We start from the raw sequence: 144,179 nt of genomic DNA on the forward strand, positions 1-144,179 counted from the left end.
TCTTTGGATGCTGAAAGGTTAACTGATAATTTTTAAATGTTTGAGACATCATGAGACCAAACCAGAAATATGTGTGCATGAGCTGAGGGTTTGCAACCTCTGATCTAGGTTAATCTGTTTTTGCACAAGTAAATATCCTCCAGCCCTAAAAAGAAGCCTAGTGTAGTTCAAAGACTATGTCCTTGGAGTCAGTGAAGACCAGAGCTCAAATCTCTCATCTGCAGGTAATTTGCTGTATGACCTTGAATAAGCTTCTTATGTTTTGAACTCCAGTTTCCTCAACTGTGAAAGGGAGTAATTATATATCCTCCTTAAAGTTTTTGGAGGAAAAATGTAAGATCATAGACAATACATGAAAATTACCTGGCACATTAACAGGCACTCGATAAGTGTCTCCTTTTCCCTCAAGGCCAGCAAGTTAGCGGCATAACTATGCAAGAACTCACAACCCTACTATCTCCTGAATCCAGTTCAGTCTTTTCCCCACTGTTCCCAGTGTTTCCTTGCCTCTCTAGCTCTCATTCTCAGAGATATGAGGTCTGATTTACCCTGAAACCTGAGCACAGGACTAGGACTTTAGACATCTGCTCTCAGATTTACCTCTTTTGCCAAGAACAAGCCCCACCACACTCTCCAAGTCTCAATTTTATTCTACAGAACAAAAGTGACATCCAGTGAAAAATGAAACAATACATCTGTGTTATATTATCCTAAATCACGTAGGCCCATTAGGAAAACCCAGAATGCCCACGAGTCTGGGATCAGCCTCTGATTCGTCATTTCAACACCTAAGGAATTTGCTTTAAAATTTAGGTTTTATTAGTATTCAGATATGGTGAGGCCAACAGATCAAGAGACAATTGCCATTGAAAACACAGCTTGCTTCTCATAGTTCCCAAGATGGGGGAACATGCCATTCCATGCAGGGCCACATAGGAAGCACCAGGGTCAGTCAGGAGGCAGAGGGAGTGAGGGGGAAAAGTAGGCAAGAGAGTCTATTGTGGTTTCTGCAGGAAGGAAGGAGCGAGGCGAGGTAAGCAGGCTTAGGCTGGCTAGTTTGAATCATTTCATGGGGCTCTGGGGCATAGAGACTATCTCTAGTTGTCTGATACCTGGCTCCAGGATGACAAGGGCAGGGAAACAGTAGTCCCTGTGAGAGCTGATTGTTTAGTTTGCATTCAAAAGGTGTGCTTGTAGGCAAGTCCTTCACTATCTCTAGGAATTGGCTAGCCCTGGGCAGGGCGGTCCCACCTGGATCAGCAAGGCCCCAGATGTCAAAGCATTAGAAATACAGAAAATATAAAGGCATGGTTAATACAGGATGTTCTCAAATCAGTATTTGCCCCCTCTACACATCACTGGAATGGTATCAGTATGTCGAGGAGAAGGCTTCCATAACAGGCTCCCAATAGAAGAAAGAAAGAGGGAAGATGTGTTACTAGAAGACTCCACAGGGAAAGGCCCCTGGCATGGGAACAGAAGAAGAGAAGGTCAAGGTGCTCAGAGGGGAAAGGCAGTGGGAGATTAGTGCACCCCCGAGCCCAAAGCACGGTTAGGCATGCTGCTAAGAAAGAAAAGGGTTTTTTTCCAGGTAAGCATGGTTCATGGCCTCAGTCTCTAACATCCTGGGTACTCTCTCTGAAGCTAAATGAAGCCCCACTCCCTCTGAGAGGAGAAAATTAAATTTGAATGCAGAGATTGCAATGGAATGAAGATGATTCTGGTTGAGCGCATTGACCTTTATCAACTATTTCATCCGAATTTCTGGAGCATGAATCTGCGTGAGGCGTCCTCTGCAATGGTTCATAGGAAGAAGGATCCTTCTCTTCTGGCTCAAGTCCAAGCCATCATTCTCCAGCATCCCGATATGGGGAAAGCAAAATCAAATCCACAGAGTTCTGAAATCCAGTTAGGGAACAGTTGTAGGAGACAACGAAAATAGCAGTCAGGCAGCATCAATCTCTAGAGAGCACTGCTTTGCTTCCAGTGACTGACTGAAAAACAATTACACTCCTCAACATTCCTCCAACTGAGACCTGGATTCAGTACGAGATAACATACAAACTGCCAGTTTGAGACGCTTCTTTCAGTTCGACCAGATAATCAGGAAACGCAGACATACGCAAATTAGGCAGACATATGCAAAGCCACACTTATAAAAAAGGCAAAATGCTTTTAAAACCAGATGACCAGGATTTTTAGGACTGGACAGCATTTTACTATTTAAGAAAAAATATTTTTATTTGCAAGAAATGGAAATACAAAAGCATAACAATTCCAATTCATTTTCCAAACTAAATACAAGTACTCTACGAAGCTTTTTTTTTTTTTTTGTATTTATTTAGCTATGATAAAGAATAAAAAGCCATAAAGAACAGCACAATATGACAGATAATAGACTCAGAATGTATTTAGACTTAAACACTGCTGGTCTATATAACCTGTTACAAAAGAGAAGAAAACTCAGCCTGTCAGCGTATTATTAAAGCTCACGGTTGATTATAGCCCAGGGCCTGCTCAGCATTGTTTAAAAAGGGTCACTCACAATTTGTCAAAGACTGCTGGTGTTTTCCATTGACTCACAAAGCGTTCTATCTGAAAGGGAGATTTTTCTAAACTGTGTAGGCCATGGGTCCATGGTGCAAAAAGTTCATGTTTTTGTACTATGGACCCAGCTGGTGAGCAAAGGATAAGAGCAGAGAAAGAGAGCTAAAACTGCTGGTTTTTCTTTTCCAGGATGCAAAGCCTGCTAGCTGGAACTCACAGAAGACTGGATGAACAACACAGGAGATAAGCATCTGGTGGCCATCTCCAGCATGAGGCAAAGAACCAAGCATTGCACAGCGGGGCCAGCACAGGGAGCAGACACTGCATTTCCCGCCCAGAGAACCTTAAAGTTTGTAGGGTGTTCACAGATAGGAATCCATTCACCCTAATCCACAAATTGCTGCACTTCCCATGACACTTAGCTGTTTACTCATCTCATAGTAACTAGTTGCCCTTGTTTTCTCTTTCTATAAAATTGAAAGACTTAAACTTATTTAGCACAACACCCAGCACTTAGTAAATGCTCACGAAATATTATTCCCCTTCCTTCTAGAAACCAAGACAAAATAAAGCATTCCTGAATTTTATGTTGCTCAAAATCACAAAACAAAATAACGCCTAGTTTTTTCCTGTGGCAAGTGATGATCCCTTGGCCACAGAGGCATCGACCATTCATCTTCAAATGAGCCAGGTTCCTTTGCACTGAGAAAAATGTTCCGCTATGAGAATTTATAATATCTTTAATCCCGGCTGGCCATTTTTGATGTGATTGCACTTCTACTAAACGGGATTTTCCTCATGGGCAGAACCCCATGTCTTTTCTCCTGATGTGCAAATCTGATCATGGTTCACTTTTAGGAAACCATTTTTGAGCCTTTTGAAACAAGTTCCTTCTCCCACACCCACTTCAATCGAATTCTGCAAGGCTATCTATAAAATCTCCCAGGGACAAAGGAGTCCTTGGTCATCCTGGATTCATATATAAGGCACATGTAAGGCACAAAGGAGTGTCCAAGACAAGGAGGAATGTGTGTGTGTGTGTGTGTGTGAGAGAGAGAGACCTAGCTCTTGTGTCTTTTGAGTATCTATTGATCAATGAAGTTTCCTCAGCCCCCTTATTCCTCAATAGTCCCTAGGGCCTCATGCAGCACTCTTCCTCAGGAGTGAGTGACCGACTCATTGAATGAATGAATGAATGAATGAATGAATGAAAAACCTGAGATCTGTCTCTGGCTCCTCCATAGCCCCGACTCTCTGCTGTAACTGCCCTCCCAGAGGGGTTTATCCTACCCCATGTCTCCTAATTGTCTTTGCTGCAAAGCATTCACATAATTGGATTCTCACCAGGGCACTGCCTGTTCACGATTCCACAGGTCCAGCCAGCACTGCAGGCATGAGTGCTGGTGTCTTTAATGAAACTTCTCAAAGACTGCATTCAACGGAACCAAACTCCTGACTCCTGCAGACGAGGGGAGGCTGAAAACCTTCTGCTCCACCTCCGATCTACCCATGTTAGCAAGACTGGCATGGATGGTGCATTTCCTCAACAGGGGGCGGGATGTCTCCATTTGCGCCTCCTGTTCAAGTACACATCCCATAGGACATGTGTGTTCAGGCGAGCTGGCCCTGGGAGGGCCTGTCTTTCTGGTTTCGGTTGGTCTGAGGACATGGGAGGAAGAAGCCATGAAATGCTGAAAAATTTTAATGAAACGCTTGTGACAAAAATCCTGGACACCAGCTCACTGCCAGAATGAAGACAAATCAATCCAACACTCCCACTCTACAGGCACATGAGATTCACAGCCCTCTTCTGGCATTCAGGCTAAACCGAGAGATTTAGGAAGCAAAAAACATGGTATTTACAGCTGGTTTGTAAACAAGTTGAGCTAAAAGCCACTTTCACAACCTACAAATTAAGTCTCCAAATCAAAATCATTTACATTAACCAAAAGGTTATCGAATTTTGCCTACACTGGTGTCAAACCTCACTCCCACCTCCTGCCCAAAAGGAGCAACTTGGTCCAGCTGTCCGATTTTTATATAACACTCTCTTTCTGCGAGCTAGGCTCCAGAGTCCCAAAGCTTCACAGAAACTCCTTCTTCAAACTGGCCCCGAGGCCTTTCGTTTGCAGTATCCATTTCTAAGTGCAAAGCCGAGAACTGTGAAAAGAACCACGCTGGGGGGTCTGGGTTACTCAGGTCTCCTCCAGCAAAAAAGCATTTGTTCTCTGAATTTTTGCAAGACATCTCCTTCACTAGGGTAATCAATGAAAGGCAAGAAGAAAGCTTGTTTACATGATGAAAAATATAACTAATCTATATTTTAACTAACATATTTATTCTTTATGGCTTATGGTCGTGCTGACGGTCTCGTATTTTTTGAAACTGAAGTTTGGAAGCCGACGTCTGCTACTATTTGGAATCATCGAGACTAAGGGGTGTGACTGACTAGTCTATGGGACTGCTCTTGGGGGAAAACAAATTTGCTGATATTCAGGGCTGAACCCTAGAACAGAAGACGTGCACCCATCCATTAGTTATTTGACACAATTTGGTATTATTCAACTCTTCTGTGCCCTCTTGACCTCATTACGTCCTCCTGAAGAGATAACTGTTTAGTTTCCTCTTCTCACCCACGCAAGGAGAAGAGGGCAGAATGTCGGTTCTTAGAACCCCCTTAAAATGGCCACTTGAGCTCTCAGGCTGGTGTCCCAGGTCCCTAGAAAACAGATTCAGTTCTGGAAGAATAGTTTCCCAGAGAGAAAACCCTGCTCTTGGAGGTCTGGAGAGAGTGAGATCAAGCATAGGTAGGAGGGGAGAAAAACGAAATCCTCGAGCTAGAAGGAGCTAGAAGCTCACCGCCCTTCCCCTCCTCCTTCATTCTGAAGAGCAGGTTTTCCACTCTGGCTAATCCAGGAGCCTTAAAAACCCCATTTGGTTCAGTTGTGGCAGGTGGGCAGGCTGATCCATTCTCACAATTCTGCCCCTAAATATGAAACCTTTCCCTTCTCATTGTCCAAATACTACTTGAGTTAATTCTATCGTTTTGCCTCCTTAGGCCCCCACAGGCTGCCTGTGCCTGATACTTAAGCCCAGGAGGACCTAGAGCAGAACAGCGGGAGAGAAGGAAGTAGACAGAAGCAGGTGTGGGGACGGGGCGGGGGGCGGGCTAGCATCCCCTCCTCGCACACAGCTCAGGCGGTCTCAGCCCTCCCTGACCCACGCAGTGGACAGTGAGGACCGTGCAGACAGCAGGGCTGCCAGGACCAGTGCAGTCCCGATCTGCTTTCACACACTGCCGAGAAGATGAACTTGGCCATCTCCCAGTCTGGAACTCTCTCCATCACCGCAGGCAGAGAGAGGAACCACTCGCAGTGAGCCCCAAGTGTACCTAGGCAGACAAAGCAGGGATCTGCTTACGAGGTATCATGGCCAATGTTAACGACACCAAATCCTGGATCTGATATGGAAGGGAAGGCCCAGGCATGGGCTTAATCCCTCCTAAGTAAAGCTTCCAATGACAATGCAGTTGGTGGGTCGAGTTAAAGGCCCTTCAGCTAGTACTAAAAATAAAATACAAAATGTAAGCAAGTTCCCTATACAAAATCTTTTACAAGCTAAGGAAAAACATTTAAGAGGAGTATCTACATTATACAATAAAAAGGCAATTTCCATTTCTTATTCGTATGAAAAAGGAAAGATTTTTTTAAACTACAAAAGTTACTTTAATCATTAAAAACTATAAAAGTAGGTTGGGGGTTAGGTTGTATCTCTTTGGGTGAGCTGTGAAGTAGCCAAACCTGACTACGGAAGGTAAGACTGGAGACACGAACGCCACCTACTCCGACCCCAGGCCTCAGGCCCACCCCTGTGTTGAGGCAGAAGAGGAGGAGAAAGCAGAAGAGCCTGGGGAGGTGGGCAGGAGGGACCAGGAGCAGGCGTGGAGAGACAAGCCAGCAAGGTTGCCGAAACGCCTGTTGTCAGGGCCAGGGCTTCCCTTCTCTGTTAGGGGCACAGGACAGAAAAAGCCTCTGGCCACAGAGCCACAGGCCTGAGCACGGCACTGCTACATCTCTCCCTCCGCGTTCATTCCATCGGAGGACACAGGCGTAAGGGGACTTCCCAACTGTAATCCCAGGCCTCCAGTAAAAAAAAAAAAAAAAAAAAGGAAAAAGAAAAGGAAATGAAACATGGCCTAGAAAGATTGGGGGTCCCAGAGCCCAGGGTGTCCTCCTAGCTCCAAAGGCCAACAGCAGACTTCGCTGGCTTGGAGGGAGGCATCAGATCTCTTCAGTGTGGTGGTGCAGGAAGCCTCAGCAAGCTAATAAATACTATTTACAAATGGGGAGGAGAAGCCGGGGAGGCAGAACTATGGGATGTGGGGACACAGGTTATGGAGAAGTCCTACAAGCAATAAGATGGGGCAGGTTTGCCTGGAGTAGAAGAGCCTGATTCCTTCAGGCATTGCACGTGCGGCCTGAGAATATGAAGGGGGAGCCCGCGCTCCAGTGCCGGGAGGACATCGGTGAGGGCTGGAAAGGGCATGGCGGCAGGGGGTGCTCACTGGAGGCCCTGGCCTTCCAGGGTTGATGGGGGTGGACACACCAGAGACCCAGGCTGAGGAAGGCAGGACATCTGTCGGGGCTTTGCCAGATCCCAACAGGCATCCTGGTGTCTTTGTGGCGAGAGTCTGGGGTCTTAAATGAACAACAGTCATCTTTTCTTCAAAGAGGTGGTCAAAACCTCCCAGGTGAGAACCAGGCGGCATCTTTTTGGCACTATCGGTAGAAACAAGCCGGCTTGTCCCACCCCTGACCCTAAAATAACTTCCTATGGCAGTAAGCGGAAGGGAGGGAGCGATGCCAGACCCCCTTCTGCAGAGGGGGACATGGGGCTGCTGCTGAGGAAGGTGCCGTCACTGCAGGTGGAAATCGTAGGCTGTCCTTCCATCCAAAGCCACGACTGCTCGTACATGTCTTCATCCAAATTGGGTGACAAAAAGAAAAAGCTTATGACCAAGGTGGTTTGGGGACATAAAAGTAGAGTGAAGAGAAAGGAGGAGGTGGGGACTGCCTCTTTAGAAGGTGGCGTTCACTCTTCTGTCGAGTTCTACAACTTTTAGTGTTTCGTTACCCTCCAATTTGGCACTGACCCTGTGAAGGCAAGGAAAGGAAAAAGAAGTATTAGCCACCACTGTCAACTATGATCTTCATGCTTGGTCGACTAACGCAATCAGTCCGTGACTGCAACTTTGCCGGCTGCCCCAAGCAAGTTCCTGTCCTTCCCCTTCCTGGCAGCAATCCTCTGTCCCTGAAGTCTCTCACTACCAGCCTATCCACTAGTCCACATTCCTGCCTTCCTCCTCACCCAAGAGGAGACATCCCCAGCCAGAGGATAAACATGGCGGTTTGATACTGAGCTGTCATAAAAGACTTTAAATTATTGTATTTACCGAGGATGGTTAGTCCCATGCTAGACTCTGGGAAGAGAAAATAAAAGGATAAAAGCTGGTCCCTGGTCTAGAATAGCTATAATCTAGATAAAGATTAAAAAAAAAAAAACTCGAAATAAGAATAAATATGTAACAAAATAAATGTTATTAAATGTAATATAAACATGTTATTAAATATAATGTAAATTAAATGAATGTAAATATGTTATTAAACAGCCTAGAAAGTCTCTCGGCATTCAGAGGAGGGCTATGAGGGCTTTGTTATCCAGGAGACATCCCAAAACAGGTGGGATTCCAATAGGACCTTGAATAGCTGAGCTGAGAGGGAAGAAGACTTCTTTCAGGAGCCAAGAAACCAAGCAGCTGAGTCTTTTCACTAGCTCCCAGTGGCAGCACTACAATTTCTTTATAATGGGAATAATAATAATAATGCTTAACCTCTTAAAGTATTTAAAAGGATTTATATATCATATTTGCATAGTGTTTAAAATAGTAAGCACTAGTAAATGTTAAATATGCATGTACAAGGCAAACATAGAAAAGTATAGATAATTATGAACCTTCTTCCTTTGTAGCATTAGGAGAAGAAAGCTGAAGAATTTGAAACAATCTCTCCCACTTGCGTTGGAATAGCATCATTTCTGGGTAGCAGAGAGTTCAGCTAGATCACCAACCACACCACTCACAACCAGGAGCTGTGCATGCAGACCCTCCTTCCTGATCTGTCTGACATTCCCAGGTACCTCCCCTGGCACAATAACAATACTGGCAGTCACACAAGCCTTTATGTTTACAAAAAGACTTTTCCCCATAACGATCTCAGGGAAACAACTCATGGAGAATTGGAGCCAAGTATATGTTATTTTCAACATGGAAACACATATGCATAGTGTCTCTCAAATGAGGTTCCTCAATACAAATATCTAATTATAAATATGTGATTATATTGGGGCTGGCCCAGTGGGGCATTGGTTAAGTTTGTGCACTCTGCTTTGGTGGCCTGGGATTCACAGGTTCAGATCACAGGCATGGACCTAGCACCGCTCATCAAGCCACATTGTGGAGGCATCCCACATACAAAATAAAGGAGGATTCGCACAGATGTTAGCTCAGTGAGAATCTTCCTCATGTACAAAATATATATATATATGTACTTATAATTATTAATATATGTTTATTTACATACAAATCATAAAACTATATATTGATTTATAGCATAATATCCATGTATCTATAATTAGAAGTCAAGAAGGTATCTTGAGGCTGCATTTGCATAGCAAGCACACTGCCGTTACTGGGCTGTATGTTTACTTGAGTGGCTTTGAGGGGAGGTTGAAGATAGCAAGGAAGGGATTCAAGCCCTCTGCCCACTTCTTGGAGCCATCACTGCCAGCTCCCTAATGACGCAGCAGACATGAGGGGAGCTCATATTAGGTCTTTTCCCCATCTCTGCTAAGGGCAGCTGTTGGTAAGCAGTGGATTCTCCAGGGTCCTTGGTCCTGAGAACAGGTCCTGAAAGAGCTGAGGGACTGGACTAGGCCAGTGGGAGAATCTCCACCCCACATTCCAGGTTGCTGACTCATAAGCCATCATCTGTGCATCAGAGGAGTGGAATCTGTATCCGTTTGACTCACAAGTGCTGCTGCAGCTCCAACAGCACTGACTTCTCCAGGCTGGTCTCATTCGAGAGAATGAAATGAGGAAGATCCACGTCTGGCCTGGACTCCAGCCCTGAAGCCCTGAGCAGGGAGGAGCCTCGGTCCCAGTGCCCAAGCTCCCCAGCCGAGCCTGGGGTGGACGACTCCTCCAGGGGAGAGTGTTCCTCATAGATCAGCAGGTTCCTGGATCTCACTGAGGACAGAGCAAAGTAACAGATATTAGCAAGAGACCACAGGGGCACACCACGTCCTGCCACTCAGTGCCCAGGGCCGGGGGCAGATGATGACAATTCGTAGGTTCTTCTTGCCCAGGACTGAGGGTACCAACTGGAGCTGGCTTCCTATAAAGCCTTCAGGGTTTTAGAGTTTTCTGCATTGAAAAATTATACCAATTATACACTGCTGGGAAAACAAGAGAAAAACAAATAAACACGAAGCAAACTGCTACCCCCCTGCTTTCAAAATAAAACTCGCCTCCGTGTCCACCCATAACTATCTGGGGGAGACAATTCACGGGGAATGAGAGTCGAACACTTGGAGATGTCTAGACTCAGCTAAAATAAGAAGCATGGAGAGAAGGTACAAGGGCAGAAAACTGCATTTTCATTTAGAAACTGGAGAGAAGACGCAAAGCCAAGGCCATAAATCAAACGATGGAGACAGTCCCTTTTGTTTTATAGGATAGTTGCATAACTAGACGGCTCTGTAGCAATTTTCCACAACATAGAGACTATGTTTCCATTGGCTTCCATTTAAATTTAGAGACATATTCCATTAGGAAAAAAAAGAATGTCCCAAGGGACCACTGAAATTATTTGGTTGAAATGCTAGCATTTCAGTCATATGCCTGGCAGGGATACACCTGCCTGGTGAAGACCACAGGCCTTTCAGAACTGCAAAACTGTGCCTACCCTAAATCTGATACCCCCTAATTCCACACTTGATCCTATTAGTGTATATGTGTACTAGCGCATACATTATGATCCCTACACACATTTATTTCCTACATTATTCAGAGACCATTAATCTAGGGAAGACTATCACGTACTTCTTGTCTAACATCTGAGTCTCCAAATTCTCCAAATCTTGGGCATAATGTTTTGTAAGACAGATTGATTCTTTAATGTCACTTTGCAAATTCTTACCATAATAATACACAATTCCACTGAGTGGGAGCAGAAATATAGGAATTCCCTTAAAGTGTCATGGAAAGCTTAACACTTCCCCACACTTTTCCCTTCCAAAAGCCACACCTCTTCCCCTTAACAGAACTGAAAGAGGAGACATCAGAATTTGCCAGGGAACATGGTCTAGAGCAGAAGTTGGCAAACTGAGCTTTATTGATCTCCAGAGAATTCCCAGAGGTGCCTCAGCCCAGTGGTTGAAGGCACATGGGGAGACCCAGCAGCCTGGGCACCAGACCCCCACGTGCCTCGTGCTTCCCTTCAATGGAGAAATTACACTTTTATTACTTTTTAAAAATTAGACTTTCATATAAGACTCCCTTCAGAAAGTTGAGCTTTCAGAAAGCTCCAGAGAAATGAAACAAGACACTTCCCAAGTTGTTGAGTGCTGTCTTACCAACGGAGGCTGTGTACGGCTCCGACATGGAATTCTGGCTGGGCAGAGCCATCTTGGTGGCAGAAGGATAGGGCCCGTAGCCCTGAAAGAAGCTGCCAAATGCAACGGCAAAGCATAACACAACGACCTGCAGGGTGAGGGAGAACACGGAGAGCTGTCAATTGCAAGATCCACACAGCAAACCTTTAGACCTGCACCACCTGGGAGGTCCAGGGAGACAGACCTCCCGCCATCAGGCCAGCAGGCTGCACCCACAGGCCAATCGCTGTAACATCGCAGCAGAGAAACAGCCTGGGAGTGAGCGGCATGGTTCCTCCAACCCCACAGCACTCGGACTTGTCAAGTTGCGGAGAGACAAGCTTGGGGAGCGGGCCAGGACAGTTACGGTGCTGTTCCTTTCGGAAACTCACCATGAGGCAGGTGCCAGTCTGCGTGCCGGCCAACTTGCAGGTGCGCGAAACCTTGCCCATGACCAAAGTCTGAAGCTTCTGTAGTTGCTGCAGGAGAGTTCTGCAATTCAAGAAATCAAAACCATGAAGGAAATCTGAGAGAGAAGAGAATGCTTTTGGGTGATCTCTGCCCCTGTGCTCCAGGGATGTTGCTGGGACTTCGTGCCTGAATTGGAACAGAATACCAGGGAGTGTTTCCTTTGGAAGAAGATGCAGACGGCAGCGCCTTCCAGCATCAGTGTTGCAGAGCTTCCCGGGGCTCAGAATCAGCCCACTTTAACAGCTTGTCCAGTCCCTGTGCTGTCCTCAGTAAGAGGTGAATGTCCCAAATTAGCCCTGACGTGCCGGGACTTGTCTGTAGGCCATTGAGAAAAAAAGAAAAAAGAACATGAGAACAACTGAAGAGGTGGCCAGAGATGGTGGCCGTGACTGGAAATGGCAACAGTATCACTGAGCAACGGGCACTCAGGTGGCAGATTGGAAGAGAGAGAGAAAGAGGGAAAACAAGAACGGCAGGGAGGCAAACAGCAAAGGGCGCCTCAAGCCCCTGGTCCTTGAAGGCTCATAGTACCTCCACAGCCAGAGACAAAGGCAAAACAACAAAGGGAGAACAGGCCTGCTCAACTGGACACATGCTCAGAGCCAGGCATCCTGAAAACCATCTTGTGATACAGACTCTGATCTTTCTCCAGGAAGAGACAGAGAGCAGGAGAAAAAAGAGTTGTTCTGGCCCTACAATCGGGTGTGTGCATACCCTTAAAAGGGAAGGGTTTGGGACAAGAATAGTATATTCTGCTCTGTGTGACATCAAGCCGCAGAAAGAGCAGATGGGGAAATTCTTTGCAAATTCTGAACACTGCAAACCACAGAAAAGGATCTCACAAGACACCCGCCTGAATCACCCTCGCGATGAATTCTGCCTGAGCAAAGACTTGAGGCCCCTCCTCGGCCTCACCCCTCTTCTCTAAGCCAAATGCACATGGCAAAGTGGGAAGATTTTACAAGCAGATGCTTTTTCTCATGTCTCGAAGATTTTCAGAAAATTCATGCTGTGATGTAACATTGGAAAGCCAGACAAGTTCACTGGAAAACATCAGCAAATCACTCACTTGCAGAAGAATCCTGGGCTGCCATAGATAACTTGCCTCTCACCGGAATCCATCTCCTGAAGAGCCTTCAGATGCCAGAAGAAGCAGGGTTTCCTAGTGTATCCAACTTCCGTCCGGCAAGTGCCAATGAAACGAGTTCTCCTGGGCTTCAGGCAGTTAAGGACAGGTTGGGACCGAATGATACTGCTTCCAGCAGTGAGATGGATAAGAGTGGGGCAGCACTGGAGTAGCCCCCAGCACATGCAGTGGAGGGCTTCTCACTCAGAAACCCTGTGTGGCCACATCCACGTCATATTTTTAGCTTGTGCAGTGATTTTAATTTAAGCAAAACAAAATCGTCATCCTATTAATTAATATCGTTAATTTAAATTCTATTAATATGGAGGTCTTTTTAGTACTTAGTTGTACCTTTTTTGTTTTACGGTTATCTAGAAGTATAATCACATGTAGTTTTGACCTGGTTTGTTTATGCATATTTAAGCCACACAGTCTTTAAAAGCGTTCTGTACATTACTCAAGGCTGAGAAATACTGATGGCATGATTACTTTAAACTCTACTTAAAGAAATTCTGTCATTTGTGACAAGATGGATGACCCTGGAGAGCGTTATGCTAAGTGAAATAAGTCAGACAGAGAAAGACAAATAGTGCGTGGTATCACTTATACGTAGAATCCAAAAAAATGTCCAACTCATAGAAACAGAGTTTCTGGGCTGGGGTGGGGTAGGGATGCAGGGAGAGGTTGGAAAAAGGGTACAAACTTTCAGCTGTAAGATGAATAAAGTCTGAGGACTTAGTGTATAACATGGTGACTATACAATTGATAACACTGTACTGTATAATTGAAATTTGCTGAGAGAGTAAAACTCAAATGTCTTCACCAAAAAATTAAAAATCAAAAGGTAAATATGCAAGGCTATGGATGTGTTCATTAGCTTGATGTAGGATTCCTTTCACAGTGTACATGCATATCAAATCATCACTGTGTACACTTTGAATAGCTTACAGTTTTACTTGTCAATTATACCTCAACAAAGCTGGGGAAAAAGGAAAAAGTTTGCAACTAAATGATCATCTGATGCAGAAAGTTATTTTCCTCATGACACTTTTTCTCTCTTCTCCCAGGACCTCCCAAGAACACTCCATTCCTACCCAGTAGTGCAGCTGTCTTTTCAAAACTGAGAGCTAAGCGACCCACTGCATACCCACTTCCTGGTGAGCATTCATCTCACAGCGCTGAGATTTGGCTGGCAAGAGTATGCATTCTATCGACCACCATCTGTGACGCCAGCCCCAAAGCCCTCACTGGGTTCTCCCTGCTGTATTTCTGGAAGTCCTGGGGCAGATATACAGGTGAGCCCACAGATAAGACCTGCGTTTGACCATGTGACACAAATCCTCTTCCCTTGTATCTTTATATTCTGACCACCTCCCGTGGTACCAGTTTACAAGGTCTTTGTTGCCAGCTAAACTATGGAAAGGAGCCTCCCTGTTTCCTGGGTTGCCTGCTGAAGAGTCGCATCTGTAAGTGATGTGACTGCCACTTTTGCTGGGCACCTCAACTCCCACAGGACACTCCTACTGCTCATGCTGGCAGCCCAAGGTGCTGGAGTTTGACTGTGCTCTGTGCGTAAGTCGGCTCATTTCTCCATCCAGGCCTCCATTAGACAGCAGCTTTCCAGATGTTACCAAAGCCATTTACTTTTGCTCTAAAGTCTTAAGGTGTTTTTAAAGTGAAATCACCATTTCCATTTTTACCAACAGTCCCTTTTTACCCACAATCATCCCACACTTTGTCCCTGCCTATTCCCTGCTCCTTGGCCTGTCTCTAGAGCATGAACCTCCAAGAAAACCAATTCCACACAATACTCAGAATCACTCCTCCCTTCCAATTTCTGGTTGAGATCACTAGGCCTGGTACCCTGTTTCCTAGGATAAAGAGTCTCTCAGCTGGCTCCACGGTCCCTCCTGAAAACAGACCTCTAGCGGGCCAGATACACCTAAACCCCAACGGTAGAATGACTTAGGCTCAAGTTGGGACCCCCAGCTACAGGTGCAAAGTGCTACAAGTTTGGAAGAAGGACCATATAAGTCTGGCTGGGCAATCAGGGAAGGCTGCATGTTTACTAGTTGTGTGGCACTTTACTTGGCATTCATCAGCATATCCTCTCCAAACTCAAAGATAATTATATTCTGAATCCATTGCAAATGAAAATGGTTGTTTAATGGTCCCTGATTTCTAACAGTTTATAATTCAACTCTTTAAGATGAGAAAACATATAGTTTAAAATAGATTTTTTTCTAGCTTGAAATTTGGGCAGAAAGCAACAGTGATTTATAACGTGCTGTTTGCTGCTGCTGCTGCTTCTACTCAGATTAGCGCAGGTGAACCAAACCGATGGGGGAAATGATGAGCCATCAATCAACAACACTGAGTGATTTCACCTGAGGAGAGTGGGTTAGCTCATCCAACCCAAATCTAAATAGATTTCTATGATCTGATAAAGCTTGGGAAATCCATATACACACATACAACAGAAACACTAATTTTCGTCATAAGGAAAGAAAATTAATAGCAATTGAGTGCCCACTGATTGAGTTCTAGAACTTCATACACTAAGATACTAAGTAATTGTCTCAAGTAAGAAGAAGACCTAAGATGTAAACCAAAACCCATCTGACTCCACAGTTCATGTAATTTTCAAGGTGGTACAGATGGTACCTAATCTATAACCTAATAAAATTAATAAGAAAGACTTCTTACTAGTAGATTCTTTCTTAAATCCAGTGACATTAACAGCATATTGACAACAGCCCAACAAAGAGAGATGTCCACCATTAGATATGAAAAGGTGACTATCAACAGGGACCAAGCTGCATACAGAAGAGCCACAATGAGACCCAGTCCAATGGCAATGAGATACATACTAACAAAGGTTCAGTGAAATGATACAAATGAAAACTCTAAGGGCAAACATACATGTCCTGGTTCATCTCTGGATACACCAAAGATAAAAAGTAAGTGATGGATAAAAGAATCAAGGATGCTCCATGCCCTACTTCAAGTGTCAGGAAGTCAAACCTCGGCTTTGGTTAGAAAATGGAAACTAAAAGACCTGTTTTTCTGTCAGACACCAAAACAGCTGATGAGATGGCTTTAGGATTGCTAAACTGGTGCACATTCACTGGAACAGGGGGATAGGCTCTCAAGGCAGAGAAACCTGAGTTTAGATCTCAGTACCACTGCTATGTGCCTTTCATCCTTACTTAAGTCCTGAGTTTAGGCAGCTAGGCAAAGTTAATTCCCTTGACCTCATCAGCTAACAGAATAACGAGAGAATCCCCTCCTGGGCTACTGTGGGTTTGCTGAAGCAAATACACCTTTGAAGAGTGCTTGCTGTCTCTTTGCACTGATGACAGATGAAGCCAGCCCTCTTCATGGGAAAGCCTGGGACCTCATAACTGAGACGTAGGTCTGAGATGATGTGGCACTTTCCCTGATGCCACGGGGACAGATGCCACGGCCTGCTGCGTTGGGAGCTTGGATGACAGCTATTACCCAGCTTGCATGAAAGCCTGGGAGGAGAAAAGGCAGCCATCAGATGAAATGGAAGAATGAGTTTAAAACTAAAGCTTTAAAAAGTCAACCATAGGACAGACCCCAAGGTGCATTCACAGCTCAGCATAAAATTTCCTTTATTACTGTATTTTAAATCATAAAAGATCATGGCTATTTATGGCTTAATGAATCCTTGGTCTTCCAGGAGCAACGTCTTAATTTAGAGAAAGGAGTACTCTTAGCAAATATTTATCTGGGCCAGGAGATATTTCACAACTTGTTAAATCGGAGTATCTAACACTCAATTGAAAATGTGGATTTTCGTCCTGTGGTGAGATGTAAAAATAAACTTAGTGGCTGTCCTCATACAGTTCCTTGCAAACGAGCAGTGGAAGGCAGCTGCCAGCGTTGCCCAAAATAAAGCATCACCCTGTATCTTGGGAGGCATATTAAAGGAAGTTGGGCAAAACATTCAAAAGTAGCCGAGAATGTGAAACACCATCTTATAACAACTGAGAAATGCCTCAACAGACTCATGTTTTCTTTGTATTTGGTTTACTTTTGTTTTCTTCTGTTTCCTTTATTTACAAGAGAGAGTAGGGGAGAGAGAAGAGTTATACGGTTACTGCATGTTATACTTTGAACACTCAAGTAGCTAATTTCCCACTGGAGTCAGAAACCAGGACCCAGGAAAAAGAAGAAACCGATGGTTCCCAATTACTTGCTGTGCTGGGAGCTTCAAACCAGGCCACCTCTATAGACATACTTTCTACTGAATCTTCTAACACATCTCACTCAGAAATGGAACTAGCTGGGCTTGGGTGTGTATATGCACAAACGTGTGTATATAAACTCTCTGGGTAAATCATCCTCCTACAGAGAAGAAGGAACTTTTTTCATATCCTTATGGAACTATCTAGAGCAGTAATTTCCAAATTCCAAATCATAGATCATTAGTGGGTCATGAAAACAAGTGCATTGTGACTGGCTTTTAATGAAACAGAAGCAAATAGAACATACAATATCCAAGAGCATCATACCTAGTAAAGACGTCTTCATTTGCAAAACATTCATATTAGTTACGTATATGACATACCATACATGCAATATGTCTGGGTTCACTATACCAAACGTAAAATGATTATACTCAAAAGTGTCTATGTGCCACTTATCTAGTGCAAACATGCAAAAAAATTAAATATCAGTGATTATCAGGTGGCTTCATGATGGAAGAGCTCAGCATCCATGTCCTTCTGAAGAAAAATCCCATCTGAGTCCCTCCTCACTCCTAGTCTTCTAGAGTTGGTGTCTAAGATTTGAGGGTTAGGAGCGGGGTATCCAAAAGCTGAACCATCCACCTCAAAGTCCTGGGGTGGAGAGTGAGAGGGTGGTAGGATCCAATGTTAATAATTAGGAGTCCTATATATTATATAACAATATTTAAGGAGACTCATGAACTATCTTAAAGACTTTTAAATACTAAAGTGAGACATATACAAAAGACAATCAATCACATTCCACTAAAATCCTAAACTCTGAATATTCATTTATTTATGATCATTTACGGAAGTTTCGAGGATTGTTCCTGGGGCTCTGGTCTAAATGAAAAAAAAAGAAAGCATAATTTTCTCCTTTCTCTTTTGGTGCAATTGCTACATTACAAGAAGAACCAGAGGGCACTTCTGAAATATTCTATTACCTACTCACCCAGGAACACAAAAAACAGAGTTCTAGAATGTTTTCTGGGGCTGCGAAATTTCTAATTTCATCACTAAGTTACTCTAAAATGCCTTCCTAATCTCTCCAGGGAACTTACTCTGGTACCCAACAATCCTTGAAGTCTGAAATATTTTCACCTAAAAAGAAAGCTTCTACTCTTCACACAACCAGAAGTTAGAGAAAATGAGAAATGAAAAGTGAATTAAACCAAGATAAAGGTCTACAGAGGAGTAACTTGGGTCATTCATCAGCACTCCAATGGCCTCTCTGTGTACAGCAGGGGGCTGGGCCCATCTGGTTATGGTCAGTCCAAAGGGAAGAGGAGAACTCACACGTGGAAAATCCTAAGAGTGCATAGGGAGCAAATATACAAAACTGGTGCAAATGGATGCAGCAATGTGGCAAAACAAACAAATTAGGAGAGCAAAACATAGTCAAAGCTATGTAGACTCTGTGTTTTAGAGGATCCTGCTCTAGCTTTCCCGTAGGCTTAGCTGGAAAGCACTTTCCCAGGAATTGTATATAGATTGTAAAGAACAAGAAAAGTAGAGGTAGACAAAAAGAAGGACTATAGCCAAGAGGAAGCTCAAAGAGGAAAATTAAGGAATTCTTATTTCTGATAACAACAGAGATACATATCAGAACAAGCATGTCCCTTACTTCTGTGAAGTCTGGAGAAAGAGTGCAAATGAGGTCCACATATCACACATCTCCTCCTCATCCAATCTACCCCAAGACAGGCAAACTCTGTCCATAGGTGCCCCAAATACCTGCTCCTTCCAACTCTCTCCAAGACTGGGTTTGAATTCAGGATTCTTAGATTCCCCAGCGTTCCTCACCAAAAAGCAGTGGTATGGGCGGAACTTCTCCTGGCCACAGGCTGCTCCCTTTCTCTTCCTATCTCTGGCTCTGTACCACACAAGTTGGGAGAGACAGTTCTCCTTGGGTCTCATGCTCCTACATGTTTCACTGACAACGCCATGACAAAAGTCCTGATTGCTCTTCTCCACAGGCCATAATATAGGTTGTTTATGAAGCTGGTAACCTTGAGAGAAGAGGTAATGTCTCCCCCTGGGTGAAAACCAGGCTTAATTACTGCTTGCTATAAAAGCAGTGGATTCCCTAAGCTTAGGTTCCTTAGCTGTCACACAAACCCCCTGAGAACACAGCATCCACCCAGATCCATCACAGAACTTGAGGGCGAGGAGAACCGATGCAAATGTGCTGATGCGCATGCTGCTTGCTGTGCTGTGAGTAACCAAGTCCTTTGTCTCTGACCCAGGAATTTCATGTCTTCTGTTAATAAGATCAAATGGAATCCCAAATCAAACACACTGTGAAGGATTTCAGACACACATCTGCCAAGGTTCAAATTCCATACACAGCCCTCACAAAGAGCTATCTTTGGCCACCCTATCAGCTTAAGGGGTGGCCCACTGGTGGCCAGATCTACCATTTGGAGAAAGACTTGGCATAGAGATTCACACAGGCCTTGAAAATGGACTAAGGCCCTTGAGGCAGGGAATTCCAGGATCCCAGGTACCAAGGAATGATCTAGAAGGGGGAGAGTGAGAGCTCTGGATAGACACAACTCCTTGGTCCTGCTGACTACTCATCCCCTGGAGAGGGGTGTGGCTAGAGGAAAGCTAGCGCAGGATCCTCTAAAACACAGAGTCCAAAGCAAGCCCTCTTGCTAAGGTTTAGAGTTGGCCCTGTGCTGGGGAAAGGCAGTGGTCCTTGAAGGAGAGAGGGGCACAGCAGAGGAGAAATCAAGTTAAGGACAGATTTAAAAATTAAGAGGCTGAGTTCTAGTCCCTGTTCTACCTTTAAATGTTTGGGTGACCTTAACCTCATGAGGTCTCCGTTTCCTCTTCTATAAAATAAAGTGATTAGCAGTTAAATAAAATGACCTCTAAAGAGCATTTCAAGTCTCAACGCTCCTACAAGTCAGGGCTGGAGGAGGGGATCTGTAGCTCACTGCCCTATAGAGGCAGGAGAGCAAAATAAGAAATGAGTGGAGGGGCCGGCCCAGCAGCGCAGCGGTTAAGTGCGCACGTTCCGCTTCGGCGGCCTGGGGTTCGCCGGTTCGGATCCCGGGTGCAGACATGGCACCGCTTGGCAAGCCATGCTGTGGTAGGCGTCCCACATATAAAGTAGAGGAAGATGGGCACGGATGTTAGCTCAGGGCCAGTCTTCCTCAGCAAAAAGAGGAGGATTGGCAGCGGATGTTAGCTCAGGGCTAATCTTCCTCAAAACAAATAAATAAATAAAAGTTGTTTAAAAAAAAAAAAAGAAATGAGTGGAGCAAATTGAATCACAAATGCCCAACACTGCTGGGCTGGGCAGCGTCTGCACATCAGTTGTGCAGAAGACAAGGATATAAAGGGGGAAAGACAGGATTTCTCAGGAATGAGACAAGCGTAGGGCCATCCAGAGAGCTTGTAGCTTAGAGAGGTGAATGATAAGCATTAGAAAGCCAAGAGGATCCTCTAGCGGCCATGCATGGGCCTCACCTGGACTTTTAAGTGAAAATGTATGTCCTGATTGAGCATACATTTCCCAGGGGGCCCATACAGAGGGCCCACTGGGAAAGCATCTCTCATCTTACACGTTTCCCAATGGCATTCCATTAGTGGACCGCCTCAGCAAAGGAAGAGTGAAGGTGCCTTCACATGGCCTCAGCTCTGCTCCGAGAGCCTCCTGCGGTCAGGCTGCAGAAGGGTTAAGAGGACTTCTTCATCTCTCCTGTCCCCATCCTCTTGCAGCTTCCTGAGCTCAGGTGAAAGGGTCTTTTCACCTAGAAGCCAGCAAGATACCAGGCAGCTGCTGCTGAGGCCAGTACAAACCAAAAGATTCAGGACCGACTCATTTCCGAGCACACATTTTCATCCGGATGGAAAAGTCCCCTAAGAGGTGTAGCACAGAAATGCTAAAACGCAAAGACGTATACTTTTTCTTTAATTTGGTCAATGATGAAATACCCACTCACCTTTCCCACCATGTCATGCCATCGGAAACAATGGCACCCAAGGTGTCCCCCCTACTTCTGGTCTCCCAGCATCCTGTTCACATACAGCAGTCACTCCTACCTCTGTGCAGCTCCTCCAAAGGATAATAATACAAGAAGCATGAGCACGAACACAAACACAGGTGTGTGTTCATTAGGCCCAGCCCTGTACTTAGTTCAAACACTGGGTCACCTACACGACGTGACATGAGCAAAGGGTCCAAAAGTCTCCCCTTACCACACGCCCAAAGCACCGACTCCTCTTGACTGGTTTGGGCAGGAGATTGCCAAGGCTTACGTTACAGTCACTTTGGCTAGTGGGGTGCCCTCTGAGTGGAGGCCCTCGCAAGAAACAAGAGGAGAAAGGGGGAAGGGGCAGCTGCTGGGAAGGCAGGCCCACCTGCCCTTTGCAAGAAGCGCAGCTCTGCTTTTGTTTCTTGACCTCTCAAGTCAAAACACATCAAAAGCTGCTGCACTTTAGAAATGATGACCCTAGGAGCTCCCTGATGAGATTTCCGTGAGAAGATTAAAGATTAAGACATTGTCAGCCATTACAACCATGAAAGAGTTGTCCACGAGAGGTAAGCTTTGAAGAGAGAAGAAACGGGAGAAGACGCACAGGGCCTCTGGGGGAACCACAGAGGAGGCTCCTGACAGACAAGGGACAGAGCAGAGTACCGATCTCGTGAGGCAGACTTCTTTTCTTCAGTGGAGGTTCTAGTCAGCTACACGACGGGAGAAAGGTTCCACAGCCAGTAAAGAAGAGAAGGAAGATTGTCACTGACTCTCAGGGAAGAACATGAGCTATGCTGACCCCAAGCTCAAACATGTCATATGTTCCCATACCTCATATGGTATAATAACCAACATCATACTAAAATAGCTACAGCCATTATTTAAAAAGATAAAAACAACTGGCAAAAATGGATTGTTGTCACATGGAATCAGATGTGCCTTATGTCAATGTCCCTCAGACGAGAGCTCTTTACCAAAATCTGATAGAAATAAGGATTCTGTAGAAATACATTTATTGGTATGAAACTATGGCCAGTATATTTGGTTAAATGGAAAAATTTCTTAACAAAACAGTATGTACAATATAAATACATACAAAATATTCCAAAATGTAAGCATCTCTCTAGGTGAAAAGATGGCAATTTTTTTTTCTTTTTAAAATATATTTTCTAATTTTTTCTACAATGGGTCATGTGTGGGTTTTGGAGTTTTTTTTTAAGTTAAAAAAATATGATACAACACTGTCGGCCTGGAGAGGGGAGGAGAGACACTTCATCCCAAGCGCCCGCTGCTCTCCAGCAGAGCCCGTGCTGCACCTCTGCTGCCCCCATGTGGCGGCGGGAAAACCTGACACCCAGAGCCCCTAGACAAGACCAAACCTGGACCAAACTCGACAGTTATCTTGGATAGATTCCTCTTCCGTTTTTCACCAAATCATGGCCTGGATTTGTCCTACTTGTGAACAGGGGACTTCTGCGGCAGCAAGTGCTAGGATGGGCGTGAGAACTCCTATCTGCTCAGGATGCTAAAGAGATGGATACAGACTCTGGCAGGGGGTCAGGACCCAGAGAAACACTCTAGCAGGAGTGAAGGTGGAGATAAGAAGGGATGAAGCCTCAGGAGACTAATGGCCAAAGGCGACCGTGAAACCAGAATCCTACAGCGGTACTGGAAACCATCTCCTCTGTCTCAGGGGATCAAGGCAATACCACATGGAGCTGGTAACAGTTACTTAATTCTGCAGTCTGTCTACAGGGCACTTAAAGAGACTGCCCTTCACCTGCTATATGAGCTCACGTTCCCAGAAACGCAGAGGCAAATTCAGCGGGGCCACAGTGTCCAATATTCCCACTGATGGCAATTTTAACTCACGACTAGATTAGCCTATTCTTTGAGCAACAAACCATGAATATTTAGGAAATGGGAGCCAAATGTAATGTTATTATCAAAAGACATGCAAATAGATTTAACTAGATCCATTAACATTTGCAAAATTGTTATTAGGCATTAATGCTAAGCCTTAAAATGATTAATTAATATTTTGCTTACCTAAAAGTCAACTTTTCCCTGCTTGAATTGTCAGATCTATAACAACTAAGAGCAACAGGATCCCCTGACTCACAAACACCTTACTTTCCAAAGCACAGGTATGTGCCACATACACATAAACACACACATTCTGGATGAATGCTCCCCAACTCCAGTTTCTTAACCCTATACTTTAACCCTTTTCTCTTGCATATGACCCAGGGATAAAGCTCAATACTTGTTGTGGATAGCAGAGTGGAACCCTGCCCAGTCTTTTTGTGCCATCCTTTCACCTTCCAGCATTCTATCAGACAATGCTCTGCTGCTATTCATAGGGTTTTCATGGCCAATTTTTGGGGGAAGTGGGTAGGTGGGTGGTCAGGTCCTTCTTTCTAGTCTGTCTTAGTCTGGAAGATGAAACTTGTCCACCATGGGTGACTCTGCTGGTATTTGAAATCCCAGTAGCATAGCTTTCAGCATCAAAGCAACATGCAGCCACCACAGTACGACAACTGATGGACAGGTGGTGTGGTTCCCTGACTGGGAAATGAACCAGAGCTGCAGGAGTGAGAGCACCGAATCTTAACCACTAGCCCCACCCGGGCTGGCTTAGGCTCCTTCCATACTGAGGCTCCGGACCCAGATTGTCTGCATCTAAATGTAGCTCTAGCATTAACTGTGTGACTGTGGGCAGATGACCTGACCAGCTGAGTCTCGGTTACCCCCTCTGAATGATGGAGATGGTAATAGGACCACCTCACAGAGCTGTTGGAAGGTTAAATGAGTTAATACGTTAAAGTGCTGAAAACAGCGCCTGGCACAGGGCATGCTGGAAGAACTCATTAACTCACTCTGTCCTGCAGTTATTTTTCAAAATGGGTTTGAAATGTAATTAATTAATTAGCTAATTAATTTTCAAAACTGTAATTTAAAAGAATAAACTTGATTTTCTCTTTTTTTCATGAATAAACACCATTTCTTACTCAAATTGGGCGACAGGGAAGTGGCCAGTACCTCCTTGTCCATGTCTGAAGTTTGATGTCCTTTTCAGGAGAACCAAAGATATTGACTTTATTTTCCTCCAAGCCTCTTCCTTAACCCGCTTATAATAGCCATGATCAGCCTCTTCATTAATCTTACTTCTTTTAGGAAAGTAAAGAACGTGGATGCGCATGAGTGTGTATATGCTGTGGGTGTGGGGCAGGAACAGGTGGGTGGAGTAGGGCTGTCCCGTGATCTCCATCTTCCTTCCGGCTCTGGTCCTGGATCTGCCCCGTCTTCCCTGCCTTTCAGTAGGCAGCACCATCAGCTCCTCACTCCAGCGACACTTACCTATTGGTGTTCTCTAGAACCTCTACCTTCTTCCGAAGCTCCAAGTTCTCAGTTGAACAAGACTCCACCCTAGAGAAGAGAGAGAAAGAAGAAAAGTAGTTTTATTAGAAGAGCAAACACTAAGCCAGCAGCTAGGGTGGAGGTAGGTGGAGATCAGAGAAAGAAGACGGGTGTTAGTTGTTCTAGGGAGGTGAGGGAGAGAGCTTGGCCAACCTGAGTTGGCAAGAAGGAAAAGGAAACAAAAGAAAATAAAATTAGACTTGAGTAGCAAGTGCCTCAATAGTGGAAAATTGATAGGGATGGTACACAATATAAACTCTTTTAGGGTGTTGCAACCTTGTTTTCTCTCAGCCCTTCCCTACTGCTCTCAATGCCCACCACACTCCTCCCTCTACACTACAGGAGTCTGGGTGCCGTTAACTGTGCTCTTGGCCAGAAGGACTGACAGGAAGCCATGGGGTTTTGGATAGGGTGAGAGGGGAAGACAAGAACCCAGGACCTCAAGACAAGCAATCCGGGCGGTGGAGCATGCATGCCCCAACGAGGCAATAAAGAGATCTTCATTGAAACATCTTGACCCTGGATCCCTACAGAAAATGATGGAACAAAACAGGACTACTTAGCGCTAAATTACCACTATCTCAATCAGGAGGTAGAAGCACTAACTTTCAGTAGGAACTTCAAGAACCAGCCAGGATCCACTGACCACTCCTTTCCCCAGAGACACAAGAAGACTCATTGCTGGGGCTGGGGCCACATTCCCGTCTGAAACTGATATTAGTTGGTTAGCTGGAGAATTATTTCTAGGGCTAATACAAAATTGAATTGAATTCATATTTTTCTAACAGCCCTCCTGACCTTCCAGCCTCTTCAGAAGAACAGAAGGTGCCATCAGGTGTCTTTTGTAAAAAGTCACTCGCCTATAGCATGAGCTATACTGGACAGAAATAAAGAATGCCACCTGACTTATTTCATTCTCTGTCTGCTTACTCTCAGGAGCGAGGGAATGTGGCCAATGGGAACTGATTAATTAGCACTGCTCCTTCTGGCCAAACAGTGCCTCTCCTCTGAGGAGTTCCAGGAACGTGCCCAAACGTTAATATTTGTACTTGCTTGAAAGGAAGCCCTCAAGGACTCAAGGATCCTAAGATTGAGTGTACTAATTCTCACCGTCCGTATAAGCTTTTCCTTCTAAAAACCACTAGGGGGCAGTCAAAACATAGCTGATTAACCAACCAGCTTTCATGGCAGCCAGAACGAAGGTTTCTCATGGAAAACAGATGCTCGGCACACACATTTCTCTATGTATATCGCCCAATAAACACAACCAGTTTGGCAGAAGGCTTACTTTTTCTCCAAGCTGTCCATGTATTCTTTCTTCTTTCTCCTACTTTCCTGGGCAGAAATCTGAGATATAAAAGGAGAAAAAAGGATTAAGTTCCAGCTATATCAGTAAACCGATTATGCATAAATGCAAGACACGGAGGCCATTACCACAGAAATCAGCAAAGTCTTGCTCACTTTTGTGGCCACTCCTCATTTATTTAACCTGCTGGTTCATCTGTTAATCACTTCTCTCCTCTCTGGTTTCAACCAACCTATGCTCTCACCTACTTTCCAACAAACTAGGCCCTAGTGGTCAGAACAGAATACGTGGGTCATAAACCATCTTATGGTCTTAAATGATTTCAACTCCATGGACCTCCGGTGGTTCGACTATAAAATATAAAAGAAGACAGATGGGCTTGGCCATATACAAACTCCCTACTGGTTCTGCACATGGATGAAAGTTATAACTAAACTCATTCCTTCTTCCTCTCTTTGCTTCCTCCCTCCTGCTCTACACATGCCTTAGGCTTGGCCCTGGGCCTCACCAGCCCTGATTCACACTGTAGGGGACTAGAACCAGGAGACTGCTGGACCCAGGTATAGAAGGGTGGTCTGCAGAATCTTTTTAATCAAACCTCTATCAAGAAAAAAAAGTTAAGCAAACACCTGCAATGTATTTATATTTATTTACAAATTATATACATGCCAATTAGAAGGAAATACAGTGCACATCATAAAACAGAAATTTAAAAGGTTGCAACAAAAAAATAAATGTAAATGGAAGTTCTAATATTTTCCTCCCATCCCTGAATGGATCGTCTTGGGCACTAAGGAGGGTGCACACCCGATTTGGGAGTCCACTGGCCTAGAGGATGGATGGAGGGGTTGGAGGAAGACAGGGGCAAGCCTTGGTCCCCACCATGGGCTGGGCCAGTGTTGGCCATTGGGAAGGGAGGGAGAGCATGTGGGCTTGGTTCTGCTCCCTGTCTCTGCTCACAGAAGTGCCTAGATTTGAAGGGCTCACCTTATTCTTGATTTTCCTCCGGATTTTCTTCAGCGCCTTCTCCTCTGATTTTGTCAGGGGCAATTTGGTGGGGATGGGATAGCCCTCAGCAATCAGGGTCCTCTTCTCCTCCTCTGTCAGGACCAGTGGGCCTGATCCCTGCAGTTTCTATGCAGACCAAGAAGCAGAAGAGGGTCAGAGAAAAACACCCAGGACACTGAGGAATCTCCTCCTGGGGGTGAGGAGAGTCTGTTATAATACCTTGCAAACGGCTGAGAGAAAAGGATGCCCATCTGCTTTTGGTGGTAAATAGGTACTTTACAGTGGAAGCAAAGATGGAGAAGACACTCTCATGTGACTGCTATAACCCAAGATTTATAATTCAAGGGAAAAGGTAAAGAAATATCCACCCATGACTTCCCAGAAAGTACCCCTCTAGCTGAAAGGTCAAAATTAAAGGACAGAATTCATTTCCCACATCCCTAGAGATTTCCTGGCCTTGAAGTGATGAAGGATTTACTTGGAGCTCTGTTTGTGGGAAAGAGTTTGGTTGTTCTCTTGAAAAAACAATTTTGTAAGATGCTCTCTACACACGAGGGGTCACTCCTTATCCTCCACTTACAGCTAAGGAGCCAGGGCTCTCAGGGATACACCTATGGGCACTTTCCATGAAAGTCGCTGGTCAATACGGTCACAGACTGTCCATCATCAGCAAGGATGAGAAGTGTAGCTCATCTCATTTAACTCAAATTAGAATGACGTGTCTATAATTAGTCAAACAAATTTCATACCTGTTGCATATTAGCTCCACGTTAAATGCCGTGGAAGACTGAAAACAAATTCCACCTCGCAAGCAGCTAATGATCAAGATTGAGACTGAATCGATACACGAGAAAGGATGAGAGCAATTAAACGCTACACCGTAATATTAACTCAGGGCACATTAAAAATTTGGAGAAAGAGAACACTTGAATTTATGTGATTAAGGGAAGGATTAGGGTAGGAGGTAAGACTTGAATTGGGCCTCCTGAAAGAAAGGGGATGATTTACGTAGAGAGAGGAGGGCCTTCCATGCAAAAGGCAGTATTTTGAAGAGTAACTGAAGCAGCCGCTCTGCCTACCGTGGGCAAGAAGTCCTTGAAGCAGCAGCGGGTTGGGGCACACATGGGGGTGCCCTTGGTACCAAGCAGAGGTATTAGGGCTTGACACCAGTAGTTAACAGGGAAACACAACATGGTTGCTGAGCAAGAGGATGATATGGGGGGATTTCCTCCATGAACACGTAGAACAGACTGATTGTGGGAGGACACACAGATACACAGGATGAACACTATTCCAGTAATCGAAGGAGTGAAGTGTCCGGTTAGAGCCGAGAAGGTAGAGATAGAGATGGAAAGAGTTAACTGCCTTGACTTCAGTAATAGTGATACATAAAAATGTGGCCACAAATCTAGAACTTTCTGAGGCAGATTGAATTCAAATTTTCAAAATTATGTTCATCAATAGATGGTTCTCATAGAATTTTTAAATATCTCATTTCATTTAAATTTGCTCTACGTGATATTATAAATTCAATAAGGTTGACTATAATTTTTAAATCTTGAAAGAAATCAATGAACTCTTCAGAACAATAAGAAGTTAATTATCTATCCCTATTTTTTATTTGGAAAATGGTGTCCTTATATTCGTGAGGGATGAATGACAACTCATGATTTCTACACCTGAGTCGCTAGGTTAAGAGCTGACCCACAGACAAAAGAGGGTTAAATTGTATTTTTGAGATTTAGACATCAAAGCGTCTAATCTCAGAGAGATTTCCAAACTCATGAAAGACTGCTTATTTAAAAAATAAGTTATTTCATATTGTAGGTCATAAGGACCACCTAGATTGATGGTAAATATTTGTGATATAACTTTGAGGAGAAAAACAACACGTTTTTATTCCTCATGCTTATAGCTACATAAAATAAACGTATGAATAAAAACTGGAAGTGTGCACAGGAAGAGAATTGTGTTAGCATTGTGAGATTATGGGCAGCTCGTAAAAAATGTTCTTTTAAGATTATCACCTGCTTTGGCAGTTAAACATAAACTTTCTGATAAGAATGAAAATCAAGTGGCCCTGAATGGCACCCACTGTGGGCGAAGCTCTGAGTGACAGAAGGAAGGGGCTCAGGCCCAGAGACGCAGATCGAATACTCACATGAGGCGCTGTGAGGAGAGGAGAACTGGAGAGGGCCGACGGGGCCCGGGCCACGGCTCTGGCCGGGCTGTGGGTCTGGGGCAGGCCGAAGGGGTGCAGGCGTGGGTTGGGGCTCAGGCTGCCCTCTGAGTCACTGCTGTGGCTGCTGGGTGGGGTGGGCGGTAAGTGCAGGTGGTCCACGGAGGCTGAAAGAAGAAAACAGATTTCATCCATCAGACAGCAACAAAGCAGGACTCGGGGGGGTGGGGGGGGGGTGGATAAACAACTGCACATCCTTACAGAGGAACCCGGGACAGCTGAACAAAAGAATAAGGAATCTCCATGTGCCGATGTGGAAAGATGTCCAAGATGTATGGTCGGGAGCGGGTTAAAATAAATCAAGGTGCAGAACAGTGTATAATGGAGCCCTCCTTTTGTATGAAAAAGGAGAGAAAGAGAATACAGACTCCTATTTGTTTGTATCGGCGTAAAGAAACACTGGAAAATAGATAAGAAACTGATAAAATTATGACCTGATGGGGGCAGGGGGAAATTAGGGTAGATAGGGACTGTGTTGGCATAACTTTTCACTGTATTCATTTTGTGTAGCTTCTATTGTTTGAGTGGTAAACCATGTTAATATGATGATCTTTAAAAAAAAAATCGCGAAACCTGGGAGCCCATGAGGGTTTGAGAATAGTTCATTTATTTCTAGAGGAATGTGCATGGTAGGACCGCCGGCAAGATGCCAGGCATTCTTCATGTAGAAAATATGAAATCCATTTGTAGATAGATAAATAGGCACTGGGAAATAAAAGGAGCAGTGAGGCTTTCTCCTGCAAAGTCTCTCAGCATCTAAAAGTCCATCCCTCGCCTCTCCTTGGGGAGGCACACACTGGTTGCCTGGGCCCGCGAGCTGCAGTGGGCGTCCCTTTCCAGGGCAGCAGGAATGGGCTCCTGGAGGAAGAATCCACTCTGAGTTCAACCTGATAAAAAGAGTTCTGGGGTCTCATTCTTCTGAAATACCTTGAGAGCCAGCCACAGTTACTAAGCCAAGGGACATAATCTTGGGCAAGCCTTTCATGACTACACCTCTCCCAGGGCCCCCAGGACAACGGAGCCCTTAGCACAACAGCTCTGAACTGGGCATGGTGCCTGGGTGCCTCCCACACCCCTGGGCTTGTCTGGCTAGAGAACTGCCTGGGGCCACGGAAGGGCCTCAGCCTATTCCTCTTCTCTTCATCAGAGACTGCCTGACGTACCGTTGATGGCAAGGCCTTTCTAAGGCACAATGACCAACCTAATAAAAATGGCCCGATCCAGAGCTGCCTTTGGAGGTGACAAGCAACAAAGTAGCTCTCACTCCTTCTAAAATACCTGAATATCCGAGGTAACAACAGGTGATGTCCCTCTCAGCCACCCCCACCATTCACAGAACACTTTTTTCCCCCTTCTTTCTCTCTTCTCTCTCTCTCTCTCTCACTGTAACCTTCCTCTTACTCTTTTTCTAACATATTACTTTTTGCTAGACGTTTTCCTTGTTCTCTGCCAAAGAGCTACCTGGATGTTTTAGTGTCTGTGAGCACTGAGAGCTAAAGAATATTCTAAAACAATCCTACATACCTCTATTGCCAACAGTTCCAGGCAGCTGAGCAGGGTAAGCGGGCGCCTTAAATCTGTGCTTGGCTAGAAAGGAGTCCTGAGAGGGCTAACCAAGGTTTTCGCAACGGCACAAATACCTATGGCACCTTATAGTGTTAAATAAATTAAACAAGGAGGCAATTAGACTGAGGTGGCCTTAATGCTGTGGCAGCCTACGTAAGCAAACCAAAATCTAAGCCTGTAAATGCCTCAAGGTTATGAAATCAAAACCTAAGGACAACCAATCACAGACAGCCACCTGGGCTGTAAGCCACAGCCAACAATCATTCCCCTACTTTGCTTCCGCCTCTACTCTATAAAAGTCCCTCGGAGCTTCTGTTGGTGGGGCACTCCCTACCACTTCCGGTTTGGCACTGCTGGATTCGAATTGCTTTTTGCTCAAATAAACTCAAAATTTATAACACACCTCTGTTTATCTTTTAACAATGGTTAAAAGAAAAACAACACCGGGAGCTGACTAACCTGTTAGGGGCTCCCGTTGTCTGCACGCTGTGCTGGAACATTCAGCAGAACAAGCCAAGATGACCTACCCAGAGCCTACCTGTCCCTTTCACTTGGCACCAGCCAAATAATACTTTTCTCCTTTCTAGGCAGAGGGTGTCCCACAAAAAATAGAAATGTATGACAGGAAACACGAAGCAAACTTGAATCTCCTCTTTCCCATCTATCAAGAGCTACTGACCTGGCCACAGGTGCCTCAGTATCAGATTTCTAAATATCATGTGAAATGCCACTCTTAGGTTACTGAAAGGGCTGGGGACAACGAGGTCCTTTGCCTAGAAGCCCTGAGGTATCAAGGGGATTGAATTTCCTAATCTCTGTTTGTCTAGGATAATGAGAAAGGACCGCCATTCACTTTACTCTTGAAACATTTCTCCTCCAGCGATCCCAGATTCTGAAGCCACGATGGGATTTGCTGTTACACTTATGACACTTTCTGAAACATATTGCAACATAAATTAAAAGAGCAAGTGTATTCCATAGCGATAGCAGTAACAGGTGTCATAAAAACAAAAGGAATTACTTGAAAGCAAGTAATATATAAATTAGTAATATTTAGTATATAAAGCTGAAAGGAACTAATAATACATGTCACTCAGTGCAAAGAAATATCTCAATATGGATTCTAGTCATATTATTAATTTTTTAAATTTAATCCTTTCTTTACTGATAATAAAGGCAAATGCCAACCCTGATTAAATTCTCACAAATCAAATCCTGACTTAGCTTCTAGTGGAATGAAGGTAGACTAGGCTTCCATGAGAACTGTTCGTGTGTGACATCAACACGTTAAGTACACACCACAGCACACATAGCTTTTCTATGACAAAGACAAATACAGATTTCTTATTTGTTGACCACACGAATAAACTGTCCTGCTAAACTTGGACTGAAAATATAAATACAAAGCGGGGTGATGGCATGACCAAAGGCACAGAATGAAGAAGAGCACGGCCCATGCAGAGGATCTGAGCCAACAAGGCAAACAGCTTCTCTACCTTCCACGAGACTTAGGGGTCTGTGTTCAGAAGTCCTGACAATGAGCTTCACATGAGAACAAAAGGGAGAAGTCAGAAAGAAACCGACATAGAGAAGAAAACAAAGGGAAAGCATGACAACTTCAAGTATGACATTATTTAGTTCTAAATGGATGGCAAGAAGCCCATGAGATACATGAACATTACAAATAGGTAGGAGGCTCCTTGCAACTATTGTCATCCAAGATCAACGTTTAAAAACACTGAACGGATCAGAAAGAGAAACTGTGAATTCACTTTACAAAGGGTTTCAACTAGAGTTGTTTTAAACAGGCAAGGTGCCTTCATGGAGTCTGTTTCCTCGCTTCTCCTGGTCCTCACTCCAGTGCAGGGAGCTGGGTTCTATTCACAGGTTCACCAGCGTGGCCTCAGAGCAGTAGCGCTCTTGAGCGCCAGCACCCAAGTCTCACAGCAGCCTACAAAGGTTTGAAAAATCATCCTGGCCAGGAGTAAAAGTAAAGTAAAAGCTTCAGCTGGAAATTAAGCATGTACATAGATGGGTAAATAAAATTTAGCTTTCGAAATTTGTATTTAGAATCAAGATTTTTCAGAAGAGAGCTCTTTCATAAAGCAAGCTGTGCCTGTGGTACGAACGAACCCCAGCACATTCTCCCACATTCCCTTTCTCTTTAGACGCTGCCCCGACACCTCGTAACCCGAAGGAAAGGAGGGAGGGCACACAGACCTTCTTTAGGAGACAAGTTTAGGAACTGATCCACTTCATGAGGCTCCAGCTTAATCTTTGGAATTATGGTCTGGCACGAGGAGTCAACCTAAAGGAAGGATTTCAAACACAGATTTTAAAAACCAATAACAACCCTGAAGAAACACACAGGGGAGCTATCTGTCATCTGTGTCCCCTTCTCAGGGCAGCCTCATTTCTCGGGAGCCGGCTGAGGCCCCTGAGAACAAGCTGCTTCTTTGACAAGGAGGAGTTTTAGTTCTTAACCTTTCTCTCACTGCCAAACCTGGCATTACCGTTGATGGAACCCTCACAATTCTAAAATTAAAAACCCAGAGCTCACATATCAGTGCTTTTTTCTACTGTTTTTAATGTAATATGGAGGTATTTTATCATGAAATAGTCTGGTAAGTTTTTAAAGGACCACAGGCCTCCACCAGTTTATCCTGCAGTAGGAACTACGTGAGCCAAGCCCATCCATTCTCTCTAGGATTTCTGATAACTGACAACATCTAACCATGAAATACTCAGTAGAGAAAGGAGAAAAGGCATCTGGCCCAAGCACAGGAAGCAAGACCATAACCTAACCTTTCTGAGTTACATACTTAAAAATCAATTGAACTAGGGGCCAGCCCAGTGGCGCAGTGTTTAAGGTCACACATTCTGCTTGAATGGCCCAGGGTTCGCCGGTTCAGATCCCGGGTGCGGACGTGGTACCGCTTGTCAAGCCATGCTGTGGCAGGCATTCCACATATGAAGTAGAGGAAGATGGGCACAGATGTTAGCTCAGAGCTAATCTTTCTCAAAAAAAAAAACCTAAAAAAATCAATTGAACTAAAATCATGTCCAGCAAGGAGACTAACACATACTCTAGAAGCCCAGTCCAATAAAGGGACTCAGGTAGCTACTGAGAAAGGAGTGACAGAGGGCAGTTGCAGAGGCGTTCATCCTACAAGGCTTCATCTCCCACACAGATAGCGTGTAGGAGCACTAAGAATGGATATGCAGCTACGCTTCGGGGCTCTATTGCGCCTGAGTTACCTTGTCCAGGCAGACTACTCCCCCTTGCTCAGAGGAGACCTGACTTGAAGAATGTCAGGGGAGTCATTGTTAATAACCTGAGGCTTTGAACTTAAGGAAAGTTAGGACTGGCTTCCAACATCTGTAAGATGTACAAGGATGATTCAATCAAGCAAGGAAGAAATTCCAATTTCTTATGTTCTCTACAGGTAATACAATAAGAACAAGTAGGTGGGAGACCCCTGTATTGGGTCAGGGCAACTCAGCATTGCCTTAGGAAAGTAAAATGCAACATAGGAACTGGCATTCCCGAAAGCCATAGCCCTGTAAGCCATGGATTGCATCATCTTAACCACTCCCTTGCCACAGGCTTAAAATCAGTCCTACAGAAAATTTTTTTTTTACCATGGATATTTATCTGTTTTATTTTGTAATAGAAATCATAGAAAAAATAAAATCAGACTTGCCACCAGTTTTTCTAGGCAATGCCTTTAAAGGAAGTAGATAATTAATGCTGACACCAAATCAATATATCCTTGATACATACATGCGTACATACATAGTCATATATGCTTAAACATAGACAGCCACTAGCTCTAAAAAGATTAAATGCCTTATTGGAGAATGAGGATCTGTATCTTTTGATCCAATCTGTTTATATGGAAAATTGAGTATACCCCAGCATTCATTTCCAGAGGAGGTTCCTCCTTTTCAAAAGGAGTGGAGATGGCTGTAATGGTCAGAGTGACAGAGGGAACGAGTCCTGGGGGTGGTTCATCCGTAATCGGCTCTGTCTTGATGGTTGTTGATGGGAAGTCTGCAGACAGGTACCATTTCTCACCTTCCACTTCATCTATGGGAAAAAGACAAACACACATGTGAATTTGTTCGGGTCATCAGGCATAACTAAAACAAGTGACCACTGATCTTTCTCCTCAAAGAAAGCTCCAACAAAGAATCATTGAGAGTAGAATAACAGGAAATAAGGTGAGGATGTGAGAGAGAAGATCAATTGATAAAGAAATGAATGGCAAAGTAAGAGTCTACATTAGTATTTGCTTGAGTGTAAGTGTGCCTAAAGAGGGATCATACGAAAGAGAAAAGTTGACTTCCTGAGCCAAGCAGGAGGAGACTTGGTGGATGGGGAACAGGATAGGAGGGAGAATTCCAATGTGTAATGTTCTATACTTTTTGGTTTTCAAACCAAGCGAATGTATTATCTATTCAAAAATAAGTAAGCACATTTAAAAATAAGAAGTGAATGGTTAGCAACCAGGTCTCAGGAGAGAGGACCAGAGATGATGGAAACGAGGTCTCTATCCTTCTCACTGTCGGAAAGTTGTTTGTTTTCTTGGCTTTTTTCTTCTCACTCTCTGCCTTTTGTGCTCTTCTGTTTCCCTATGACCCCACTTATGCCTTAAACCTGATCTAGACTTCTAGAACTTTACTTAGCCCTCTGGGAAACTTCAGAGTTTGTAACAAACATCGGTCCCTTGCTGAAATGGACTAAATACTCATGCAGAGAAAAGGAATGGATCTTAGCAAGCCTGGGTCTTGCCTTGCCACTGGCTTTCATGATTATCACAAGGCCTGGGGATGGCAATGAAGCAACAAGACAGAACAGACAGAAGCACCACTATCATTTAACACACATTCTTCTAGGAGCCTACGCAGTACCATGTGATTCTTACCAAGTTACTTCAGAGCCAGTGCCTCAGCACAGCCCTGGAGAAGGGGGGAGGAGGGTAGGAAAGGAAAAGACAAGGAGGTTGCAAACAAGTATAGGATAAGAAAAAAACAAGTCAGAGATTCCCAAAGTCAGTATTCCTTACCTGATCCCAGTTTTACTAAAATGAGGCTAAAATAAAGCAAAGATATGCTCCTTGCTTTATAAAAACACTTAAACACACACACCACATGCTTAGTGAACCATTACTGTACAGGCAAGCAAAGTCATTCACATTACACTCAAGAATTAGACTCAAGTTTCCTTACGAAAAGGTAGATAAAAATCATTCACAACTGCTAAGGTTCGGGGGAGAGCGGGCACAGAAGCTAAAAACTGAAGTTCGCAATTATTAAAATGGTATTTCATAAGCAACTTCCTTCAATCACAAGAAAAAGTTAGATTCACATTCACAAAGAAAATTATTTTCTCCCTAAATCCAACTTATAATTGATGATTAATTATCAGAGCCCCAATTTATTTCCTGAGGTAAAGTAAAGATGCGCAAGACTTCTGTTGGTCGAAGATGTTTTGCTTTCAGAGGTGGTTCTGGAGAGCTGCTCGGTGCTGTGGTGTGCTGGGGGATTTCCATCTCTCTCGGGGTGAGTGCCACCTCCTGGCCGAGGGGGAAGGGAGAAAACAAAGGGGCTTTTGATGGCGGCCAGAGGAGGGAGACCACACTGTACCTGACACAGACCTCTGCTGGCCAGATGGGCGCCTGGCTCAGGTTAGGGAAGCAACTGCATGAGGAGCCAAAAGAAGATTCTAGAACCTCTCCCCAAAGGAGCTTAGGAACTAGAAGGCTCTATCACATGTGAGGAAGACACCCTCAGGACAGATTTGAGGAAGGGCTGGAGAGACAGACAGCGCACAGATCACACTTTCTCCCTTCAGCAATGATATGCTGATGCCTCTGCTTTCTGCAGTCAACACTTACAGCCTGTCCACATTGAGCAATATTTACCCTGGCAGAGGCTGGAAGAGAGAGAGTAAGATGAAATACAGCCTAGGTATATATTAAAATTAACAAGAAGGCGGCACCCCTGAGAAAAAGGTCACATGTAATTACCAGGAAATTGTGAGATCAGGCCCGACCCGCTGTCCATGCAGTTCTGATTATGGTGACGAAACTTAATCCACAAGGCAAACAAAAGAAACGGCAAAAACAAATACAAAAAGCAAATACAAAGTGAAATCAGTTCTTCCAGTCTAGCTAAGCCTTTCTCAAAGCACACACATTCATAAAATAGGTCAAGATAGATTATAGTCTTAATGTTCAGTGTCCTACACCTCTACTTAAAAATTCTATACATATATAATCATTGCTATAGCCGGGATGGAGACTGAAGGGCAAATGATGATGCTTGAACTGTGAAACAAAACTTGCTCTCTCAAAGACAACAAACTCCTCCAATGAGAAGCCGACGGAAGCTGCCTCTCCTCCCAAGCTTTTCTGAGGACAGACAACTGGTGGTGCCTTCACGCTTCCACTTCAATACAGCAACTTATTACTCTATCTTGAAAGATGTTTTTTGAGTTAGAAAGAAGTTTAAGGCCATCAAGCTCAAATATATTATTTTATAGATAGGAAACTGACACGCAGGTCTAAATCACACAGCAATTTAGTAACAGAACCCAGATCTTTGCACTCCTGACCAGAATTCTTTCCATTAAGGAAACGGCTAAACATGTGGATAAAGATTTTTGCACAAATATGCTCACTGAGGCATTATGTATAATCACAAAACACTGAAACAACCAAAACATTAAAGAGCAAGGGAAAGGTTAGTGAATTTTGGTACATCAATACAATGGGATATTTCGGCAGCCACTAATGTTACACGTACAAAGACTTTTTAATAACAAGGCAAAGATTTACAATAGAATATTAAGAAAAAAGCCTGGATATAAATCTATATACTAATAATGAAGAAAGTGATAGAAAAAAAGACTGAAAAGAAATATGCCAAAATAGTGCAACTATCTCAGGGGAATAATTCAGAACATGTGTGACTTTCTTTTTCTCTAAATGTTATACTATCTCTAAATTTCCTGTACTGGGAATATACTGTCCCTGGGTGATCACACGTGGACATGGCCTGCTTCTGCCTGCTCTACTTTATGCCTTATGACGGTAATTATTAGATAGAAGCCGCAGGGGTTCAAGGGGCCCATCCAGCGTCCCCTGACTCAACAAGAGTCAATGAGTACCTTAACATATGTAATAAATGACATTGTGGCTCCAGTTCTTCACTCCTCCCTCAATCCATGTCCTTTACCATGTAATTTTGCAGTGCCCTCCTATGGCAGACTACTCCCCATCCTCAGACTGGTCACATGACTTGCTTTGGCCGATGGGATCTTAGTTTCCTAACATAAGAAGAGTCCTGAAATGTGCTTGCATGACTGGATTTACACACTTGTACTTTTGCCAGCACATGAGGAGGATGTGCCAGGACAATCTACTGATCCCAGCAGAAGGATGACAGACACATAAGAGCTACCCCAAATGAACCTGGCTAAGATCAGCCAGCTCTCAGCAGGCCTTAGACATGTCAGTGAATCTAGCTGAATACAGCAAAATCACTCAGCTGTCCCCCACCTGAATCAGCTAATCTCCAGCCAGGGCACAGATGTGTGAACTATAATAATAAATGATTGTTGTTAAAGCTAATGAGTTTGGGGGGGGGGTTGTTACGCAGTAACATCACTGGCTGATACAATGTAGCTGAATATATATACAAGAAGTTAAATCCATTTCATCAGAACCTATTGCAACAAAATAGCTGTACCTTGTTTCCGTTATAATTCCCCTAAACCATCAATTGTGACCAATATCAATAAATATTTGTAGACTGACTTCTTAGACCTACCAGTTATATCACAAAATAAGTGACTAAAGATGAAGAAAGTCAGTCAGTAAGAAGTTTGCTGAGAACAACATTCCAGTGGCAGCTGAAATTAAAGAAAAGAGCTTTCACACTAAACTACTGGGTGTTGGCTTGTACTCTGCAGATGTAACCTATGAGGTAGGGGATTAACAAAGGATAGAGTGAAAGGGGATAAGTAGAACACGTACGACAATTTTTCTACATGACCTTATTTTTGTAATTTTATTTTAACGGTAATTTCATTTTAAAGATCAGTAATGCCACCACGGCTTAGAACTGGAATTACCCTTAGATGTTTGAGCTACTGGCTAAATTACAAAAACAAGAGTCTACACCCTCTAATTCCTAAAACTTGAAGTTCAGACTTTGAATGAAAAATTTTTTTTTCTTAAATCGTGTCTACATGCCTTTTAAGTTTCATTTCAAAAGGAAAACATCACCCAATTAGGTCAGTAGTGCATACTGTGAGGCGTAAGAAGAACCCCCATATCACATCTGATTTTATTTAAACAGCTTCCTGTCCAAACTCAGTATGCCAAACTGAACTGGCACGTGTCCTCAGTATTGCCACATAGCTATCAGCAACGAAACAAAAACAAGCCACTGTCTCACGGTGATGAGCTAGTCCATCACAGCCAAGGACGAAATGGAGCAGCTACGAGCAATGGGGCTGGACACCAAGATCACCAAGACAGCAGGGTGGACAGAGGGGCTAAAAGAGACCCAAAATTGAAGCCAATGCAAAGGCAACACCAAAATGCAGATCCTCGACCACTTTCATATGTGCTTCACAAATAACCGCACTGAATAGACACCGACTCCTGGAAAGAAAGATTAGCTCTAAACTGGGAGTAGGCAGCATCTTTATAAATACGTTATAAATATTTTTATACATATACACACACACATACATATGTATATACACAGTGTGCGCATATATTCTTAAAAAGAGAATCACATGGGACAAATACCCCTTATATGATGTACACACTTATACATCCATTTGCCATTTATATGACATGTGTAAAGTGAAAGAGGGATTTTTGTAAATTAAATAAGTATGCCTCATCTACATTCCTCAGCATTTGAGAACTGTGTCTGCCCTCTGAAATTTTTCAAAGGACGTGGCAAATCTTGACCGATTTTTGATATAAAAATCTCTTAACGGAAAAATGCTGAGGCTGGGTTCTGGAGGCTGGGAGAGGGGCAAGAATTCCGTTGAGTGTGTCAGAGTCATTTTAAACTACAGCCCACCGCACGGTCAAGTGGAAGTTGGAGGACTGTCTGCCCATGGTCCCTCTCTGAGTGCCTTAACCCTGAAATAACCTTCAGCCGTGAGTGACATGAAGAGGTGCTGATCACAGTAAAAACAGCAAACATGTAACTATGAGTGTTTACTGTGTGCTAAGTATTGTTACATCTTTACACATATTAATTAATTTAATCCCACAAGGAACCACGTAAGGCACGTTCTACTATTACCTCCACTTTACACACAAGGAAACTAAGAGAGGAAATAACTCATGCAAAGTTACACAGCTGGTACAGAGCAGACCTGGCGTTCATACTCAGGCAAACTAGCTCCATGGCCTGTGCTCTTGGCCACTATAGTATATTGCTTTTCAAGAGACCAATGATTAAACAGATCTCTAGCCAAGAGTGCTTATTCTTCAATTAATGTTATTTTGAGCCCATAATTAGCCACGACAAGAGGTGCAATATTGGTTTTTTCTATACTTCTCATCTCAGTTTATACAGATTTCTCATTCAACGTTCTCAAGGTGAAGAACCCCAGTTTAAGACCAGCAATAAATAAATTTTGAGGGCTCACTGTGTGCCAGGCCCTATTCTAAATGTTTTCATGTATCAGACAGGACTCCATGATCAACACGGCTTCTCTCAGATACCTTCCTCACTCCGTGTTCTTTCTCTGGTTGTGTATATAGAACCTCTTTGCCTTACAGCTGTCACTCATAGTGTGGCCAGAAATTATGTATTCAATTATGCAGTAATCTGCATAACGCAATAATAATAATAGCTGATATTTATTTAGTGCTTACTAACTGCCAGGCACTGTTATAAATGCTTAATGTGTATTAATTCATTGAATCCCTACAACAAGAGTATGAGGAAAGTAGTAGTATTATTCCCATTTTAAAGTTCAGGAAAGTAAGACCCAAGAGTTGAGCAACTTGTCCAAGATCACATCATTAGTAAGCGGCAGAACCCAGATTTAAATCCGGACAATTTGATTCCAGAGATTAATCGCCATACTCTACCAGTGTTCTGTTTAGCATCTCCGGTCCTCCTGCAGGATACTGTGTTTAGAGTATGAATTAAATAAATATCTCGGAACAGATGATTGATTTCAAAGGATTTATTTAGTGCACACACAGATCCTCATGTATATCATATCAAGGTCATATCAAAACAGGTGATGAACAGCAAAAGAGCATACACCACAAGCCCAGGTTTCAGACTTGGAGAGGACAACTGTTCCTCTGCTTGTCCAGCCTAAGCACATTCTTTCTTGAGCCCACCCATGTCAGAGGACCCAGCTACTCTCTGCAGGCGGAGGACAAACACATCTCCCTTTTCTACCCCTGAATCTACCCCTTCTAAGATGGCTCAAACTGATATTCTTGTCAGTAGCTCAAACTAAATGTGATGAAGATACAGCTATTCATTACTTCTCTGTGACTTTCTCTCATGTCTTACTTTGTTGGAAACATTTCAACATCAAGATGTCTTCAACACTGCAAACAGAAAACCTAAGTCATGTATGACTCATCTCTCTCCTTTACTCAGCATCCTGGATCATGTGCTAATCCTGCTCTGGGTTTCATCCAATCGTTTCAAAGTCCATTTTTTCTTTTTTTTTTTTCTTTTTAAAGATTGGCACCTGAGCTAACAACTGTTGCCAATCTTCTTTTTTTTTTTTTTCTGCTTTATCTCCCCAAATCCCCCCGTACATAGTTGTATATCTTAGTTGCAGGTCCTTCTAGTTGTGGGATGTGGGACGCCGCCTCAACGTGGCCTGACGAGCGGTGCCACGTCCGCACCCAGGATCCAAACCCTGGGCTGCCGCAGCGGAGTGCGTGAACTTAACCACTCAGCCACGGAGCCGGCCCCGCATTTTTTCTTTGCCATGCGTGTTATACACCTTTGCATTTCTACATTCATGCACACCTTCCCTGCTCTGGAATCATCAGCATGAGACATTATTTTCTTCTTCTAGTCTCCAAAAAACACCATCCCATTTTCCTAAGGCCCTGATTCCCATCAAACCCTGAGTCTTTGTCTTCCACCAGGCTTCCACCACCCATTTCCCCCAAGCTATCTCATATCAGCAGCATCTGCTCATCTTTAGCTCATAGACTACTGTTTCCATTCCCACCTGTGAAAACAGCTCCATAAATTTAGGGCATCCATACTAAGCCAGCCTACCCAGCCATTCCTTGCCTCTGCTAGCTCAAGAAGCCCAACTAGGTTAATGAGAAGGAAGATGATTACTTATGTTCCTGGCCCCACCCTCTCTAGACCTACAACAGCCACAGTTGTCATCCTTTATTCCACCCAAAATAGTTACCTTGATTTGTGCATGTGCAAATACCATAATAGATCACTTGATATCAGCATATTATACGCTGAGTCTGTTGAAATTTTATACACTTTCTAACTTGGTTCTTGTATCATCTTAGGAAGAAGACTGAAATTAAAGTACAAAGCAAATGGATACCTAGCATCTCAATTTGATTACAAAGGAAAAGGACTAAAATAATCATGAAGATACCCCCACATATGGAGGCTCAAGCCTTGGTCATTCAAATAGTTTCTTATTCCTCAATCAAAGCATAAAATATCCACAAATATTCTGCTTGGATATTTCTGCTTATCTCTTTATAACTTCATTTTTTTTTTAATAAAAACAGAAAATCCTGCTTAGCATCTGGTTAACAGCCTTAACCATGGGCAGAAATGAATGAGCTGGATGTAGGATGTTTTTCTGGTGGTTTCGAAGACCAAGCCCACATTCCTAGGACTGGCTCCTGTGGTTGCAGAACCACATGAAGTTCTTTAGCTCCAGTGTTTCAGAGAAGTCTCCAGTCAAATTCAGCCCCGAAGAGAGATGACGCCTATGTAATCTTAGACCAGTATTTCTCAACCTTTTTTTGGTCACAGACTCTTTTGAAGATCTAAAAAAAGTTATAAATGCTCTCAGCAGAAAAACTGACAAATGTTGATAGCCCAAAATTTTGTATATAATTTTAGGAATTTACAGTCCATCTGAGGTTCACAACAGAATAACAGAATAAGAACATCGACATCTGCCCTATAATTGGCCTGGTGTTCAAGGAGGGTGGGAGAGGGAGGAGGGAGAGTAAGGTAAGCAGGGAGAGAAAAAGGAAGGAAGAAGAGAAAGAAAGAAGGGTTATGGTGGGAGGGAGAAAGAGAGAGAAAAAAGGGAGAAAGAGGGAGAAGAATCAAGAGAAAAATCCTAGTAATCTGGGAAAGTCTCTACTCAAAGCATTTATCTTATCACTTTGTTTCAGGCTTAGAAGCAATTACAGAAGAATTGCATTTAATCTAAGTAATACGGGACAAGAAAATGTGAATCATTAGCTTTCCCGGGTATAATGAAATACTCACTCACTATCTATCACTCAAAACAATGACTCCTAGTATTGCTTAAGCTGTTTTCACAACGTTAAGAGATACAGAATATCAAATTTAATGCAAACAGGAATTTTTAAATGGTGCCTATTTATGCGTCGCCTAAAGAACCGTCCTCCTCCGTTGGGGAGGTGATCTGCCTGACAGAGCGCTCAGCTGAAGAGGCAGCCCTGTGGACTGACCCTCCCATAAGGGGGATGCAAACTGGGGTTCAAATGAATACAGTAATTCTCTTCCCAAACATTTGCCCACCCATAGAACTCAGAAAAATAATTGACGCTAAGACCTAGAGCCAGCTTTCCTGGGCAAACTCCCCATCCATTCATGCACCTGCCTAACTTCAATTTCATACATCTTAAACAGTTACTACCTGTGTTCGTTATTTCCTACTTATGAAAATGCTTTTGCTGGCATAGGAAGGTAGCTTTTACTCCAAGAAAAACTGGTTCTTAACGAAGACAAACTGTGGATCAGAAACTGTTTGCAAAATATATCTGCCTGCTGTACCTGTTCTCAGCAAATGACTAGCACCGTGCATTGCCACACAGGATCTATAAATAGAATGAGCGCCAGTTGGGGGAACTAAATGGTCTGTGCTTTGGCCTAAAGATAAGAAAGCCTTCCTGGAAAAGATCAACTGATTATTTCTCTCCACACTAAGCTATTACCATAGGTGGCCCCCATGGGTTCCTTTATGTTGCATTTATATTGATTAGAATTAAGAAACAAAGAATGGCATCATCACGGAAGAGAAATGGACCCTGAACTTTGGGAAATCTGCTTATTTGCAGTCATTTCACTAGGAATCTTGTTTTAGAAGAATCAATGTCCTAGCCTTCTATCTGCTTGCCTCCAACCATTGCCACTGTTTCAACTCTACTTCAAGCTTCGAGGCCCGAGTAAAATTCTGCCTCATTCATGTAACTTTCCCTTTATCTTCAGTGCACGTGTTCTCTCTGCTCTGAACTTCTACAGTGTAATTTCCTCTTGGGACATTGCTCATATCCTGTCTGATAAAGTAGTGGAGTACATGGCATTTTCAGTAGACTCTGAGCTACAGTATAGGCAGGATCTAAGTCTTACTATTGTGTCCCACAAGTATCTAGGACTATGCCTGCCACACCGTAGGTGTTCAACAAACATATGTGGAATTGAACAGAAAAGTGAATCTGCCTAGATTGTTTAGGCCATCTCTAATCTGCATATTCTAGAACTGCAAGGCTGTGGAACGGCTGACTAGTCCACAGATGATAACTGTCTGAACACAATATAAATATCACTACATTGTTATCATATGCCTGCCACAGGGCCTTTGCACTTGCTGTTTCCTCTGCCTAAAAGCCTCTACCTGAGACATCTAGTTCTTTCCCTCATCCTCTGCTGATCTTTGCCAAATGTTACCTTCAAAGAAGGGCCTTCCCTGTCTATCCTATTTAAGGTTTGAGTTCCCCCTGCTATGGTTTGAGTGTTTGTGTGCCCCTCCTAAAATTCATGTAGTGAAATCCTAATGCCCAATGTGATGGTATTAGGAGGTAGGGTCTTTGGGAGGTGCTTCTATCATGAGAGTGGAGCCCTCATGAATGGAATTAGTACCCTTATAAAAGACACTCCACAGAGCTCCCTAGCCATTCCTTTCATGTGAGGAAACAACGAGAAGTCTACAACCAGAAGAGGGCCCTCCCCCGACCATGCTGGCAGCCTGATCTCCAACTTTCAGACTCAAGAACGGAGAGAAATAAATTTCTGTCGTTTGTCAGCCACCTAGTCTGCTGTCCAAATGGACTAGGATGCATCCTTCCGCCCCTCCTCCAGCAACTCCTTTTTCTGATTTATTTTTCTGTCTATCACTGATCGCCATCTAATATACTACATATTTTACTTCTCTATTTTTTGTATTTTCTATTCCTCCCTCTCACGTCCTAGAATGTAAACTCTATGAGGCAGAGATCTCTATAAATTGTGCACATTCCTTTGCCTCCTCTCTCAATGCTTAGAATAGTCCCTGGTAGGTTAAGCACAAGGTTGGTACTCAATAAATAGCTATGGAATGAATTTTAGAATGAATCATAAAGCAATTACAAAACACCAATTCCTACATGGCACTGTGCCTGATCCTGTAAAAGACAATTGTTATAAGTGAAGAAATCCACCTGATCAAATACATGCAGCCCAGTGTGTCTGCACGGTTAGGGGGCAAGCGATGCATGGAAGAGCAGAGCAGGGGTCTGTCCTGTTGCCAGCACCAAAGGTGAGGAACATGCTTTAGTCTTCCACACTTTCCCCCTCAACAACTCAAGAACCACTAGGTGAATGAATGGCTACACTGAAGGCACTGGTAAAAGGTAATAAAGGAGTTCAGACAAGGAAGCAGTCACTTTACAGACATCACTATGAGGAGAAGTGTGGCAGTGAGCTTCTGAGTCATTCCCCAGTGATCCTGTCCTGGCGTTCATGTCCTTGTATGGTCTCCTGTCACAATGAATCAGGACAGAACAACTTTCAGAGCTGGGTCAGAAAGGGTCTCTCAGCTTCTGCCTTGGGCTCTTGGATCCCTCACTCTTTGGAGGGCAGCTATGCTCCCAACTATACCAAGAATGCATTCCTCACTCTTTGGGAAGCCAGCTGCCATGTTGTGGTAACACTCAAGCAGCCCCATGGAGAGGCCCACACGGAGAGGAACCCATTCACCAGCATCAACTTGCCAGCCATGTGAGGGAGAAACCTTGAAAGTAGATCTTCTAACCCTGGAAGAGTCTTCAGATGACCTCAGCCCCAGCCAAAATCTGATTTCAACCTCACGAGAGATCCTGAACCAGAACCATCCCAGTGAGCCACTCCTGAACTGCCTACCCACAGAAGTCATGAGAGGTAATAAATGATGATTATTTCAATTCATTAATTTGGGGAGATTTGTTAGACAGCAATAGATAACTAATACAAGAGGTATTGGAAATGACTTCCACAAAGGAAATAGGGCTTGAAAACAGAGGCATCAAAGGAATTGCAGGAATAATATAGGCAAGGCAGTGAAGCGAGTACGGGGGAAAACCATGAACAAAGGCAGGTACGAATGTGAAACAGAAATCATATCCACACAGAACCTCAAGATTGGAAGGAATCTTAAAAGTCATTTAGCCCAACACTTCATCTAACAACAGAGTCCACTCTTAAAATAATAAAACTAAGGCAGGGATTGCACGAATTTCTCTAAGCTGAAATTTTTGTTTTAGTTCTGCTCCCTCCGTTTCTTCCCAGGAGACTTGCCCTCACCCGACTCTCCTGATCTGAGGTAGAGAAAGTGGACAAACTACAGAGAAGGATTAAGTCATTATGCACCTAACCTCTTGCCAGGAAAAATCTGAGCATATAATTAGGCTCCAGCAGGGTCCAGCCAAGAAAGAATCCACTCACAGATTTGGGGCATTCCCTTCACTGAGGATATAAGGTCAAATTTCCTGGGCTGCTGATCAGTGCACCTCTACTCAAAGGAATAATGTATCTGAGATGCTAAAGAAAAAACCTATAGCATTTTCTGTCCCAAGATATGATATTTTATTGGTCCCAAAGTTGGTTCTTTCAGAGGCTGGTAACAGATCTGAAGCCCAACTGAAAGATGCATCCCCCACAAAGCTGACACTCTATTTGAAGAAGTAGATACAGGCATTTGCCGTTAACGAGAGGAAACATGAGGGAATTGTTCCCTAGGCAGCCACTGCAAAAGATGCTGCCATATGTACAGTGGTATAAGGAGTCAGGCAGGATACCCAGGTCAAGCCAGAGGAGGTCAAGTTACTGACTGTTTCCTATCACATCATCCTCTTCTGAGGAGAAGGCATATGTTGAACTAAGATTAGAGACTACAGTTTTTAAAACTTACTAAAGGCATTAAAACAGCTGGTTATACTTCTAGGAAAACAAAACATAGACAATCAAACTAAAAAGGTATACATACCTTAGAGAGTTGGGAAGATATAGCATATACCAATTAAAGGTCTATAGAGAAACGATCAAAACATCTTAGGCCAGGAAAACTAGACCTTTAACAAATACCATACCAATGGCATTGATCGTGGGCATAAAAGGGTCACCAACAAGAAAGTCTAGGAATGCTCACCAAGATCTCATATACATGGGGTCAACGGAACATGCTGAAAATGGGTTAAGAGGATGCCCAAGGAGCTTCTATGGAGAAGAGTGGTCACAAAAATTCTTTCTCATAAAAAATGACATGACCTCTTGAAATAATGGACTCACTGGAATTATCAATCAAATAGGCCAACCTGATTTGTAAAAGGATGCTGTGCTGCCCAAACCACAGGGTCAAAGAAAGCAATTACTATCGTTCAGTTACAAGTTCCCAGAGTACAGTCTCGGGTAGATAAATGTGTCCTGTGCCTCTCTGCATTTCCCCTCAGCCCAAGCACAGAGCTTTACACACAGCAGGGGTGTGGCTAAAGTGGGTGCTGACGACAATATAACACACACTCCACACCCTCAAAGAGCTCAGAGTCACAGGTGCCCAGGTCCCAGGTGTCTCCCCTGCTCCGAGTTTACCATCATTGAAGCTGTCACTGGTGGTAACGTGGGTGAATGGTGACTGGGCCCGCGGCTCCTCGCACAGGGAGTAGCTGTGCTCAGCCTGGATGAGAGGCGCCGGGGACGTTGGCGATGGCTCCACCTCCATCGACACACTCTTCTCTGAGAGGAAAGGGTCATTCAGGAGCTGACCCAAGACGTTCTGGGAAAACTCATCCAGAAGTTCTGAGAAGTGCTACAAGAAACAAACAAGGAAGAACTCAGTTTCTCTGAACCATGATCTGATATTTACACACAGATTCTAAGGCAAATAGATCACGCACTGCTTTAAATGAAGTCACTAATATACAATATCCAGTTATCTATGGCTGTGTAGCAACCCGCCCCAAAATTGAGTGGCTTAAAATAACCACAAGTTATTATTTCTCACTACTCCATGCTTTGGGGTTGGGGGGTGTGGTGAGCTGATTTCTTCTGAGTTCACTGATAGAGCTACAGGGAGCTGGAAGGTTAGCTGGCAGCTGTGCTGGGCTGGACAGCTGGACACCTGGGCCTTTTGCTCAAAGAGGCTTTATCAGGCTGGGATTCCTCACATGATGGCAGAAATGTTCCAAGAGGGAGAAAACCAAAATAGACTCCACCTCTTGATGAGAAGAACAGCAAAACCCATTGCAGACCAGTGTGGACAGAGGCTAGCATGACTCACTAGTGGCCATCACTCTATCTACCACTTTTTGCATTGGGAATATTTTTAAATAAGCTATCCTGTATTTCTGTTGCATGAGAGTGCTATTTATAGCAAGGTGCCAAGTTCAAAGGCATCACAGGCAGCTTCCCTCTACTCTCCCCACCACCTGGACTTTGTTCCTCTGCAGCTTTTCCTGAATCTCCTTAATTTCTTCTCATCTTCCATTTCCAACACCATCAACTCCCTAACCCCCATCACGCCATTAAGATAATACAGGAATGGTCTGTACATATATTCACGGGGATTCCTACATTGCTTGGTCCTCTCAAGGAGCTGCAGCCCTGTCCACTCTCTCTCACTGACAGGAGGATATTCATGGTCTAAGGATCTGTAAGGCAGGTTTCTCAGCCTCAGCACTATTGGCATTTTGGACTGGATAATTCTTTATGACAGGGGTGGAGTTGTTCCGCGCGTGAGAGAATGTTTAACAGCATCCCTGGCCTCTATTCACTCTATGCCAGAAGCACTCCCCTAGTTTTGAAAAAAACAAAAATGTCTCCAGACACTGCCAAACGTCCCTAGGGGCAAAAATCATCCTTGGTTTAGAACCACTGCTATAGAGTATATTAACAATAATAATAACAACATTCAAATTAAAAGTCCATTTTGGCACCAGCTGTTAGAGCCACTTCTTCCTTCTAAACATTCCCTGAGTCATATACCAACAGGTGTCATCCTGATGGATTAAACTTTAGGGACACTTCTGGTATAGAAAGGCAGTCATGAAAGCAGGTACAGCAATAAGAGAACTGACTGCAAATGTGGATTCTTGGGGTAGGCAATGGAAACTCTTGGGATTCCCACGGATAACTAAGTGCTACCACTGAACTGAAGTGTCAGTGAAGGTGTTATGAAAATGAATGCAGCTTGGGAATGGAAGGCAGGAGGGGACCCTAAGGTCAGAGCTCTAAGATTAGGGTAGTTGTAGGACAGAGCCTCTCCTCTAATAAAGAAGAGAAGCAGACAACAGAGAGGAGCGCCTGGTAGGCTAGGTCCTTAAAGCAGAGTTAGATTGGTGGGGCTGCATCTCATCAGGACAGAATACAGAATGCAAGGAAGCCACAGGCCTTGGGCAAGTCCTCCTAGGCATCGATCATGTAGGAGAACACAAGAGGGTGGTTCGGTGGTTTGGTGCGTCTCTGTGTACAGACACACTGAGAACAGAAAGGGCCCTAGGAGCATCTAAGGCAAGAATTCCCAAATGCCAGCACTCTGCATCACAATTACCAGGAGAGTTCTATTTCAGTCATTTTATAATAAGATATTTTAAGCATTCAGAAAAATTATAGAGAATAGTACCATGAATAGTTACGTAGTCATTCCTTTGGAAAAAATCTTATTTTTCCATGTTTGCAGCTGCAACATTTTTTTCTTTACTCTTTCTTTCTTTATTAAGAAATAAAACATGAAGGGACTGTTCAAGCTCCCATCCATTCCCCTTCTTTCCTCTCAAAGTTAACTACTACCCTGAACTTGGTGTTTATCAGCCCCATTAAAGTCTTCACATTGTTACTACATACGTATATTTCAATTACATACATATGAATTTTTTTAAACTTTAAATAAATGGAACCATATGTCACACATCCTTCTACAACTTTATTCTCTCAAAAAAATTTTTTTAAATTTATTCATGTTTATACATGTAGCTCTATTTCCTTAATTTAAACTTCTGAGTTGTATTCAATTGTATTTATCCATTTCCTCTGGAGGGACATTTCAAGGTTTTTTTATTATACGTATATTTAATAAACATTTTTGAACATGAGGGGAAATTTTTAAAACATACAAATCCTATGACTCGCCTTCAGAGATTTTGACTTAGTAGGTCAAAGGCATCCATCTTAAAACCACCGTCACCACTGTGATTCTAACACTCACTTCAGTTTTTGAACCACTGAAAGTTGGCCCATTTCCACTCATCATCCCTCTCACTACACCACTTGACAATTAAATCCCTAGAAGTTTACAAAGAGCCCAGACATTCAGATAAGTTCAAGATCAGACAAAGATTTAGGGATTTGGAAGCTACCATGTGCTAAATTTTAAATAGGCATTGGGGATAGAAAATAAAAAAGAAGATAGAAACAGTCTATGCTTTCCTTGAGCTTAGCATTCAGGCCAGCGCTTCTCAAACTTCTACGTGCATATCAATCACCTGAGGATCTTAAGACATAGATGCCGAATCACGTGTCTAGGTGAGCCCAAGATTCTGCATTTCTAACCAGCTCCCCGGTAATCCTGCTAGACCATGGACCACACGTTGTGTAGCGAGGAGCAGAACAGCTGCAAGGATAAGATCAGAACCCAGCTTTCCTGATTCTACAATAACCTGAAGTCAGAGTGTGATTCCCTAAGCAGCTCCCCAAAGACAAATTTACTGCTTGCCTGATGGTGAATATTCTGCAAGTGTCTGACGGAGTTCCTTTCGAGACCAAAACTGAGGTAACAGAAAGAAAAATACATAACAGCATGTACAATGCAAAAGCAAGAGTTGAACTCACAGACCCGCATTTGCAAGCTACAGTTCTGTCGCTGGAGCTGCAGTGTCAACTCCGGCCAGCCGCGCCGGCCCTGCTAAGCCTCTGGAATCCTGCTGTTCTGTGAAGCAAGGCTCTTCTTGACTGCCTGTGCTTTCCCATGGAAGTTGCCAGTTGGGGTACTCTGCTGACACTATGTTTTCTTTCTCCTGAGCAGCACTAATGAATGTTTTCACGAACATCCCCTGGATAACCAATAATAAACCTTCTTAAACTCTGCTCAAACCGTCCCTGAACTCCCCCAACTTTGGATTTTGTAGTAATTATCACGTTACCAAAGAACTTAGTCCTAAATGATAGGGAGTCCTAAAGAACTCAAGAGTTGTTATCAAGCACCTTATGGCAACCTTTCCTCTAGAAAAAGAAACTCCTCAGAAGAAGGGACCAACTGTGCCTCACCACCACCCACACCTAGGAACTTAGCAAAGTACTGAGCACTGAGTAGGTCCCGGGGAGACACTTATGATTCAAGTGCCCAACTTGTCCCAACCAGACACTGTGACTCAGCCCAACAAATTGGCTCCAGCTGGGTCTCCTTGGCAGCCGTGGGCTCCAGGGCTCAGCAGACAGGTCAACATTCCACTGCCGGTGCAGGGACCAGGCCAGAATCAGCCCATCATCAACGCCAGCCAGTGAGAGAGGGGCACATGGCCTTGGAGGCAAAAAAACAGAGAAAGCAGCAAAGTGAGCCTCAAAGAGGGAGCCTTTCTGGATCCTGCACACATGTTAGCAAAGGACTACTCATGTGAACCCAAGGCTTATGAAATTTTAGTTGAATTCTTTCAAAGATATAGCAGAATAGCATTTTGCCACTCGGCCTAACAGTTTAGTCAAGCTTTATGTGTTTACAAAGTACTTTTCTAGCTTTCCCCTCAATCAGTGCTCATAATAATCCTGTGAAGGTGGTTTTAAATCCATTGTCCAAGATCTCAGTCACCTACTGTTTGAGCTGGCCTTGATCTAGGGTCATCTTATTTCAAGTTGACTGAACTTTCCCCACATTGTTTCTCCTTGAAAAGAGGTATTTGAGCTTCACAGTCCAATGGCATGGAGAAGTTCTAACAAGTGTAAAACCAGGATGCCGATGCTGACGATTGATGACGATGTTGATAGGGTCAGGTGCTGGGCTCATCTGATGGACGAAGTGCTTAACATAGTGGACTTTGAGAAAATGAGTGAGGTGCTTTCCTCTAAGGTGGACATGTCCCTATTTATAGGTGAGAAAACTGGGGGCTCAGTTTGTTAGGTACATTGCCCACAGTCTGGGTTGCACAACTGACAAAAGGTGGAATTGAGATTCCATCCCAAGGCTAACCAGTTCCAAAGCCCATGCAGTCTCTACTAGAGCACCCTGCCTCATTTAGGTCAGCCTCTAAAGCTGACACGTAGTGAAGACTGGAGTTTAAAAAGAAACATCTCATTGACAGCCCATCCACTCCTCCACTATGGACACACAGTCTTCCACATTCAAAGTGTACAAACACGCCAGGGGGTTGTTGGATGGAGAGGCTCCTGGTATCACTTCTGTGGGACATCAGCAATAAGGATGGAGATATTTACTTGCCCTTAGCGCATGGTTCTACCCAAGAGTTCAAAGTAACATCACAGAATCTCTGGGTTAGAGGAAACCTCTTGACCGGCTTAAACCTCTGACTCAAGACATGAATGTTCCTCATCCACCTCAGTGAAGACCCTTAGTAGCTTCCTTTAAGAATCCACGCCAAGGTCTCGTCTCCCCATTATCTAAAGACGCAGCATTTAATATCCTCCAACGTGACCCCAATCGTCCTGTAAAGTCTTGTCTCCCTTTATTCTAATACGTGATGCTTTCATCCTGACTCTAAGAGTCTCCATATGACATTGTGGCCATGCAGCTTTGGAGCCAGGCAGGCCTGAATTTGAATCCTGGCTCCTGGCTGTGCACGCCTGAGCAAGATCATTCAGTTCTCTAAATTTCAGTTTGTTCCCCCTGGAAAGTGAAGGTAACAATAAATAATGCATGTAATGCACCTAACACTTCACTGGCATAGCAATCAATTTTTTAAAAAGCTCTTTAAAAAAACAAAACCCTGGGGCTGGCCCCGTGGCCGAGTGGTTAAGTTCGCGCGCTCCGCTGCAGGCGGCCCAGTGTTTCGTTAGTTCGAATCCTGGGCGCGGACATGGCACTGCTCATCAGACCACGCTGAGGCAGCGTCCCACATGCCACAACTAGAAGAACGCACAACGAAGAATACACAACTATGTACCGGGGGGCTTTGGGGAGAAAAAGGAAAAAATAAAATCTTTAAAAAAAAAACAACAACAACAACAACAAAAAACCCTGTCAAAATTAAAACAATAAAATGTTGGTGTTTTCTTCCTTTCTTTCCTTTTTTTTTGTGTGTGTGTGAAGAAGATTGGCCCTGAGCTAGCAGCTGTGCCAATCTTACTCTACTTTATGTGGCACGCTGCCACAGCATGGCTTGACAAGCAGTGCTAGGTCCGCACCTCGGATCCGAACCTGTGAACCCCAGGCCACCGAAGCAAGGTGCACACACTTAACTGCTACGCCATGGGGCCAGCCCCCTACAATGTCATTTTCTGCTTGCGCACTGGCTTCTCACACTGTTTTTCCTAGAATATCCTTTCATTTCCCTCTCTATCCATCAGGAAACTACCTGAGACAGAACAAATCTATTTCCTTTACAGTCATCCTAGACAGACACAGCTCGAATCGATCTTTCACTTCCCTTTGAATAAGTATCTCTTAATTTCACTCATTTTTACTCTTCTTTGATGTTCCTTTCATTGCCAACTTACTTAAATCTTTTATCATTAGACCTTATAAACTCTGTAACCCAAATGTAAACATTTTTACCCACCTCCTCTGAGCCTACCACAGATCACAGACCATCTGTGCTCAAAAACTATCCCGGGTTTCCATCTATTATCATTGTACAAGATCCTAGTCAAACAGTAAATCAATCTGACGTGCTCACAGAGCAGCTCTAAAGTAGCTTTGCCCTCCTAAGGTGGGCCCAACAGGCACCTTCGTGCTGGAGCTACCTGAACAGTGCTGCACCAGAGCAAGGCCGGGAGTTCGAGTCCCAGCCCTGCACTCCACTGGTTGTCCTCTACCTCTTCTTGTAAAACTCCACCTTGTCTGTAAAATTCGTGTGTGTGTGTCCGTGTGTGTGTGTGTGTGTGTGTGTGTGTGCATGTGGGGGAAGAGAGATGGAGGGGACTTTGGACTTGATCAGTAGTTTTCACCTTTTTTTTGACTTGTGGACCCTTTGGGGAATCTAACGAAAACTTCCTGCCTGAAAACTGCCCACAGGCACTACATACAAACAAGGCGGGAGATTCCAGGCAGCTCACCCAACCCCTGAAGCCTGTCCAGGGATGGGAAGAGAGAGGTATGGGGGACGGGGAGGGGGAGGAAAAAGGAGAGGGGGCTGGGGAGGGAGAGGGAGAGAAGGAGGAGGCCATGGACCCAGTTCAACACCCCCAGCAGAGCGAACAGTGACAACACACCAATAGTTATAGGTCATTGCTAACAACCTACTTGGCCCTAATACCCTATAATTTTCTAAAATGTTGCAGACAGTATAAAATGGAGCTACCAAAGCTTTTCAACTTAGAAAAGGAAGAGAGAAAATGCCTTTTTTCTGCTTCTTGGGTTTGTTAGCTTTGCCCTGTTCCCCTGCCAGGGGCACAAAGCAGCCGGGGCCCAGGAGGGAACCGTTGGTGCCCAAAGCAGATGCCGCCGCGCCTGCCGCCTGCAAGAAGCCCGGGTGCGAGGCCTGTCCAGCTCCATCTGCACCCAACAAAGATGCTCTCCTCCAGGCCTGCTGCCCGCCGCTGGCTGAAGGCTCACAGCGGAAGACAGGTTTTACTGAAATATCGCAGCTAGTAGCCTTGCCCAGGGCACAGAATGCTCCAACGATTGAGCCATAGATGCACTGGATGCGGGGCAGGGGGCGGCAAGATGACAACCCCCAAAGCCTCAAAGAAATGCCGAGAACTAGTTTGGTGGGCACATCTCAAATTCACTTTAGAAACCAAGCTTTCCCTCCAGGAAAACATTTTTGCCAGTATTGCACAGGAGGGAGAGAGAAGGAAGAAAGGGGGAGGGAGGCAGGAGGGAGGGGAGGAGGGGGGAGGGAGGAAGGGGGAGGGAGGAGGGAGGAGTTGTCTTCCCAGCTCCCCTCTCCCAGGCGCCCACCTTCAAGAGGCTGCACCTTAGACCTGAGCTGCTCTTGCCCTGTGCACACGCCCTGTGCACATACCAGAGAGAAAATGGCCAGATGCCTACGAGGAGGAAAAAAGGCAACTTTGTCAAAGTCACAAGAAAAACAAAATGGCTCGTGAGTCAAACCCTATTACAGTGAAATTTCATGAGCACCCAATAGTTTTCTGGTACCAAAATTTAAGTACATTACACATTTCTCTAAATAAAGAAATCTGGGCTTGAGCCTTAGCACTCTCTTATTACACAAGAAGTTTTAGGGGTTTTTTTGTTTTCGTTTTTTTCGGTGAAGTGATAGATGCTTCACTGAAATTTCACAAGCTGTAGCAGAAATTGTTTTTTAAAGAGCCCTATTCCAAAACATACATACATAGGTTTGTAGTATCCAGATGTGCATTTCTTTGTAAAAGAAGTACGTGAAATAGGTTGATCAAATTCTAAAGGCATTGGAAGATGCTTATTTAAAGGAATCCTATTATGACTCTATTGGTAGGGTATACTCTATTTGTTGTAAAAAAAGTCACCCTAATTCATTCATTATGCAAAATGAATTTTTACATATGATATTTGCTTCAAGAGAGATACACCAATACTGATGCCTTTTAAACACATAATTTTTCATCATTAAAACAAGTAACAATACACTGTCTCCAAATGCAATCTAATCCTGAATGCTCTATAGCACTTCTTCTTAGCTTAATATTTGATGCGAAAAAATTCATCGTTTCATTCTATACAAACAAATTAATTAATGAGATGAAGGGAGAAACACCCCGTGGGTGGCTCCTGCTGGCAAAGGAGAGCTAAGAGATTCAGAGTTAGCTGGCACAAAGAAATTCAATATGCCTACTTCTTGGCATATACATATATATATATATATATATATATATATAGCTGCAAATGTCCCAAAATGCACTTCTTAGTTCTTTCTGAACCCAAACTAGCCTTAGCCTGGTAGAAGGCCCCTTCTCTGGCTTAATGGTATCCAACCAGTCCCCAAATGAATAAAAATGATATGAAAATATTATAATATCATCTTCCATGTTCAACACATAGAGTTCTACATATGACAAAACACTTCTACATCATTACTGTATCTCATCTTGACAAGACCAAGGATTATCCAGAGGGTGGAGAAGGAGATTGTGGAGTAGAGTGAGTAGGGCAGGATTCCTGGTTTCCGGCTCCCATTCCCGCGTACTTTCAGCATAGCCTGCTGCCTCCCGATCACTAGCACAGAGAACTCAGCAACCAGACTCCTGATTGCCACATACTTTTTGACTGGTAATTTGGGCCTGAGGTTAGGCCAATCTCCTCATATCACGGGAGGAAATCCTTAGGGTCCTTTAAAGCAGGCAGAGCTGCTCCAGAAATAACATATAATCCATATGAGGTGGAGTAGTCCTCTTTGATTTGTTTTGAGAAACTCAAACCATCCCGGGAGTACTTCTCTTGCCTCTTCCTTCAGCCGCAACAGACAGCTGAATCTCCCAACAAATAAAAGCCCTTCAAAATCATGATCAAGCCAAGCATTCAAGGCTGAGGCAGTACAGAATACACCATGCGTTCTCTCCATCTGTAAGGGGAGGGTCACAGGGACCCGGGATGTTGAGAGGCAGACATCTTGACAAATGATTCTTCCCTCATCCCTTTTTCTTCACTTTGATCCCTAAGTCCAGAATCTTCCCCACACCCTCAATCCAGCAGAGCTTTCTGTCTGATCTATCCTACATGCCAAGAGCAACAAAATGTTTGCTTTTAACCTTCTCATTCTTAAAACTCTCCAATAATTAGATAATTCAATCTAAGTCCAAACTCCTGCCAATTAGAATTAAAATCAATTTAAATTTCTTATTCAGCACCTCCCAGTTAAATTCCTTGAAGAGGTTCTTCCTAATTGATGTTTTATCCTCTGTTGACACTCCTCCTTCTGTCCTTTATCTGCAATTTGCAGTTTTCAGCCCTTGTATGTTCTCTTTCTATAAGTAAATTCAGGGGCCGTTTGGTCAGTCTCTTCTCACTGGGACGCCTGCCCCCTCTACAAACATAACCTTCTCCTCTCAGATTCCTTCCACTCTTAAATGGAAAGCGACCCCAGTCCTCCCCCACCACACGCCTTCCATATCAACATTTCAGTCTTTACTCCAGGAGGAGATACTCAGGGCATTCGCGCATACCCTTCCCTGAAGGCAAAAGCTAAGATATTCATTGTTTGTACCGTCTTGGGTCCCACTCTAAAATAACTAAAATCTGGTATTTTGCCATTCCAGAAAAACGTCTCGTTGTGCTAACAGGCTCCCAATCTCAGGCTGATGAAGCTTGCAGAAATGTTGGGAATCATCTGGGCCAACCTATCGTTCTAATTTGAGGACACTGAGGTCCGGGGTAGTACACGAAATCAAAGACTTGAGGGTTCACCTCTTTACACTGCAGATTCTGTAACAAGAAGGACAGTCACTAAACATGAGGATCACCAAAAGGATGACTAACGAGGGTTCCAGACATTTCCTCCATGGATTCTCTGAATAGGACAGATGTTTTGTAATAGGACAATTCTGTCTCCAAGTCAAGATCCCATGCCAAAGATGTCAGGTTTGAAAAATTAAAGGAGTCATAAAGTTTTCAGGAAAAAAAAAATGGCACAGTCCCTCAAAACGTATCGTTTATTTATGAGCCTGATATGTTGTAAGAATTACTGAGATAATCTCATTCCTAGAGCACCAGGCAGAAGAGAAAGTGCTTCAGAAGTACAGGGTGCTATCTGCCTTGTTTAAATGTCCAGGGAATGACTCACTGCCAGGAGGCACCCCTTCACCACCCCCAGATAAGAGCAACAGGAATCCCATAGGTTGTCAAACTGGGAGACCCAGGAAGGTTCTGGCTTAAAGCCACTTAGATTCTTGCTCTGTCAGATCTCGCATGCATGTTCCACCTCTCTGGAATGCTGGCCTGCTGAAACATACCAGAGGATCTTAACCATCTAAAGGAGTGTTTTATGCACTGGAGTCATGAGTCAGAAGACATATCTTCTAGATCAGTTCTGTAATGATTAGCAATAAACTTGAGCCAATCACTCATGCTGTCTACTCCATTTGAAACTGGGAAAAATACAATCTGCCTGTCAAAATTGTCATGAAGACAAAATGAATTCATCAGTAGTCTGAGCCAGATATAATATGGTTCTACAGTAAGTGAAAATTGGCTGAGAACCATTAGGGGAGTAGGAACATGAAAGCTACTTCACAGTCATCCATGTAGTTATTTCTTACCTCCACCTTGACTAGCCAGTTAGCAATGGCAAATACTGGGAGCAGTGGTATGTGTTGGCTGTCTGCTCCCACATATTCTTTCCTCTTATGAAACCCAACCAGCTGAGGAAATGAACCCTGTTCTATCTCCAAGTGCTACTAGAATCCAAGAGCTCAACAGTCTGGTCAAGACAGGATATCCTGGGGCCTGCCCCGTGGCATAGTGGTTAAGTACGGCATGCTCTGTTTTGGCAGCCCAGGTTCACGCATTCACATCCTGGGTGTGGACCTCCACCACTTGTCAGCCATGCTGTGGTGGTGACCCACATATAAAGTGGAGGAAGATTGGTACAGATGTTAGTTCAGGGCTAACCTTTTGCAAGCAAAAAAAGAGGAAGATTGGTAACAGGTGTTAGCTCAGGGTAAATCTTCCTCAGCAAAAAAAAAAAAAGACAAGATAGCTTATCTTGGGACAGTGGAGAGTGAAAAACCACTGGTTAGCTCTCTATTGCCCCCCCCCACCCCACCACCACTGCCCGCTCCAAGCTGAGCCAATAATTCCAGTCCACTTACTAGAAACAAGAGAGATTGGAAAGGCAGGCTCCATTATTTTAAATGAAGAACCTAAAGTTAAGAGATGCCAAACCACACACCCCCCAAAAGAAGCAAAATTTGATGTTTTTTCACTGAGAACAGTTCCTTTCACTAATAAGAGCTCAATAAATGTTAGCTGTTTCATTGCTGTTATTACTTCATGTCTTGTTGAAATTGGGACAATTTATTAAGCATTTCTCTGATCTATTAGCCTATTAAGACAATAAAAAATTATGAGGCTCATTAAATACCATTTATCCTTGGTGATATACTAGACTCTAGTTCGACCATTTGCTTACTAAGAGGCTCAGTGTTCAATTTGTCAATTCATAGTTGATAAATCTTCCTTTTCCCCACTGAAAACCAGGCCTATGGCTCCAATCTCAAACACCTCTCCCATTCCTCCAGCTCCTCCAGAGGTCACCCTTCCAAAGTCAACAACACTTTATCACATCCATATGCTTCTTCCGTGCCCTTTCCTTTTAAGCAGCAATCAGAATTGCTATGCAAACCTCTCGCTCCAACTTTTATAAGAGAACTGGGCACAGCCAAGCTAGATTATCAAGTTCCCCCTTTGGTGACACTGATGAGCAAAAAAAGGCCAGAAAACCCAAAGTAAGCCTTAGTAAGAAGAATGAGATGCTCACCCAGTGGGCAACTGAGAGCCCATGACAGAGCCCAGCAGAAAGGGAGGAAAATGGAACAACTTGGTTGTGAGAAAATGTCCTGGACATGCTCAAGATTCCTTTCTCTGATTCTAAGCAGCAGCCAAATTTTTCCCAAAAGATGGATATTTTCAGGTTCTCAAGTCTTATCCTGGAAGTGGAGTGCCATGCTCCAAAAGGTATCTCTCTAAGTGCTCTGGCCCACAGGATAGTCCCTGTCGTCAAGCCACAGCCCTGCCCTTTCTCTTCATTGGACCTTGGAAGAGTTGGAGAGTGTCCAAGGAAGGTGAAGAAAAGAGGCCATAATATTCTCTTTCTAAGAAAGCCCATAAACGGAATCTAGTGATCTCAGAGAACAAGCAAACGGAAGACATTCTGCAGTCCCTCTGGCAAACACGTGCAAACACAGCGTTAGAACTTGTTACCAAACAGCTGAACTGAGTATTTTTCTCCCAAAAGACAATGTAGAACAATGCTTCTACATTTTTTTCATGATTGGTCAGTGGTGGATGCTTACTGCATGATGAAGAGCAAGCATTTGCCTTCTGGTCACAAAAGATTCTTTTCCAGGACCCGTGAAGCCAATGGTCTCAGAAATTACATAAGGTTTGAAGTAATAACAATGCAATGCCTTGGTGGGGGTGGGGGAATATTTTGGAAAGAAAGTCAGCAAAGCTTATTAATAAATAATATAAGAAGTCAAAAGGGTAGCTACTGGTGTAGTAGAAAGAATGCTGTGTTTGGAATCAAAGGTTTGGATTTAGACTTAGCTCTGTCACAACCTGGCTCTGTGACCTCAGGCAAGTCATTTAACCTCTCTGGGCCTCCTTCCTTAGACTATAAAATAAAAGAGTAGGACAGCTGGTCTCCCAGGCTCCCTGAAGCTCTGACATTCTGAGACCAGTTATGATGTAGGTGGCCTCTGCTTCCACTCACCTAGGGGAATAAAATAGCCTGAAAACAAATCTTAAGCCTGAGTCATTATTCCCTGCAACTCCCTCTCTCTGGTCTTTTCTGAGCCTATTTTGGCAAAGAATTAGTTCCCCTGGGGATGGCTGAGTTAACAGCTGGATGGTACTGGCTGATTTCCGCCTTTAAACAGCTGGTCTGTGAGACAAACAACCAGACAGGCTTTTAACAGAAAAAGTGACTCAACTTTTGCAGACCAAGTATAGATGGAGAGAAATATCAGAACTAAAAAGTGCTTTCCCCTGACCCACACGCCCTTACGTGGACCAATAGCTTTCCAGCCTTAGCTATGCAGGACCTTTCTGAGAAACGAGGGAGAGAGAGAGGACAAGACAATTTCTAGGAAGCCCCAGAAAAATTCATGGCCATAGTTTCATGTTTTCTGCTCCATTCCTTAGACGAAACCAAAAGTTGTGAAGTAGTTAGAGGTTCTCAACCAGACCATGTTGGTATTTTAGGTAGAAAGGGTCTCCACTGATTGGGATTGTCCTGAACAGAGCCCCTGAACACCAAATGCTAGCTTCCCCTCCCCATCATGACAACTCAAAATGCTACCATATATTTCTAAAAGCAAAAGAGGCTAACTTTCAATATGTAGACTCTGCTGGATCATGAGGAATCTATATGTTAATTATGGTTCTTTCCATGGGCCTGTTTTCATTATTTCTGTGAAATGTGGCACTATGTCAAAAAATTCTCTTGATGACCGTCTGAGTCATTGAATTGTATTCCGTCCACTGCCTAACGACCCACCAATATCTGACTGCCCTTTTTCCCATTCGTCCTAACACTCTCAACATTTGCAAAGCTCAGGTTTCCAATAGGTTAAACTTCTAGCTAACTTTTAAAGTCTGGGCTTGTAATAAACTGATCCTTTCCCCACCTTTGTTTAAACAGACTTTCGCCACCAGCAGCCCATTTAGAAGGAAAGGGGAAAGAAAAACAGCAACTCAACAAAGCTGTACACAGAGTCCGTGAGGAGAAGGAAGGTGCAGCTGGACCACCTCACTGACTCGTGATGTCTGCAACGTGCAGTAAAATTAGTAAACTGTGCCAGTGCTCACACTCCAGTCTCAACAAAGTGGTTTGTTTATTAGGGCTTCTGGCTCACAAAAGAAGTATTTAAAAACTCTACACGTAGCCTTGGGAACAGACCAGGGGAAAAGTAAACATAAAGCACAAGTTTTGCCTTTGCAAGCAGCAAGCACTGTACTGCCGACGTTAGCGCTCCCAACAAGGGAAGAAAAATGAGGTCAGCACTGAGGGAAAACAATGGGATCACAATCACCGAGAAAGATTTACTATTCGGAGTCAGATAAGCCTGACTTGATAGTACCATCTATCTGTCTAGCTGAAACTTCAAATAGCCCAGATAAGATTGTTTCAATAAATTACAGTATATCTAAGTAAGCAGCTATTAAAAACGTTGTTGTCAAAAGCTGTTTGTTAATAAATGCTGCCATATATATCACAACAAAATGTTCACAATATATATCAAAGTGAAAACATATTACAAAAACTGAATTCCCCGTATTTTCAGTTATAACGTAGAGAATTGTCTATAAACACTATAATATAGAAATATATGAAAGGATATCTGACAAAACATTGACAGGACTTCTGCACAGTGTAACAGATGTACTTTTTTATTCTTCTTATCTGTATTTTCTAAAATGGAAACCTATGAGTTGATAACAGGGGGAAAAAGCATTTGTTTTTTAAAAACAGACTCCATTTAATCGAATCAAGCGAGACCTGTTTTAAATAGTCCTCGGGGAACAAAGCATAGTGAGCATGACTAGAGTCAACATTTTCTGCCCAGAAGATGGATAGTCTATATTTCGCTCCTGATAAAAAATAACCCATTGGCAGGCACAGGCTTAAAGGACCACTTTGCAGGACAATAACAACCCACTTTTCCTCTGACACTTTAAATGTTAAATGGACAGAAATCTCTCTAACTTTGTCCTCTGTGTTGACAGCAATTAGGACCCACAACAACTGGACCTTTCTCCAACTAGCATGGTTACCTGCAAGTGAACGGGCCAGGTCTGTCTTCAAAAACGGCTTCAGTCAGAAACTCTGCGTGCGATAGAATCACAAACACTGGAAATGAGCTCCTCTTGATTCACCCTCTCCTCACCAGGGTGGGCCCTGAAACATCTCCCAGCAATTGGCTGAGCAACAACACGTTTTCTTTTATAAATCAAAATTTCCACCCTGAGCCACAACAATTAAGGTTGTACCCTTAGATTGTTATTTAGTGGTAGTTTCTGTTCTCTCAGGACTTGGGGCCACCAGCCAAAAAAAATCTAAAATAGCATCTTTGATCCTGCTCTCCAATCCGTCTTTCCCCTTCCCAAATTACAGTCTACAACATGGAGGGAATAGAAAAGCACTGGCCGCTCACTCTCTCTTACCCACTGTAGAAGGCCGAATTCTAGGATGACCCCAAGATTCCTGCTCCCTGGTGGACAGACTCTGTAAGATTGCCCTTGAGTATGGCCTGTATGACCTAGGGATATGATTGACGGTGCTCCTTTGAGTCCCAGGTTACATTATGGTGAAGGTAATTTTTTTTTTAAGTATGCTTTTTGGTGAGGAAGATTGGCCCTGAGCTAAGATCTGTTGCCTATGTTCCTTTTTTTTTTTTTCCTCTCCCCAAAGCCCCAATACATAGTTATATATCCTAGTTGTAGGTCATTCTGGTTCTTCTTTGTGGGATACCACCACAGCATGAAGCGGTGTATACGTCTGCACCCAGGATCCCAACTGACGAACCCCAGGTCGCCAAAGCGGAGCACGCAAACTTAACCACTAAGCCACAGGGCTGGCCCCGGTGAAGATAATTTTGCAGACATAATTAAGGTCCCAATTCAGTTGACTCTGAGTTCATCGAAAGGGAGATCATCCTAGTGGGTCTGATGTAATCAGGTGAGCCCTTTCAAAGAAGGTCTAGCAGTCAGAGAGAGTCTCCTGCTGGCCTGGAAGAAGCAGGCCACCAAGAGATCTACAGACGTGAGAAACTGAATTCTGCTAACCACCACATGAAGCTGAAAGAGGACCCCGAGCTCAGAAGGTACTGCAGTCCCAAGTGGCACCTGACTTCAGCTTGGGGAGCGAGACCCTGAGCAGAGGACCCAGCTAAGCCGTGCCAGACTCCTGATCCAGGGAAACTGTGAGATGACACACACTGCCGTTTTAAGTCACTAAGATTGTGAGAATTTGTTACATAGCAATAGAAAAGCTAATACACCTACCGACCGGCCACATATTTGTCCACTCCCTTGCCCACACTCCTCTTCTTGCCCATCTTCTGAGGATGTTTATGTGGAAGAAAAAAAGAATCCTGAGGACAAATGTGAGGGCTGAAGACTCCATGATCCTTGGAGTCGGCATCAAACTGGAGAGGGAGGCACTGCCCCTCCCTCACCTTGTCTGAGATGCTCCACCCCTGGTTCTTGACTCTGATGCTGTGCCTCACCTCCCTCTGTTCACTTCTTCTGGGAAGTCGGGCTGAGACGGTGGCTGTGACTTCATACCTGGCCTCCTGGATCACAGATCTAGGTTCGGAGAAACGTTTTTCCTGATAGACTGGCCAAGACCAAGTTGATTTTGTCTTTTAAGAAACTTTTACAAGAAAACTGAGGGGAGGAAGGGGGAAGAATTTTTGAAATGAAAGGAGTAGACAGATTTACACAGGACACATTTCTTGCTCTAACTTAACTAAAGGCTAGTCAGAGCCTGGCTTGGCTGGTGTGGCTCCTGGAATAGTCGTCTCCACATCCGCTTCCTTTCCCAGCACTGTCTTGCAGGAGGTGTACAACTGTGCCAGGCTCCCTCTGGCCCGACTTGCATTTGACTTGGCACCTTACTAGCTCTGGAGCCTCCCTCCCAGGTCCTCTCACTCCGGTTTCTGGCTCCATGGATGAACAAGGCCCTTCCTCATCTGACCTTAACAACTCCTCTCCCATGCCTCATACTGGGACCTTACAAGACAACACTTCTGCTTCACTCACTGCCTTTAGGCCTCTGTGCTCCTGTGTCTTACTCTCGTTTTCTGATCTCTTTGGCTTCAATTCACCTAAGCTATATTAAGAATTCACTAGGTGTAGAGGCAACTGTGCTGAATTCTAGAGATACACAGATACCGTCATGCAGCTCAAGGCCTACTAGGACTGCTTAAAACACACCTGCTAGAGGCTGGCCCCATGGCCGAGTGGCTAAGTTCGCGCACTCCGCTGCAGGCCGCCCAGTGTTTCGTTGGTTCGAATCCTGGGCGCAGACACGGCACTGCTCATCAAACCACGCTGAGGCAGCGTCCCACACGCCACAACTAGAAGGACCCACAATGAAGAATATACAACTATGTACTGGGGGGCTTTGGGGAGAAAAAGGAAAAAAAAAAAAAGAAAAATCTTTAAAACACGCCTGCTAGTCCATTATTGAGGCTGGTACTACATTATTCTGAAACTTAATTCATGGTCAACCTATATTTCTCAGCGAGTGCCTAAGCTTCATGTAGCTGGTAGTCAAAGGAGCACCAGGGTGTGGACCAAAACTTACCTGCAGCTTCTCTATCTCCGATAACTACACTCTATAAAATCGGGAGAAAACAAACGTAATAGAATCTCAGTGCCTAAGGTCCATCTCCCTACTAGACTTCTCACTATTAGACTGTTTATTTGCAGATACCCACTGCAAGTGACAGAAGGAATTAGAATACTGATTCACCTTGGCCAACGTGAATCAGTAGAGGGAAATATTAATCTCTAAGGCTGTCCTCTCGGCCATCCAAATGTGTTCTGGGCTCAATACAAGGATTCCCTCGTTTGAATGTTCCCACTGAATCTACCAGCATGAATATTAATGTTTTACTGAAAAACAGCCTCATGAAAATAAGCTGACCATCTCCATCCATGTATTGTCTTAGACTGCAAGCTCCTAGGAGGCATGTCGATGCTTTTTGTTGCCTTTGTTCTGTGACCCACACAACGTAATGAACAAGTGGCCATTCAAATGAGTTCCGGTGATGACAATGAAAACCAGCATAATCACCAGGAATTGCCCATGTCAGTTTGTTACCCCATCCCAACCTTAAGGAGGGCTGTGCATGTGTTCTCGGAAACATAATGGGACATTCACACAAGAATGGGACAAATCCCAAACAAGTTATAGTATATGAAGGTACCCCTCTATCTAGTTGGGAAATGAGCCTATAGTTTACCTCAGGGTCCAGAGATCACTAGTGTCAGGGTAATCTCTAAGGCCAAGCCAGCAAAAACCAAACGTTGTTTTCTCTCAAGCAGATACCAGTTATCAAAGTTCAGGAAGAAATAGCCACTTGGACCTGGAGTTTAGCATTTCGATTGCTGACCCCATCATCCCTGCCACTGTGAAGTTTATGGTGACTTTATAAGAGCACTCCAGCAGTTGAGTTTCCTCTCCTAATGTCACACAGATATTTAAAAAGGACACGCTGGAAATTGTATTGTATAGATGTAAACTGGATCTAGAACATTTTATTAAGGACCCACATCTTCTCATTTAATTGCAAAATTATCAGGAGAAAGGGGATCTTTTCACACTCCCCTGAGGCTAGTAATTCAAAGGTTGGCTGCTTGGGAAAGCTTTACCTAGTCTGGAGATCTTATTGTGCAAGTCATCTTCTTATACTTCACTTTTCCCATCAAGAAAACGGGCATGGTGTTGCTCTAGCCTCTTCCCACACCACTTATTTGACCTGGGTCTGTCATATGTAGCAAGCCTATTGAACACTTCATTCAACAGCCAACACGTACATACAGCTTATCAGCATCCCAATCAAGATTAGGAAAAAAATCTAAGGGGGACTTCATTAATATTTATTTTGAAAGATTTATGTTTCTTATGCTAGGAGAAAATGATGTGTTATGGAAGATTAAAACTAAATCGTGACATTAACTTAGACATGCATTGATGCAGAAGCCAATGCACACTGTTTATTCAACAATGGTGCTTTTGAGGGTGGTACTCTCCAGGCAGAGTTACTAGGAAACACAGGTGACTGTCAAGATTATTTATTGATTTTCTCTAAGGATCAATAGATAAACTCCTTGTCAATATAGTTCTTACCATCAGAGGCACAATGAGAAAAATGGCCAAATATATTATTTCATTAAATCTTCACAACAAATGTATGAGTTAGGTAATATAATTATACCCATTCTGCCAATGCAAAACTGCAAGCTCAGAGACGTTTTACAACTTGCCCAAAGTTGCAAAGCTGAGGAAGGGGCAGAGCCAGGAAATCAAAATCAATTCTTCACACTCTTTCTACTCCACCATATCCCTCTTGATCCTCCATGGTGAAAATGCAGGTGGATACTACTGTGCACCTGTGGGCCACATGACAGGTACTGTGATTTCCAATGGGATATCTATTCTCACCAAGCAGGAACTGGTCAGAGAAAGGACCAAGATTCACTCTCAAGGCCTCTGCTGAGGACAAAATGCCTGACAGTCATTTCAGAAAGACAGGTTAGGTTAGGTACACTTGCCATCAATTCACATTTGTGTCTGTTTCTGGGAAAATGAAGGTAACAATTCTATCTCCCTCACTGGTTCATTGTAAAGATCAAATTACATAGACCACATCAAAGACCTCTGCCAATGCAAAAGCCCTCAAAAATGGAGGGTGGTATTACTACATTGTCCCCTAGAGAGACACAGAGGGCAATTTTTCCCTACTCCGTGCTTCTGAGCTATTCCCTAGTAGTGCTGTTTTCAGGATTTGGTTTGTTTGGGGTGGGGAGTGAAGAGGATTATGGAGGTTCCACAAACACCAGAATAGAAGCATGTCTGTGTCCTGTTCCAAAGTGAGCCATTTATGGTTCAGTTAACTGTGGCATAGCCAGGCAGAATAGCATACAGCTGATCCTCGTTACTTGTCGCTTCCATATTTGCAAATTTGCCTGCTTGCTAAAATTTATTTGTAACTCCAAAATCAATATTTGTTGTGCTTTCAGAGTCATTCACAAACATGCTCAGAGCGGCAGAAGTTTGAGTTTCTTGAAGTGCACATTTTCAGCTGAGGCTGAACAGGGCAACGCTCTGCCTTCTTGTTTTAACTCTCATGCTGTAAGCAAGTGGTCTACAGAGTGTCACATTTTTCACATTTTTGTTCTTTTTTGTTGGTGATTTTGCTGTTTAAAATGGCCCTCAAGTAGGCCAGCCCGTTGGCACAGTGGTTAAGTTCACACGTTCCACTTCCCAGGTTCGCCGATTCAGATCCTGGGTGCAGACCTATGCACCGCTTATCAAGCTATGCTGTGGCAGGCATCCCACATATAAAGTAGAGGAAGATGGGCACGGATGTTAGCTCAGTCTCCCTCAGCAAAAAGAGGAGGATTGGCGGCAGATGTTAGTTCAGGGCTAATCTTCCTCAAGGAAAAAAAAAATGGCCCCCAAGTACACGGCTGAAGTGCTGGCTAGTGTTTCTAAGCACAAGAAAGCTGTGATGTGCCCTATGGCAAAAAGACATGTGTTACACAAGCTTTATTCAGGCATGAGTAACAGGGATACTGCATTAGTTAGTTCAATGCTCACAAATCAACAAAATATATTAAACAAGGTGTCTTTAAACAGAAATACACATAAAACAAGACTACATATCTACCAGTTGATGAAAATGTATATATAATGAAAATGAAAATATAGTGCATAACTACCCTCAAAATCAGAATGGACTGTAGTCATTAAAAGTTGTAAGTACAGAATATAAATTTGAGGCAGTGTGGGGAAATGACTGCTATGCATTTAAAGGGGTACCTATTAACTATCTAAAACCACACACATGAAAACGACTGGGAGGGAATACACAAAAGAGATAATAGTGCCTCTAGGGTAGTGGCATCATAGAAGATTTTTTTCTTATTTCTCCAAGTTTGGTAATATGTTATTTTCATGGTTTAAAAATAAAATTTTAAATGCAAAATAACTCCTACCATCAATATCTGTGAGAAAAATACCAAAGTCCTTATTGTCAATTCTATGACTAATACTATGTTAGGCAATCCCCCCAAAGGTAATTAAAACGATCTGGAGGCCTGGTGCAGTCAGGTTCACTTTTCTGAGAACTTGAAAATGATCTTCCTTAATACGGATCTGACTTGTCCTCTAACAACACTGAAGGTTCTCTTCTTGCTTTGATTTCTACTATTCACTACGTACAGTCAGCCTCCTGCTCCACTGCCCCACTCTGAGAGGACATGGCTCCCAGTCCCTCAGATTCTCAGCCCCTCCACTCAAACGTCACCCCCGAAAGACAGTGCCTATGCCTCCTGCTGTAGTCACAGACCATCTTCATGGCATTTATCATTATCTGAAATTATTTATTTATCTGTTCCAGCCTTTATGGCCTGACCTCTGCCCCCTCGCTAGAATACACTGTCCATCTTGCTCATTGTTCCAAAGCCACCTCATCGCACCCCACCCCCTACCACACCTAGAAGGGCCAACTGGCAGATAGCAGGAGCTCAATAAATATTTGCTAACTTACTAACCCTTAGGTTTTCCTGATTCCTTTTTCTCCTTTGACCCCAAACCTGCCATGATCATTTATTTACCTATCTATCTTCTTCCAGGAGGAGTTTAGGAATACATCAATCATTTAATAAGTCCTTTCAATTTATACTTCTCGACATCCCTTGACTCCATCAAGATTTATTTCCTGGGAGACAAGAGCGTTCAGAGTTAGAGATTTCGTTCTCTCTAACTCACCGCAGTAGATTTAAAGTGGGATACGCCCCTGGTGGTGTTTTGTTGAAAACCTGCTTATCACTTAGCTGATTAATTGCTACTCCACATAACACATTCCTTCTTCGTGACCAAATTACTGCAAATGCCTTCCAACTTCTCTACGCACACTCCGGTCTGGCTGAGGGCCGAGGGACTGATGCATGAACAACAGTGTCTAAGATGCGCTGTTGGTCTGTGTCAATGTTCTTTATAAAGGGCCAACAATCCGCAACACAGGACCCTCCTGAAAGGGAGGTGTGCGTAGGGCTGTGGTGGAGGGGCGATTTGGGTGGGTGATAACCATTTGGAAGTGCGATGACGGAGAAATCATTTTATCACTGTTGAAAAATTCTTTCTTCACTTACATGTGTTTTGAGGCCATGAAAGAGTACACACTTAGCTATCTCTAACATCACGTCTTAATCAGAAGGCAGCTGTAATATAGAAAAAATGCTTTACCTAATCCTGTTTTCATGATGGTTTCTAGGCAACTGCTTGATGCTTGATATGATCATGGGTTTTCACACAGCCCAGTAATATCACACGATCATGTCACTTTGCCAGGTGGAAAAAGAAGCAGGGGTTTGTGAGCAGCAAACATGGAAGAATAAATGGAACTTCCTTGAGGAATCGTAAGGAGAAAAAAATCCAGTCACTCTTAATAGAGAACAGATCAAAATCTTGAGAGGCCCCTGTGCGGGCTTTCTGTCTGGTATTTTGCAGTTCCACAGCATAACTAGAATTCCACCCTTTGATCTTGAGATACAGGTTGTGTTTGTACCACTTATGCATGAGGGATAACTAAAATGACAACTAAAATTGTGAACTTACCCATAGCATTTAACAATCACTGGGGGAAAAGTGGAGGGTTTTAGTGTCTACTTAATTTTGCTCCAATTGTATATTATTTTTCCTGAAAAGAAAAGACTAGAAATCAATCCTAGAAACACAGTTCACAGTTTATAACCATGTCTGCTCTTCCAGGTGGGGACAGTTGACAGCTACCCAGAAGTAGGAGCGGAGCCAGGAGGGGCTACGGGCTTGGGACCATCTCAGAGGTGCCTATTTGCTCCTGGCTCTAACCACAATGGCCCCAGCTTTCTATTTTCAAAACTGTTCAGCAAAAGGAAAACTAAGGCAAAGAAACAATCAGGATGCCACAAGGCGGTGCCAGCTTCTGCAACGACAGTCACACTTAAGTCTGAACTACTTAAGGAGAACCCTATTTTTAAAAATGGATTGTTTTGTTTTTCCAAGCTCCCCAGGTCCACCATGTATGAAGTGCATCTGGAACAGCGAACGAAGGTGTTTGGGATGCTCACTCATTGTGCGGCAGGGAGAGGGGGCAGAAGAGGAAAGAGACAGGCAGGGGCATGAAGGGAGGGTGACAAACTGCCCTAAGTTGCCCCAGACTTTCTGGTTTCAGCACTGAAAGTCCTGCATCTTGGAAAACTCCTCAGCCCCAGGCAAACCGGGACAATTGCTCAACGTACAAAGGAATAAAAAGAAAACTGCAGACATTGCCTAAGCCCCGGGCGTAATTAGTCATTCAACACTCTTAGTCTCGAAGAACCCAGACTCAGGAAACTGCTCCGCGGTGTCGCTGCTCTAAAGCTGCAGAGAGCCAGCGTCTGTGATGTGAGAGCTTCCCCGCCCTGCTCCCTCCACTGGGAGTCTGGGTTCTTATTTAACACCAAAGAAACTCTACAGGGCAGCATGCCTCTACACAGCCACTGGCAAGGACACCATTCTTCCACCATTTTAACCTACACTGAGAGGTAAATTATCGATGGCCATGACAGATCAATTACTTTCCTGACCTCTATTTCTCACCAGGCCAGCCTTTTCTAAGTGGTTAGTGTATACACTATCTCTCCATCTAAAAATCCTTGCCCATTTTCCATCTTCATAGAGTGAGAAGCCTTCCAACAGGCATAGAAAAAGCACACATTCACAGACATTTTGTTGAAGAAGCCAGCGGCAACAGCCCGATGGATGGAAGTGAGTTGCATCCTACTTTGCTAAGAGCCACAGGAAAGTGTGACAATGGCAATGTCATGACTCAGTATTGCCACCCCACTCATCTCCCCTTAAGGCCTTCAAGCCAAACATAAACATCAGGTTCAAAAATACTTATTGAGCCTAGAAATATATACATCGGGGTGCCTGGCACATTCACTTATAATTCGTGATTAAAATTATGTGGTGGTTATTTTTTTTACCTATATGAGCAATGGATTTGTTAACTAAACTTATTGTGGTAATCATTTCACAATATATGGGAGTCGAATCAATATGCTGTACACCTTAAATGTATACAGTGTTCTATGTCAATCATATCTCAATAAAACTGGAAGAAAAGAAAAGAAAATTTGGGTTCTAATCAGGAAATAATTTGAAATAAAGAGTAATTCAGAAACTAATTTCACAGACATTCCTGAAACCCACCACCCAGACTTTTTAAACGTAAATCTGCCATGCGGGCCTCAGAGTTCCAAAAAAGACTTGAAATGTTACAAATAAAACTAGAACCCCACTCAAAGAGGGAGGTACCAAAGGAAAGTGGAACCTGAAGCTCAGAAAGATTAAAGAACATCCCTAAGGCTACACAGAGAGGCCCCCTGGAACTTTCAAATCTTAGCCTTCCTTGCTGTAAGCAGAATTTCTCTTCTCTCACTGGGTACCTTTCAATCCACTTGAAATCATTCTTAATTTTACGCTTTAAACACTAATGAAGGCACTTGACTGCAGGACTCAGATTTTGCTGCCACCAAGTGCTAACAGATGCCACGTATTTGGGGGCAAGACCAAACAGTCAATTGACCTCAGGAATGTAAAATTTTGAATCAGAAAAGACCTAAAAGGCCTTGTAATTACTTATAAACAGTTGTTTCCTGCTTATAATTAAGTGGAAATGAAATTAAAAAGCAGCAATTGTGTGAAGAGAACAAGATAGAAGTAGTCGTGTACAATTTCAACACAATCGAACATTTTAAAGGATCAAACATCAAATCAAAACTGAGCTCTCTTATTCACAAAAGCTCTCAAGCCCACTTCAGCCCCTTTCAGATTGCCATTTTCACCTACATTTTCCATCTCTGGGGCCCTGACAATCAATCAGAGTGTCATGCTGAATATTTTCTGAGAAGCCAAAGCCCAGAAACGCTGTATTGAAACAGCACAAAATCACAGTGGCAGTTCTTTCATTTTGATCTGTATTTCGCAATCCAGGTTCTGAATGCCATGCTCAGGACGTTTACCACGACGTCTCACCTGAAAAGCTAGACCATGCAAACAGGTGAAACCACATTCCCCAAGGCTAGATGAATTTGTTCACCCTTTTTTAGGAAAACGGATCTGCCCCTTGAAGGAAAGTGGCAAAACTGAATTAACCCAGTTGTTGAAAAGCTGCTTTTAGAGATGAACAGCATTTCATTTGGTAAAATAGAGGCCTTTCTAAACACAGCGTGTGTGAATTTAATCCAATTTGCTCCCTGATAGACATTAAAATTCTTAGAGAAAGATGTAGCTGTGCAAACTGCAATTCTGCCTCTCCACTCACACAGCTCCCACTAGGGTCTAAACAGACATAACGACATGGATTTCCCTAAACATCCAGAGCTCAGCACACCTCCCCGCCTTTGGACACAAGATTTCTGCAGCCTAGAATTCCATTTCCCTCCCTCTCCACCTGGAAAACTCGTAGTTCACAACCCAGCTTCTTCCCAGCACCCAGAAAGTCATGTCACTGTGCACCCACAGTGCACCCAGATCCCCTTACATATACTTCTCTGACTGCATTTATCACTTAACTTTGAGCATTTTCAGCTATTCCTCGCTCTTCGAGGATATGACCACAGGATCTAACACGGTGCCTAAACATGGTAGAAGCCAAATAAACACTTGAGAAGTCAGTGAAAGTCACGGCCCCTGTTGCTCTCCCTGCCCTTCTGTGCCGCATCCTGACCATCCACAGGGCTGCCTAGTTACACCATTCTGGGGTCACCCTTCACACTGAAATCTCAATTCAACCCTGACTACTTCCCTCCAGAAAAAATACAGCAACTGCAAGCTAAACAACCAGGCCATTCCCTCAACTGATAAAGAACCCTTGAACTGGAGAGAAGATGGATAATGCTTCGTTTTTAGAAAGTGAGAATATTTTGCTAACCCAAATAATTCCTACTCCCTCCATTCCATTTACCTGCCTCCTAAGTTTTCTTCAAAGAACACATCTGTAGAAAAATGACTGGGTGTAAAAGAAGAACGGTAAATGCAATGACATTTCTCTCTCCTCTGCCAAGGTATTAACTGATCAAGAAGCAAAAACACTAATTTTTGCTGCAATGTAGGGTGAAATAATGAGCATGATATAGCATCTCCTTCCAGAAGGTGGAAGCACCATGTCTGGCATGTTCTGTCCCAAGCCTGACCCACTGAAGTCTTGAGGAGCTGTTACCAGTTCATCACTGTATCTAACCTCCACGGTCACCAAGGGAAGCAGGCAGCTCCCTGACCCCTCCGCTTCCCTCCTTACTCATGCACTTCCCCGTGGTCCATGGGAAAATAGCTGAGTCTAGAATTTATAGGCCAGAAGACAATTCAGAGAGTTAGTGCTACCCAAGGCATACAAGGCCAAGGCTATGGGTTACAGACTTGATGGTCTAACACAAGTTAAAAGAGCATTCATGTTAAAAAAAAAAAAAAAAGAACCCCATTAAGTCTGAAACTTAGAGACAAACTACTGAGATATCAAATCTGGTATCTGGGGAAAAGGACTGGAATTTTACTCCTTCAAAATGATCAGAAAATCAATTCTTAGCTACTTAAAACAAACCCAGCAGCTTGAGATCATCTGATCGATTAAAAACAGAACGAAATAACTTTATTTAAGGAACTACCTTATCTGTTTAGCATTTGCTACGATGCAAGGTTTAAATGTTCCAAGAGATCCAGTTAATTAAGCGGAGAGGCTGTTTCCCATGTCACACTTTCTACATCAAAGGACAATGAATAAGCTGCTCTTGAGCCAGGACCACCTAGCAGCCTCCGGCCAGGCCATCCAGCTGAGACTTCCCTATACTGCTGGCCCCTGCCTGGATATGGGTAAGTGCATCTGGTCAGGGATGAAAGCCAAGGATGATCCTGTGGGGTCAGGGTCAACCTTCTGGCACCAGCACTTTGCAAACTTGAGCTCTGGACAAAAGACTGTAAGGGAAGTAATAACTTAAGCATCTCTTTTCAGTCTTCAGACTAGCAATTCATCAGGGGGAAAAAAGGATGAAAATTAAAGCAGAAGAGAAAGAATCTAAGGAACTAGAATTGACTTATCAATGAGGATTATAGAGTCCTCATCTGGGGAGGATTGCAAAAATGTCCTCAATCCTTTGCAGCTCCTCTCATTAAGAGATGGTCTCTATTTCTCTGCTCGTTGATTCTGGAACGGCCTTTTCCATTGCTTTGGCCAACAGAATGTGGTAGAAGTGATGTTGTCTAGGTTCTGAAACTGAATAGAATTTGACTAAGAGTCTTTGGCACTTTCAATCTCCCTCTTAGAAACTGGAGCTGCCATGTGAACAAGCTGGGGCTGGCCTGTTGGATGACGAGACACCCGAAGTCCAGCACCCCCACCATTCCCTTCCCCTTTTACTCCAGCTGATCACCAGCCATCCCTGAGAAGCAGAGCTTTCTAGCTGACCAACAACTGACCACAGATTCCTGAGTGAGTTCAGCAGAAGAACTATCCATCTGAGCTGAGTCCAAATTTCTTGTCCACAGAACCGTGGGCTAAATAATTGGTTGTACGTTTTAAGTCACTAATTTATTATGCAGCAAAAACTCATACACCATTCTCAAAAACTTTCTGGAAGAGAAGAGATGACCTTACATCTGAATGGCATTCAACTCCTTGAAGATAGGGAACCAGACCAACGATTTCTCAAATAATTCTGTAAGCTAGAGTGAATGAAATCATGATGAAAATCAAAGTTATAAAGACCAAATTAAATTACCCAAGGTAAATTGCATCCTTTACCATTCAGTAAGGGAAGTGGGTACAAAATTTAGAAAATTTAAAGTAATTTTATTACTGAGCTTACCAGTACAGCAGAAAATTGAATGATAAAGTACTTACTTCCCTCAGTAACTTTTCACTTTCACTCTTCTCCCTCTATTTCTCAGAAGTCTACTCTTCCAGGTTCCCCTTCCGTAGCTTTCACAGTTTCCATTACTCCTTATCCCCATTGTAGCCCTCTAACAAAACAGCAGCAACAGCAGTAACTTCTGCTTATGGAGGCATTTTACTAGTGCTTGATATACACCATCTTGTGAATTCTCACGACCATCCTATTAGGTAAGTATAATTAGATCCATTTTATAAAGCAGTAAACTGAGGCTCAGAGAAGGTAAGTAATTTGCCAAGGTCACATGGCTTGAATGCGCTGGAGCTAGAATTTAAACCACCCTCTGCGTGATTACTCAGCTCGTGAATTTTCCATTACGTAACACTGCCTCTATGGAATAATAAGTGTTGAGCTATTTGAACACAGATTTTCCATGAGAATGCAGGCTTAAAATGTGACTATAAATAAGTGCAAAAATAAACATATATATACATGTATGGGGGAGAGAAAGTGTGAAAAACAATAAAAGAGAAAGATGTAGCTGTGCAAACTGCAATTCTGCCAAAAGAATTGGAATTTTATTGATTTTGCCCAAAGCCTTTCTGAGACTTAGAGGGAGAGAGAGAAGCAAGACTATATGATGGTTAGGATTAGTGGCATATTAGCCTGCAACCATCCAATAGAAGACATCACTGAACTAACTACCTCCGAACCCAAAGCATATACATGTGACAACAGCAGGAGAGGAACCACCTAAACTTCACAGAAACGCAACTGGTTAACTGCGCAGATTTGTGAACAGTTTTGCCATAACATAACCACTACTAAAATCAAACAGGTCCCATTTGAATGAACAAATATATATAATCGTATTCATCAACTACTTTAAACTTAAAAGTGAATTATTTCTTTTATTCAAAGAGAAACGTGGCCTTAAAAAGTAAATCTGTTTTCATAAGAAACTTTTTTTAAATTACATCTTTCTATTCTGTATTAAGTTTATTTCCTTCTTCCAAATTATTTATAAACTGGAGAGGAGAGATGAAAATTTTTTAAAATTTTCGACTCTCCCCAGTTTTCCCAATTTAAATTCATCAGTCCAGTGTCCCTGAGGTGAGACCAGCACACAATCCAGCAGCGGTATGGGGGAAAGTGTGTAGGTCTTCGGAATTAAAGGGGGGAAGGACCCTCCCCCTCCACAGCCCAAGCAAAGCTGAGTCAGATTCTCTCTGGCTGAGCTGCTGTCACTCTGCACATCCAAGGGCCCAGAGCTGGGGAGTCCCAGACTCTCCCCACTTTGCTGCCTCTGGCGGGGGTCCTTTCTTCCCACCTCCACCATGACAGGACACTCAGGGTGCTCCTTCTGTGGACCAGTTGCTAGGCCTCAAGCCCCTGCTGTGGTGCTTTGGAATCACTCTCCCATCACATGACCACACCTCCCTCTCCCCATTTCTACACCAGGCCGTCCTACCTTTCTCTCCTACCTTTCTCTCTGGTGCACTGGTCCCTGGAGCTCTGAAACTTTTTCTTACCTTGCCCAGAGGCACACCTCACAAGCCTCTGGACTGTCACCTTGATAGCTGTCTCTAAGCTCTGTCCCTGGAAATTCTCAGACTCATCCTTTGCTGTTTCCTGAAGGACTCTCCACCCCCCACCTTGCCCACCACACTGTCCAGGCCTCTCTCACCTGATCTGACGATTATGCCCTCCTCATGCCCCCACTGCTCGGCTGCCCATCCCTCTATGCCAGACTCCCCAACTTATCTGGTCCCTTTTCTAGGAACTCAAATTGCTCCCCTGAGCCTCTATGAAACTGTCTCCAACCCTCTATTTCTCTGTCCCTACCCTACTCACCTCCACGCCCCTGCCCTTCTTCCCCACCTGCCATCCCACGGAAAGTCAGGGCCAAAGTCAGAAAATTCTTGCTCTCCAAGGGGGAAAACTAGAGAATGTCCAAATTGAAAGGGACCTTGGAGGTTTTTAAATTTAAAACCAGGCTCCGTGCAGGTACGCAGCACTTCTGAAGAGGAAGTCCTCACTAGTTAAGATACTTAAATGAATTGTTAAGCTGTCATACACTGAACTAAAGGCTTTCTCCTTATAACTTTCACTGGATGGTCGTGGTTCTGGCTTTAGAACTTCTTTGAAGACTATCATAAAGAAGGACTCTGAGTATTTATTCTCAGATCTTATCACTCCTCTGTTCAAAATCCTGAATCTCACCCGGGTGAACAGCTGGCCCCGAGGCCCTCCCTTCTCTGCCCTCCACCCCCCATCTTCCTCCAGCATCATCCCCTCCCCGCCCATTCCTTTGCTCTCTCTGCTCCAGGCACTCAGCCTCCTCAATGCTCGCCATGCACCAGCACACACCTTCAGGAAGCAGTTTTCCCAGACACCTGGGTTAAGAGCTCCTTGACCTTCACTCCCTTGAGATTCAAATGCTACAATATCAGAGAGGCCTTTCCTGACCATCCTATGTAAACAAGCCACTCCACCTGTTTGTTTGTTCTCCTGTTTACGTCAGCTCCCCGAGGGCTGGACCTTTGCTTGATTCACTGCTGCATCCCCAGTGTCCAGAACACAGTACTTGGCACACAGTAAGGACCCCATAAATATTTATTCAATTCCCACCCGCTTCCATCCTCACCATTCCTCATCACTCACAGACAGATTTGCTTTCTCTCACACTGGCCTGCACATCTAGCTTTCCTACCTAACAAGGTGATTTTGAAGACTGACTCTGACACATGAGCAGTCCCTCTCGGCTTTGTGTCCCTTGAGTCTTCAGTCCCTCCATTTCTCCTCCCCTCCTTTCCTCCCTCACACCAGCCTCTTCCTATACTCCCCTTCCTGATCTGCTAACTTCTACCCAACGAAAGTCTTCATAAGGATATGGTCTATGTCATCTTCCAATTTGCTGATAAGGAAGACGAACAGCCACAGCCCTCCTGAAGACGCCTCTCTCCTTTGGCTTTAAGCCAGGATCTACATTCTCTTGACTACCTCTCAGCAAATCCATGCTACCTCTTAACCAGCACTGCTTTCTTCCTATTCACAAAGGATATGTTTAATAATCAGCTCTGGATGTTTTCCAGATATGAATGTCAAGCTTTTCACTTTTCAAAAATCTGTACCACACTTACCTGTCTCTAGTTTTCTGTTGACTCATACTTCACTTTGATGTTCCTTATACTGGTTTTTAACAATCCAAGTGACTTTTATATTTGTTCGAAGATAAACATCAATCCTTCTATTTTCTGGATACATTCTTTGAAATCTGGCCTTACTAGAAAATTCTCTAGTCACTCTCTGTTGTCATTACCTCCCATCTTTGTTTTATTGTTCATCTTTCTTATAGATTGAATTTAAATTTTCTTCTAACTTCATCCTTCATGAACTATATTTATATTAGAGTCTTCGGCCATGGAGCTTACTTAATTTTTTCCGTGGATTATTTGAAATCCCCCTCCCTAAATTTCTGATACAGGCATAATTATGTTCAGGTGTTACTTGATTTGTTTTTATAACCTTAAAATAGAAATGGTCATTCCCTTCTTAGTTTGGTATTTTGTTTTGTTTTGTTTAGCCTATTTTGCTCATATGTGTTTGGCATACCTATTGAAGAAAGAAAAAAATTAAATGAACAAATGATGACAACATCAAAATAAGAACTTATCACAATCTATTTTCAGCAGAAATAAATTCCTAGAAATCTAAACAGGCGCCCTTATCTCCTTTAAAATTACCAGGTTAAAGAAACCCTCACTTAATCTACCAGCAAGTCTATACCCTGGCTCCCAAAATACTTGTCACTCCGAATCAATCAGGTCTTTTGACAGGGGAATGTTTTCCTCAGGTATTTATCCTTCCCACACCCAACACAGAAACTGAAGCACCTGGGGCTATGGATCCAACAAATTCAAGAATTTTAAGCCATCCAGACAAACGAGATCATCCAGGTAAAGGCTTTCTGTGGGCCCCCTGCCCCCAAGGAGGGAAAGACAAGGACAGGCGTGATGTGCAAGGCAGGACGCATCGTGGAACTATCTGGACAAACTGCTTCCAAATTCTTCAAATTCTAGACTTTTCTTTAGATCAGAGAAAATCACAAGCCAGCATAGCAGTGAGTAAAATCAAGTTCCACTATGGGGATTATCCAATGGGGCAACAAGATAGATGAAGAAAGTGCCTGTGTGAAGACACTCAAAATGCAGCAAACCCCAAAACCAGAGTTAGATAGACGGACACTGTGGAGGGCAGTGCCCAACTGCGAAGACTCTTGCCAACTGTGTAATCACGTCTTCTTCAGACAGCTAACAATTTTCCTATAAACAGAAAGTTCGTTCTCCTCCCTCTTTCTCTCTCTCAAACACATATCATACACACACAAGCACACAAACATTTTTCACTCATTATAGGAGAACAAGAGTCAAAAAAGACAGAAAAATGTGGAATTCTGCCAGTTTAAGCATTTGATTTTTTTTTTCTTCTAGACTAATGAAATAAAATCAATGACAAAAGCCACTGGATTTCAAGGCTTTGGAGCCTACTTCTGAAATATCAGAATATTATTATTAAAGTGTTAAGAGAACACACAGATGATTAAGCCAATGCTAGTGGTTCTTCTGGAATATTTCCTTGGGCCACCTTACCAGGAACCCTGGCCTCAGAAAGCATTGATTAAACAGTCTTAGAGAAGGAACATGGCCCATGTGAGGACCTAGGAGCTGAAACAGAAAGCCCTGGGTTCCCATCTGAATGATGCAACTGTCTGCAAAGCTGGGCGCCAAGCCACATGCTCTCTTCTCTGGTGAAGTGCACTGACTGGGGTGAGCTCTAAGGTCTTACTCCACTTAAAATTGTCCAATTCTACCTCTGAGGAGGAGCAAAATAAAGTGCTGTTATTTATGCCAAAGTCAGCAACTGGGAGATAAATCCACTGAATCTAGCTTCCTGGTCTAATGCAGAAATTCTTAAACTTTAGCATTATCTCAGTCCATTCAGGCTGCTATATCAAAATACCATAGACTGGGTGGCTGATAAACAACAGAAATTTATTGCTCACAGTTCCAGAGGCTGGGAAGTCCAAGATCAAGGTGCTGGCAGATTCAGTGTCTGGTGAGAGTCCACTTCCTAACAGACAACACCTTCTTACTGTGTGTTCCTATGGCAGAAGGGGCCAGGGATCTTTCTGGGGTCTCTTTTATTTTATTTATTTATTTATTTTTTTGAGGAAGATTAGCCCTGAGCTAACTACTGCCAGTCCTCCTCTTTCTGCTGAGGAAGCCTGGCCCTGAGCTAACATCGTGCCCATCTTCCTCTACTTTATATGTGGGACGCCTACCACAGCATGGCGTGCCAAGCAGTGCCATGTCCGCACCAGGGATCCGAACCGGCGAACCCCGGGCCACCGAGAAGCGGAACGTGCGAACTTAACCACTGCACCACTGGGCCGGCCCCTGGGGTCTCTTTTATAAGGACACTAAATCCCATTCACCTCCCAAAGGGCTACCGCCACATGCTATTACATCGGGGGTCAGGATTTCAATGTCTGAATTTGGGCAGGACAAACACTCAGGCCCTCGCAAGCATGTATCACAATCACCTGGAGCTCTATTAAGACACAGATGGCTGGGACTCACCCCCAGAGTTTCTCATTCAGCGGGTCTGGGTGGGGCCCAGGAATATGCATTTCTAACCAGTTCTCAGATGCTGCTGCTGGTCCACGCAGCACAGGTTGAGAATACTGGGCACTAGGGAAGTGACTTGCTGTTCACTGACGGGATCAGGGACTTAGGGAGCTGGGGTTGGGGGTACCAGCTGACCAAGGCAGGGGAGTCAAAGAAGACACAGACCAGAGAAGAGGGACAAATGTGAACAGCCATGAAACCCTTCCAGAAAGTGAAACCACAGGGCTAGCTGCCTCTTCTCAAATTATATCCTAATGCGTATTACTTTATAATTTGTGAAATAGATTGTATGTTATTTTGATTATACACCTTGCTTAAATACTTTTAAAAACTATGTCCTAATAAGCTTAGATTGCAACTTAATGCTCTTTCAGAAAGCAGGTAAGAACAAAAGCAAATTCAGTCAACAAAGAAAACTGGAAACACATTGATGAACCAGTGCTCAGGAGAAAGGAGTTCTTCTTTGGTTCACCACGTTCTTCCTGGTGTTGAATGCACATATTTAAGAAGTGTGTGTTGATTCTAGCCATGGCTCAGAAAAGGGAAAGCTTGGAACAAGCTAATCTTTTGGAGAGAAGGGGAAGAATGCATCACTTTTGGCTATAGAAAGTTCAAACTGGAAGTTTTACAAAGAACATATTTTGCCTCAGTTTCGTGTCTCTAGAATGAAAAATAATAATAATAAGGAAATTATAAAAATTAGAGGGAAAAAGGAAGAACCAATGCAATAGGAGAGTCAGAGTTCCCTTGTAAACACTTTTAATTGACCAGCTGCAAGAACTGTGGTTCTGAATCATTTTTCTGCTTCTCTATAATACATATGAGCAGCATGCTCCTCAAGGTAGTATCTCTCACTACATACAGATTCTCAAGTATCTGGGAATGGGGGCGCGGAAGGAGAGTGTTATGGACTGAATGTTTGTGCTCCCCCCAGATTTACCCATAGAAGCCCCAACCCCCAATGTGATGGTATTTGGAGGTGGGGCCTTTGGGAGGCAATTAGGTAAACATGAGGTCGTGAGGGTAGGGTCCTCATGATGGGATCAGTGCCCTTACAAGAAGAGATCTGAGAGTTCACTTGCTTGTACTCTCTCTTTCCCTCTCTCTCTCTCTGAACTGGAAGAAATAAACCTTTGTTGTTTAAGCCAGCCAGTCTATGGTATTTTGTTATGGCAACTCAAGCTGACTAAGACAGAAGGGGAGTGAATCAAGATCAGCCCAGCAGTTTGGGCTCTGAGCTCATAAGCAAGGTATGATCATCTACAGAGAGACAATTTACCTAACTTCAGGCCAAGTACCCAAGAAGAAAAGAGCCTCTTTAATGTAATAGTCTCATCCCACCAACAGCAGATCTAAAAAGAGAATAAATGGCAGGCTTAGCTTGAATCTGAGCCCCCTCCCACAGCGGATCCTTCCTGGTTCCTTCCCAGTGCTAAGCCAAAACAAGAGATGCTCCGCATGGTTCAGCAGCATGTCACCCTTGTCATTCACCTGAAGCTGATGGGATAGTTCAGATCAGGCACTTGGATTTTCTTCCAGATCCCAAACCCCATGGCTTCCAACTGGAGCTTTGTTCCTGATTACTGGAAGCTGCCTTACACGTTTCCCTCCCAGTACAGGAAGCCTGCCCTGAACTCCATTCTGAAGGATCTTCTTCCATTCACTGACAGGTCAGTCTCAAATTGGCCACCTGCGTGAACTTACAACCATTACCTACCCAGGATTCCCTTCACTGCAGCGCTCCATCCACCTGTTGGGACACTATGTAAATACCTAACTCCACATAAACACTGTTTATTGAGCACTGACTGTGCCAGAGTCTTTGCTTTAACACGTATTATCCCTAATTCTCAATACAATACTCAAAGTAGATATTACTTTTTCCATTTGTGGGTAAAGAACACGAGATGTAGAAAGTGAAATTATTTTCCTAAGATCGTACTGCTAGCCAGTAAAGACTTGCTATTTTAAGCTGTCTATCTGACTTCAAAGTCCACAGTCTTTCCAATACACCACAGTGCCATTTCTACGCCATCTTGGCACAGCCTGTCCTTTCCCCATCCTCCACTGCTGATGTCTCCCCGGACTGGAGCTGGTCACTCTCACATCCTCTTAGCCTCATGCTGTGCCAGGCTGTCTGAGCCTCCTCCTACAGGGTCTACGCTCGGTCAGTCTCCCAGTACACCCCTCCTCAACCCCACCACCTGCTCTCTGTCCCAACCCACAGATGAAGCCAATGTGGCAGCTCTCCCCCACCACACCATCAGTCTCCAAGTTGAAGCATAAAATAATCACAGTGCATAAGAACAAGTCTTGTGAACAGTATAGGTGGTGAGGGAAAAGGAGGGAGAAAGGAGAGGAAGGGGAAAAGAAAATGAGGAAGGAAAAAGGAAAGGAAGGAGAAGAAAGAATGAAGAAAAAAAGCAGAGCAAAGGAGACAGAGGAAGAAAGACGATGTGGTGCCCAGTAAAACAAACTGTGTCAAGTGAGGACATTCGAGAGGCTGCTTAGTGGAGAGAGACGGGAGAATCTGGAGCTGCAGCAAAATCTCTGATCTTTGCAGTTAAGCCAAAGCAAACTGCCCCCAGTGTGAGAAGAGAATGTGCATGATATCAAGATCGCAGATCATAAAAGCAATGTCTGATCTTTCAGTGGATACTGGATTTTTAAAAATCCTGCTATAAAGGACATTTGGGGAATGACTGGGGTCATTTGAACGTGGACATATTAGGAAATCACAGTGCATCAATGTAAATTTTTTTGAGCGATATGATTTTCATTGAGGTTGCTTAGGAGTATGCCTTTGTTCTCCAAAGACACCTGCTAAAGTATTTAGAGATGACATAGTCATAATGTCTCAACTAACTTTTAAAGGACCAGCAAAGAAAACCAAAATACACACACACATATGCAGAAAAACAGAGGTAAGCTAATATGGTAATATATTAATAACTGGGGACTTTATTTGAAGGATATATGTCTTCACTGTACTAATTTTACAACTTTCTCAGGTTTGAAATTTTTCAAACAAACTTTTTTGCCAAAAAAATTTAGAGGAAAAAAAATGATAAATTAGCTTCAACCTAAGAGGCGAACACTTCCATAAGCCTCAGGACATTTCCATGTACCCGATAAGCTCCTCCTCCTGACCTTGAAGCACGGGTATGTGGGGAATAAAAGCTCATCCAGCTCTGGATTCAGGCTGCCTGCACTGGATACCGCGTACCACTGATGTGCAGGACAAGCGACTTAACCTCTTCAAGCCTTAGTTTCCTCACCTGCAAATGGGGCCAAAAACAGTACCTAACTCAAGGGGTTGATTGTGAGAGTTAAATGAGAACATTCACAAAGGTTATCATTATCATTGATATGAGAAAGTACAGAATATGTAACACTATCCCCACTTAACCTGCCCAAAGGACAAGGTGACTATTGTGTTTTAGAATTTTCTTTTTCTCTCTTCCTCTTACATAAAACACAGAGAAGCAATCTCAGAAAGATAGCATCTGCCAAAAACCATAGAAATTGGAATCGATCCTACGTCATGTCTTTAACGGGAGAACAGGGTGACGCCTCTTTACCAAATGAAGTTTCTCATAAACTCTGTTTCCTAATTTTACATTCACAGTGAAGCACTTGCAATGGAGAAATGGCAACTGTGATAAAGAAAAATGAGCCTCCATCTGTGAGGACAGTTCACGGAGTCGGGCAGGGGCTCGGTAGGAAGCCCAAAGTCAAAACAGATCCCTTCTCTTGGCAGGGAAAGCTCAGGCCAAGGACCTGGAGGGCTGGCTTCTCCCTTCCCCACAGTAACTGCCTTGATGACTGAGAGTGTGGCCCAGACAGAGCACATTCCACAGGGCCGGAGCGTGGGCGTGGGGCCAGCAGCCGTTAAACACCACTTTTGTATCCTCCAGCAAGAAAGAATGTCTGGAACCAACAGCATGTGCCTTGTTCTAAGAACAGATTTCTCCTCTGGCTATTTCTCCAGCCTACAGAAGAACCGTTATGCAGTGCATATCCACCTATGCCGTGCTGACTTTATAACTGTGTGTCTCGGCGTGAGACACGGCAGAATATCCACACTTCTAAAAAGTCTCGAGTACGCTTCCAGCATCAGGAGGAACATACTCCCTGAATTCAGTTAACAGGAATACTGAAAGATACACAACTTTGAAAGAAAAAATCAAGTATACACAGAGCCTAAAGTTGCCCATTTATTCCCAGAATTTGAGTTACATATTTAAACAAAAAAAGTTTTGGAAGACATCTCAGTTGTTCCACAGGACACTAAGGGAAGCTGCATACCCCACAGAACTCGCTCACTCTGCTGCAATGCTGTGACGAGTGGGCCACGCAGAACTCACAACCTTACTCTGTGCAACCGGAATGCCCTTCGAGGGGTCTCACTCCCATTGCAAACTCTCTTACCACATGTTCTTCTGCCCTTAATCACGGACTTCTCTGGACAGTCACAAAAAGCCACAGAATGTTTATAATACATATTCTGTCCCTTTTCACCTTTCTAAAATTATTAAAAATTAAGCCAACTTATTTAAAAGAGAATAAAAAGGAATATAATCTAAAATTTTAACACTTGGATATTTAGTTAAGAAATACAAACATACACAAAATTTAATAATACATAGGCATTAAAAAGTAATAGATAAGTATTAAAATAAGAAAAATGTCTATCATTGAATGTGAGTATGACACAAAAGCTATAGGAAAAATATGAATTATGGCTATATAAAAGAAATATTCATGGAAAAATGTCTGAATGCTGATTAAGCATAATAACAGTTCTTGATAAGAAAAAACAAAACAATGAATCTAGAATAAGGGTAGATTTCTTATTTTGAATTCCACAGTCATCAAAGGGAACTAAACACCAGGTCTCTGTAATATTCATTCATAAATCATTATGGATCAATCAACACAGGGAGAATTTTCACATCAGCAAGTTCCCATATGGACACCCGGGCAACACAGTCCTCCTGTTTGATTTGGGGAATGTCCCAAAATGCCAATGCAAGGATAGAGGCTTCAGAGCCTCTGTAAAAACATTTACACGTGGGAAAACGCGCGCGCACACACACATACACACAACAAACCCACACCAGAAAATTGAAGAAATAGGCTAGTATGAAGGACTGAAATGGTTTGAAATTCCTCAACTAATCATGGACTTAGTCATAGAAGCCTTGGGTCCTAAGGGGTGGAGATCCCGGCTGTGCTCTGAATCCATAAGCTCATGGTGGGTGTATGCTCAAAGCGGAGAAACTTTTACTAAGTCGGCTAAGAACTACAGCAAGGAATACTCGACAGAGTTTCCTAGACAGTGACCCACAGGGGCCTGTTCTCTTTGAACACAATGGAGAGCCACGTGGCCCTTGGGAGCTGGAAGAAAGCACAGCTAGAGCACATTAGTCTACTGTGTTCCTCCGAGGGAGCAAGGACAAGGTAACGGGAGACGTCCTAAAGTCAAGAAAGCAGCAGCATAGGGCCCATCTGACACCAGCTACATTTCTCTGCTCTGAGACTTACTATGGTGGATCTGAGACATTAGAAGGGACAGGCTTTTTCTCCTAATGCCATGCAGGCAAAATGTGAGAAGGGCAAGAGGCGTCTCAGTCAGCCAGAGCTTTACAATTCAGTCTCCAAACCCTCCTCTAAAAAACCCATTTCTATTGATTAAACAATGACTCATACAGAGTTTCTAATTAATGACTCTCCTATCCATATTCACAGTTAAATTCTCCAATAGTTAATTATGCAAGTTTTCACGAGATTTCTAGCCGTCCAAAAACATTCTATGAGTTGGCGCTGTATGTTCTGAGGAGCATTTCCAAACCAATGATTGCTCATCAATGACTCTGCTGGGGCAAAGCCGGAGTCAGCTGGGAATGAGAAATGATGGAAGAAAGAACCAATCAGAGGCAGAAATATGCATACTATAAAATTAGAAATAAAAGAAATAATGCCAAACATCTGCCTTTTTTAAAAACCAACCTCCTTGTGTAAAGAATTGTGAATAAAAAGACTTGTCATACCTACCCCATTGAGGTAATTCACTGAACCAATATTTCTGAGTACTGCGTACTGGGGTACAATGGTGATGCAAAGCAAACAGATCCTTTCTCTATTGGGACTTACACTAATGAGACAGAAGATGTCAATCAATCAAAATAATGAACATAAAATACAAAATGTTGTAACTCCTCTGAACTAAAAGAACCCAGATCTCTAAGAACAGGGAGAGTTTCCTTAAGGCTTAAGTCAATCTAATGGATAAGCAGCAGTTAACTGGGAAAAGAGGAGGGGGAGGAGGAGGGTTCCAGACAGGGGGAATAGCATGTCCAAAGGCCCTGTGGCAGGAAGGAATATATTTAAAGAATTTAAAAAGACGACAGTGGTTCTTATGGCTGGAGCATAGATTGCCAGGGAAGAGGTATACAGAGGTCAAACCACAGAGGGAGCTGAAGGCCTTCTTAGGGATTGTGCTATTATCATGTCAGCAATATAAAGCCATTGAGGGGTTTAAGGAATGACAATGACCTAATCATATTTGCATTTTGTAAAGATTTCTCCTAAATTTGGGAATGATAAGAAGGAGAGAAGACAACATAGATGTGAGGACAGTTGATAATAGGTTACTGCAGTAGTCCTGGTAAAAGATGGGGATAGCATTGTCCTAATGAGGCAACTGAGGAGATGGAAAGTGGATGGAGTCAAGACATTTAGGAGGAAAAGGTCCATAGGACTGAGTGACAGATTGGATATGAGGGTTTAGGGAGAGGATGACGTCTAGAATGGCTTCTAGGTGCCTGGCCTGCTGGAACGGATGGATGACTGCACCATTTGCTGAGATAGGGAGCACGCTTGGGGTGGAACCTGGGGAGAGAAGCATCATAAGCTCAGTCTTTGATGTATTTTGTTGAGGAAACTTTGAGACAGCCCAGTGGAGAGACAAACTGGCAACTCAGGTCATGGAGAGAGATCCAGGCTCAAGATGTAAGTTATTGGCTTATCATAATATAGATGGTAATTGAAATGACAGAAGTTGCCCAAGAGAAGGTTCCAGAGTGAGAAGAGCTGACATTTCAGCATGGAGCCCCGAGACACTTTTAGAAGGTTGTATGACTCAAAGGAGAACATGGATGTGAATGGATTTTATAAACTGTAAAGCACTATAAAATTAGTTACTATAAACACCAAAAGGGCTTGGGGGCTAATATCTCTCTGTATTTTATAGGTGTAGAAACTGAAAGAAAGGTTACAGATCAAGCTCAACAAGGCTGGTAGTTGTAACAGACAGGACCGGGCAGGAGTTTAATCCATATCAAAGCTCCAAAAAGTCTAGCAGAACAGACTGTCTGAGTTCTCTGTGAGCCCAAGAGGCTCTGGGAAGTGGGCTTAGAGTTACTCATAATCAGCAGGGTATTTCTTTTCCAGAACCCACAAATGAGTCCCGGACTTAGGCCTCTGCAATAAGCTGGCTGCAGCTCCCAGGGGACTGGCTGACACACTGTAACCTCACATCTGCAGGATTCCCGCCCTTCTCCCTCCCTTAAAGGGCCTTTGTCATTTGTTCCCCAGCCCCACAGGCAGGACAGAAGGGCCTTTACTTCTGTACTCCTCAAGAGCCGAACGAAGTTGGGGGAGCAGGGAAGGTAGAGAGAGACTTTATTCTGCACATTTCAGGGAGGACTGCACCCATGAGTCAGTGAGAAGCGAAACACGAGCACCACACAACCCACTTCTCGAGGCCTCGTCATCTTCTACTGCCTCTACACCCAATTTTAAAATAGCAGGAAAGAGAGGGGCAACCAAGCCTTGCACAAAACAGCTTTTATTTCTCCCTTAGGAAAACTGTTTTCAACTATATTCATTTGCTGGAATTAAAAGTGATTTCACCCTCCAAACAGTGACCTTAGAATCATTCTGTCCAGCTGCACAAATGAAATGCAATTCGGAGCAGGCCATTGGGAAAGGCACTGAGTGGGAGGTTGGACCATACGACCCTCGTTGGTTTCTCCAGCTCCAAGATTCTTCTCCCATATGGAAGAACCAGATGTTCCTATATAAGAGTCAGCATCTTTCAAAAACATCTATTTTCTCTACACTAATATGTGAAGCAATGGCACTCAGAATTTCAATTAATCAAGTTTTGAGTTCGACATGGATATTTTATCAGCCCAGAGTTTGCTCTCACCAACTTTCTCTCTGGGGTCTTCCTGGGGTTGCTTTCCTAAATGTACAATGGCCGCCCAGCCACCAGGCAAGTACCAAAAGCTGCTGACCCTACACTCTTTTCCCACAACACAGATGCATGCTCTCTCTACCCATCTCCACCATCAAGCCTTGGGTGGCATCAGCCCCAAATTAATCATCTGGAGAAGTGTGGAAGGACTTTTTTCCAACATTCTACTTTGAAAAATGTAAATCAGAGCAGAGTTGAAAGAATTTTATAATGAATACTGTATGCCTACCACCTAGGTTCTACCCTTAACATTTTATTGTTTTTGCTTTATCACAAATCTATCCACCAATCTATTCATCTATCACTCCACTTTCCTTTTTACGTTTTACATGGTAAATTGCAGATCTCAGTACAAATACAAATCTGATCTGGGGACTACGTAAAAAATTCTTATGCCTCATCTCCAGAAATTTTGATTTATCCTTGAATGGGGTTCAGGCATCAGTATTTTTTTAAATCTCCCCAGGTAATTTGAACGCGCAGACAAAGGGAGAGGTGAGAATGCACCTGCTTCCCATGAGCCATGACGGGTGGGAGTGGGAGAGGCCAGAGGGTGGAGATGAAAGAATGCCACAAGCTATGCAGCCTGCAGCTCTCAGTCTTCTTGTATATGCACACCGACACACACAACCGACAAACGCACAAGGCAAAGGATGCAGGGGTGGGGTTGGAAAGACTCGCCTTAGAACTGAGGCTGCAGCAGGAGAGACAGCTCTAGAGACATTCCCTGGCTACCCGCCTCCATCCTTGCCAGTTTCCTTCTCCCCCTCATGCTGCCTCCAATCTACAGGGGAAGGCTGCATGGAAATGAGGCTGCAGGTCTTCTCAGAATTCTAGATTCTTCTCAGAATCTAGGGAGAAAGGAGGCCCAGCAACAAATCCTCCTAGGTTTTTTAGTCCAGATAATCCAGAAGCAGAATGCTCCAGTGGTAGCAGCCACTGAAGCAGCAGCACCTCCATTTCTGCTCTCATAGAGACCAAGAGCACACACGTGAAATGATTACGTGACAGCACAAAAATTGCAAAATGAAACTGTGGGGACAGATAATACCTATAGGAGTCCAGAAAAAGGAATGACAGATAGTGACTATCTTGGTATAGATAAGCCAGATTCTTGGGAAGAATCTTGGTATAACCCACTGGGCACCTAATCAAATACTTAGTAGCAGTATCAGAAAAGCCTGGATGTTAATTTCCTGTAGAAGACAATAGATAGCAACACCAATAAACCTTGGTTTAAGAAGTGTAGGAGCAGTACCCGGCAGTGTCTTTTAATTTGAACTTAATACCTTACAATTAGAGGGCATTCTTACCCTTTTCTAAAATGATTCCACATAAATAATCTCATTTAATCCTCATATCAACTCTGTAAAATCAGTGGGTATCAGGGTCGGCCCCACGGCCCAGTGGTTAAGTTCACGTGCTCCACTTCGGTGGCCCAGGGTTTCACCAGTTCGGATCCTGGGTGCAGACATGGCACCACTCAACAAGCCATGCTGAGGCGGCGTCCCACACAGCACAACCAGAAGGACCTACAACTAGAATATACAACTACGTACTTGGGGGGTGCACTTTGGGGAGAAGAAGAGGGGAAAAAAAAAGATTGGCAACAGATGTTAGCTCAGGTGCCAATCTTAAAAAAAAAAAATCAGTGGGTATTATCATCCCACTTTACAAATGAAGCAAATAAGGCCAAGATAAACAAAATTAAATTAGAGACTATCGAGCTCAATGAACCCAAAATGTAAATGAGCTGACTTCTGACCACATTTTTGTAATCTGAAAGCGGTTTACAGAAAAATTGAAATCAAAGTCAAATAGGATAAGCTCTCTCAAAACAGACTTAACAATAGAAAAGATGAGCTTGAAAAGCAGTCAGGACAAAGCAAATAAAATGTCCTGAAGCCATTTCTGGTTCTAACCCCGGAAGCATTTCAGATGGGTGCAGAAACAGCACTCTTTTTATGAAACGCAGATAAACTTCAACCTGGGAGGGCCGTGCCTCAGTCTGGGATGATGTCAGCTCAGTTTACACAGGTTAGAGCATCTGTTAAAGTTCTGTGAATTTCGGGAGAGTCCAAGCTTTATTTCTGAATGGCCTATAAGACAGCTGGTTTTTTTTTTTCCTTAATATGTTGGTGGAACATAGGGGGGCAACTTTTAAAAAGCAAGAGATTTACACAAAAACCTGTATTTCTGGCTTCTTTTAAAGCCAAATCACCTGCCAGTATTGAGTCCAAATTCCTGTCTGGCAAGAGTCTGTTGGAGCTGAGTGACTGCTGCTTCCTCTGAACAGGTCCCGAGCTCTCCCACTCTCTCCAGTACCTCCTGCTCCCTGCTCCCTGCTCACTAACTCCGATCAGCCTCACTCCTTGACCTGCCTGACGCCTGAGCTCAAGTCAACCTAAAGGCAGATGGTCCAGGAAGGTGGTAATGGTCGGCCCTGATGCTATGAAAGTTAGTAAATCAGGTCTCACCGTTTTCAAATAATGGGGGGTAGGAAAGAATGTAGGACTCCGTTCAGGCAATGATACTGGGGATCAGGAAGCTAAATGATCCAGTCCATCGATTGTTATTCCCACCAAGTGAAGAGGAACGAAAGCAACTGAGGCCTGTTCGAGTTAGGGCAGCAGGGGTGATTCAGTGAGGCAGGGGGCCGGGGCCCTATGAAGTTTGTGCCTCCCTAAGTCCCAGCCCACGGCAGCACTGACAAACAGTTGTGGAATGGAGACTTGGGTGACAATCACGGAGACACGGGCATTCATTGCACCAACTGCCTGGGAAGACAACTGAGCAGCAAGTGAGGCGAAAGGCACTGATGGCATCTCAGAGGTTACTGGAGAACTCAGAAGTTGTGCGACAAAACTCGAGAATCACAATAAGAGGAGTAAATGATGCCACCCTGGGAGAAAGAAAATTTGAAACAGTGGTATCTTAAGTGCCAAATCTGAGGAAGTGGCAATGTCTGCCTGGAGTGCCCTGCTGAGAGAGGAACTAGGGTCCAGTGTGAGTTCAGAAGGTAAAAGAGCCAGGTTCAGAAGGAGGTGTCTGCTGCAGGCAAGGGAAGGAAGAAAAACGCCCGTGCTGTGCACCTGTCATCTCTGCTCCAATCGTCCCAGGTCGAGCATGTTTTATTCATGACCTTTCACGAAACTTTTGTTTTAGTCTGATTTTCCTACTTCCACCCGACAGGGTCAGGGCAGGGCAAACTCTGCTGGGTTGACCAGGCACAGCACCCCGAGGTCAGGCTGTCAGGCCAAGATACCCCAAAGCACAGGCTGCAACCTGTCCCACTGGCCTCTAATTTCAGAATAGGATTGCTGCCCAGATCCTTGCACCCCTGTCAGTGGAACATGCTGGACTCCCAAGTGGATGGTATAAAAGGGATTAGTCAGGGCGCTGGCCCCGTAGCTGAGTGGTTAAGTTCGCACACTCCACTTCGGCGGCCCAGGGTTTTGCTGGTTCAGATCCTGGGCACGGACATGGCACCGCTCATCAGGCCACAGTAAGGCGGCGTCCCACATGCCACAACTAGAAGTACCCACAACTAAGATATACAACTGTGTCCTGGGGGGCTTTGGGGAGAAAAAGCAGACAAAAAAAAGAAGATTAGCAACAGTTGTTAGCTCAATCTTTAAAAAGAAAAAAAAGGGATTAGTCAGGAAGGGAGGGAACAGGAAGCTTAATCCAGATATAGAACTGACCCCCTAGAAAGGTTCATGAGGGGCCCAGTTTCCTGGGCTCCATCTAGCTTGACCTGGCATGGGTACTTGGTGCAGTGTGGCAGGGTGGGGATCCAGTCGGCCTCACAGGAGGGGCAGCAGGACACTCTAGCCAGGAGTTCTTAGACTTGAACACACAGGAATCAGATGGTGAGCCACTGATCCTCAGATCACCATCGAGAAAGTCTGGGGTGGGGCCTAAGATTCTGCAGCTGTGACAAACTCCCAGGTGATGCTGATCCTGCCAGTCCGTGGACATTTTGAGTAGCAAAGCCCCCAACCAGCAGTTCTCAACCTCAGTTTCATTTTGGAATCACCAGGGAAGCTGTTAAAAAATCCTGCTGCCCAGGCCTCATCTCAGAACCAATTAGATCAGAAGCTCTGGGGCTGGGATTCAGGCATCGATATTTTTTAAGCTCCCAGGTCATTATAAGGTGCAGCCAAGATCAAGAACCATTGCTCTAGGCAGTAGACGTGGTCGCAGCAGGAGCCTCATGGTTCCAGGGGGTTCATCTGGCCTGAGGCAACTTGGGGGTGACGTCAGCCAAGCAGGTGACCAGAGGCCCAGTTAAGAAGAACTCAGATGGGGGGCCACACCCCTAGGCCTGGACAAACACAACTGGAGAAAGGGGCAGGAATGTTTTCTGGTGCCCAGGGCTTACCCTAAGCATCAAAGACACCAGTAGGGGCTGGCCCAGTGGCGCAGCGGTTAACTGCCCACGTTCCACTTCAGTGGCCCAGGGTTCACCGGTTCAGATCCAGGGTGAGGACACAGCACGGCTTGACAGGCCATGCTGTGGTAGGCGTCCCACATATAAAGTAGAGGAAGATGGGCACGGATGTTAGCCCAGGGCCAGTCTTCCCCAGCAAAAAGAGGAGGATTGGCAGCAGATGTTACCTCAGGGCTAATCTTCCTCAAAAAACAAAACCAAAGACACCAGTAAGAGCAAACCTAGATCCAGATTTCCCCAACCAGGGGACCAGGTTCCTAAAATACACGACTAGGCTTGCTCAGAGAGGCCCCAGAACTGGTAGAGTTACAGGCTAGAGGCTCTCAGTATTTCAACTAAGGGGGAAAACAAAACCAAGAAAGGCAAAATAGGAAAGAATTTTTCCACTGTTCGCCAATAAAATTCCTCAGTGACCTCTAAGCGTGCCTAGCTCCTCTCCTGCCTCCTCCTGCGCTTCATACATGGGCCCAGTTGCTCCACAATGTGACCCCTCCTGTGCCCCCACCTGCTCCATACATTTGGAAAGTCAGTTCTGCAGCTTCCAATCCCCCCAAAGACCCTTAACGATGCACACCATTACTGTGACAACCTCCAGGAAGCCATCACCAGCTGGGGAGCACAAGTCCTTGCAACAAGGCAGGAGAATCTAAGACCAGATTCCAAACCCAGAGCTGAGGTTCTCACTCCATCAGGGCTGAGCCAAGTTCTAGAAAGATGGCAGATTTAGAGCACAGTCAGAGAAGGGAAAGGCCCAGGAGAGAGAGAGAAAGGAGGAGAGCAAAGGACACAAGAAGGGAAAAACAGGGACAGGAAGGAGACAAGAGGGAAGCCTGGGTGGGGACAGGCAGGATGGAACCCAAGCAAATGCTCCAGCATCCTTCAGGGATTGTGCCGGGCCAGGAGTGAGCCAGCGCCAGGCTGAGACCAGACTCTAGGAGGGTTTGTGCTTTTAAAATGTATTTATGTTTACTATGTTTCAAAAATGATTTAAACAGCTTAAAGGAAACATATATGAGGTCAAACAGAATTCAAAATGTATGTAGAGAAGAATTTGCGATGGGGGGAGGACCAGGGAGCAGAGAAGGAGAAAAATTAAGGGTGAGCTATGGTTTAGCTCATGAATGAAAATGTGGGCCAGAGCCCTCCATTTAAGGCCAGAAAAGACAGCTTAACTTTTGTCTACTTTGAGTCCGTATCTTGAGAATACTACAAAATGACTTTAATAAGCAAGATTTTTTTTTGCTTATGACATAAGCCACTCATTTCTTAAGCAGTCTCAAAAAAAGGGGGAGTTTATTCCCAAAAAACAAAGACGAAGCATTAAGTTTAGGGGGCAAACAGTCCAGGATTCAGGTGAAGAGCTCCCTTTAGTTGAGCTCCTCTTGAGAGTGGGACCCCCATGATGAGATTAGCACCCTTATAAGAAGAAAAAGAGAGACCAGAGCTCACTTTCCCCACCACGTGAGGACACAGCGGGAAGGCAGCCATTCGCAAGCCATGAAGAGGCCCTCAGCAGGAGCAGAATTTGCCAGCAGCACCCTGATCCTGGACTTCCCAGCCTCCAGAAGGTGAGAAATAATATCTGTTGCTTAAGCCAGCCAGTCCATGGTATTTTGTGACGGCAGCCCAAGCTAAGACGGCTAGATACTCTTGATGCCAAATACCATCCACCTGGTCCACTGTGGGGCTAAGAGCCTCTGAGACACTGCTCCCCTCATTTTTGCCTTCTCTACCACACATCCCTAAGGCAAGGCTAGAGAAGGCCCTGGAGCGCTAGGGGACACACAGATCCAGCACTGAGGAGACAGACTGAGCCCCCAAGGAAGGAATCTCAGACAGGAGAAGCAAGAGCAGAAACGCAAGGTCGGGGCCAGCAGGCAGTCCTAGGAAGGGAAGAAGAGGATTGAAACCCAAAATCCAAAGGGAAAGCTCGTCCAGAGTTAGTGGTCTTTCAATATGTTCCAATAAACGAGGCCAACTTAATACTCCCTGTGCACACAGCGAGGAATCCATAAACACTGTCGATTCAAGGCTGCTCTTCTAAAGAAAACACCCCAGGCTGCAGGCTGGTGTGATTAAATGGCTCCAACCAGACAAGGCTGCTTACTCTCAAACCAGTGTTTTTACACACCATCGCTCTCCACCAAATAATAAATCTTTACAAATCCCTGCTCACAGCCAGTTCCTCCAAGTCGCCCTCCCGGCCTGGCTACTTGGTCTGCCATGGGCTTTCTTCCTTGTTAGCACGCATCTCCGCTTTGTCTCACACAGGCCATTGTTCGGGTGGCCCTGCCAGGCTTGGCTCCTCAAGGGTAAGGCTAAGTCTTCTACGGCTCTTGTGATCCCTCCAGGAGGCCAGATTCCAGGTTCTGCACTCAGAGGCAGCCCAGGAATTATTGTTGGCTGGCTGCTTTTCCTGAGAAAGCATAATCAGACCTTTGATTGCCATACACACACCGCCCATGTGCCTGCCACTCTCGTCTCCAGTGAAAGGGACTTCTTCACAGCCCACTCACATTCCGGCCACAGTTTACACATCAGGGGATGAGCAGCCCAGCCCAGGAGTGCCGAAAAGTGCAACGGGGGTTTTTGGCACACTGAGCAGAAATAGTAGGAAATAAACAGTTCCCTTATGGGCGTCATGAAGGGGTTGTGCTCGACCATCTCAAAGGTCCCTACCAGACCTATGATCCTATAAGTTTGGGAAGGTGTCATTTTGTAGTGTAGCAGACACTGCTACTTGACCACTCAATATCCACCCTGCCTCCCTCCTCATTAACGGACATACCAATCTTGTTCAGGGTAGCAAGTTTTGCAGCTAAAACACTCACCTTCTGCCCTCTCTCGCAGCGAGCAGTGGCCAGTGGGACCTGAGAGGAATTAGGCTTAGAGGTTAGCTTTTCTAATACCGGTACTACCCCACTTTGTCCTCCCATTTCCTCCCTACTGGGGAGGCTGATGTTATGCTGGAGGTGAAGCAGTCATTTTGCAGTCATGAGGCAATGGCCATGAAGACAAAGGGCTACCTGCTAAAGATGGCAGAATAAAAAGGTGGGACAATCCTGAGCCCCACCAGCACCATTCAATCACTACACCGGCCCCAGAAGGCCTAGCTCAGGACTTCTTGATTCATAACATAAGCTTCCAGGGTTAAATTATTATATTTTGAAGCCAAGTGATCTATATACTTGTAATCTTGAAACTTTTGTTCTTAGTTTTGTTTTGATTATTTTCTTTTTTTCTAAAAGCAAATTTGGCTCAGGTAATGGTTTCTCAAAAGGGCAATGAAAAAAAAAAATCAACCCACCAGGATATTTTTCTTTTGGTTGGCAAATACCAAAGAACAAACTTCTCCACGGAAGTCGTCAGCATTTCATGAAAAAACCAACGAAGGGCTAACGGGTCTCTGAAATTGCCAGCTGTTTTGCAGAAATGCAGCTCCACAGAGAAGAACCATCAGGGATTCGTTCAAACTCGTTAGCCTCTATAGCTAAGGAGTTTCTCTCTTTGGCATTCACTCCCACTATCAGCAATGTTTTTTTTTTTTTTGGTTTAAAATAAAAATGCATAACTTCCAGCAGGGTTGGACATTTGGGCACCAGTTTCTAACAGCTCTTTCCCAAAGCCGTACTGAAATGGCCGAAGTAACAACAAGGTTACAGAAGGGGGTCCATCCACATGCTAGAACCTACATGCAACTTCTGTGCATAGAATGCTGCTGATCCAGATGAAAGGAAGGCACAGAAGAGCAACTTAGAACCCTGCTTCCCAAGAAAGCAAACTCAGAGGAGGTCTCTTGCTAAACTCTACTTATATCATATATACGTTAGAAGGTCAAAGGCTGAACGTAGCTCAGGCCGTGGGTCAGGGGAGCGTGTGGCTTAAATGCCCTTTGCTGCAGCTTATCCACAGCACCCAAAGCTGCTCTGTGGGGAAGGCCCAGGGGCCGAGCATTGCCCAGCAGACGGAGAGCCCTTCAGGCCCATTCCAGACACTGTGGGCAGGGCCCCACTGGGGCTGTTCCCCACCACACTTCCCATTCCTTCCCAACTCTCCCCGTGTGAATGGAGTCCTAAGCCTATCACAATTAGCCCCAGAAATGCTATTTATATTAGAAAAACAATGAAAATGATCTCAATGTCCAGTTACAGATGGTTGGTCCAGGGGATGGCAGGGACAGGGAATGGGCCAACCCCTTCTCGTCTTCCCTCTTGTGACCTGAAGAAGGTTAACACCTGCCGCCAACCCACCCCCTCAAAACCTACAACGAATTTCAGTTCCACAGAAGCAGGTGCCTGAAAACTCGAAGCACGAACTCAGTCATGCAAATCAATACCGGCCTTGGAGCCTAAAAAGATTCAGGCAACAACTAAAGAAATTTTTAGGGGTTTTTTTTCCCCTAAATATCTGGTCGCAATCAGGCCACATCAGGGTAAAGGTGATCAAAAGCTACAAACTCCCAGTTGTAAGGTAAATAAGTCCTGGGGATGGAATGTACAGCATCGTGACAATGGTTAACAATACTGCATTGTATATTTGAAAGTTGCTAAGACCGCAGATCTTAGAAGTTCTCATCACAAGGAAAACAATTTGTAACTATATGAAGTGATGGGTGTTAACTAAACTTAATCAAATAACAAATAAATTAGGCTTACATTAGAGAGGCTTTATTCTATCTACTACTATTTCCTTAAATTTAGAATTCAGCAAGAGTTTTCTTCCTATACCTCTCTGAAATTATTGGAGTAGAAAAATGGAGGCCAGGAACCCAATATCTCCTTAGAGGCCATGTACCAGGCACGGAGACAGACACTTTATTTACATCATGTCACTCATCTTCCATCATGGCCCTGTGGAATAGCCTCAGAAAGGTACCCAGTCACTCATTCACCCATTCATTCAGCAAATATTTTCTTGGACACCTATGATGTGCTCGGCACTGTTCTGGCAGCTTCCCCACAAGGCTGCGTACAGAGTGCCCCAAGCGGAGGCTGAGCCAACAGAGCCCCTGGGTTGTGATCAGCCTCATCCGTTACTTCAACACACAGGGTGGATACCACCGTTAGATATGAGGGCCACGTTGACAGAGCCAGAAAGCACTAAATAAATAATTTGTTGGTGGTGATAAGGGCTATGAAGTTTGTGCTGACTCCAAAATCTCGGCTTTTTCTCCCAACCCTCTCCCACCATGGTTGAGCAATCAGCAGACAGCAGGGCATTCAGAATCCCACAACAGAAAGAGGAAGGGTAAGAATAAGAAGGCTAAAAATTCACCAGGCTCAATCCACTCAACCATCCCACCCCTCAGCTGGGCCAGGCTTAATTTCAGTTTCCTCCTATAAGTCTGTATTTAAATAAAAAAAGAAACACTGGGTTTCGACCCACCTCATGTTCCTCCATATGTAAACACACCTGAAAAACCAAATGTTTTTCTGGCTGCTACTTTTCTGCCTCTTTCTCATCACACATGAAAATGCTTACATTAAGATTTCCGGGGTCGCTGGAGCCCTTTGGTTAGAACATGAGGTCCTGGAGCCCAAGGCGGACAGGTCTGTCTCCATCTGGGTTTGGTCTCACCTCCTCGGCCTCCTCAGCCCGAAGCCCCAGGCCTTCCAGCTGCTCCCAAATGTGGGTCACGGGCTGCAGGAGAGCCCTGGAAAGAAAACTTGCAAATCCAGAGCAGAACCAGAAAAACAACTCCTGGCAGTGCCTCAGAAATGAATACCATCTCAGGGTAGGAAGTTAAAAGTCATAGTTACAAAGATCGCCTTCGGGTTCTTCGGTTACAAAAAATATAGCATTTCTCCCACACGATCCCACCCTCCTTTCCAAAGGACAGTGTCCAGTGCCTACGCTATTTGTAAGTGGAGATGCGGGCAACACACCATATGTTAACTTTTTAATTTAATTATATCCCACCAAAATCTATAGGTCTGCTCCTAAATTGCTTGAAGTAGGTTTTTATTAAGACAAAACAAAAACAGCCTACACACAAACATTCACACATATATGCTTAAGGCCCTTGCCGGGTAATTTGGCTTCCTGTATGACTACAAAAGGAAGCTCGTCTGTGACTAATTTTAAAAAACAAAATTAAAATCAAAAGCTGCCAGAAGTAACCCTGGCTTATGAAGCCACATTCCAAAAGTGTCTAACAGTGGGATGCTGACAGCAGGGTAAGTTGTGCATGGTGGGAGGAGGGCAAGGGGTGGATGGGAACTCTGTAAATTCTGTTCAATTTTGCTGTGAACTTAAAGCTGTTCTAAAAAATTATCTATTTTTTTTTTAAAGTTTATAACATAGGTGCTTCGTATTCACAAGACGTTTTGCTCTGGAAATAATGTGATAGAAAGTAATCTGTTTCCCAGTTAGTCAAGAGACCCACTTAACCCACACTGAGTGAAACTGTGGGGTGAATTCTAAACTTAATTTCTGCTTGCAGGAGTCTGTTCCGCTCCAAACTGAGAAGGGCTGCCTCGTTCCTCCTTGTGCAGAATTCTCCTCACTCTCGACTCCCTTCTTTCTTCGGCCCTTAGGTGCCGACTTCAGTCCTGGCCACAGGGCTGCTCCTCCCACAAAAGCAACATCCTGGATACAGTGCAGCAGAGAGCAAGGGCGGAATCCAGCCCAGAACGCTGGGGGCATGGGGAGGGGGAGGGTGTCCTTCCAGAACCTCCTTTGTAGGTCCTGAAATCCAGGCCCTGCTTGTAGCTGCACATTTTCTTTGACGCTGCATCATTTATTTTAATGTTCCTTCCGCTGGAAAGCCCTCAGGCTCATATTCTCATTACAAAACCATTTGTCCTCAGCTGCCCCTATTTTTATGTGATATAAAAAACAAGGCAAATTACGGTTTTCTTCTATTTTTCTATTATTTGAAAATTGTTGACGTCTCTGTGATCAAACTCATCTTTGGCACTCAGTGGGTCCACCTGACACTTTCTCAGTGGCAAGAGTCAGAAGAAATACAGAAAGGAAAAGACTGAAGCCTTACAGGCATTTGATAAAAACCAACCCTCTTCTACAGGTGTGAGTCCAGAGACCATCCTTTTGCATGTTCCAAAGTCTGAGGACCATAATGACATGTGCACACAGGGACACACGCACAAACCCCTCCTGGCCAACTGGAAGGACATCATGGAGGGATGGACTCAGGGTGGAGCGAGGAATGAAGAAAGGATCCTCATAAAACTGCAAGGGCACCGTGACAATCTCCAAGGCCATCTCTGAGGATTGATTTTAATCTTTTACAAAAACATAAAGAAAGAAAGAGGCAGTATTGCATATATCATCCACCCTGCCTACTTCCTCTCAGTTCCTGCCCTTCTGCAGGTTCTACTCTCTCCTGGAAACAAGGCCTCCACTCCCCGGGCACAATGCCACATAGCATGACCACAGGTACAGACCACAGGGAGGCCTCTGTGGCTCAGAAACACAGGTACTGCCCTGAGCTAACACACACACAGTCCTTGGAGTGCTTGGCAGTCAGCTGAAGAGCACACACAGCCGTTATTTACCTTGACCACTCTGCAACAACTCTCCCCTCTTTTGGATCCTGTGATGGGACTTTCCTGAATTTTCTCCTCATTTTCCTGCCAGTTCTTTCTGAGTTCCATCTGCAGCCTACTCTTCCCCTGCCAACTCTTCAAGTGCCCCCTGGGCTCCATCCTCAGCTTTCTCTCATGCTCCTCACTCTCACCTTGACCTCCCTGGACTATCTTGGATGGACTATTGACTTCACTTCTCCCCCACTATGCTCGTAACACCCAAATCTACGTCTCCAGTCCAAACTTCCTCCAGAATTCCAGATCCAAATTTCCAAATGCCTTTTAAGGATCTCTCCTGAACACTCCACAAACACATCAGAATCACCAAGTCTGACACTGAACACATTATCTTTCCCACCAAACTCATTCTTGCTCCAAATATTTCCTTTCTGAGTCAATGGCAGCACCATCAACTTAGTCTGCCACTTCAGAAAACAGGAAAGTCTCCTGTTTCCCCTTTCATTCCCCTAGTCACCAAGTCTCCATGTCTAGCTCCTAACTCTTTCTTGTATTCATGTGCTCCTCCCTGTCTGGTTCAGGCCCTCAGTGTCTTGTTCTGCTTCATGGATGAAATACCAGCCAGTAGATCATCTTGCTGCCATTGATTCTGCCCTCCAATCCATCCTCCATAACAACTAAGATTTCCTTTTGAAATTACATTTCTACTCTTGTCCCTCTCTTGTAAAAAGCTTTAAAAGCCTCCCACCCTACTGCCCACAAAGGAACATCCAAATGATTAACAAAGCGTGCAAACCTTTTAAGATCTTGTTGCATCTCCCAACGCTCCCCACGGAGCACCCTATTCTCAAACTACCTAAAACTACTCGGGATTCCCAGAATCAGCCATGATATTTTACACATTCCTACTCTATATCTGCTGTTCCCACTGCCTGGAGATTTCTATTCCTATTTGTATTTCCTATTTAATTCCTATTTGTACTTCAGGACCCACTGCAAATACCACCTGCCCTGCGAAGCGTTCCCAAACTCTCCATCTCCTTCAGAATTGTTATTCCATCCTCTGTGCTTCAGAAATACTTTGAATACGGCTCTAAAGCAAAACGTACACCAGGTATTTAAGAACTTGTAATTTAATGACTTGTTTACATATCTTCCTCCCCACTCTAGTGGGAGAGCCATGAGGTCAAGAATACATATCTTCCTGCCTGGAACACGCACAGGTTTAGAAAAGCAGTTCACTAAGTTCCTCAGATTGCAGGAAGGACCAGCTGTGAGAGATTTTTCCCCAGGATGCACAGATAGGAAGCAAGAGGAAGGAAGAAGTCAACGGTTCACCTTTAAAACACTATGATTGGTAACCTCAGATTTAAATGTCTGTACCACACAATTGGCCGGTGAGAAAGCATTTTCATCACAGATGCTTATTTCCTCCAAGTTTTCTAAAAACATCACCCTATCAGTTTGAATCCTGCAGGCTCTTTCTCAGCCAAAAGGAATTTCCCTTTAAACAAAAACTATTCAGACATTTCCAAGATATGAAATGTCAAAAACCAGGATTTTCCTCTCAGACAACTAGAAAACTGTTTGTGGATTTTTTTTTTCCCCAGACTCATCTTATTTGCCAAGAAGTCTGAAGAGGGTTTTTTTGGTTTTGGTGGGGTTTTTTTTTTCTGATGTTAAAAAAATATTTCCTACCTCTGTGCCTCTCTGTTTTCCATTCTTTATTCTGTCTGGGTTTTACTGAAGCGAGGTTTCTAGTCAGAAGTCAGAGGCTACAAAACGCAAACGACACCTGCCAACGCAGTTGCCCCATTGAAATAGGCAATCAACTGGATCTTCTTGTTGTTGCTTTATATTATCCACTTCCTAAAGATAAAAGACTCTCAAGGATAGGAGCATGATACTCAGCACAGAACTGTGGAGTTAAAGGAAACGCAGGGACGTGTAATACTAATGCAGCATTTACAGCTGGAGGAACTGACACCTGGGACGTCAAGTAACTTGTCCTACAATTGAGTTCACACATCTAAGTACTTTATGCTCCCAAGAAAAACTCTCTTCCAAGAGCCCCCATTGGTACTTCTAACAAGAAGCAGGCATAGAAATTTAAGTGGCTCAGAGCACCCCATCTCAACTCTTAAAAAAATTCAAAGCTCTTCAGTAATGTCAGTAAAGTTTAGATAAATTATACCAGAACAGAACAACTCAAACGCAGGCAGTTCAATTTGAGGCAATTGTAATGAGCTTGAAAGCAGCAATACACACCAGAGGCAAAAATGGTACATGATCTAAGAAGTTGTGTCTGACTTTTGCATTGACCTTCCACACAATCCTAGAAAAAGTTAGACATACCACCAGAGAACGCCACACAGGGTTTCCCCAGCGAAGAGTAAGCACGAACCCAGCCAAAACACGGCCTGCATCTGATGGGTAACATTGACTCTAGAAACAGCTGTATCCCAGTAATGACTCATGAGCTTCTCATGGGTTTACACTGCAGGAGAGCTGAGTCACTAAACATTTCCTGAGATAAATGGGGTACAGTGATAAAGAGGATCAAAGTGTCTCCAACTCTTCTTGGTCAGAGTAACACATCATGAAGATTCAAGGGTTACCCAGCCAGAGCTGGTCTACAGCTAATGAGGGCCCAGAAGAATCTTGGGTCATACTCCAAAGATCTCCCATTTTCCGTCAGTAGACAAAGAACAGACATAAAAACCTGAGAATCAGCCGTTTTAAAGTTGACAGAGGAGCCCAGGGGAGCATACAGGGAAAAAAGAAGGCCAAGTACCAAACACTCACATTTTAACAGATGGTAAGGAAGCCAGTGAAGGAGGAAAAACTAAGCCTGCCAGAGTGTCATGGAAGCCAAAGCAAGAACAAGTCACAAGATGACCTTGTGGCCAATATTGCCTAATAATTCCATGGGGCCTACCAGGTAAGAACAGAGAAAAGACTGGAGTTAGTGGTTAGGGAGAAGTTGGAGGACCTTCTAGCAGCAGTAGGAACCAGAACATACAGGGTACGGGAGTAAGTAGAAAGCAAGGAAATAAAGGCCGTAACTATTAACCAGTTGTTTGAGAAAACCTGGCAGTAAGCAAGAGAGGAAAAATGAGTGAGAAGGGGCAATAGCATCTGGCAAACATGTGTTCAAGGCAGAGACCTGTGTTTATAGCAGAAGGTAGAAGCTCGGGAGGAGAGGAAATGAAGATGCGTGAGAGAAAAAAATTACAGGCCTCCTGTACTTCCTGAATGATGTCACACTCCTAAGCTCAGGACACCTCTTCCCCAGAGAGAAGACATTTGACTTAGGGGAGAGGATACAAAAGTGTCTACTCTGGGCCAGGCAGTGACGTGTGAAGAAACTGAGACCCAAAGAGGTAAGGTAACTTGCCCAAGGTCACCAGAGAACCAGTGGCCCTGAACACCAAAGCTGCCAGGCTCAAAGCCCACCCTTTCCACACTGCCGCCTTCAACTCTACTCTAGAGGAAACTGGACTGTGATACAACCACCCTCCCTCCCATCTTGTTTCCTAAACTAAACAAGAAAAGATATTAACACCAAATAACCCAAGTCATTTTCATGCTAAATTTTCAGATTTGCAGAAGCATTTACAAGAATCCAGTTAAAAAAATAGATTAACAAAACAGGCCACGGTCACTGAGCTTATCCATTCTCTAAGACCGCCTCACTCCATTTAACTGTGCATCAAGCAAGCAGCTATGTATCTCTGAGCATCCTGTGCTTGACTAAGCATCCTGGGAGTAGAGGGCAGGCAAACTCACATTTCCTGTCAAGGAGCTTGTGTTCCAGCTTAGCAAATCTCTTTACTGTTCTAGGCCTCAGATTCTCCATAGATAAAATGGACCATTGCCTCCCATGTGCCTAATGGATAACCTAGACAATTCCATTCAGGGAAAAGTTGAGGTCACCTGGAACTTCATTTGGAAGAGCCCAAGATCATGCGGTGAGCAGAGCGAAGGAGGAATAGGCTCAAGGTTAACACAAAGAAGGTGGGTCTCGTCATTTCCTTTCAATCCTGACACTACAGAGGCAGGGAATGTGGACACTACTCCCTCATTCATAAAATCATTCACCCGGCCAATTCAGACACCCTGCAGCCACAGGCCCTCAACCCTACCAAATGGCCAGCCAAGGCCTAGGGCCATTTGCCCCAAGACAGTCAGCAGAGAGGTCACAGCCAAGCCGGGCTGAGGCAGGTAGTTCAAGCTGCAAACAGGCACATGTGGCCTTATCTTTATTTGAACAGGCATACGCAACTGGAAAAACAGCTTCTTTGAAAAATGACGTTTAGCTTTCTGCCTGCTGAAAGGTTGGAAGGCCTCGAACAGAACAAGTCATTCTTGTCTTGCATGGTGAGCGCGATTACAGGCTCAGCTAGTTACCTCCAGCCCTGATCTTTGACCTTGATGCAGAGAGTTCAGACAATATAGTTAATTTCACATTTCCTAGTTAGTGAGTTGGGACACAGCAGTACTACCTCCCTGACAGCCTTTGCATGCATTTCAGAGACTATTCCTGTCTTAGCTTTCCTTCATTGGGCACTATTAGCACAGCTAAATAACGTCCTTAGATCTTTGCAAGTGGCACAGAACTTAGCCTGATCTTTTGCTACCGAGGCTAATTATTGTGGACTTTAAAACATTTTCCATTTGCTACACCATCTTTGTGAGAAAAAGAGCCATTGGTTAAACAAACACATCTTTTTTTAAGGAACTATCAACTCAGGCTACTTTACTAATGATCATTACAAATGGTCACACTGGTTGAGACTCCAAAATCTCCTCCATCCCCATACGACTAATCTAAGCCAATCACGTCAATCCCTTTCTAGCCATTGGTTTAGAAATAGTCACGTAATCCAATCCTTTCCAACAAAATTCAACGAGAAATCAGCTAGGGGGCTTCTGAAAAAAGTTTCTTCCATCCTAAAAAGGGACACAAGGAAGATACAACCTCTCTTCTTCCTCTGGATGTTGTCATTTTGAATTGAACCCCTGAAACTTATATGGGTTTGAGTTGCCTTCAGGTTGCCTCCAACCTGAAGATGAAATCTGCATATAGATGGATGAAATCTAGGTCCATGATGACACGGAGGAGCTGCTGAATCAGACAAACAATAAGCTATAATTCTAGGCCTCTTGCGACATGACATAATGATCTACTTATTGTATAGGCAATCTTTATCAGTTTTCAGCTGCATGCAGCTGCAAGCATTGTAATTTAATTCATTTATCAATCTAGATGCACTGCCTCATTTCTCCTGCAACAGCAACTTCATATCAGAGCTCCCTGCTTCCATAGAATATTATCACTGAGGGATCTTTCAAGAAAGGGGGCAAGTACCAAACTCAGTACTGCCCTCTCACCTTTCAGGATTGTGCCCAAGTCACCTTTCACCAACTCACATTAACACCATGAGAACAATTGCAGACACAGTAATATAATGAGCCAAAGACTTTTCACCACACCAATGAAAACTGCTTAGATCATAGATAAATTAGCAACACATGTGTAAGGCTGCCTTATGAATAAGGGCCACATGTATGGCATAGTGAGGACTCTCCCCCATGCCCCAAATATTCCTCCCCTACTTGCTGGCTATTGCCTTAAGTTCTCCATTTAGAGATTCACCCTTTTGAACTGATGTAATTATTGTTAAACAGAAATGCCCACTTAGGGGTCATATGTTAAGACTTACAAATACTTCAATGTTTAGGATAAGTTTATCAAATCTTTCCTGAAAGCAAAATGTAAGAGTTGCAAAAAAGGAGTTGGAAAGAGAACACCATTCTGGGAACCACGTGGGGCCCAAGAAGGGAAGAAAACATGAAAGGGATGAAAGTGAAGAAAGGTGAAGCAAGGGCCTTGAAGACAAATTATACTTACTCCACAATCTGTCTCCTACCAGAGCTCCTCACCTTTATTTGCTTTGTGACCAGAAGTAATGATATTCTCAGGCCACAAGGGCCCAGGTTCCCCCTCAGAACCCGGCCTGGGGCCAACAATGGGAGGCGAACATCAAATCAAAAGTTTCAATATCCCATTGGAGCCATATCAGTCTCCGGGCCAGCCAGGAGGAAGGGGAAACCACTAGCCTGGGAGATTAGCCAACTCTATTCTGGCAATCAGTGACAGATGTGGAAGCCAGATGGTCTTTACATCCGGGTACCAGGCAGGTTGAACATTCCCTCAGCTCTCCACCTACCACTGTCTGGGATCAGTCATTTCACTTTAAGAACTAACTGGACATAACATTTTAGTAGCATAACCACTAAACAAATTTTACAAAGAATTGGATTTATACGAATTTAGCATTGAGAACAACCAGAACTGCTGTCATTCTCTTTGCAAAGACTTAGTAGTTCTTACCATATACTTTTTTAAAAGATAAAATTGTTGTAAAAATTTATGAAAGCTCTATTTTTCAGATCGCGAAACTGAGATATAAGAAAGTTACCAGGATCACAAAGTTTATCATACACAAACTCACTGTTAATCTTCCGGCCTGAGAGCCCCTTTCCACCAGGCACTCCTGCTTCCTGTATTCTTCACCCAAGGCCACCTCAGACTCAGGGGTGTTGAACATCAATGCACACCAGGTCCCCCTTTGCCCCCAAGGAAGCTCAGGCTAAAATTACCTCTAGTCCAGTTTTACATGGTGCCTTTAAGTTGTAATTTTTCATTTTCTAAATACATTCAGCAGGGAAAAATTTGAGCAGTACAAAAGAATAGAATGTAAATAACTTCCTCTCCCTCCCTCCTCTCTTGACCTCCAGTTTCCCAAGTCCCCTTGCCAGAAACAATCAATTATCCTTCCAGACACAGTCCGTGTATATATGATATACACAGATAATATTTATAGACTGTTTTGTTCTTTAAATTGCAAAACCCCACAGTGAATTCCCGGAAATGTAATTGGCACAGAATCTTATAGGAACACAACATATATGTCAGAAATGTCCAACATCCAGGCAGGTTTGGGGGAAGGCACAAGATTTCTCACAATGATTTCAAACCATAAGATACACACATCATTTTTAGATCTGCCATCTTTTCGGAACACACTTTTAGACTAGATCCACTCTAGAAGCAACAGCTTTCATAAAACTACTACTCACTGATTTAAAATAGTATTTCATTATCTGTATGGGAACTATTTTTTAAGCTTCAAGAGAAAGCCCAAAATTCTAATAATTCAGGATCTAACAAGGAAGTCCCTATTTGCCCTATCTATGTGCTTCATTATTATGGAGACTTTGAACCTATCTCCTCTAAGCCTTTGTCCTTCTGGACCAGAAAGTCTGCTTCCTAACTAACCAAATGAGAAAAACATTGGTCCTGATGGCTCACAGAAGGCGCCTGAGAGACGTACAATATCAGCCTCAGGCAACTTGAACCTCCTATGTTTTTAAAATCAGGTAGGTGACAGGTTTGCTCAAACAGGGCATTAGCAATCATGCATGTGGTAACTAAATCCCTATTTAGAGCAAATAGAGTGATCACACTAGGAAGGTACAATGGTTGGCACTGCCACTTCAGGTAAATAGTAGCTGTCTTCAGGCGCAGCAGTTTCTGATTCCCCAATGATCCTCTCCCATCCTCTGACTCAGTTTCTTCTCTTTAATTCTGAGTCCTTCATTTATTTAGCATATGGGCGAGAACCTGGCCTTTGGAGGCAGGCAGACCTGAGTTTGAATTCTGATTCTGTCGCTAATGGGACCTTTACCAAGTCACTTAAACTCATTAAGCCTCAGTTTTCCTATCTGTAAAATGGGAATAATAAAAATGGCTCTCTCATTGGGTCATTAAGAGGGTTCGATTGTATAATTTTTGTAAAGCACATTTACCGTAATGACTTTCAGCATGGCCAGCTACATAATCTGTGGGACCCCAGTGGAAAATGAAAATGTGGGGCCCTTTGTTCAAAACTAATGATTTCAGGCCAGCCCAGTGGCATACTGGATAGGTTCATGTGCTCCACATTGGTGTCCTGGGGTTTGCAGGTTCAGATCCCAGGCCAGACCTACGCACCGTTCATCAAGCCATGCTGTGGTGGCATCTCACATACAAAACGGAGGAAGATTGGCACAGACATTAGCTCAGCAACAATCTTCCTCACCAAAAGAAAAAAAATTAAGGATTTCAAGATGGTGACAGCAGAGCATGGAACCAAGTGTAGGGCCCTGTAGGACAGCACAGGTAGCAGAGCCATGAAGCCAGGTCTTCTTGTCAGATAATAAATACTCAAGAGATTGTAGCTATTATCATATCTTACCACTTTCCTAACTTATATCTGCACCTTAGCCTCCCTGCAGGCTCTCGTCCCCCTGTACAAAGCCCAATCCATTCAACTTAGAAAGTTTCACTGGGCCATTCCAAAAACAGACATAGTGTCACAGAAGTAACCTGCATTTACCAGGAAAATAAGTGACCGAAATGAGGGGATCGAAAACAGAAGGTGATTTACCATAGGCTCTTGCCAGGCGCACTCCCACCTTAGGGCCTGTGCTCTGGCTCTTCATCCTGCTGAGCTAACATTCTCCCTACCTTCAAGCCTTTGTTCAGATCCACTTTCTACAGGATGCTCATTCTGATCACTCAATTCAAAATCATATTTTGCCCTTCCTCCATCCTGTGTTCTCCATTCCCCTCACCTTGATCTGCTTTTACTTCTTCTATAGCACTTACATTGTCTAACACGCTATGTCACTTACTTTCTTATTATGTCTATCATTTATTGTTTCTCTTCCCTAACACACAGACACACACACACACACACACATCCTGCAGAATAAAAGCTTTCCAAGGTCAAGAATTTTTGTCCGCTTTTGTTCATTGATGTATCCCAAGTGCTTAGAACAGTGTTTGGCATATGGAAGATATTCAATAACTATTAATTGAAAGAACAAATAAATTTTTGAATGAATGCACAATCGGGCCATCCTTTCTCCACTTGGAGGTCAGGCCATTCCACATTATGGACCAATAACTAGCTCTGCAACTAGATACCCAACAGTGTTCAAGAAACAGATGGGAAAGTTATCTGTTTTCAAATCTCTGCCAAACTCCCCTGAGTTTAGAAGGAATATAATCCAGTCGTCTGTGCTACTAAATCCAACACCTCTTTCAACACTAATTGATATACAGAGTTTGTTGGTAATGACTTGCAGCAATGATAAGTAGCATTTTATATGAGTGAGGTGCCCAGAAGACACGTCCCTAAGTGACAGACATAAAAGTCATTTAGAAAAAATAAAATTAGAAGGAAAATAATCACACATCACTGCTTCATTAGAACGACATAGAAAAACGGAGCCCTTAATACCAAAAGGAAGGTAAGGTCTCTAGCCCTGAAACTGTGCACAAAGATGTTAATTAGAGCCAGTCCAAGCTGTTCTGCCTGGAGTTAATGTCCCAGTCACAGGCAGCATCTCGAACCCTGGCCTGTGATCTCACAAACGCAAGCCGCAGGGCCCGAGAAAGGGAATGTGGACGCCTGCGCATCATTCATTCCACCAGCTGAAAGACAACCCCACAGCCGTGGCATTACAGCTGCTGGATGAGACATGTCCACAGCACCTTTAAGAACAAAAGAGAAGAGCTGCCCCTCCGCAAATGGTTAAAATGAAGCCCATGCCAGTAGAAACATCTGAAACACCCAATTATCAGAAGATATTTGACGGCCAACATGCTGGAAGTCCTCTCCGACAGGAAGCACATCTGGGCCCCCAATCCAAAAGCAGCCCACGTGCTCTCCTCAGGACAGGCTCTGTGAGCAAACCCAGCAGATCCGACCACACAGCTGGCTTTTGCCCCAGAGTGAACCACCACTCCCTCTCGGCCCTGCACTCTGCATTTTTTAAACAAACCGTGCTCAGCCACCACAAACACTCTGGTGGGAATCACAGGGAGGCCCTCATCCCTTTTCCCAAAATAACGTCAGCCAGCCAGAGGCAAAGGCCGAAGAGGTGGAGCCTGCAGGCCATTTTGCAAAAGTTTCAAATATCCTGGCACTGACCCCATTAAAAGAATCGTGAAGGGGACACAGCCAAGCCTCTCGTTTTCTTATTAGTGTTCTCCCTCGCTCTCTAATTACAAACTCTGCGTTTGTAAAAAAAAGAAACAAAGAGATCTCACATAAAGTCGTATATCAGTGCTGGCTATTGGAAATCCAGTTTCATTTTGCAAATTTAATACCAAAAAACTGAAATTGAAAACTTGAAAAGAAATGTGCGTGCTCTGTGACAGTATAATCCCCAGAGGGGTCTCTGAAGCATAAGACTGAAAAAGGAACTGGTGAGCTGTCCCACCATCTCCAAAGTCTTTCTGAAATATGCAACTGCCTCAGATTTTCCATATCCCTCTGCTGATCCTTCTCCTGAAGAGGGAGGAAGCCGATTTCTTGGCTGTTACAGTTAAAGAAGCCAAATAAAGTAGTCTTCCTCCTAATGCGAAAGGCCTTTCCAAAACACACACACACAGAGGTGTACTGCTTGAAATAAAAGTAAGAAAGAAAGCAAAGAAAGAGGGAGGCGAAGGGAATGAAGAAAATCCTACTTTATTTTGTTTAGTTTTCAAAAACCTTCCCACAAAAATCAGTAGTAAACTAAACAGAGGCATATTATTCTCAAAACATCTACCCCCTCTCCCGCTTTACAGCACTGATGGCAATAGGAAATATTACAGACGTAAAAAAGCGTCGGGAAAAAGTAAAAATTGCTAAAGGAACACAATGTATCGTTACTGTTATTAAAAGTTTAAAAGGGCCAGCTGCCCACATTTATCTGTTCACATAGAAAGACCACATCTCTCCCCAGATCTCTTCATTCTGGGCATAACTCTTCCCAAATACTTCCATCCCTGGTCCCTGTCCTCAGCTGTTCCTTCGCTGACAACACTTCCCCCTTCCAAGCCGCCCCTCCGCCGCCCCGCTGAGTCCTCACCGTGTGATACATGAGAGCCTCGGTTTCCCCGGGCTCTGACAGCTCGCTCAGCTTGCGGTCCCACTGCAGGACGCTCTGCTCCCCGCTCTCCAGCACCTCCATGATGGTCCGAGGTGCGCTGGGCCGAGGATGCTGAGGGCAGGAGGGGAGCGGGCAGAGCCGCCTCCGAGGGCGATCCGGCTCCGCGCGCGTGTGTTGCGTGTGTGTCTATGTGTGCGTGCGTGTGTGCGTGTGAGTGTAGCTTATGCACTTAAGAAGGAAAACGTTCGCTCCTCTGCCTGGGGGCTCCCGTCCGGTGTCCACGGAGATGTGAGAATCCCCGGGGGAGACAGGCTGTCCAGGGATCAGACTGAAGGCTGAAGGGGTTAAAGCAGAGTGTGTATCCAAAATGAAGGCAGGAGATAAGCTCTCATCTCAAGAAAATCCCTTCGCAATAAGCCCACTTGCCACTACCGCTCCAGACACAAACTTTGAGACTCCCCAGAGCTCCTCAGCTCCACTCCAGGACCCTGTACGACTCCACCTCCCTCCAGGGAAGCGACCAATCGGATACTCACCTCGCCCGCCCTACCCAATCAGAAGTCTTGCTCTCCGCCCTGTCCCGCCCCCAAAGGCGGGGACACCGGGAAGTCTCCGCCCAGGCTTTGGAATGTGGGCAGGGCGTGCCGTTGACGTCACCGGAGAACTCCTCCCGCCTGAGCACGGCCAGCTGCGGCTGTCTGAGGAAGCGGACCAATGAGTGCTTGGATCTGGGAGTGAAGGACTGAGGACGCGGCCAATGATAAAGGGGCTGCTGGGACGGACTGCCAATCAAATAGCGACAAGAATACATTTTATAAAAGAGGGGGTGAGCTCAGTTCCTTTGCTGAGAATCCACAGAAATTAGTGCGCCCGTCTAGAAGAAAGAGTTGCTGTGCGGCCAGATTTGTATACTGTCCTAAATATTTTTAAGTAGATTAGCTCATTTGAGTCTTTCGGCATTTTTAAAAATTGAATTAAGTATTATACACGAAGATAACTATTCCCCCTTGTGCGTGAATTTGTAGTAGCACATTCTAACAAATTGTTCTTCACATTTTTCGCCCTCTTTCTATTACGGTTTTCTCCTGACGTGTTTTGTTATGGGCTTCGCTTATTCTATTTTTCCCCTCGTTCACTCAACAGACGCTGTGGATAAGAGTCAATGGCTTGCGTTTCCAGGTCCCAGAGCAGTGAGCTAAAGAACTTGAATTCATTACAGCTTTTATCTCAGTGGAGGAGTCAGGCAAGAAACAGATAAAGAAAGGCATAATTTCGGAAAGTGGTAACTGCTCTAAAGAAAAATAAAAGCGAGGTAAGAGGATGGGGCAGGTCGATGCTAGTTTAGATTGCAATCAGGAAGTTCTTTCTAGGTTGGTGATATTTGAGCACAGATCTGAACGAAATGAGGTTAGGAGAGGAGCTGGTGTTTCGCTGACTAACAGGGAGGCCAGTGTGGCTGCAGCATAATGTGCATGTGAGTGATGGGAGACGAGGCCTGAGAGATGGGCAGGGGCCAGACCACCAGTCCTTTTTAGATTAGGGAAGACAGAGCCTATTATAAAGTATTTTCCTCCAACATTGTGATTTTCCTTCCTTCTTTTAGACTCTTCCTTTTAAGGAAACAAAGTCCTTGAAAACATAGTTTGCTCATTTTAAATATGAAGGAGTCTTTGGCAATTTTCTCTAGAAGTTTCTCAGAATGGAACATCCAGGTATTCAGCATTACTTTGTCCCCTTCACAAGTATTTCCTAGTGGGTGGAGTCAGTCAAATATTTTGGAATTCCATGTTGCCTTTAAGCAGCAGTTTATCATGGAAACTATTCCATTTGTCTGCTCCCATCTCCTGGATCTTTTGAGAGTATTTTAAGGCTTTAGTAGAAATTCTAGTGAATGGGCATGCACCTTCCTCGTATAAGAGTTTTCTTATTTCTCTCTTGGTCCTTGGTTTTTACTTTCTAATCTGCTGCTTCCTTCATCGCATTCTTTTCAGAGATTATCTTTTCAATTTTTAAAGACCTTTCCTATTCTTTTAGCGTAACGCTCATCATGAGCAAGTGAGGTAAGAAACATGTACACCCTCCTTAATATTGGGATACAAATATTTATCCGTCAGACATTTCTGCTTTTGACCAAGTCCGCCTCTGGTTATGTTAGCAAACCTGAAGTGGGTTTGCCCACCTGTCACACAGCAAGCCAATCTCTGACACCAGGTGTAGCAGAACAAAGTAGGAATTTTTTTGCAAAGGGCTGAGCAAGGAGAATGGGCAGCTAACTCTGTAATCCTGAACTCCCCAAAAAGCTACAAGCAAGGGGTTTTTTTCTCTTTCTCTCTCTCTTTGGTGAGGAAGATTGGCCCTGAGTTAACATCTGTTGCCAGTCTTCCTCTTTTTCTTTTTTCCTCCTCCCTAAAGCCCCAGAACATAGTTGTATATCCTAGTTTTAGGTCATTCTAGTTCTTCTATGTGAGATGCCACTACAGCATGGCTTGATGACTGGTGTGTAAGTCTGCACCCAGGATCTGAACCAGCAAACCCCGGGCCACTTTCGGCTGGCAAAGCAGACTTAACCACTTGACCACAGGGCCAGCCCCAAGCAAGGATTTTTATTTGGAGTTGTAGGTAGGGGAGGGGGAGCTTGTGGTCTTAGGGGCTGAAGTCATAAGAGTTCTTTGCACAGGTGCGACTGTCTTTCATATTTCTTCATGGGTCGCATGTGCAAATTTGAGGGGTTCTACATGTTGCATACGGCGGGTTTTTAGTCTGTGATATCTCAAGTTTACAATAGGTCCTTTTAGCTTCTCAATCCTCCTGCATGATGCTCATTCGGGGGAGAGAGGGCTATCAGCCAGCTGCTTCCGTATCACCAGTCCTCCTGTTGTTCAGCAAGGCAAGCTCAGAAACTCTCGTTACTTTGTTCCCCACTTTAACCTTGTGGGTAGGAGGCATGGTTTCACCCTAATCCAGGGAAATTTTTACTTCTTCGTCCTCAGTTTCAGTTATGCCCCATGTGGTAGGCAGCTTCTAAAATGGCTCCAGTGATCCTGCCTCCAGGTGTTCACACCCTTGTGTAACTCCCTCCCCTGTGTGTGGGATGGACCTGGGGACTTTCTTCTAACAAACAGAATATAGCAAAAGTGATGAGCTGGTAGAAAAAAGAAGAAGATTGTGACTCCTGACTTGCTTGTTCTCTCTTCTTCTCTTGCTTTCTTTCTCTGAAGGAAGCTGGAAGCCGTGTTGTGAGCTGCCCTATGGAGAGGCCCACATAGCAAGGAACTGAGGAAGGTGTGCAGCCAACAGCCAGCAAGGAACTGAGGCCCTCAATTCAATAACCCATGAGCACTTGAACCCTGCTGATGACCACCTGAGTGAATGTGGAAGCAGCTCCTCCCTGAGTCCAGTCTGGAGAAGACCAGAGCCTTGTGAAAGCCCTGAGCCACAGGCCTCAGCTCAGCCACATCCAGATCCCTGGCCCACAGAAACTAAAGATAACAAATGTAGGTTGTTTTAAGCCACTAAATTTTCCTTTATAAAATAAGTAATATAATAATTGGTACCCTATGTTTTTAACTATGACCATTGTCTAAAACAAATCTTGATATCCAGAAGCACATGAAGTTTGCAACTTTCCACCCTGCCCATTTTGTAAAACTGCAGTCATTTTGGATATTTTAAACACAAATCTTAAACTCAACTAAGCTGTGATACGTAGAATGGTTACTGTTTATACTGTGTGTTTTTGTTTTTTTAAGTTGGCACCTGAGCTAAAATCTGTGCCAATCTTCTTTTGTTTTTTTTTTCTTCTTCTCCCCAAAGCCCCCCAGTACATAGTTGTATATTCTAGTTGTAGGTCCTTCTGGTTGTGCTTTGTGGGACGCCGCCTCAGCATGGCTCGATGAGCAGTGTCATGTCCATGCCCAGGATCCAAACCAGGGAAACCCTGGGCCGCCGAAGTGGAGTGCGTGAACTCAACCACTCAGCCATGGGGCTGGCTCCTGTGGTATGTTTTTGATTACAGCAGACAATGCTTTCTTTTCCAGTCATCTTTGAGAACAAAGGAAAAAATCTTCAGATGCAGTGGTTTTCTGTAGCATCTTGTCTATCATCTTTTGTAAATACTGGAGAAGCTTTGACCAATTTGACTTGGAGATGGAATGTAACTTTGCTTACAAAAATTGCTATTAAACTCCTGCTTAAGGTGTTCTGATTTTCTGTGAACACGCTAAAAGGGAAAAATAAATGTGAATAAAACGTGAAAAAATAAAAAATAATTTGTACTGTAAATGTTTGATTAAATTTATCTGTACTCTGATAATAATGTCACAATCCCTAATGGTGAGATTTTTCCGCCTCCTTTATTCCGTGTGCCCGTCTCCTGTTGGATATACACAAGACTTCTCACCAGCCCATTTCCTGTTCTACGTCATGAGTCTACAGTCTCCCTTTCCCTCTCATTCTTAGAACTTAACAATTTGGTGACTTTTTCCAGCTTCTTTGGCATCCTCTCAAAAGTAGCAGCACTTGCTCCAGGTCTGCTCTTTTTTGACTTTTTTAATTGAGATATAATTGACATCCAACATTACGTTAGTTTCAGGTGTACAACATAATGATTTGATATTTGTATATATTGTGAAATGATCACCACAATATGTCTAGTTAACATCCGTCACAACATAATAACAAATTTTTTTTCTTGTGATGAGAACTTTTAAGATCTACTCTCTTAGCAACTTCCAAATATACAGTAGAGTATTATTAACCATAGTCACCGTGCTGCACATTCCATCCCCAGAACTTAGTTATTTTATAACTGGGAGTTTGTACCTTTTGATCACCTTTACCCATTTCTCTCATCCCCCTCCTGCCCCTCCTCTGACAATGACCAATATGTTCTCTGTATGTATAAGTTCGGGTTTTTTGTTTTTTTAGATTCCACGTATAAGTGAGATCATACAGTATTTGTCATTCTCCGTCTGACTTATTTCACTTAGCATAATGCCCTCAAGGTCCATCCATGTTGTTGAAAATGGCAAGATTTCCTTCTTTTTTTATGGCTGAATATTCTATTGTATATATTCCACATTTTCTTTATCCATTCATCTTTTGACGGACACTTAAGTTGCTTCCCTGTCTTGGCTATTGTAATTATGCTGCAGTGAACATGGGGGTGCATATATCTTTTCGAGTTAGTGTTTTCATTTCCTTTGGACAAATACCCAGCAGTAGAATTGCTGGATCATATGGTAGTTTCATTTTTTAATCTTTTGAGGAACCTCCATACTGTTCTCCATAGTGGCTACACCAATTTACATTCCCATTAACAGTGCACAGAGATTCCTTTTTCTCCACATCCTTTCCAGCACTTGTTATTTCTTGTCTTTTTGGTAATAGCCATTCTAACAAATATGAGGAGATATCTCATTGTGGTTTTGATTTGCATTTCCCTGATGATTAGTGATGTTGAGCATCCTTTCATGTACCTATTGGCCATCTGTATGTCTTCTTTGGAAAAATGTCTATCCAGATCCTTTGTCCATTTTTTAATTGGTTTTTTTGTTTTTTTGCTATTGAGTTTTATGAATTTTTTATGTATTTTGCATATTAACCCCTTATCAGATATATGATTTTCAAATATTTTTCCCTTTGTATAGGTTGCCTTTTCATTTTGTTGTGGGTTTCCTTTGCTGTGCAGAAGCTTTTTAGTTTGATATGGTCCCATTTGTTTATTTTTACTTTTGTTGCCTTTGCTTTGGGCTCAGATCCAAAAAATCAGTTCCAAGACCTATATCAAGGAAGTTACCGCCAATGTTTTCCTCTAGGAGTTTCATGGTTTCAGGTCTTCCAGTTAAGACTTCAATCCATTTTGAGTTAATTTTTAAGTATAGTGTAAGATAGTGGTCCAGTTTCATTGTTTTGCGTGTGGCTGTCCAGTTTTCCCAACACCATTTGTTGAAGAGATCGTCCTTTCCTCATTGTAGATTCTTGCCTCCCTTGTCATAAATTAATTGACCATATATGCATGGGTTTGTTCCTGGGCTCTCTATTCTGTTCCATTGATCTATGTGTCTGTTTTTATGCCAATACCATACTGTTTCAATTACTGTAGCTTTATAGTATAGTTTGAAATCAGGAAATGTGATGCCTCCAGCTTTGTCCCTTTTTCTGAAGGTTGCTTTGACTATTTGGGCTCTTTTGTGGTTCCATACAAATTTTAGGATTGTTTGTTGTATTTCTGTGAAAATGCCATTGGAATTTTGGTAGGGATTGCATTGAATGTGTAGATCACTTTGGGTAGTATGCAATCCATGATCATGGAATATTTTTCCATTTAATTGTGTCTTCTTCAATTTCTTTCGTCAGTGTCTTATAGTTTTCAGTATAAAAGTCTTTCACCTCCTTGGTTAAATTTATTCCTAGGTATTTTATTCTTTTTGATGCAATTGTAAATGGGATTATTTTCTTAATTTCCCTTTCTGATAGTTCATTATTAGTGTATAGAAACACAAAGATTTTTGTATGTTGATTCTGTATCATGCAACTTTACTGATTTCATTGATTAGTTCTAACGGTTTTTTTGGTGGAGTCTTTAAGGTTTTCTATATATAACATCATGTCATCTGCAAATGTGACCATTTTTCTTCTTCCTTTCTGATTTGGATGCCTTTTATTTCTTTTCCTTGCCTAATTGCTCTGACTATGACTTCCAATACTATGTTGAATAAAAGTGGCAAGAGTAAGCATCCTTGACTTCTTCCTGATCTTAGAGGCAAAGCTTTTGGCTTTTCACCATTGAGTGTGATGTTAGCTGTGGACTTGCCACATATGGCCTTTATTGTGTTGAGGTATGTCCCCTCTATAACCACTTTGTCGAGAGTTTTTATTGTAAATGCATGCTGAATTTTGTCAAATGCTTTTTCTCCATCTGTTGAGATGATCATATGATTTTTGCCCTTCATTTTGTTAATGTGGTGTATCACATTGATTTATTTTCAGATGCTGAATCACCCTTACATCCCTGGAATAAATACCACTTGATTATGGTGTATGATCCTTTTAATGTATTGTTGAATTTGGTTTGTTAAGATTTTCGGTTGAGGATTGTTGTATCTATGTTCATCAGGGATATTGACCTGTAATTTTTTTGGCTTATGGTATCCTTGTCTGGTTTTGGTATCAGGGTAATGCTTGCCTCATAAGATGAGTTTGGAAGTGTTCCCTCCTCTTCTATTTTTGGAAGAATTTGAGAAGGTTTGGTATTTATTCTTCTTTAAATGTTTGGTAGAATTCATCAGTGAAGTTATCTGGTCCTAGACTTTCATTTCTTGGGAGATTTTTAATTGCTGATTCAATTTCTTTACTAGTAATTGATCTGTTTAGATTTTCTATTTCTTCATGATTCAGTCTTGGTTAGATTGTACGTTTCTAGGAATTTATACATTTCTTCTAAGTTGTCCAGTTTTGGCATATAATTGTTCATAGTAGTTTCTTATGACCCTTTCTATTTCTGTGTTATCTGTTGTAATGGTACTCTTTCATTTCTAATTTTATTTATTTGAGTCTTCTCTCTCTTTTTCTTGGTGAATCTAGCTAAGGTTTGTCCATTCTGTTTATCTTTTCAAAACACCAGCTCTTAGTTTCATTGGTCTTTTATATTGTCTTTTTAATCCCTATTTCATTTGTTTCTGTTCTGATCTTGTTATTTCTTTCCTTCTGCTAACTTTTGGCTTAGTCTGTTCTTTTTCTAGTTCCATGAAGTATAAGTTAGGTCTTTTGAGATCTCTTTTGTTTCTCAATGTAGGCAATTATTGTTATGAAATTCCCTCTTAGAACAACTTTTGCAGCATTCCATAATTATTGGCATGTTGTATTTCCATTTTCATTTGTCTCAAGGTATGTTTTGGTTTCTCTTTTGATTTCTTCCTTGACCCATTTGTTGTTAAGTAGCATATTATTTAATCTCCACATTTTTGTGAATTTTCCAGTTTTCTTCTTGTAATTGATTTCTAGTTTCATACCATTGTGGTCAGAAAAGATGCTTGATAATTATTTTAATCTTGTTAAATTTGTTAAGACTTGTTTTGTGGCCTAACATATGATCTGTCCTGGAGGATGTTCTGTGTGCGTTTGAGAAGAATGTGTATTCTGTTGCTTTTGGATGGAACATTGTGTATATGTCTGTTAAGTCCTTCTGATCTAATCTGTCATTTAAAGCCAATGTTTCCCTGTTGATTTCTGTCTGGTTTTATCCATTTCTGTCTGGATGATCTATCCAAAATTTGAGTATTAAAGTCCCCTACTATTATTGAATTGCTGTCTATTTCTCACTTTAGGTCTGTTAATACTTTCTTTATATATTTAGATGCTTCTATGTTGGGTACATAAATATTCACAAATGTTATATCCTTTTGTTGGATTGACCCATTTATCACTACCTAATGATCTTCTTTGCCTTTTATTGCAGTCTTTGTCTTAAAGTCTATTTTATCTGATATAAGTATAGCCACCCCAGCTTTCTTTTTATTTAAATTTGCATGGAATATCTTTTTCCATGCCTTCACTTTCAGTCTGTGTGTGTCCTTATATCTGAAATAAGTCTCTTATTGGCAGCACATAGATGTGTCTTAATTTTTTTTTAAATTAAGCCACTCTGTATCTTTTGATTGGAGAATTTAGTCCACTTACATTTAAAGTAATTATTGATAGGTATGCACTTATTGCCATTTTGTTAATTGTTTTCTGGCTATTTTGCAATTCCTTTGTTCCTTTCTTCTTCTCTTGCTCTCTTCCTTTGTAATTTGATTATTTTCTAAGTGGCATGCTTAGGTTCCTTCTCTTTATCTTTTGTGTGTCTACTGTAGGATTTTGCTTTGTAGTTATCATGAGGCTTACATATAACAACTTGTATTTATAATAGTCTATTTTAAGTTGATAACAGCTTAAGTTCAAATGCATTCTAAAGCTCTATATTTTTACTCCCCCCTACATTTTGTTTTTCATGTGACAATTTACATCTTTTTTCTTGTGTATGCATTAACAAATTACTGTAGCTATAGTTATTTTTACTACTTTTGTCTTTTAACCTTCATACCAGCTTTATAAGTGACTAACCCACCACCTTTAAAATATTAGATTATTCTGAATTTTACTACATATTTACCTTTACCAGTAAGGTTTATACTTTCATTATATTTTCCTGTTACTAATAAGTGCCCTTTTGTTTCAGCTTGAAGAAGTCCCTTTAATGCAGGGATGGTTCAATATCTGTGAATCAACCAATGTGATACACCACATTAATAAAATGAGAAATAAGAATCACATGATCATCTCAATAGATGCAGAGAAAGCATTTGACAAGATCCAACATCTATTTATGATAAAAACTCTCAATAAAATGGGTATTGAAGGAAAGTACCTCAACATAATAAAAGCCATATATGACAAACCCACAGCCAACATCATACTTAATGGTGAAAAACTGAAAGTCATCCCTCTGAGAACAGGAACAAGACAAGGGTGCCCACTTTCACCACTCCTATTCAACATAGTACTGAAGGTATTGGCCAGAGCAATTAGGCAGTAAAAAGAAATAAAAGGAATCCAAATTGGAAAAGAAGAAGTGAAACGTCTGCTTTTTGCAGATGATATGGTTCTATATATAGAAAACCCTAAAGAATCCACCAGAAAACTATTAGAAATAATCAACAACTACAGCAAAGTTGCAGGGTAAAAAATAAATTTAAAAAAATCAGTTGCATTCCTAAACACTAACAATGAACTAGCAGAAAAAGAAATCAAGAATGCAATCCTATTTACAATCTCAACAAAAAGAATAAAATACATAGGAATAAACTTAACCAAAGACATGAAAGTCTTGTACACTGAAAACTATAAGACATCATTGAAAGAAATTGAAAAAGACATAAAGAAATGGAAAGATAGTCCATGTTCATGGATTAGAAGAATAAACATAGTTAAAATATCCATACTACTTAAAGCAACCTACAGATTCAGTACAATCCCAATCAAAATCCCAATGACATTCTTCACAGAAATAAAACAAAGAATCCAAAAATTTATATGGAACAACAAAGACCCCAAGTAGCCAGAGCAATCCTGAGAAAAAAGAACAAGGCTGTAGCCAACACAATCCCTAACTTCAAAACATACTACAAAGCTATAGTAATCAGAACAACATGGTACTGGCACAAAAACAGACAAACAGATCAATGGATCAGAATTGAAAGCCCAGAAATAAAACCACACATCTATGGACAGTCAATCTTTGACAAAGGAGCCAAGAACATATAATGGAGGAAAGAAAGTCTCTTCAATAAATGGTGTTGGGAAAATTGGACAGCTACATGCAAAAGAATGAGAGTAGACCATTAACTCTAAATGAATTAAAGATTTGAATGTAAGAACTGAAACCATAAAAATCCTGGAAGAAGATATAGGCTGTACACTCTTTGACATTGTTCTTAGCCACATCTTTTCAAATACCATGTCTACTCAGGTCAAGGAAACAAAGAAAAAGTCAACAAATGGGACTACATCTGACTAAAAGTCTTCTGCAAAGCAAAGGAAACCATGAACAAAGCAGAAAGACAACACACCAACTGTGAGAAAATATTTGCAAATCATTTATTAGACAAGGGATTGATCTACAAAGTATATAAAGAATTCATACAACTCAACAACACCACCAACAACAAATCTGATCAAAAAATGGGCAGAGGACATGAATAGACATTTTCCAAGGACGATATACACATGACCAACAGACACATGAAAGGATGCTCAACATCACTAATTATTATGGAAATGCAAATCAAAACTACGATGAGATATCACCTTACACTAGTCAGAATAGCTATAATTACCAAGACAAAAAACAACAAATGTTGGGGAGGGTGTGAAGAAACCCAGAACCCTCATACACTGCTGGTGGGAATGCAAACTGGTGCAGCCACTATGGAAAACAGTATGGAGATTCCTCAAAATACTAAAAATAGAAATACCGTATGATCCAGCTATTCCACTACTAGGTATCTACCCAAACAACTTGAAATCAACAATCCAATGTAATATATGTACCTCTATGTTCCTTGCAGCACTATTCACAATAGCCAAGACATGCAAGCAAGCCAAGTGCCCACTGACTGATGATTGGATAAAGAAGATGTGGTATATATATATATACAATGGAATACTACTCAGCCTAAAAAAGACAAAGTCATCCCATTTGCAACAACATGGATAGAGCTGGAGGGTATTATGCTAAGCGAAATAAGCCAAACTGAGAAAGACCAACACCAGATGATTTCACTCATATGTGGAATATAAACAAACACATGGACAAAGAAACAGTTCAGTGGTTACCAGGGGAAGGGGAGTGGGGCATGGGCACAGGGGGTGAAGGGGAGCACTTGTGTGGTGATGGACAAGAAATAATGCACAACTGAAATTTCACAATAGTGTAAACTATTATGAATCAATAAAAAAAAAAAGAAGTCCCTTTAACATTTCTTGTAAGGTCAATCTAGTGGTAATGAGCTCTTTCAGCGTTTGCTTGTCTGGAAAACTCTTTATCTCTCCTTCAATTCTGAAGGACAACTTTGCTGGGTAGAGTATTCTGGGTTGGCAGTTTTTTTCTGTCAGCACTTTGAAGATATCATGCCACTCCCTTCTGGCCTGCAAAGTTTCTACTGAAAAATCTGCTGACAGTCTTTTGGGAGGGGCAGTCCCTTTGTACATAACAAGTTGTTTTCTCTTATTGCTTTTAAGATTCTCTCCTTGTCTTGGACTTTTGACACTTTAATTATAATGTGTCTTGATGTGGGTCTCTTTGAGTTTGTTTTATTTGGAACTCTCTGGGCTCCTGGATCTGGATGTCTCTTTCCTTCCCCAGGTTAGGGAAGTTTCAGCCATTATTTCTTCAAATAAGTTTTCTGCCCCTTTCTCTCTCGCTTCTCCTTCTGGGTGCCCTATAATGCAAATGTTGGTCTGCTTGATATTGTCCCATAAGTCCCTTAAGCTATCTGTACTCTTTTTTCATTCAGTTTTCTTTTTGATGCTCTGATTGGATGAATTCCACCACTCCCCCTTTGCTGCCCTCCAAAGATCTTGAACTACACCCTCCAGATGCCACAACGCAGCTTCCCAATCACATTCTGAATCCACACTCACACTAATTTGCCATTGAGACTGAGCCCACTAATACACTACAGTTGAAACATTAGGGAACATTTTCTCAGTCAATTGGCTGTTTGAAAATAAAATTTTAGGGGCTGGCTCTGTGGCCAAGTGGTTAAGTTCACGCACTCCGCTGTGGTGGCCCAGGGTTCGGATCCTGGGCTTGGACAGGGCACCACTCATCAGGCCACTTTGAGGAGACGTCCCACACCCCACAACTAGAAGGACCTGCAACTAAGATATACAACTATGTATGGGGGGTTTGGGGAGATAAAGCAGAAAAAAGAAAAGAGATTGGCAACAGTTGTTAGCCCAGGTGCCAATCTTTAAAAAAAAAAAGAAAAGAAAATTTTATAAACCCCTACCTTAAAATTTTTATGGAGATAAACTTCAGATGGACTGAGAATATGTGTAAAAGGAAACAAAACTATTCCAGAGGAAATAGAAAGAATATACTTCTATAATTTGTGTGAGCAAGGTCTAGGCATAATACAAAAGGCAGAAAACATATAGGAAAAGCTAGATTTGTATATACATAGATGTGTGTGTGTGTACATATACATATGTACACATAAATATACATCCACACAGAATATATAATTTCAGTGAATGGGATTAAAATGTTATACATGATGTTATTAACCAGAGTCTTTTTTAATGAAAGTCTTGTTTCATTGCTTCTTCCCATACTCCCTTCCCATCCCAAGTAAACAGTGTTAACAGCCTGGTATGTACCTTTCCACACTTTTTTTTTATGTCCATATAATTTTATACAAATACACAAATAGGAGAGCTTGGTCATTGTTGTATTATGCACACTTCCCTGAATTTTGCTTTTCTCACTTAATAATAGATCTTGAAAATCCCACGTGTCCTCCAGTATAGACCTAATGCATTCTTGTTAATGACTGACTGAAAAAGGATTGTTAAAAGATAATCTGAGGCATGTTAAGAATTTTGAGTTTATTTGAGCAAAAATTTATTCAAATTGGGCAGCATCTAATCTAGCAGATAGAAAGGAGTTCTGAGGAAAGACTTTTATAGGCAAAAGGGAGCAGGAACAAGGAAGTTATACTGGGTCAAAAAGCAAGTTGCTTGTCACAAGGTTACTTTCCTTTAGGGGGTGACAAGGGTTGATCTGACAGATGACCTAACTATTGCTGATCAGCCAATTCCTGCTTGATTGGTTTAAGATTCCAATTCTAGGAGAGCCAAAATTGTAATTAAGTTACAGTCTCAGTTTGGTGGCATTGGGCTTAGCATAAGCGACTCCATTTTGGACCTGTTATCTTGTTTTTAACAGGATAAACCACTTTTTACTCCCTAATTAATAAGCATTTACTCCATTTCCAGATTTTTACCTCTAGAAACATGAGATGACGTGAGATAATATGATTTTCTCTTTTTAGTTTCCCCATAGGTGACCTCCCGGTAATGGAAGATTAGGCTCAGGTTGTTGAATTTGAAAGCCTAGGAGCACCCAGTGCCCAAGGAGTGGGGATGGGTACCAGGAGTGGGGATGGGGGACCAGGAGTGGAACACAGGAAGGAGTAAGGAACTGAATGGCATGAAGGTCTGGGGAAGGGATGAGAGCCTCATGGATATACTTTGCCATGCCACAATTTTGCCTCAGACTGGTGTAGGGTCCTCACCTCAGAATGTTGTTTGCACTGTGTCACAAGACAGGTTGGTGGAGACCATACATTACTTAAAGAAGGATGGAAGACACAACCAGAATCCAAAGTCTGAACCAGAAAGAACAGCCACTTAAGTTTCAGCCAGAACTTTGGTCATTTCTACAACACTGCCACCGTGTGGCTGTAGAACATTGCAGCTAGCAAACTGTGATAGGTTGGAAGAGCTGGGTAGTCATTAAGTAGAACAAATTTTCGTGTTCTATCTTCATTTCCACCTTCCAGGTCAAATAGAGAACATTTCCATCAACCCAAAGAGTGCGCTTGTGCTATTTTCTAATCAGTACCCCCTTATGATCGCTTTTCCAACTTTCATTAGATTTGCCTGTTCTGGAGCATGATATAAATGGAATCCTGCAGTACACACTGTTTTGTGCAGACAGTCTCTATGAGATTCATCCATGTTGTTGCATGTACAGTCGACTCTTGTTATTCACAGTAGTTGAGTTCTAGAAAGTTGCTGCAAATGCTGAACCATTGCTCCTCGGGGAAATACAGGGTTAGGTTCCCGTGAGTCTCTAGTCTCAACAATTTCACCAACTGACAGATACATATAAACAAATATATCGATATATGTATATATATAATGTGTGTCAACCAATCAATACATGTAAACAGGCAAAATCGAAACAAATACCCTGTTTTATGTGTGTTTCTGTTTAGAGACACTTTAATATGTCTTGTTGAGTCATTAACACGGAACTCACTGCCAATAGCGCCATTGCTCACGCCTGAAAGAAGCTTATCCAAGACACATGCTTTCTCTGTAAGGCCCATCACAGCCTTCTCGAGGTTGGGAACACTAGACAACACTTCAGCACTACACTTGAGGGACATTTTAAACAGAGAAATTAAGTCAGAAAGGACAAAAATGTGAAAAACAGAGCCTTAAACAGACCACAAAAATGATGCATTTTTATAGTATGAGCTGAAGCAAGAGGGCACAGCATGGCCTTGTTCATCCTCACTGGCAACATGCGTACCAGGTGATTCAAATTTTTCACCACTCTGTGAAATGTGCATGTCAATTAAGAACCTTGAAAATGACATGTTGGTTTTGGACTTACAAATAAGTTTTAGCAAATAGGAAAATTCTCAACTACAGAATCCATGAATAATGAGGATCGATTGTATCTATACTTTGATCTTTTTTATTAAGGAGCAATATCCTATTGTATGTATACAGCACTATTATCTGTTCATCTACAGAGGGAATTTGGGTTTGTTTCCTATTTAGGGCTAAGCTTCTACAAACATTCTTGTACAAGCTGTTTTGTGGAAATATGCACACGTTTCTCTTAGATGTTCCTATCCGTAGGTGTGAGATTACTGTGCATGTTCAGCTTTATGAGAAACTTTCAAACAGTTTTCCAAAGTGGTTTCCCATTTTATACTCTCATTGGAAATATGAGAATTTCACTTGCAACACACCTTCGCCAACACCTGCTTTGGAAAGTCTTTTTAATTGTATTCTGGTCAGTGTGTACTGCTGGTTTTAATGTGCATTTCCCCAGTGATTAATGATGTTGCATACCATTTCATATATTTGTTGATCATTTGGATATATTTTTGTGTGAAGTACCTTTTCAAGTCTTTTGTCCATTTTTAATTGGGATATTTATCTTTCATATTACTGATTTATAGGAGTTCTTCATATATTCTACATATAAGTCCTTTGTCAAATAAATGCATGTATTGTGACATGCAATGTAACTATTTTCTCCCAGTGGGTGGCTTGCCTTTTCACTTAACTTAATGGTGACTTGTGATGAGTGGAAGTTTAAAGTTTCATTGAAGTCATGGGGCCAACCCCTTGGCCGAGTGGTTAAGTTCACCCACTTCAATTCGGCGGCCCAGGGTTTTGCCTGTTCAAATCCTGGGCACGGACATGGCACCACTCATCAAGCCACGCTGAGGTGGCGTCCCACATGCCACAACTAGAAGGACCCACAACTAAAACTACACAACTATGTACTGGGGGGCTTTGGGAGAAAAAGGAAAAATAAAATCTTTGAAAAAAAAATAAAAAAGAATTGAGTTGTCCAAATATTCTATGGCCTAGTGATTTTTGTGTACTTGTTCTCTTCCTCGCTCATCACATAGCATTCTCCCTGTGTCTGTCTCTGTGGCTTCTCTTCTTTAAGACATCAGTCATATTGGATTAAGGATCCACCCTTCACCTGTATGACCTGTCTCAGCTTAACTAATTACATTTGTAATGACCGTCCTTTCAAATAAGGTCACATTCTGAGTTACAGGGGTTCGGACTCCAACATATCTTTTAGAGGGACACTATTCAACAGCTAGAAATAAATTTAGCTTCAAAATCGTTTTCCTTCATTTCTGTTCCATTAAAATGCTTTTTAATTTCCTTTTTGATCTCTTCTTTGACACATGGGTTATTTAGAAGTGCGTTATTTAGTTTCCCAATATTTAGGGATTCCCCAGAAGTCTTTCTATTACTGATTTCTAATGTAATTCCCTGTGGTCATAGAACACACGTTGTGTGACTTGAATCCTTTTGAATTTATTAAACTTGTTTTATGGCTCACAATCTGCTCTGTCTTGGTAAATGTTCCTGTGTATTTGAGAAGAACGTGTGTTCTGTTGAGTTGGGTAGAGTGTTCTGTAAATGTTAATTAGGTCAAGTTGGTTGATAGTGTTGTTCAAGTCTGCTATATCCTTGTCGAATTTTTGTCTAAGTGTTCCATCAATTATTGAGAGAAGGGTTTTGAGATCTATGACTGTAAGTGTAGATTTGTCAGTTTATCTTTTCTGACTATCAGTTTTTTGCTTCATGTGTTTTGAACCCTGTTATTAGATGCATAAATATTTAGAGTTGTTATGTCCTCCTGGTTAATACCCTTTATCAGTATCATTATGCTTAGAGTTTGCTGAGCTTCTTGGCTATGTGGATTTATTGTTTTCTTTAAGTTTGGAAAGTTTGGGCCATTATTTCTTCAAATATTTATTCTGTTCCCACCTCTCTTCCCTCCAACAGGGAATCCAATTACCCATATATTAGGTTGATCAATGTGGTCCCACAGCTTACTTGGTATTCTTCTCATTTTTTAAATTCCCTTTTTCTCATTTCATTCTCAATAATTTCTATTGCTATGGCTCTAAATTTAATAACTTTTCTTCTGCAATGTCTAATCTACTGTTAATCACATCCAGTGAATTTTTCATGTCAAATATTGTAGTTTTCATCTCTAGAAATTTGGTTTGAGTCTTCTGTATATCTTCTATGCCTCTATTTAATATTAATGTGACATTGTAGAAAAAATTAAATTTAATAAAAAATTAAATTTAAAATTTTTAAATTAAATATATATATATAAAATAAAAGTTTAAAACTTTTTTAGAAAATACATCTTTTTCCCCATCTTTCTTCTCCTTCCCTCACTAATACCCTCTTCTTATGCCCTTAGGAATCCTTATTAATAAGCAACCTCATGCGTAAATTTCTCTATTCAGATTCATGCTTACTTATCCAGACACAGTATAAAAGCATACACACACACATGCTCACATATGCACACATGTATATATGGGGGGTTTTTCTCTGAAAAGATGGGATTATATTATACAACTTCTCTCTTATTATCCTTGCTTAACAATGACACTGGGAAAATCCCTCCAGGTCACCTCGTAAAGCATTCATTTATCTACTTTAATGACTGTGTAATATTCCACATACTAAAATGCATCCAATGATTCCACTATTTATGGACATTCTCTTATTTCCAGTTTTTTATTTTGTGGGATTTTGTTATTATTGTTACTGCTGTTTATTATATGTGACATACATTATACTTCCTAGTGTATATATATACACAAGAAAGTATATATATATATGTGTATATATATATATCTCCTTGCACATATATATTAGTACAGTTTATCTATGCAATATGTTCCCAGGAGGGTAGTATTTCCCAGTGAGTATCTGCATTTTTTTATTTTCATAGATCTTATCAGCTTGCTTTCCAAAAAAGTTCTGTTTTTATTTCTACCATCAATGCTTGGACTTCTACTTCTGGCCAAGATGGAGTAACAGAGACTACATTTAACCTCCCTCCAGAAACAATCTAACAAACCATAAAAAATGTATGAAAACAGTTTTTGAGACACTGGATGTTAGACAAGGAAACACAGTGATTCCTGAGAGAAATAGTATGAAATGCTATATTTCTCTTAAATGAAAAATAATTTCTTTATATATTAGAGTTATACCCATTTTGTCACCCATATCCTGAATTTAAAAATTATTTTTTTACACAAAGCTTTCTTCTTTCCACTGCTACAAACCAGTGAAACTGCATTATCATCTAAGAAAATTAACAATAATTCCCAAATATCCAATTAATATTCAAATTTCTGCAGTTGTCCCCAACTATCCTTTGTAGTTCTCTTTTTTTTTTAAAGATTTTATTTTTTTCCTTTTTTCTCCCCAAAGGCCCCCTGTACATAGTCGTATATTCTTCGTTGCGCGTCCTTCTAGTTGTGGCATGTGGGACGCTGCCTCAGCGTGGTTTGATGAGCAGTGCCATGTCCGCACCCAGGATTCGAAACGACGAAACACTGGGCTGCCTGCAGCGGAGAGCGTGAACTTAACCACTCGGCCACGGGACCAGCCCCCTGTAGTTCTCTTTTTTAAAGTCAGGATCCAGTCACGATTCACACATTGTATTTATTAGTCTTTCTAGTCCCTTTTAATCTGGAATATTTCTTTATTCATGGCATTGACTTTATGAAGAGACAAGGCCAGTTGCCTTGTAGAATAACCCATACTTGAAATTTATATGCTTTTTACTCATGGTAACTTAACATCCTGTGAACTGGAAGGTGGGTCCAAAGGCTTGTTAGATCCAAATTAAACATATGGAGCAAAAGTGCCCAAAAGAGTGATGATGAATTAGTCCTATATCATAATATTAGTAGGAAAATAATAGCAAGTAGTGGGATCCCCAGTTTGACTGCTTCATTAATGTGGAAATTGCCATATCACACTGATGTAAAGGTATGTTTTTCTCTTTGAGATGATATTTTGGCACAGTGCAAATTAACTTGTTGCCCAGTATACTTGGAAGTAGAGGTTTCCACAACCACTGTGATATTCACCTAAATTGACTATTTAATGGAAGTTTCAAAATGGTGATATTGTAATTCTTACATTAGTCACCTGCGTTCTTCAGTAGAGTCATCTCTCACCAAGTAGAGATGAACTGTTGTTCCTTGCAAAATGCAGGATGAAAGTTTAATTATCTTTAACTACCAATTTCTAGAATGGGAGTAGGTATAATAATTGCCTGCAATGCTGGTCTGTGAATCTTTTTTTCTTTGTTTCTGTTCTTTTTAAAAATAACTTTGGACTCATAAATTGGTATTTATTCAATGTTTTTATAATCACTATTCTCTTTGATAATCAAATTGTCCCAGATTTGACCAGTGGGAGCTCCAGCAAACTGACCTCTGTGTTCTTGTGATGTTACCCTGGTAGTCTTTGAGCTATTCCTTCTCTTTGGCACATCCAGAAATTGCAAGCCCACCTTGTCCTTTCCAGGCCCCAGTCCATATTCAACCACATCTCTAAAGAGCCTTAATTCCTTAGAGTGGAGAAATGTATTTAGAAACCTAGATCTGAGCTCTAGGAGGGCTCACTACTAAGATATCATTGCTTTTTGTCCCTTTCAGTATGCAGAATATACGTATATACTTTTAACTTGAGTTCATATTGATATATCCAACTCAAATTTAATATGACATGGCACGGTTTTATATTTGTAGCTCTCTGACACTGAAAATCTTAGTTCCTAATAACTTTAAGATATTTGCTTATTTGTTTTAGCTTACAGTAAACATAAATGCTTTCAAAATTGCAATGCCAATATTAATATTGAGAACAAAACTACTGACAGAGGAATAAGATTTATTTGTAGTTCTCTCTCACACTCATTCTTTTCTCTTTTTTTAATCCTTAATCTATATCTCACTAAAGATGTACAGAGTTCTGTGTTCAAAGGTCGCTTGGAATAATTCTTTTTTCTCTGAGATTGTTTCTCTGAGACATACAGTTAGGTTCATTTGTTTTGGTTTGTTTTCTATTTTACGGCTTTCTTTTCTCCTATTATGATCTAATTTTACTTTATTTGAATTTTTAGTTTCTGCAGGGAAAGATTCGCCCTGAGCTAAAATCTGTTTGCCAATCTTCCTTTTTTTGTTAAGGTAAGCCTATATTGCAATGAATTTCCCACTTAGTACTGCTTTTGCTGCATCCCATATAAGTTGGTATAGCACATTTTTGTTTTCATTCATCTCCAGAGATATGTTCTTATTTCTCCTTTAATTTCTTCAATGATCCATTGTTTGTTCAATATCATGTTGTTTAGCCTCCACATCTTTGTCCCTTTCTTGGCTTTTTTCTTGTAATTAATTTCCAGCTTCATAGCATTGTGATCAGAAAAGATGTTTCTTATTATTTCAATCTTCTTAAATTTATTGAGGCTTGCCTTGTTTCCCAACACATGGTCTATCCTTGAGAATGTTCCATGTGCACTTGAGAAGAATGTGTATTCTGCTGGTTTTGGATGGGGTGTTCTATATGTGTCTATTAAGTCCAACTGGTCTAGCTTTTCATTTAATTCCACTGTTTCCTTGTTGATTTTCTGTCTGGATGATCTATCCATTGATGTGAGTGGAGCGTTGAGGTCCCCTACTATTATTGCATTATTATTAATATCTCCTTTTAGATTTGTTAATAGCTGCCCTATGTACTTTGGTGCTCCTATGTTAGGTGCATAGATATTTATAAGTGTTATGTCTTCTTGGTGGAGTGTCCCTTTGATCATTATATACTGCTACTCTTTGTCTCTCTTTACCTGTCTTATCTTGAAGTCTGCTTTGTCTGATATGAGTATTGCAACACCTGCTTTCTTTTGTTGCTTCCATCCCTTCACTCTGAGCCTGTTTTTCGTTGGAGCTGAGATGTGTTTCCTGGAGGCAGCATATTGTTGGGTCTTGTTCTTTAATCCATCTCTCCACTCTGTGTCTTTTTATTGGAGAATTCAATCCATTTACATTTAGGGTGATTATCAATAAATGAGGGCTTAATGCTGCCATTTATCACTCATTTTCCAGTGCTCTTGTATTTCCTTTGTTTCTCATCCCATGTGTTTTGGTCTACCAATTGAATTATATAGTTTTTTATGTTGAGTTTCTTTGTTTTCTCCTTATTTATTATTTGTGTCTCTGTTCTGCTTTTTTGTTTAGTGGTTACCATGGGGTTTGTATGCAAAATCTTTTAGATAAGATAGTCCATTTTCTAATGGCCTCTTGTTTCCTTATACTAAACCAATTCAGTCCCTTTCCTCTTCCTCTCCAAAGCTGTTTTTGTTACATCTTATTCCATCTTGTGTTGTGAGTTTGTGGTTAAAATGACAAGATTATCTTTGTTTTTGCTGTTTTCCTTCCCTTTATCTTTAGTACTATACTTGAGTATTTGCTAACCTGTTCTGATGTATAGCTACAATTTTCTGATTTTGTCTACTTATTTATCTCCTTACTTTGTGCTTTGTAACCCCTTTCTCCTTTTTCTTTTTCAGGTATGATGGCCTTGGTGAGGATTTCTTGCAGTGGGGGTCTTGTGGCTGTGAATTCCCTTACCTTTTATTTATCTTGGCAAGTTTTTATTTCTCCATCATATCTGAAGTATATTGTCGGTAGATAGAGTATTCTTGGCTGAATGTTTTTGTCCTTCAAAGATTTGAGTATGCCATTCCAGTCTCTCCTAGCCTGTAAGGTTTCTGCAGAGAAATCCATTGAAAGCCTGATAGGGATTCCTTTGTAGCTTATTTTCTTCTGCCTTGCTGACTTTCGTATTTTTTGTCTGGCATTCACTTTTGCCAGTTTCACTACTATATGCCTTGCAACAGGTCATTTTACATTGACATATTTAGGATATCTGATAGCCTCTTTCACATGGATTTCCATCTCTTTCCCCAGGTTTGGGAAGTTCTCTGCTATTATTTCTTTGAACAAGCTTTCTGCTCCATTCTCTTCTCTTCTCCCTCAGCAATACCTATAATTCTTGTGTTGCATTTCCTAATTGAGTCAGATATTTCTTGGAGACTTTCTTCATTTCTTTCTAGTCTTAGTTCTCTCTCCTCCTCTCTCTGAAATATTTCAACATGTTTATCCTCGATTATACTGATTCACTTCTCTATGATGTCTACGCAAGCATTCAGGGAATCTATATTTTGTTTTATCTCATCCATTGTGTCTTTCATCTCCAATATTTCTTTTTGGTTCTTCTTATAGTTTCAATCTCTTTTGTGAAGTAGTTCCTGAGCTCATTGAATTGTTTCTCTACATTCTCTTTTAACTTATTGAGTTTTTTGATGATAGCTATTTTGAATTCTCTGTTATTTAGATTACATATTTCTATGTCCTTAGGACTGATTTCTGAGTACTTGTCATTTTCTCTCTGGCTTGGAGATTTATTATAATTTTTGATACTGCTAGAGGGTGTGGCTCTGTTTTTCCACATCCTGGTATTATTGACCTCTGTTACTACCTATTGCCACTGGGTAGGGGTCAAGAGCTGTGTATTCTGAGCCCTCTGTCTTCCACCAAGATCCCAGGCTCTGGAGCCAACGCTGGGCAGGTGGGAGGAGAGGGGTGCTTTCTCCTGCTGCTCTCACAGGCTTACTTGCTCTGCCCTCCCTATCTGCTCTCCTGGTGTGTTGTCTTGATGAGGTCACCCTCGCATTAGCTTTCACTTTGGTAGGGGTTTTTCCCTAGGTTGCCAGGGACCTTGGGGATCTTTGATGTTCCCACTAACAGCCACTCCCTCCCTGCTTCCTTCCCTCTTGGAGGCCATGCACAGTCCCAGATCCCAGTCTTCTGGGGAGGGAGCAAAGTTTTCTCTTACCCCATTCGACCTCCTCTGAGGGGGGCTCCAGCCTCTCCACCCTCTGACATATGGCTGTGTGTGTCTCTCAGATGTCTTTTGTGTTGTGTGGATGTCCTCTGTTGTAGTATGAATGTCTTTTTCATTGTATCACGGAGGGGAGAAATCACCAGTAGAGCTCACTCCACTGGGATGCTGACGTCACTCTGCTAATCTTCTTCTTTTTTTCCTCCCCAAAGCACCAGTCATGGTTGTATATCCTAGTTACAAGTCCTTCTAGATCTTCTATATGAGCTGCAGCCACAGCATGGCAACTAAGAGACAGTGGTGTGGTTCCACAACTGGGAAATGAACACAGGCCACGGACGTGGTGAGATCACCAAACTTTAACCACTAGGCCATCAAGGATGGCTCTAATTTTATTTTTTAAATATGAAAAAAAATATTTTTTAAGGTGAAAATCATGTCAAAAATTATATACTCACAGAAGATTTGCTTCTGTTCCAAAGCCTTTCACCATTACTCCAAACTACCACCACCTCCACTAGAGGGAGCTATTTTCATTCGTTTCTAGTTTGTCATTCCAGTGTTTCTTTTTCAAAAATTTTTCCTCAATTTGCACCTTACAGTCAATGAAATATAGTATATCTGTGCCAAGCAATATACATTTTAGTTCTGATGGCTTTTGAACTTCACAGAAAGGGTAGTTTACTATCTGTCGTTTTCTGGGGCTCTTTTTTTCCACTCAGGATGATATTACTGAGACTTGTGCCTGTTGTTCACTCATTTTCATTGAGGTGTACTATCCCATGGTGTGAATATGCCACAAATCATTTATCCTTCTGTCACTGGCGTTTGGTTTTTCTAGGTTTTTTCCTATTATGTATATACTCTTGTGAATATTCTTATTCATGTTTCCCAGCACATCACATCCAGCATTCAACAAATAATTACAAAACATGCTAAGAGTAAAAAACACACTTTGAAGAGACAGGAAAAGCATCAGAACCAGACTCAGATATGGCAGAGATATTGGAATGATCAAACCAGGAGTTTAAAACAACTATGACTAACAGGCTAAGGGATCTAAAGGAAAAAATGGAAAGCATGAAGAACAAATGGGTAACATAAGCAGAGAGATGGCATTCAGTTCAGCTAAAATACTCCATGACATTGCTGCCTCAGCGTCCATTTTGTGTTACCAAGTCAGCCTGCGGGGGCCTTGGACTGACACCAGCCCCTCTGGTAAGTGGATGCCCAAGATAACAGCCTGAATAACAAAAGTAAATATAAGTCCTGATAAGACTCCCCCAACCACCCTCATGATAGGCCATCTACCCTGCCTCCCCGGGCCTTCTCCTTGTGTGCCCCTTAGATAAGACCCTTGTAAATCTAACCAAAACCTCACTCTTTTTGGCTTTTATAGACCAATCCAGCCTTAGCCTGGGAACTTCAAGGCACTCCACCCGCAGACCCTAATCGAGGCATATGCTGGAGGTCCTGCCCTGCTCTCTCTGCTGAGACCCTGCCTGGACCTCCCCATGTAGCCTTTCGAGGTGTGCCGTGTTCCTTCTCCAGGACTTGTGAGTAGTAAGCTTTTCTGTTTCACTTTCCCTTGCAGTCTTTTGTTGAACTGGGGCTCACCATCTGACATCTGGGGCCTCTACTTAACAAATGTTAATTTAACAAAGTCACAATAGATGGAAACTCTAAAAAGGAATAAAGGAAATACTAGAACTCAAAAACACTGCAACAGAAATGAAGGCTGCCTTTGATTGGTTCATTAACAGACAGGATATAAACCAAAAAAAAATCAGTGAGCCTGAAGAAATGTCAATAGAAACTTCCAGAACTAAAATGAAAAAGAAAGAGAGAACAAAATATCTAAGAACTGTGGGACAATTACAAAAAAGTGTAACACATGTGTAATGAAAATACCAGAAGCAGCAATAAAAGAACAGAAGGAATATTTGAAGCAATAATGACTGAGAATTTCCCAAAGTTAATGAGAGGCAATAAATCACAGATCCAGGAAGCTAGAGATCATCAAGCAGGATAAATACCAAAAAACTATACTTAAGCATATCATTTCCAAACTGCAAAACATGAAAGACAAACAGAAAATCTTGAAAGAAGCCACAGGGTATGGGGAGGAGGTAAAACTCACCTATGGAGAAGCAAGGATATGAATTACCTTGGACTTCTCTTCAGAAACTATAGAAACAAGTAGAGAGTGGAGTGAAATATTTAAAGTGTTAAAAGAAAGAAAACATCAACCTAGAAATCTGTATCAAACAAAATGATCCTTCAAAAATGAAGGAGAAATCAAGACTTTCTCAGACAAACAAAAATTGAGGGCATTTGTCACCAGTAGACCTGCTTTGCAAGATCTATTAAAAGAAATTTTTCAGAAAGAAAGAAAATGAAATAAGCCAGAAACTCAGATCTATATAAATAAAGGAAGAGTGTTAGAGAAAGAATAAAAGAAGGTAAAAAAAATGTTACATTTTTCTTATTATTACTAATCAAATAGATCACTGTTTGTTCAAAATAATAATAGCAACAATGTACTTGGAGATTATAGCTTACAGATAAGTGAAATGAATGATGGGAATGTTATGAGGACGAGAAAGAGGGAAACTGGGTGCACTTTATATAAAATATTTACACTATGAAATAGAATAGTGTTATTTGAAAGAGGACTTGGATTAGTTGTGAATGTATACCTCAAACTCAAAGACAATCAATTAAAAAAAGGTTTAAAGAAAGAAGTATACTTAGACATTAATAAAGAAGAGAAAATGGAATCATACGAAATGCTTGATTAAAACCAGAGAGGGAAGAAAAATAGTGGAAGACCAAAAAAGAAACAGCAAGAACAACCAACAGAAAACAGTAACAAATATGGCAGATCTTAATCCAATTATATCAATATTCACCTTAAATGTCAATGGTGTAAATACACAAAAGACAGAGACTGTCACAATGGATTAAAAAATAAAAGACAACTATATGTTGCCTGCAAGAAACACACTTTATACATAAAGACACAAATGAGAAGTAAAGGAATGGAGAAAGATATACTACCACTAATCAAAAGAAAGCTGGAATAGCTTTATTAATTTCAGACAAAGCAGACTTCAGAGCAAGGAAAATTATCAAGAATAAAGAGAGGAATTTCATAATAGTAAAAGGATCAATTCTCCAAGAAGACAATTCCTAATCTGTACACATCTAACAACAGTTAGATTAATGTTTTTAACAAAAAAGCATAAAAATACATGAGGCAAAAACTGCTAGAGCTGCAAGGAGAAAGAGATGAATCTACTATTATATTTGGAGACTTCAACACGCCTCTGTGAGAAATGGACAGATCCAGCAGGCAGAAAATCAGCAAGGATATAGTTGAACCAAATAACACCATCAAACAACTGGATCTAATTAACATTTATAAAATATGCCATCCAATAATAGAAGAATGCACATTCTTCTCAAGCTCACATGGAAGATTCACCAAGATAGATCACATTCTGGGCCATAAAACACACCTTAATAATCTTAAATGAATAGATTAATACCAAGTATGCTCTCAGACTATAACAGAATTAAACTAGAAATTAAGAACAGAAAAATAACTGGAAAACCTCCTAAATACTTGGAGATTAAACAATACACTTCTAAATAATGCGTGGATCAAAGTCTCAAAAGAAATTTTTAAATATTTTGAAATAAATGAAAATACAACTTATCAAAATTTGTGGGATAAAGCAAAAACAGCACTTTCAGGGAAATTTATAACATTGGACACATATGTTACAAAAGACGAAAGATCTAAAGTCAATAATCTAAGCTTCCACCTTAGGAAACTAGAGAATAAAGAGCAAAATAAGCAGAATAAAAGAAATAATAAAAATTAGAGCAGAAATCAATGAAATTCAAAACAGGAAATCAATAGAGAAAATCAATGAAACGAAATGCTGATTCTTTTTTTTAAAATTATTTAATTGAGGTCATATTGGCTTATAACGTGTAAATTTCAGGTGTACATTATTTTATTTTATTTTATTTTTTTGAGGAAGATTAGCCCTGAGCTAATACTTGCCACCAATCCTCCTCTTTTTGCTGAGGAAGACTGGCCCTGAGCTAACATCACTGCCCATCTTCCTCTACTTTATACACGGAACACCTGCCACACCATGGCTTGACAAGTGGTGCTAGGTCCGCACCCAGGATCCGAACCAGCGAACTCTACACCGCTGAAGCAGAACACACGAACTTAACTGCTGTGCCACAGGGCCAGCCCTGAGGTATACTTTATTATATGTCAGTTTCTGTGTAGACTGCATCACATCCACCACCAATAGCCTAGCCTAGCTTTTATCCATCACCATACATATGTGCTTCTTTACCCTTTTCACCCTTTGCCCTCCCACTTCCCCTCCAGCAACCACCAATCTGTTCTCTTATCTATATGTTTGTTTGTTTGCTTATCTTCCACATATGTGTAAAATCATATGGTATTTGTCTTTCTCTGTCTGACATATTTCACTTAGCATAATACCCTCAAGCTCCATCCATGTTGTTGCAAATGGCATGATTTTGTCTTTTTTATGGCTGAGTAATATTCCATTGTATGTATATGCCACATCTTCTTTATCCAGTCATCAATTGATGGGTACTTGGGTTGCTTTCATGTCTTGGCTATTGTGAATAATGCTGCAATGAACATAGTGGTACATATATCTTTTTGAATTATTGATTTCATGTCCTTTGGATAAATACCCAGTAGTGGAATAGCTGGATCGTATGATATTTCTATTTTTAATTTTTTGAGGAATCTCCATACTGCTTTCCATAGTGGCTGCACCAGTTTACATTCCCACCAGCAGTGTATGAGGGTTTCCTTTTCTCCACATCCTTTCCAACACTTGTTATTTCTTGTCTGGTTAATTACAGCCTTCTAATGGGTGTGAGGTAATATCTCATTGTAGTTGTTTTTTTTGTTTTTTTTTTTGTAAAGATTTTATTTTTTCCTTTTTCTCCCCAAAGCCCCCCGGTACATAGTTGTGTATTCTTCGTTGTGGGTTCCTCTAGTTGTGGCATGTGGGACGCTGCCTCAGCGTGGTCTGACGAGCAGTGCCATGTCCGCGCCCAGGATTCGAACCGACGAAACACTGGGCCGCCTGCAGCGGAGCGCGTGAACTTAACCACTCGGCCACGGGGCCAGCCCCTATCTCATTGTAGTTTTGATTTGAATTTCCCTAATAATTAGTGATGCCGAACATCTTTTCATGTGCCTGTTGGTCATCTGTATATCTTCTTTGGAAAAATATCTGTTCATATCCTCTGCTCAGTTTTTGATTGAGCTGTTCATTTTTGTTGTTGTTGAGTTGTATGAGTTCTTTATATAGTTTGGAAATTAACCCCTTGTTGGATATATGATTTACAACTATTTTCTCCCAGTTGGTGGGTTGTCTTTTCGTTTTGTTGATGGTTTCCTTTGCTGTGCAGAAGTTTTTAGTCTAATGTAGCCCTATTTGTTTATTTTTTCTTTTGTTTCCCTTGCCTGAGTAGACATGGTGTTCCAAAAGATACTGCTAAGACCAATGTCAAAGAGTGTACTGCCTATGTTTTCTTCTAGGAGTTTTATGGTTTCAGGTCTTACATTTAAATACTTAAATGTATTTGAGTTAATTTCTGTGTATGGGTAAGATAATGGTCTACTTTCATTCTTTTGCATGTGGCTGTCCAGTTTTCTCAATACCATGTACTGAAGAGACTTTCCCTTCTGCATCGTATGTTCTTGGCTCCTTTGTCAAAGATTAGCTGTCCATAGATGTGTGATGTTGTTTCTGGGCTCTTAATTCTGTTCCATTGATCAGTGTGTCTGTTTTCCTGCCAGTACGATGCTGTTTTGATTATTATAGCTTTGTAATATATTTTGAATTTGGAGAGTGTAATACCTCTAACTTTGTTCTTTTTTTCTCAGGATTGCTTCGGCAAAACGCTGATTCTTTAAAAAGATCATGGGCCAGCCTGGTGGTGCAGTGCTTAAGTGCACACATTCTGCTTTGGCAGGTTGGGATTCGCCAGTTCGGATCTCAGGTGTGGACGTGGCACTGCTCATCAAGCCATGCTGTGGCAGGCATCCCACATATACAGTAGAGGAAGATGGGCATGGATGTTAGCTCAGGGCCAGTCTTCCTCAGCAAAAAGAGGAGGATTGGCAGATGTTAGCTCAGGACTGATCTTCCTAAAAAAAATAATAAAAAAAAATAAAAAGAACAATAAAAGTGATAAAACTCTAGCCAGTTTAACTCAGAGAAGGCACAAATTACCAATATGAGAAATGATAGAGGGGCCATCACTATGGATGCCATTAGCATTAAAGACATTTTTAAAAAGAATATTATGAATAGTCTATACCCACAAATTTAAAAACCTAGATGAAATGGATTGATTCCTTGAAAGATATAATCTACCAAAATTCACATAAAGAGATATAGATAATCTATTAAAGAAATTGAATCAATAATTAATAACCTTTTAAAACAGAAAACACTATACCCAGATTATTTCAGCAGTGAATTCTAACAAACATTTAAGGAAGAAATTGTACCAATTCTCTACAATCTCTTACAGAAAATAGGAGAAAAGAGACTATTTCCTAACACATTCTATGAATTGGCAGTACCCTAATACTAAAACCAAAGACATTACAAGAAAGGAAAACTACAGATCAATATCTCTCATGAACAAGAAGGCAAAAATCCTCAACGAAATATTAGCAAATTGAAGCCAACAATATGTAAAAAAAATTATACATCACAACCAAGTGAGATTTATTCCAGGCATGCAAAGGTGGTTCAATATTCAGAAATCAGTTAATGTAATCCATCACATAAATGAGCTGAAGAAGTGTAAGCATATGGTCATATCAATAGATGCAGAAAAAGTATTTGACAAAATACAACATTTATTCATGTTAAAAACCTTTAGCAAACTAGGAATAGAAGAAATGTCTTCAACCTGATAAAGAACACCTACAAAAACCTACAGTTAACACACTTAATGGTGAGAAACTAGATGCTTTCCTGCTTAGATGAGGAATAAGGCAAGGATGTCTCCTCTCACCACTCCTATTCAACATCTGACTGGAAGTCCTAGGTAATGCAGTAAGACAAGAAAAGAAAATAGAAGGTATACAAATTGTGAAGGAAGAAATAACGCTTTCTTTGATCACAAATGAAAAGATTATCTATGTAGAAAATCCCAAAGAAACACCGAAAAAATCTCCTGGAACTAATAAGCAATTATGGCAAGGTTGCAGGAGAGAACATTAATACACAAAAGTCAATTGCTTTCTTATATAACAGTTATGAACAACTGGAATTTGATTTTAAAAACACAATAACATTTACATTAGCACCTATAAAATGAAATCCTTAAGTATATATCTAACAAAATATATACAAGATCTGTATGAGGAAAACAGCAAAACTCTGAGGAATGAAATCAAAGAAGATCTAAAAAATTGGGGAGATATTCCATGTACATAGACAGGAAGACTCAATATTGTCAAGGCTTCAGTTCTTCCCAACTTGATCTATGGATTCAACACAATCCCAATCAAAATCCCAGCAAGTTATTTTGTAGATGGTAACAAAGTGATTCTACAGTGTATATGAAAAGGCAAAAGACCCAGAATAGCCAACACAATATTGAAAGAGAAGAACAAAGTCAGAGGAAACACTCAGAATAGCCAATATAATGTTGAAGGAAAAGAACAAAGTCAGAAGACTGATACTACCTGATGTAAGACTTACTATAAAGCTACAGTAGTCCCGACAGTGTGGTATTCATAAAAGAAGAGACAAACACATCAATGGAGCAGGTTAGAAAGACCAGAAATAGACCACATAAATATAGTCAGCTGATCTTTGACCTTTGACAAAGGACCAAAGGCAATTCAATAGAGAAAGGATAGTCTTTTCAACAAAGGGTGCTGGAACAACTAGCCAGCTACATGCAAAAACAAAAGAAGAAAAAGAAAAGTGAATCTAAACACAGACCTTACACCTTTCACAAAAATTAACTCAAAATGGATTATAGACCTAAATGTAAAATGGAAAGCTATAAAATTTCTAGATTATAACATAGAAAATCTAGGTGACCCTAGGTTTGGAATGAGTTTTTTCATACAACACCAAAAGCATGATCCATGAAGGAAAAATTTGATAAGTGGGATTTCATTAAAATTTAAAACTTCTGCTGCAAGAAAGACATTGCTAAAAAAAGAAAAGATAAACCACGACTGGGAGAAAATATTTCAAAACACATATCTGATAGAGAACTGGTTCTCAAAATATACAAAGAACTCTTAAACTCGACAATAAGAAAACAAAAAACCCAATTTAAAAATGGACAAAATATCGAACAGACATCTCATCAGAGAAGGTATACAGATGGCAAATACACACAAAAAGATACTCAACATGATATGTCATTAGGGAATCTCAAATTAAAACAACAATGAGACATCATTATACATGTTAGAATGGCTAAAATGTGAAACACTCACAACGCAAAGGAAACAATAGAAAGAATAAACAAATGGGACTTCATCAGACTAAAGAGCTTCTTCAAGGCAAGGGAAAACAGGACTGAAACAAAAAAACAACACACCAATTGGGAAAAAATATTTGCAAGTCATATATGCGATAAAGGGTTAATCTACATACTATATAAAGAACTCACACAACTCAACAACAAAAAATCAAACAACCCAATCAAAAAATGGGCAGGGGACATGAACAGACATTTCTCCAAAGAAGATATGTGGATGGCCAATAGGCACATGAAAAGATGCTCATCATCACTGATCATCAGGGA

The 144,179-nt window shown here is 42.5% G+C and overlaps 1 protein-coding gene and 1 long non-coding RNA gene across 6 annotated transcripts; one reads left to right on the forward strand and one right to left on the reverse strand.

Moving 5' to 3' along the window:
- Positions 1-632: 632 nt before the first annotated feature.
- On the reverse strand, positions 633-113,019 carry CREB3L2 (cAMP responsive element binding protein 3 like 2). 3 transcript variants are annotated; one of them, XM_008539900.2, is made up of 12 exons: positions 112,473-113,019; positions 47,717-47,933; positions 34,549-34,724; positions 32,855-32,942; positions 28,991-29,175; positions 26,809-26,955; positions 25,804-25,862; positions 24,456-24,524; positions 11,649-11,748; positions 11,239-11,365; positions 9,634-9,850; positions 633-7,700 (listed from the first exon to the last, which is right to left on the reverse strand). In XM_008539900.2, exons 1-12 carry the CDS (start codon positions 112,572-112,574, stop codon positions 7,625-7,627), a joined length of 1,563 nt encoding a protein of 520 aa, XP_008538122.2. In that variant the 5' UTR covers positions 112,575-113,019; the 3' UTR covers positions 633-7,624. The 3 variants fall into 3 exon arrangements, with proteins under 3 accessions (XP_008538122.2, XP_070473942.1, XP_008538123.2); XM_070617841.1 differs by lacking the exon at positions 112,473-113,019 and adding an exon at positions 99,478-100,379; XM_008539901.2 differs by lacking the exons at positions 633-7,700; positions 9,634-9,850; positions 11,239-11,365; positions 11,649-11,748 and adding an exon at positions 13,800-16,371 and having other exon boundaries at positions 112,473-112,998.
- A 299-nt stretch (positions 113,020-113,318) lies between these two features.
- On the forward strand, positions 113,319-116,774 carry LOC103564265 (uncharacterized). 3 transcript variants are annotated; one of them, XR_011539272.1, is made up of 5 exons: positions 113,319-113,399; positions 113,637-113,805; positions 114,097-114,205; positions 115,712-115,987; positions 116,307-116,774. It is a non-coding gene; the product is annotated as an uncharacterized lncRNA (long non-coding RNA). The 3 variants fall into 3 exon arrangements; XR_011539271.1 differs by having other exon boundaries at positions 116,335-116,774; XR_548029.2 differs by lacking the exon at positions 114,097-114,205 and having other exon boundaries at positions 113,363-113,502.
- The last annotated feature ends 27,405 nt before the right edge of the window (positions 116,775-144,179 follow it).

The sequence above is a fragment of the Equus przewalskii genome, chromosome 4 (assembly GCF_037783145.1).
Source record: "Equus przewalskii isolate Varuska chromosome 4, EquPr2, whole genome shotgun sequence".
Lineage (NCBI taxonomy): Eukaryota > Metazoa > Chordata > Mammalia > Perissodactyla > Equidae > Equus > Equus przewalskii.

Excerpts from the sequence above, each read along its gene's own strand:
- CREB3L2 (XM_008539900.2), bottom strand. The coding sequence starts at position 112,574 with ATGGAGGTGCTGGAGAGCGGGGAGCAGAGCGTCCTGCAGTGGGACCGC. Across the intron at positions 47,934-112,472 it reads AGGCTCTCATGTATCACACG|CACTTCTCAGAACTTCTGGA; the intron begins GTGAGGACTCAG and ends TGTTTCTTGTAG. Across the intron at positions 9,851-11,238 it reads GCCGTACACAGCCTCCGTTG|TGAGATCCAGGAACCTGCTG; the intron begins GTAAGACAGCAC and ends CTCTGTCCTCAG.